Consider the following 142788-nt stretch of genomic DNA (forward strand, 5'->3'; position numbering starts at 1 on the left):
CTGTGGGATTTGGCAAACCAGAAAGGAGCAGGCTCTACACAGCCCAGAGCTCTGGGATGAGCTCCAGCCCTGCCTCAGACCTGGCTTAGCTGTCCTTCAGCACCAGCAATGTTCCTCCTGCCCCAGGGCCTCCATCTCATCCCGTCTCATCCATAAATTCAGACTGACATTGTCATTTCTGTGCATTTCAGTCTGGAGCAGTCCCTGAGACAGCGAAGCAGAAACACCAAGCAAGGAGACACTCTTAAGCTTTTATATAAATTGACAATTATTAACCCACTGGAAATCTCTTCATTATTGCTGAGCCCAATCTTGCTCTTCACCGAGAACAAGAAATCCACAGGATTTACAGCACAGTAAAAGGGAGTAAAAGCTTTTGAGCCAATTCCTCTGTGCCTTCCCAGGAATGCCTTTGCTCAGTGGGAGTCTCCTTGATGGCCTGAATTTCCCCTACACTTCACTTTAAACAAAGATGTTTGGGGTCACCCTGCACAGCAAAGATTTGCCAATTAGCATTCTAATGATGCAGCTCATTAGGGCTCCTGTGAGGGAAGTAATTTCCAACCCCTTCCAGAATGCAGGAGCTCACACACATGGGGTTGCTGATGAAGCCTTACAGGGAATTTCAGCTCCAGTAGCTCCTCATCTCCCCTGTGGATCCTCTCTGGAAAGATGTGCTGCTGACCTCGAAAAAACCCCAACCTCTGCTGACAGCTGGAGTACACCAGGAACACAGAACAATTTGATTATTGTTCGACAGATCAATATATAATGTGATTCAAAGAAAAGGAATTATCTACAAAACAGAAGCTCACATGGACAGAGCCTGAACCAGTGCTGAAGGAGGTGCCCCCCCTGGAGCTCTGTGGGCTCCCACTGGGGAAATGCCCCCCATCCCACTGCACCTGCTATCTGTTGTCAAAATCATGGAATACAGACTAGCTTGGGCTGGAAGGGTCCTGAAAGATCACCTCATTCCAACCCCCTGCCATGTTCTTCTTTCCATCCTTCTATCACTGAAAACATTGAAAATAATAATTTAATATTAATATTTTCAACGCTTTAATTCAGATTGAAGTAATTAAACTGTAATTATAGCAACATCTTCTGTTACTAGTAGGAAACCTTTACAGCCACGAGTCAAAATGGATCCCATTCAGGTGTGACCCTTCTCCAGGGAGGGAGTGTTTAAGAGGGGGCACAAGATCTAGTTTTGTCTTTCCAATTCTATCTGTGTCAGTCAGTCCAGGTTGGTAAGAGGCAGCACTTTGTGTGCATTTATCAGAAGGAATTTATTTACAGAAGATATTGTGTGGCAGTGATGGGCAAACACTCCTTCCCCTCAGATGCAGCATCTACAGACACTTTCGAGGCCAGGCTCTGTGCTCTCCACCCTCCCACTGTGGGCCCACTCACACGCACACACAGAATATCATATTTGATAACCACATTTAGCTGTAAAGGGCATGGCCTGGTCCGTGTCCACGTCTCACAGAGCGGTGGCTGGGCTGGGGCAGCCCAGGGGGTGCAAAAGGACAGGGGATCCTAGGCAACAAAAAACAGGGAACAGGGAAAACTATCATCTGAAACCCAACAGCATCATGTCCTGGGTAATTCCAGCCCAAGGGACAGGTCTCCTTCTGATGACCTGCAGGGGCTCAGGGGTTTGCACCCCGAGCCAGAAAGCCTTTGGGTCGGATATATCAGTGCTGGGATGTAACCCCCAGAGTTCATGTAGGATTGATGGAATGTGTGCTTGGGCATGTGCAGCTGAATTCCTAAAGTATTCCAGTACACAATACAAGCTGATGCATCAAGCACAGATTTTCCTGATGCAGATCTGGGCTCCAGCACATCCCAGATGTTATTTCCTTTGAATAAACAAATATAGAATGGAGTTATAAGTAATGTTGGGGTTTTAATTAAACTGAGATAATCAAGGAAAAAAATGTGGATGCTCAAGCCTCTCCTATAAATGTAAGAGTTAATACCTATACAAATTTCTCTTAGGTAACTGACAACTTATTTACTTGGATATAGGCGAGTGCTACCCATCCCTGGGAGTCTCCAAAATTACTTAAACACACACTAAAAATAAATAAAATAATATCCTAGAACTGCTTATAAGAATAAAATAGCCTGTAAAGCAGCAGTTTATGATCCTGCAGGACACACAATTCCCAGTTTCCTTAGGCTGCAGCACCCTCCAGTGGGGTCCCTGCTGATGGGTTCTCTGCCATGGGGACACCCTGCCCCCCCCCCCTTCCCCCCCCCCGGCTGCTGTTCCCTTCAACCCACAGGAGAGATTAAAATTGTAGTGGAATTAAAAGTTGGTGCTTAATGAATGCATAAATTTGGTGCGTAAATAACGCTTTTATAAAGCAGCTTTCTCAGTGCCTGCACGTATCTGTGTTTATACAAATGCTCATATTTCTATTTATGCATCATTCTAACCCAAATATTTTTGTACCTAGACAAGCACAAATACTTACATCAAAATATTATTAAAAGCACGCTGAGAAGTTAAGCAGTTGCAAACTAAACCAGTCAAAGGCACTTTGAGCCCTGCCTGGCCTTCTGTGCCTGTGTCACCTCGAACACCGCTGTCCCACACTGCCCCAGCACCCTGAGCACACCCACCCTTGATTCCTATTCCACACTTCAGAGAATCCCAGAATAGTTTGGGTTGGAAGGGACCTTACAGCTCATCCAGTTCCACCCCCTGCCCTGGGCAGGGACACCTTCCATAGACCATGTTGCTCCAAGCCCCGAGGTTGGTGCGTGCGGGGCTTGGCTGGGGCAGGACTCTGGGCACAGAGGGGTTGGGGTTGGGTCTGCTGAGAGAATAGGTTGGGCACCTGAGAAAAAAGGTCACAGGGTCATGCCCAGAAGGCCAAAAGACTTTCTACTTCTTCACTTCAGGGAGATTTCAGTGGTTCTTGTTAAAACATTCTTAATAAAGAAAACATTTACTTGAAATCTAACTTCCTGTTGAGAAGTTGTCCAACAGACACTTCAGAAAGCCCTAATTAATTACAAGCCAAAGCATTTTTATTTTCCTCCTTTGAGGGGTTAAAGGCTTTTTTCGGTTACTGAATTCACAGATCTCACTGACCTCACTGCTCTGGAAAGTCTAGCCCCTGGGGTTCTGGTGTGACACCAAAGGGCACAGAGCACTGGGACCATGCTCTGAAACCTGTCAGCTGCCTAGCCAGGTTCAGTTTCCCCTCAAATATCCCTGGATCCTTCAATAATCCTAAAAACAGGACCCTCAGACAGTGCAACTGCCCCTGTCCCCATTGTGGTTACCAGTAACTCCTTACCAGCACAAATCAGGAAAAAAGTGAGTGAAATTGTGAATTTAAACACTTTTCTGGTTGCTATTTGTCTTTTCAATGTAAAATGAAAAATATTTTCATCTCCTGCATTTAAAACATGTATTTTTAAAAGCAGTTCAACTGCTTGCTGTCCACACAAATCTGACAGTGTATTTAATTACCCCCCAGTAATTTTGTGTTGAGTCACCACCGATCTAAAAGCATAAAGTCAGCATTTGTGATTATATCACACTGAAATTCAACACCTAAATTACAGAAGTAAAATAGAGATAAATTAATGATGTTTAAATAAGGACTTTGGTAATTTCAATACCAAATTCAATGTTTTCTCTGTTATCATCTGAAGCATTTTAACCCAAATGAGAGAGACTAGCAGGTGAGGGAGTTCCAGAGCTCACAGAAACCCAGAATAAGGGAGTTCCAGCCTGTCTTACCTGCCCGGAGCTCTGTCTCCTTCCTGCCCTGTGCTCCCAGGGATGGGACCTTTGCCATGGCTGTGAACAGGACCTTGTTCCTGGCCTTGCCCCACAGCCCTGGGGTTTCTGTGCTCAGCTGCAGATCCCATGTGGTCTATGACAGTCTGGAATTTCTTCTGGATTTCCTCTCTTCAGCTGTTTTTCTAGAGGATTCCTTTTCCCTTCTGGTTCCTGCACCAGCCTCCTGGGCTTGGGATCTGTGGGATTTGTGCTCCCTTTCCCCAAGGTGAGGACGTTTTCCAGCTGACATCATCTTCCAGTTGACAACATCTTCTGCTCCCTCTTGCTGCCTCCCCCAGCCCAGCACATGTGGATCAGGGATAATTGTTTTAGTTCACTCTTTCCCAGGTTGAACTTTTTGCTGGGACAGTGTTTAGCCTTTTATCATCACTCAGGGACAGCAAATTATAAATTATTGTGTCATTTTGCTCATCATGGTTTTCTGAAAACTCAAAAAAAAAATTACAGCTTGATTTCCTGAATGTAGCTTCATGATTTTTCCTAAAACTGGGCTCTTGGGATATTCAACAAACCATGGGACAAACCCTCTGTTACAAAGAAATACCTTGGAACAAACCACTTCATTTTCACTCCTATTCATCTTGTCACGAGCTACTCCTCTGGAACTCTTCCTAAAGTCTTCTTTCAAAAGAGATTTTTAAAGAGCTATGGATAACAAATATAAACGTGTGACATACAAACAGGACATGAGCACTTCTACACAGAAGCAATTTGACACCTGCTTAGCAGGGAACCAAAATAATTCAGTGTATCTGAATTAGTTCTGTTGCTCCTGACAGAGCCAAGAGCTGTGTCCAGCAGCAGAGCCAGGATTCCACTGGAGGTTAGTTCAAGCAGCAGAGCCAGGACGTGGGGAAGGAGCCTGTGGCTGTAGGAGAGGGAGGAGGAGAGTTTTTGGCTTTCGTTGTCAGCTTAGTTCTGCCTTTTCCAAATGCTCCATCAGGGATTTCAGTGGTGTGGATGTGGTCTGTGCAGGGATCTCCACACCCCCTGGTCCAGCCCCAGTCTGAAAGGGTCACAAGGATTGCACCTTCCATTGCCAGTAGCAAAGTATGAGAGAGATCTGGGGGGGTGGAAAGGGCAATGTCTCTGTTTCGGTCTCAGGAAGCAGGGCTGTCTTCCTGGGAATAACAGCAGGAGCAGCTGTAGCTCTCTCAGTAGGCTGAAACAAGATATAAAAACATGGATCAAAGAAAAGCCCATCTGGGCAAAAACAACACACACAAAACTTCTGTTAAGTTCTATTTATAATTATTTCTTGAATTGTGCACTGATAAAAAAGGATTTGTGTTATATTCCATTTGCGTGGGGAGCATTTTCCTCAATGCCATCTATGCCATGGTCATTTCTGGCAGCACAAACAGAAGTTGGGCAACTTATCTCCTATTTACATTGGGAAAAGGGGGATTCAAGGAATACCCAGGGCCCTGTGGCACGATGCTTGGAGGAACACACCCTTATAAATGCCATGTTCTCCCCAAACCCCTCTGGTTGCTGTCTTGGAGGTAGGACAAGCTCCCTGGCTGTGAGCAGGTCAGACCCCATCCATGCAAGGAGAGGGGCTGAGGCTTCCATGGATTTCCAGCAAGGATCAGCTGAGCAACCTCTGATGAAGTCACGAATAAGCATAGAATGGCTGTTTTCCCTGTTTCCCTTTCAAGCCTGCTGAATTTTTCCTTTTCCTTGTCCTTCCCCCTAGAGAAGGAAATTCTATTTGACAAGATTTTTTCTGCTGGTGTCCAGATTTCGTGGTTTTTAAAGGCTTTGGAGGTTTCCATTTTTAGGTTCTCTGGGGTGCCCAGGAGACCCTCCAATCCTGCCAATACAGCAAGGGAAGGGCTCTGATGCTTTATGAGAAAAAGAGGAGAGACCAGAGGTGACCCGAGGGCTTACCTTGTGCATGTGGCCTGAAGGGCTATGACCAAAGAATGAAAGCTAAAGAGAAAAATAAAAACAAAAATAAAAACTGAAAAGGGGAGGGAAGAGAGGAAAAAATGGAAGAGAAGAAAGAGATTAAGAGTTTACAGTGTGTTTAGCTGAGATAAAGCTGTGGTTACAGACAGAGTGCAACAAAACTCCCAGGTGAGAGGAAATATGGAGTGTGAAGTTGGGTCCAAGGGCTCGGGGCTCGACTCAGCTCACCAGAGCCCCTTTGTCCCTTGGACTGGTGACAGTCATCCCCTGCCTCCTGAATCCAGCCCAGTCACAGCCACAGGCTCAGGGAAAACATCATCTGAATTCTTCTGACACCTCAAAACCCCCCAAACCCAACCCTGATGAGGTTTGGGTTCAGTCTCAGGTGCAAGTCCAGCTCAGCCCTGTTGGCCCTGACCAAGCTGTGCCATGGCCATGTCACTGGAAATGGGTGTGTTCAGCTGAGGGCAATTTTGGGGTCAAATACATCAGTTCTGACTGGAGAAAGGCCGATGACAGGAACTGAGGTGGCAGTGACGGCTGTGGCTGCAGGTGAGGGGACAAGAGCGAGGCCCCTCATTCCTGCTGGGAAAGGCTGGTCCATGCAGCTGCACGGGAAGATGCTGGAGATGGGAGAGAGGGAGCAAAGATCCTGGCTCCTTCCCCAGAGCACCTGCTGACCTCAACCCTCGCTCTCTCCCATCCCAGGGTGGATGGACCCCCATCTCTGCCAAGTCCTGTGTTATGGACTTCACTGAAGGACAGCAGAAGGAACGATTCAATTTAGCCAGTCAACCTGTCCTTCCCAGAGGGACTGATCCAAGTGCAAACTGGTTTCCTGGAGCTCTCCCACTTTCTCTCTGCACTGCACACACGAGCTCTCTAAGGACATTTCCTTAGCCCAGGTGAAATGAATAATGGTCATGTGCACACACAGCAGCTGTCCCAGCTGCATGACCTTACCTTTTCCTCTAACTCTTTTATTTGTCTTTTTTGGCCTTCAATTCTTTCTTCTAGCTCTTTAATTCTCTGTCAGATTTCAAATAAAAAAATATTTATTAACCAACCAAATAACAGATGTACCCAGAAGATGCATTAGTTTGGGGGATATAAATTGGATGTGCTGTGCTTCTACCAAAAATACATTGGGTATTAAGCTGCAGGTGAGTCCTCAGTGAATGTCACTGTGTGTGACGAGGTCAGGAAAACCAAGATGCCCCGTGTGCAGGGTTATCCAAGGCCAACCAACATCTGCCCCAGGACCAGCCAGTGGTGGGACAGCTCTAGGAGCAGAGGCTGGTGCTCACAGGGACCATCCCACCCTGGATCCCACCATGTCCTGCCCCTGTGCCCACCTGCTGTGCGTGTTGAATGAGCTCCATCCTTTCCCGCAGGATTTGGGCGTCCCTCTCCCGGAGCTCACTCATCACCTGCCGCTTCCATTGCTCCACGGCGCTCTTCAACTTCTCCTTCTCCTCTTCTGAAAGAAGTTCGGAAATTTTGGCTCCAGCTTCTTGCTGCAGGGCATCATAGAGCATGGCTTCTAATTCCAGAATTTGCTAATCAAAAACAATATAAGGCTGTCAGCTCGACCTTGTCCCTGGTGGGGTGAGGAGTTTGTGAGGAACTGAACATCCAGGTAAGGCAGTGGGAGCAGTGGAGGGGTTTCTGTGCTGAGCCTCCCACACAGGACAGCGTGTAAAACTCAATCCAAAGGGAAAATACTTCAGGCTGCCTTTATCCCATGGGGTTCTGAGTAGCACTGGAACTGGAACAGCTCTGGGCCCAGTGCAGTGTGCCCCTCATACATGTGTGGGAGTCAGCTTATCCTTCCTGGGGATGGGAGATGGCTGTGGGGAGAGAAGGGAAAAGGAAAAGAAAAAGGAAGGGGGAAAGGGAGAAGGGAATAGGGAGAAGGAAAAAGGGAGAAGGGACATTCAAAGAAGACTCATTTTGTGAGTTACAGATACTTTTTACACGTAGTTTTCAGTCCCTCAGTTCCTCTTTCCCATCTCTCCAGTTCACAGCAGCAGAGGACATGGCAGGACCAGTCCATGCTCCCGCCAGGAAGGAACAACTCCCTGCTGTGTGTGTGCAGATTTTGTACCAACCAGCTGAAATGCTTTGTGGGAAGGCATTCCCAGCCCTTCCTCTGGCAGAGCTCTCAGCTCTGAGAGGCTCCATGCTCAAGGAAATGAACCTGTCTGGTAGCTGGGCTCTGTTCCTGCAGTCTCAGGCTGCAGAGCCTTCACTGTGTCAGAAAGGGCGCCTCACACAGGCGGATGAGCCCTCCAGATTCACCGAGATGGAGAAGTGCGTGGGAAATGGGCTGGCAGTGTTTCCCCAGGGTCACTGAGCTTGGCACCCTCCTAGGGCAGGTGGCCTTGCCAGACAATGTCTTCTGCTTTGGAATCCAAGACAAATGCTATTCCCTCAGACAAGCCAAAAGCAAGCTGCAATCTTTTTCAGCAAGTTTGATACAGAGCAAGACAAAGGACAGCAACTGATGGCATCTCTGCACAGCCTCTCCAGAGGTGGTGGTGTCTTGCAAAGCTTTCCCTGGTCTCAGAAGAACCCCACTGCAATAGAATCACAGAATTTTTGTGGCTGGAAAAGTCCTCAAGGTCCATCAAGTCCAACCATTCCCTCAGCACTGTCAAGGCCACCACTAACTCATGCCCTGAAGTGCCAGACTGGGGACACAGCTTTTAAAGCCCCCCAGGGTCTGTTGTGATAATTCAGCTCAGTTCAAAATCATGTTTCTCCACCCAAGGCTGCTGGTGGTGTTTCCTCACTATGGCTTAGCAGAGCCAGGACAGCAGAACACACTCACAGGGACAGTGACACCCTGGCAGAAGTTACAGCACTGATGATAACCCACCTCCGTGGGGAAGATCACATCAGATCTCAGCAGAAGATTCTGCTTTCCCATTATAAAACAACCCCAACACCCTCACTAACCTTGTCCTAACAAAACACTGTTACTTGAGACATGGGTTTGTTCTTGGCCCCAAACTGCTGGGCCTGGGCACATTCCCTGTCTCCAGAGCAGCAGCAGTGTGAGCCAAGTGCTTCCTGGAGCAGAATCCCCTCCAGCAGCCACTGGAGTGAGAACCGTGCAGACAGATTAGCGGTTCCGGCTGGTAATCTTGTTGGCTCCCGTTCAGGAGGGATGGTGATTAGCAGCTCCCCATCTCCAGGGGCACAAAAGAAACATGGAAGTGAAGCAAATTTTATAAAGCAGAAGAGCTTTTGCCACTCGAATTGTGGGGCAGAACAAAGCTTTCTGTTGCTTTCAGGCTGCATTTGTGCCTGGGAGCAAAGCCCAGTGTGTGATGCCTTCAAAGAATACAGGAAAACCAAATAACCCTCTGCCCCCTCTGCATGGGCTGCACAGAGTCATTGCACTCACTCCTTCCCCATGAGCAGCAGAGCTGAGGAGCCGAACTGTTGTTGGGCCCTTTGGTAAATTTGGGATCCTGGACTGGGAGATCCATCTCATGGCTGTGAGCTGCAGGGGTGCTGAGGGACACCTGAATTCACAGCAATGGCTCCATGTCTGAGCTCTCCTGCATACTCCATGACATTCCCAGGAGTTTCAAGTTATGCCATATGCTTTTTCCACTCTGCTGCTGTTGTGAGTTTCCACACAGATTTCTGGCTCTATTCAGAACTCACCCAAGACCCAGCAGATCTCTGCTGTCAGGGTTTAAGTGTGAGGATGAGTCCTACAGATTCACCCTTTGGCTGCACCAAACTGCTTCTCAGGGCAGCTCAGTGCTGCAAGAGATCGTGGAATCACAAAATCCCAGACTGGTTTGGGTTGAGAGAGATGTTAAGAACATTTTGTTCCTCCCCCTGCCATGGGCAGGGAACTTCCCCTGTAAGATGTTAAGGCTGAGACCGCAGGTAAGGGCTGCTTGTGTGGTTCCCAGGGTTTCCACTGTGCATTGGTTCCAGATGCAGCTCAGCGTCTGGCAAAATCAGTCATAAAAGTCACCCTCACAGGACAGAGAGTGTATGGAGTAAAAGCTCCCCCAAATGGTTTGAGATACAAACAGATAACAGGAGCCAAACCCAGCCCTAAATACTCATTGCTCCTCAGAAAGTGTAACTGTGCTCAAGGTTTACACGGAACTGCAAAAATGAAATAGAGATGAAAATTTATGTATTCATGTCTTTTGTGAATATATATTAAACCTTTCCCTCACTGAAGGAAACAAAACAGCTGATGACTGAAGGGGTGGGTGAAAACGCCTGACCTAAGAGTAGTTTCATTTCAAACTTATAGAATCCCAGAATCCCTCCAGCTGCTTTGGTTACAGAGGCTGTAATCCAAGATCCAAGGAAATGTCTAGGCTAAAATATCTATTTGGGAAAGAAAAGTTACTGAAAACATAATTTCCTTACCAGTCCTTTACTAAAACCTCTGGTGAATTAAAACTTGTGTTTCCTAAACCTGCAAGTGCCGCCCAAATCCAGGGAATTCTGTTCACGAGGAACTCATTGTCAGCTCAGGGTGTAGAGGATCTGGCTAACACTCAGCCTGTCATACTCCACAGGGAGCCCACAGGGAACAGACCACACACATCACACCAGGTGAGTTAATTGAGGTGTAATAACTCAGTCAAGACTGATGTCCCTCACCTTGTGAGCCTGGTCCAGGGACTGCTTCCTGAAGTCCAGCTCATCGTCCAGGTAGCCCTTTTGCTTGCTGAACAGCTCCTGGGGACCAAGGAAGGGGCTGTCAGTGACCACCACACCCCACCAGGGGTCCTCCAGCCCCTCCCCTGCTGCTCCTTCCCCGGTACCTTCTCGTTTTCCAGGTCCAGCATTTTCTGCTGCAGCGCCGACTCCGTCACCTCGATCTGCTGGAGCCACTGCACAGACAGAGAGCAGAGCCAAGCCTGAGCAGGGCACAGCCTGTGAGCCCAGCTTCCCTGGGACTCACGGTGTGTCAGCACACGGCAAGTACTCAAATAAAAGCAAAATTAACTATACAATTATATTTTTCTTTTCTATATGTTGGTGATGAAAAAATGGCGTATTTCAAAGCCTGGCCATTACCTTCTGACATTGCTTTGTTAGTTCAGTACTATTTTAAATTAAGCAGTGTCTGTCTGCATTGCCATAATGTTACCTTTACTTTGACAAAAACTAGTGTAATTCCACATAAAGCATTGTGGTGTTTTGTGATGGAGCCATCATCTACATCACCAGTGTGTATTCTGAGAGGCACATGTGTACTGAGGAGTGATGCACTGGTTGTTACCTTTTCAGCCAATGTGAGGACAGTCCTTGCTTGTATGATGACTACTTGCTCTTCGTTGGTCAGGTTCTGCATCAAAACAAAATACAATTACAACAAATCCCAGTGTCTTGTTATTAACCCACTACTTAGGCCACTGCTGCATTAAATAAATCTGAAATTAAATATGTTCAAGGAACAATAAACCAAGGCAGAGAAAATCAGTATTGTAATGCAACATTGTTGTAAAAGCCATTGTCAGTATTCATACTGAATCCTTATCATACATAGAGTTAATTCTCCTAAAATTCTCATATTTACCAAATAAAAAAGGTGGCACTGGATCTATTTTTACCCAAAAGGGAGTAAACACACAGCTACACAGGACAAGATCAAGCTCAGCACAAAGTGCCACTGAGAGAAGAGACAGTGTCCATCCCATGCACAGTCCTCACTTTGCCAGCCAAGCCATGATTTTGGGAAGCATTTGTTGAGATGTTGGCTATTCCATCCATCTTCTTTTGCTTTTCAATAAAATCAAAGTAGTGAAACTGGGGTTTGCATTTCATCCCGAACTTCAGTCTGACACAGATACAGCAGGAGAAGGGAATCCCCTCGGCTGGGCCTCGCTTGTGTCTGGACCCGGAGCAGCATCAGCCCACGGGGCTGGGGGAAGGTGGTGATCAGGGTGACTGGGATGAGCTTCAATTCAAGGCACAGCCTGGGAACAGTGACAGTGCTGTCCAGCAGGGATAGACCTGTAGAATCCCAGACTGGTTTGGGTTGGAAAGGACCCTAAAACCCATCTCATTCCAACTCCCCTGCCATGGGCAGGGACATCTTCCACTAGCCCAGGTTGCCTTGGACACTTCCAGGGATGGGGCAGCCACAGCTTCTCTGGGCAACCTGTGCCAGGTTCTCACCACCCTCAGGTACTTATAATTTTGTTACTTCCAGGCTGCCCTGCAGCCCTGGGAATGGTGTTTCCCTGTTATCCAACCTGTCCAGAGGCACAGGGAGAGCTGGGGTGCAGCCTGGGTGCAGAGCTGTGAGAATGGTGGAGATCTTTCTGCAGCCCCAGTGAAGGTGGTGGGGTCCCCCAGGAGGACCCCAGAGTGGATGAGGGCTCTCTAAGACCCTGGGCTGGAGAGGGCTCTGCTTTCCTCAGCCCCTCACAGCCCCAGGTGCTCTGCTGAGAGAGGAGAGCACAGGAGAAGATACACAAGGACACATGGATCTCCCATGCACACAACCATTTGTGTGATTAGTCACTGCCACTTGCTGAAGGAAAACACTTGCAAATTTCTTATTATTTGCTTACCTTTTGTTTAATATCCTGGTTACTATCAGGGCTTTATAGGTCATTAAACAAAATTAAAACACGCAGCTGCTGAAATGCAAAAGCGAAGCAAACGCAGAGCAAGCAAATCAAGAAACCATGTGACCAGTGGCCAGAAAACACCAAACACCAACGTTATTTTCCAAATGACAGAAATATTAAGAACAAAATGGTGATGTTGAGCCCCTGTGTGGCACTTCAGCAGGCTGGTAACAAAACCTTAAAAAGCCAGAAAATGCTTCGCTTGCAGCCCAAACAGAGCAGGACAGGCTGTGCAGCACCAAGCCCAGGCGGCCTTGCTCGCTTGACACGAGGACAAGTATTCCCCAAAGCATGCACAATTTATTAAAGGAACATACACTTACGGCGTTATCCCCTAAAATGTCCAATTTTTTCATCAGCTCTGCTACTACTATGTCCTGACAAGAGAGAAATGGAGAACCAGGAGTCAGCACAGTGTGTCTGATTTTGTTTAGGGAGAGGAGGATAGGAAAGGAGAATCCCTTACTGTTACACCTTCTGCCTCGCAGTACACCTGGAGGGGGCTCTTCCCCTCTGTGAACGGGCCGTGCAGGAAGTTGATGGCAGGGGACCGTCTCTCCCTCTCCTGTAAGGACAGTAATTCCTTGGTTACCCCCTCTGGTGCGTCAGTCACATCACAGAGTCATGGAAGTGTTTCGGTTGGAAGGGACCTTAAACACCATCTCATCCCACCCTGTGCCATGGGCAGGGACACCTTCCACTATCCCAAGTTGCTCCAAGCCCCATCCAGCTTGGCCTTGAACACTTTCAGGGATGGGGCAGCCACAGCTTCTCTGGGCAACAATAGATTTCAACAAAACTATACCATAATAAATACACAATACAGATTGCATTGAAATTTTGTTTGTAAGTGGCTGCTTTGTTAATGTCTCCTTGGAGAATTTCAGAAGCAGTTTCCAAGAGCTCTCGGGTTCTGTCTGTACAGGTAGGGATACAGAAAACAGAAGGCTCAGGGGAGTAACTGCAGTGGCTACCTGATTCCTCCTGTGCAGATTTAGCAAGAGGTGAAACACTGTGATCATTTTTGGCAATGAAAAAAATTCCTTTCTATTTTTCTCTCCCAGGGATGATCCATTCTGGTTTTACCTCTTTGCCTTTTCAGGACAGAAGGAGAACAGTAAGATGCACATTTACAGCATGGGCCAATTTTCTGGATCTTAAAACTACTTAAGCAGTAACACTGCCAGAACAATCTATGGTGAATATCAGTGTTGATTCCTGGTGGCTTGGGGTTTTCCCCTTTTATTAGCACTTTGTACCAAGGCCTGTGGCTTCACTCAGTGCAGTGTGTCCCTCTCCAGACACCCCTGTTCCCAAACCACCAGTGCCTCCGGCCCCGGCTCGCAAAGCCCAGGGCAGGACCGTGGCTGCCACACGTGCTCACTTCCAGCTCCAAGATCCTGAACTCCAGAAGCTCATTTTGGTCCTTCACGTCCTGGACATCATGTTTCAGACGAGCTTCCTCGGCTTCCATCTGTTTGATCTGCAAAAGAGACAAAGCAACTCGTCCTTAGCACTGTTAGCAGAGTCACTCCTGATCCACTGTGCACTGACCCTGCTGGGACAGGGCTGGGGGCACTGGGGGCTCAGCCCACCCCCCCGGGGGCAGTGGGAGCACTGGGGGTCCCAGCCCACCCCAGGATCATCATGAGCAGGGACACATGACCCCAGTCATGGGGGGACACAGGGCTCTCCCCCAGAGCCACCATCCTCACATGGCCTCGCACCAGACACGTGTGGGCCAACAGGGAATGTTGGAAACCCACTTCTCCCCAGAGGTTTATAAGGATCTTGTATTACACATAAATTATTGCTACAGAGCTGTGCAACCCAGATTAAAATACTGCCCTTTCTGCATCCCTTCAGCTACAAATATTATCGGAATAATACAAATAGAAGCATTGAACACCTTTTCTACCAGTTCCTGATTTCTTCTGTAGAGTGCTTGCTTCTCCTCAATCCACTTCATGTCCTTGGGAAGGAAAGGACCAACACAGAAGGTGAAGCTGGCAATGTTTAGCACCAACACAGCAGCAAGTATTTCACTAAATCTCACATATAGAAGGACAGAGCAACACTGCATGCGAAACTGTATTTTCATTGTTTCCTAAAATAACTTCTTAAGCTAAACTTGGCCATCTTATTTTAATGGAGTCTGTAGTACACAAATAGAATGGAAACATTCCAGTGATTAAAAAACTTTTTCAGATCAAAAATTTGCATTAAAGGGGATATTTCCAGCTATGTGTCTACTATTAAATTTCTAGTTTGCTAAATACAAATGACATATTTCTGAAGATCAGGCAAAATAAATCTTATTTGGAAATTAATCTCTTAGTGTGAGGGACAGAACACTGTTTATCAGCAAGGGCAACAACAATAGGAGGTTAAACTGGAAAGGCAACTATGAAATGATTTAATATTATTTTAAAGTTCTCAAAACAATTTTCTGTTTATTTTTTCTTTTTGGTTTGTTTGTTTGTTTGTTTGTTTTTTGTCTGGAAAAGTACTACACAAGCTGGAAGCAACCTGGGAACATTTCTGGTTCCGCAGTAAGGAGGCAGGACAAGGGCTGGAGTCATTTGTGGTGTTACCTGTCCCTGCTCAGCCAGGGCCTTCTCCAGGTCTTCTATCTGAGCCTGGGACCGGTGGATTTCTGCTTGGAGCTGCTCACGTGTCTGTGGGATACGACGGAGAAAGAAAAAAAACAACGAATCAATAAATAATACAAATTTCTCCAAAAGAACAAAGCTAACACAGGTACAGAAAATACTCAAAACACCAAATATTTTCAACAAGTGATTTTTAAAGTTCTTTGGCAGAATGAACTTGAGCACACAGCATCAGCCAGGAATCAAATAAAGTCTGTGAGGTGGGATAATGATTTTGAGATTTAAGTCCAGATTAACAAATCAGTGAAGCAGAGGTTGGTCACGGCAGGCTGCAGCCAGCAACCTCCCTGCTCTGGAACAATGAGTGTAAAAAGCCATTTCTCTATGAAAACAAATGAAAATTAGTATGCCACAGTTCTGGGCACACCTGGTTCCCTTAAATTTGGGGCAAGTTAAAAAGCTCAGGGCAGACCCCACATATATAACATTGGAGAATGGCAAATTCCATTGACTGTTGTGCCGTTACCACCTTATCTATGATTTACTGCCTTATCTGTGATTTACTGCCTTATCTATGATTTACTACCTTACCTGTTTAGTACCTATTTAGGGTCTTCCTGTACTGTGTGTCATTGTTTACTATACCTATATCTTCCTGCTTTCTCATATAGACAACACCTTCCTACACGTTTGGAGAATAAATGCAGTTATTATCAGCTGCCTTATTCATTAAATAGTTTTATAGAACACTTTCTGTCCTCAAACCATTTCTCTGCTCTTTATTGTGTTATTTACACTGAAAATGATCTTGTTTGCATGACCTACACTAGTCTCTCTTTTTGCTCACTATGGAAAAATGAAAATCAAGTCACTTTTCCAGTTGGGCATATCTCGGTTCACTATGATTTTCATTCCAAGTGCAATCCCTAACACGTCAGAGCAGACATCAGTTCTGGGAATATGTCTGGGAATGTCAGTTTTCATGCATTTCACCTTGATCTACTGTAAGTGTTCCTGGATAACACCTTCACACAACAGATGTAGGATCAAATTAAGGCTCTGCAGGTGCCTTTCTCCTGTTAAACATCAGCTGTTTGGTTTGAACCCCTTGCCATGGGCAGGGACACCTTCCACTAGCCCAGGTTACTTCAAGCACCATCCAACCTGGCCTTGCACATTTTCAGGGATGGGGCAGCCACAGCTCCTCTGGGCAACCTGTGCCAGGGCCTCACCACCCTCACAGCCAAGAACTCCTTTCTAACTCTTTGGAACATACAACAAACTCATAACAAATGCAATACTTTAGCCCAGCTGTCAGGAGCCTCAGGGGCTGCATAAGCACATGGGCAGGCAGAGCAGCACAGGGCATTTTGCAATTTAATTAAGAGAAAAAAATCTCAGCTATAAGCCTTCTAAACATTTCATGAGGAATCATGTAATCTCTCAGATCCCAGAAGGAATTAAACACCACGCATTATACATTTAAGGCTATCTGTCCTAGTTCTTTATAGAAAAAGAGCTTAATTTCAAGGATTTCCCATAAAATTTTCTCTCTGGATTTCCCTTAAACTTATCAGAGGTGAAAAGACTCAGCTGCAGCAATGGTGGATCCTCAGCAAACCCTTCCTTGGGAGGCTGGTTGGAGTCAGAGACTCCAGAGACCCCCAGCCAAGCCCCCCTGGCTGACTCCCAGCCTGGCTGCTGCAGGTGTGATTGAGAACAACCTGAGCAGGTACAATTGGACCCCTCCCCTCCCTTACAATTCCAACCCTTTATGTTCACGTAATATAAGCCATGTAGACCTTAACTTCTCGTTCTGCATCCAGGGTCCCTCCGACCTGCTCCTGAAGCAGAGCGTAGGCTCGTTGCAGGGCCTGGTATTCCATGGTCAGCTGCCGGAACCGCAGCTCTGTCTCCTCCTTGGCCATGCCCTGCAACCAAAACACAGAGTGGATTAGGCATGTTTTCTCTAAAAAGTGCCAAAATGATCACTTTTGAAATGCAATTTGGGAAGCACAGCACTAAGGATGTTGTTTATGTGCCCTCAGACTACTTCTCTTCTCCCCCTAAACACTTCCAGAAAATGCAATACAGAAATAAAAAGATAATCCCCCGCCTTAAAAAGATAAAAACTTGCCATCCATGTAACACACTAATGATGCATCACCCTTTCTTACTGTAACAGGGAAAACCATCACATTAAAGGTGAAAACACAACTTTCTTGAAACAACAAAAGGTTTCCAATCTGGGGAGGAAGCCAAGCCTGACAGCCTCACTCAATTATTAAAACACGAATCCAGAGCTAATACTTGTAGAAGTGGTGACAGCAACATGAAAAGAGTCCTTCATCTTCTTCACCCTCCTTACAATATCCAGCATGAAATGCTTTCATGTCAGGCTGGCCGGAATATTTCACTCAACATGAAATGAAATTACGCTGCTGGGTACAGGCACCAACTCCCCACCAGCTGAACAGGGGAAAACATAAAGGAAGGAAAAACAAACAGGCTCATGCCTTCACAAATGCATTCAGATTCCTGCAGTGCAGCACACACCCAGTAACCATCACAGATCTCTTATGATGGAGACAGGGATTGTCCAGGTTGCCTCTGACAGATCTAATTACAGCCCATGGCACAGGTGAACAGGCAGCACAGAACCTGCAGCCAGTGCACCATGGAAAGGCTGCAACTCATCAGTGGCAATTTTCTGCCTGTTACAAGATTCTTGTTAAACCCAGAACCGTGTAATGGTCCAGTGATCTGACACACACTGAGGAATACATTTGTAGGGAAGCCTTGTAAAATAGCAGGAATAATAATCTCTTTGATTTGCATTACCTTTGTGTACTCTGCACTGAGAGCTCCAGAACAGCCCAACCTCCATAATCCAGTGAGGAACCAGCCTTTCCCTGGACCCTGGAGCTTTAGGGGAATGCTTCCTGCTCCTTCCCCAAACACAAACCTCATTGCTCTGGGCCGAGGTCGGAATGGCAAACAGAAGGATCTGACCCAAACTACACGTGCCCAAACCTGCAGCCAAGCTCAGAGTGAACAGACCTCCCAAGGATTGTCTGACTTCTCAGCCTTTTTAGACCTCTGACATATAAACCTGCTGTAAATTTAATATTCTTATGATATATCATTTCCAGCTTAGCTACAAGCTGTGAAATTACTGAAGACCTGAGTTCCAGAGATACCAACCAACAAGCACAGTATCAAATTTAATACAAATGGTTAATTTTTTGGTCTGAGGTGAGAGAGGAATGATAGAACAGACCAGGAATTCCATTAAAAACTAGCAGTGAGTTTGCAAACCAAAATAACATGGATTTTTGATAAGTACCTCTTCTAAGTCATCCTCAGGAGTGCAGGGGGTTTGGTCTGTCCGGTCAGTTTGGTAGGAGATAGAGGAACCATCTGACTCCAGGGAAGCTTCGTCGTCGTAGCCGTAAAATGTCTCCACAACCGGCTTCTGGCAGAGACAAAGGTCAGGGAATGTGGCCAAGCCATGGGCCCTGCAAGCCCCTGAGCTGGGGACAGTACTGGCCTTGGACACCTGGATAAACTGTGCCTCTGTGGGATCTGAACATGGGCACCTGGGAGAAACCTCAGTGCCAGGCTGTTGGGAATTCTCACTCTGCTGCTCTTTGGGAACTGGCGCAGCTCTTTACACATGAATACACAGAAGTGTTTTCACCCCATGCCAGTGACAACAGCTAAAATGATTTAAATCACTGAAATGCCATATTTGTCATTAGGTATCACAGTGTGTGACCTCACAGCCCTTGCCTTTTTAAATGTATTTTCCTCCCAGTTTCTCTAAGGCCAAGCACCCATTTCACCGAGTGTTCACCTCAGCATAAGGTGGGACCTGTGAACTGAAATGCCTTTTAATCCATCGCCATCACCACGATGTCCCCCCTGCCATCACAACTGTCACATGAAAACTTAAGATCTTTAACAAGTATTCTATTTGAAAATGTGAATTTAATCACTACAGCAGTGTGTTTATGGTTTGAAGAAATCCAGTTTTCCATTCAAAGCTGCTTTTTGTTTAAAAGAATGAAGGGAGTAGTGGTAAAAGAAGATTTACCATAAATGCTTGAAAGCCAAAGACAACATTTCACAGATCAAAAAATATTTTTAATTGATGATTTACAAAAACATATCTAGATTTTGGCTTTTTGTTTTAATTTGCAGTGGGTAACTTTTGAAGGAGAATCACAGAATCCCAGACTGGTTTGGGTTGGAAGGGACCTTAAAGATCATTTAGTTCCAACCACCTGCCATGGGCAGGGACACCTTCCACTAGCCCAGGTTGCTCCAAGCCCCGTCCAACCTGGCCTTGAACACTTCCAGGGATGGGGCAGCCACAGCTTCTCTGGGCAACCTGTGCCAGAGCCTCACCACTCCCACAGCCAAGAATTTCTTCCCAATCTCCCATCTAACCCTGCCCTCTGGCAGTGGGAAGCCATTCCCTGTGTCCTGGCACTCCAGGCCCCTGGTCAAAATCCCACCCAGCTTTCAGAGAGAGACAGAATGTGGCCCTCTCTGGAAGGCCTGCCTGCCATGTGCAGGATGGCAGGAGTTATCTCCCATCGACCTCAATTAGTTATTTATAGATTAATTAGCTCCAGCCCCACCCTAATTTTTCATCTGTAGATCACAGAGTGCTCATAGTCTCTGACATTAAACCTTTCTGTGCCATTACAGTGTTAATATTTACATTAACACCCTGCCAAGTTCTCATTAACTAACATTCCCTTTTCCCTGAGCTCCAACCACGGCTTCTCATAACGGGCAATTTTTGCATGTTACTAAACATCACCATGAATTATTTAAAACATACACATGTTTTCAGGCAGTGCCATTAGAAGATCATTTTGAGATGTGTTAATTCATAAAATCTGTCTCCTCTTAAGACAACCACATCCCACCAAAGTCCCACAGGGTAAGTCTAGAGCATGGAAAGGCTCAGAATGTGCAATGCAAAGGGGTCCCCTGCCCCTCTCAGATTTTTCCTAAATATCCCAAAACGGTCTGTGAATGTCCTTGAACTACATCACCCAAATTTAGGCTTAGGACCCATTTGCATACCCTTCAGGAGAACATTCCTCCGTGTGGCCCTGAGGTACCTGGAGTACCCCAGAACCAGCACTGCCCATCAGCATGTCACTGTACAAGCTTTTTCTTTTTACCTTAGGAATTCTTGTCATTTTTTTCCTTTGCTTCCTGAACCTTAACAGCTTATCACGTTCCTGCAAGAACCAGAGACATGTGTTAGCTGTTTGCAGAGAGCTGCTCTTCAAATTAACCACACCACTGCTGGGAGCCATTGGGCAAGCAAGAAACAGGAATGTCACATGCTGTCACCAGGCATGGGTTAGTTTACTCCAACATCTTTCAGGTTTGCATATACAAGTAGCTACTGCTCTTTATGTCCATGAAAATCTAACTAAAATAAAGCTGATTATAAGCAACACAATGCAGTGAGACCTTGGGCTGCTCCGTGGGTGACTGTAGCACTCCAGCCCACGCCCAGGCTCTGCTCTCTCTGCCAAGAAAGAGAAGCAGAGACTGGTCCTGCTCTTGGCTCTGGTGGCTATTGGTGCCTCTGGAAGGTACACACACACGGTAGCCCCACTGCACAAAATTCAGGGGCTGTTTGAACTCAGCACTTTCAGAGTCAGCTCTGTCTCTAAGGATCTGCAGGTTCCTAGTGACCCTGGGAAAAGGTTTGAGCACTTACTGCTGCCAGCATTTTTTTCCAATCAGAGGAAATCATGGAATCATCAAATCCCAGACTGGTTTGGGTTGGAAGGGACCCTAAATATCACCTTCTTCCACCCCCTGCCATGGGCAGGGACACCTTCCACTAGCCCAGGTTGCTCCAAGTCCTGTCCAACCTGGCCTTGGACACTTCCAGGGATGGGGCAGCCACAGCTCTTCTGGGCAACCTGTGTCACGGCCTCACCACCCTCACTGGGAAGAACTCCTTCCTCTTTGTGGAGTCAGGTCGACTTTTTACAACACTGAGAAAAAAGTCTCTGTTCTAGACTGCAAATCCAGGCAAAGCCCAGAATTGTAGAGGGGAAGTTCTAAAGGGAAAACCCTTAGATCTTTCATTTTAACCAGCTGGTAGAAGGATGTGATGACATTGTGGGACACTGACAATGTGCCACTGCCATGAGCCCGATGGCAAATCCCACTGTCAGCAGCAGTGGCAGAGGACAATCGAACACTCATTGCTTGGCAATGGGGAACAGGACATCCCATCAATACCTATTAGTGCTTAACTCCACAAAGTCCCTGCTGGTCATAACAGGGATGACTCGGGCAAGGGCAGGGGCTGAGCACAGGCCAGTGTGGGTGACACAAAGCCAGGGGTAACCTGAGTTAAAAAATGCAATTTTCATGTGGCAGAGCTGTCCTGGACATGGCTCTTGGCCACTGGGGCAGGTGGTGGGATTAAAGCTTTCCTCTTCACTACCAGTGTGTTTTTCTCTGGTGAACAACTGTTGATACAACATCTACATTGAGAAAACAGTGTGCCAGCTCACTGCTGAACAGAAATGGGAAGGAGAACAAATATTGTTATACTCTGCCTCCTTTCCACAGACAGCAATTTAAAGTGTACAAACATGGGGAGGAAGTTAATGCCATTCTTACCATAACACTCTTCACATAGCCAGCAGTCTCCAGGGTCTGATAAAAAAGAATGAAATAATGTCAGTAAGTGGACAGGCTTAAAAAGAAAGGAAAGAAAATTATTTTCTGGAGGAGTATTAGTATTTTGGTGCTTTCTGTTTCCAGAGACTGAGAATGTATTAACAAAGAAGCAAACCCTCTAATCCAGCATTGCAGACCACCCTCTGTACACAGGAATCTTTAGCCCCAGCGATGTCTCCAGCTGAAGGAGCTCAGACACTTTCTCTCACAGGTGCTGGATCTGGCCACCAGACATGGTTCTGTCCTGCCAGTGCAATGCAGATGGAAAGGGTTTTTCCAAACATCGCACCACAGATCAATTACTTTTATTACCACTAAGCACAGAAATGCCTGCCAGGTTCCACTGCTGTGCCTGTGGGCTCCCAGGACCCTGAGTACCCCTTGCTTAGGCTTCCTCTGCCCTACCCTTGGTCACTCTCCTGTGAGAGCAGCACTGTTCCATCTTACCTTGGAGAGTTCATCAATGATGTTTTGCTGCTCAACAACTTGTAGTCTCAGGAAATCAACTTCTCTTTCTTCCTGGCTGTGGTCAAGGTCATTTAAGGAGCTTGGTCTCCTTATTGCTCCAGTTCTTTGCCTCTAAAACCAAAAACCACAGGGCAGATGAGGAAATGATCAGGAGGCTTTGCCAAAGGACTTGTCTAACCCTTCCCTGTACAGTGAGTGGTGCATGTCTCTAATGGCTGTTCTGGCAGCTCTCCTGCTCTCCTTTTGTTGAGTCTCACATCCAGGTTGCAAATGTGCTGGCTGGTCCTGCTCCTCTGATTGGAAAAAAGGGCAGAGTCACAAGTGCAGATTTCCCAGGCATTACTAGGTGATTCTGGCAGGAAAGTCAAAGCTGAATCATAGAATCCCTGACTGATTTGCATTGGAAGGGACTTTAAAGACAGTCCAGTCCTACCCCCTGCCACAGACAGGACACCTTCCACTAGATCAGGTTGCTCTAAGCCCTGTCCAACCTGGCCTGAAACACTTCCAGGGATGGGGCATGAAATGGGGAGATCTGTGCCCATGTGGAGGCTGAGCAGCCCCCAAGGGAGCAGTCACCCAATCAACATGTGCAAAGCTCACACCATTCCTTTCCTTCAGAGCTATTTGTCTTCGAGGCTAAAGTATATCCTATGTCTTGTGGTTTTTTACATTTTACATGTTTATGTAAAACCAAACATGTCCAAGGCACAAACCACTCCACAGTACAGCACATCTCAGCAAGTGCTGGAGTGGGGACAGTTTCCTATGGAACCAGAAGGTTTGGGATGATGCCTGACCCCCTCAGCCTCATCAGTTCCAGCCCCCCTGTTCTCCCAGGAGCACACAGACTCTCACCATCGCGATATTTTCTTGTGTCACGAATTTCAATTTATTTTCCATTCGACGTAAGGCATGTGACAACTCCTCATTCTTCCTACTAAGGCGTTTGTTCTTGTCCAGAATGGGCTTATACTGACTTTCTGCTTCTCTGAGACGTTTTAACTGCAAGATAAAGAGAGAGTTAACACCTCTGGAGCTTTTTCAGTGAATATATTAATAATTTTCTTTAACAATCCCACTAGCAGTATTTCCTCCTCGTGAAAAGCATAATTGATTAAAAACTCTTGGTGCTTTCCTATGGGAAGAGATCATTCCTCCTTCATGAGATATTCGATCTGTGAAACAAAGGTTCCATATGGGGCATGCATTTATTTTTAAAAGGAAATAAAAATAATTCCAGCTAATGCCACCTCAAAAATTCGTTGTCATACAAGCCAAGAGGAGTGTGACATGGCACAGCACCGAACAGAGAGCTAAGGAGGCGCAGCCAGGATTTTCAAACAGCACAGGAGAAATATCCCGGTATTTCTGGGACAAGGCATGGCCCCGGCAGCACGTCCCCCAGTCCCCATCCCTGCTGCCCTCACCAGCTCGTTCCTCTCCTCTGACAGCAGGGCGTTCCTGTCCTCCAGCTTCCTGATGATGCCGCTCAGCTCCGCGATTTTCAGTTGGAAGCGCCGGGCATCCTTTTCATCCAACTGCTGTTCCTAAAACAAAGATCAACTGCAAATAACTGTTCATAAGTGTACACGCCAGAGCACGTTTTCAAAGCTCAAACTTTTTCTTATCCCATATCCAAACATCTCAAAACATTATCGGGCAGAGTGGAACCCAAGTGACAATGGAAAGCTGCAGGATGAGACCAACGGAAAGTCAGGAGTGGAAATGTAACAAAGAATGCAAATGCAGAAGTATGTATATGTATATGCGTATGCAAAGTCACAAATGGTAAACTTGGAAACAGAAAATATCCAACTGAAGGCCATGTTCCAATGATGCCACTGTTGAACTGAGAGCTTCAGACACATTGCTCACTGAGGTCTTGGCCATAAGAAAATGATATTAAAATTACTGAAGTACAAATGGGGAAAATTCATGAAATTGTGCCATTGCAAAAGCTCTTCTTCCACAAAGCTGTGACCTTTATGGGGTCCTAAAGGGTCACTTGTCACTTTACTTGAGTGAAAATGCTTAAATTAAATCAGAAAGGAATAGAGATATAGATAGATGTGTTCTCATTCAGAGAAGTTACAGCTGTTGACAAATGTGACAGACCTTTCCCCTTCTCTAGGACTTGTTCTGGTCTTTGGCAGAAGTTGAATACAACTCAAAGAGGCAAATTAGCGCCCACAGTGCCGGTGGCACTTTTTGGGAGGTCTAGGGTTCCTCATTCAACAGGTGCAGGAGAGGCTTGGGCCAAAGAATGAAATAGATAGGTTTGCTCATGTATAAATTTTACACTTGTACTGAGAAAATCAAGGCTCTTGCAAAAGAAATCTTGATGAGGATCAGCAATGAGGACAACCTGCACATGTCAGAGGTACGAGGTCAGTTACTTGAGGGGTTTGTCTGAGCAAAGGAAGGCCAAAGCGGAAGGGGGCCAGAGTTACATTGAAAAAGGCATTGTGGAAGGGTGACTAAAACTGAATGTTTTGGATATTGCAGAAAATAAATAGGAAGGAGAAGGTTAGGAAGTCTTTGATTCACTTTGTGGCCCACTGACAGCGAGAGCACTTGGCAGGTATCCCAGGGGGCTGTGGGGGTTCCATGCTCTCACCACCCCATTCCCTCTATAACTGGCCTCGTCCATCTGCCCCCCGAGCCCCGTGCTCGCAGTTCCAGAGCTGCACACATACATCACTTGGTGAGAAATGCATTTGCATCGTTTGTTGGCAGAATCGTGTCAAACTGTCAGACTAAGGCGGGTGGCTGAGCATGGTACAGTGAGGAGAAGGAGAGAAAGAACAGAGAAATTTCCCCCTGCTGACACAACCAAACCAAACCGACCGGGAAACAAAGCGACAGAAAGCAAAGGCTCTCCCATGACAGGGTTTGATTTGAAATCAATGGTTTGGATAAAGCAGGAGCACGGAGCGGGTGCCTCAGGCTCCCCGGCATGGCCATTGGGAAAGCTCTTGCTCCAGGGAGCACTCATCAAGATTCTGTCACTTGGTGCCCTTTGGTCTCTGTTTAGGTGAAACCACGTGAAAGTGCTTACGGGGCTTCCCGAATGATCTGAAGCGTCTCCTGCACCACTTGCATAAGGAAGTTCCCGCTTGGGGCTGCTCAGATGCCGGTCAGACTCTTTGAGCTGGGAGAGTTGTTCATCTAAAGCCTCCTTTTGGAGCTGCAGTCTCTGAGCATGCCCGGCTCGCACCCCTAACTCTCTCTCCAGCACGAAGACTGCTCTGTCCTTAAACTTAATCTCCTCCATCTACAAGGAGAACAGAACACAATCACACAGGAGCAGCGGCTCGACAACAGCATCCCGGAGAACCCCTGCCCACGGAAACACAGCACCGCTCCCGGGAGCCAGAACATGGACACTGGACAGTGAACATCAGGCTCGATCACTTCAGGAACACCTCCCTTCTGCTGGGACAACCCAGAGGGAAATCTCTTTTTCGGCAGGAATTTTGTCATTAAAGTGATTCAGAAATACCCCATGCTCTTATCACCATTTCAGGATACCTTAAAAAAAAAATTAAAACTTAACATTCACATCACAGTTTGATTGGCTCATTCGAACATTTTAATGATTTTGCAGCATTTTTCTTGGGCATCACCTTTGGAAATTTTGAATTCATAATTTTAAAAGAAAAATACTAAAATGTGAATATCCTTTTATTTGCAAAATATAGAAGAAATGTAATTTTTAAAATTTTTTCCCCAGAAGTCTCTCATGTGAGCCATTTAATCATTCCCTTCTTATGAGAGGTTTTGCTTATACATAATAAACATGCAAAATCATTAAGTGCTTAAATGACAAATGTCCAGTGACCTCTAATTCTCTTTTTCCCTGTTTGCCTGTGCTGAGGGGCTGTGCACATCCCATGGGATCAGCCAGGATACAACCCTTGTGAAGGGTGGTTGGGCCCTGTCTAATTATGGAAAATCCCTAATCCCAGCCCAAATTGCCTTGGGTGCCTGTGCTGCTGCACCCACTGCAGCAGGATCTGTGGCTCTTCCCAGCTGGATCACAGACATAACATTAAACATGGATGTAAAGCATTAATTATGCTCACACACTACATGTGGTACAGACACTGATTCTTTGGAAAGAAAGAAATCACATCCATCCCCTCAGGTGTCTGTGAGCTGGTTTCAGACACCATAAACACAAGATTTTTAGCATCAGTTTTTGAGACTTTAGACATTTAATTTAAATAATCCCCTTTTAAACCTGGCCTGTTTGAAATAAGCACATTTTGCCTTGTGAGAATTGTGTTAATACTTTTATCTCTGCTTTGTCTGTAAACTTGGAAAAAAATTACATTGGGGATCAATAGTCACTCCAAGGACTTTTTGGATACCAATATGGCCCAGCCAAGAGAAAAGCAGGTGCTGGCAGGTCACACAGGTATCAGGAGAGTCAAGTGGAGCTGAGGAAATGTATTTCGGGTATCACAGACTTTCAACAATGTCCATGAAGGTAGTGCCTGCTAACTTTGAATGAAACAAAGAGATGTCTCCTGAGCACCTGAGGTCCTTCTGCTAAATGCCTAATCAGGGAGAAATCTAAACAGATGTACAGATGACAAGGGAACACATCATCAAATGATTATTTGCCGAAATAAGCAGAATACTGGCTAGTTGATCCCTATTTATATGAAAACAAAGACACGTTACAACAAAGGCAACACATGAAATCGGGAGGAACAAAGAAACTGGAGAAAACACAAAACATTTCACAGCATTTCACTAATGGTTTGTTGTCCAGGAAAAAAAAAAAGCAAACCCTAAACAAAATCACAAACCACAAGGAAACATCAGCATTCCCATTTTCCTTCATATCATTAAATTCCCATATGTGAAACATTCACAACAGTTTGGTGTTTGCAGCCCGTTACTAAACACAAATGTTGCAGAAACAGCACAAATGGAAGGAAGCATTTCCCTGGAAAACGGCATCCAGTCATTAATAAAATTAAGGACATGTACAGACAAGAGACCCCTCGGAACTCACTGGAATTGGTGTCGGTTGCCCGGGGTGGGCGCCCAGCCCGGCCTCATTCTGCGCTGGTGCTGGACCGGGGACACTCTGGGGCTCCTCTCCCTGCTCCCACCCCTGCCTGATGGCTTGGGTGCTTGGGAAGGGCTTGGGAAGGGCTTGGGAAGGGGCGTCAGCATGCAGGAGCATCCAACCACCTGCGAGACACCCTGCGCTGCAGATATTCCCACTTTATTCCAGAGGCTGGGATGAATATTTATGCTCTATGCTAATTCATACCCAGCCGTGAGCACAGCTGATGCCAATTACACAAATACAGCCCCTGCAAGGTGAAATCTGCTGTTCCCTCCTCGTGCTCCCCAGCGCACACCAGGCACAGCCCGACCCTCGGATGGCTTTAGGCCGTGGCTCTTTCAAACGTATCATTTCTATCCTGATTCAAACCCAATGTGTAGTTCCTGCTTGGGGAATTTCTCCCTGCAATGTTCCTGGGGCCTTTGCAAACTGACAGATGCTGTCAGAAATGGCCTTTGAAGCTCCCAGTGCCTGGGATCAAAGCCAGTCCCACCGGGCAGGGGGCACTCGCAGAGGGGAATCCCTGTCCAGCTGGAGCTGCTCCATGACAGACACAATTCCCAGTGTCAGAGCTGGCAGCTAGGACACATGAGGAGACCTGTCCCCAGCCTGGTCCCCAGATGGGACTGGTGGCTGGGTGATGAGGTGCCCAGGTGAGAGGAGATGGGTGGCTCTTGGGGGTGACACCCCTGAGAGAGGGCATTCAGGCACAGGGGACACACGCCCTGCTCGTCCACCTTCCCTCCCTAGAGATAACCCCCACCGCCTCGTGGTGGGACCTGTCACCCAGCAGCAGCCAGACTCACTCAGAATCTTGGCTTGGGTTTAGAGGGACCCAAAAGCTCATCTTCGTCCAACCCCCAGTGGAACCATCCAGTGCCACTGGTCACTGCCATGAATGAAGTGTGGGGTGTCCCAGACCCTCTGGAGGCAGAAACCCCATGTCCAGTGCCAGCAGCTTCCAAGCTCTTCCAGAGGCCCCAGTCCAAGCCCTGTGCCAGGTGTGTTGTGGCACAGCACCACAGCTACAGCTCAGAAGAGAGGAGGATCACAGAGAAAAATGTTTTTTAAACTCTGGCCTGTGAGACACCAAAGGAATGACTCAGAACTAGGAGGTTCATTGACCTTGTTAAGTGTAGGAGAAATGTTGTCTGGCTTTTAATATACAACAAAATCCTCCAGTCCGGGTTTTAGTCGGAAAAAATACTGTTGGAAACGAGGGTCAAATCACAAATGACTAAAAAATGCCCAGTTGGCAGAATGAATGACTCCCCTTGAATGCTGTGTGCACCTGCAGTGTAGGTGAGTGCTGAGCCACCTTTATAATACCAAATATGGGGATTTCTCACCACATGAGGGAATCAAAAGGAGAAGATAAAGACTAAATCAATCACTGATAAAATTAATATTTAAAAAGTCAGCTTCCTACCCTTTCCTCTGATCCCACCCTTTAAATCAGACATCTTCACTAATTTATCACTGTCTGACAGGGAGCTCAGGGTCTCTGTCTGAGAACACAGAGTTTCAGAATGGTGCAGAAAACCTCCATCTTCTCTTTGGCTATGAGATGGTACTGCCATGAGGAACCCGTGAAGATCTCAATGAACAGTGGTCTTACAGAGGTAATGGAGAAAGTTATTAAAGCTTTTTGTAGTCATCATCAGCTAAAGTTTATCTAAATTGAAAATAATCACTACTCAGCCTCTAATAAATCTAATTCACTCAGTTTTTCTGATTTCTCAGTACCCTGGTAAAGGAGCCAGGAGGAAGGAGGCTGCAGTGGCCATGGCTGTGCAGAACTTCTCCTTCCTGACCAATCTACAGCTAATTTAAATTTAAATGCTTTCCACCACATTGAATTTTGGTTCCCATCAAGCAAACTTCGAGGCCAACTGATCACAGGGAACCCTCTTGACTGAAAGCTGCCTCCCCTGGCGGTGCACACACTAACTCAGGGAGTGCTCCTGAGCATACAAATGTAATTAAATACATCCACGTAGTATTTTAGGCTGGTTTAAAATGCACAAATTGAAATTTAAAACTGGTTTACTAAAATTAGAAATTCTCTCGAAAGGAGGCTGTTCCACACGTCCTCGTTACCATCTGCAAGGGAATTTCATCTCTTGCAGCACCATTGCTGAACGTTCTGAGCCAGGGACAGCTCAACTGGGTTAGTTGAACGTCTCCGGGGAGCCTCACGCTCAGACTGTACAGACACAAACAGCACGAGCCATATGTGCAAACACACAACACGAGCCCAGAACAGCCTGAACACACATTTTGGAGAAATATATTATTCCCTTTCCTGTGCTGTCCACAGTGCTGAAAGATGCTCAGCCCTCCCACATGGGACTGGTCCAAAGCCATTGGATCCATGAGTAACAGTCACCCTGAACCTGAAAATAACTACAGTAAAGAGCTGGGATTTTTATTTGGTAAATACTCAGAATCACAGAATCATTTGGGCTGGAAAAGCCCTCCCAGACCATCGAGTCCACCCTGTGCCCAATCCCCACCTTGTCATCCAGCCCAGAGCACTGAGTGCCACCTCCAGTCCTTCCTTGGACACCTCCAGGGACGGGGACTCCACCACTTCCCTGGGCAGCCCCTTCCAATGCCTGAACACCTTTTCCAGGAGGAAATTCCTCCTGATGTCCAACCTGAACCATCTCTGGCACAGCTTGAGGCCGTTTCTTCTTGTCCTGTCCCTTGTTCCCTGGGAGCAGAACCCAACCCTCACCTGGCTCCCCTCTCCTGTCAGGGAGTTGCAGAGAGCAAGAAGGTCTTTTTGATTGGTCACAGGTTGGACTCAGTGATCTTGGAGGTCTTTTCCAGCTTAAATATTCTGTGATTCTATGACTTGGAAATGAAGAACTGAACATATCAGACATCAATCACTTCAAAAACAACCTTGTGCTAAAGGGCTTCACACCATTGCAAAGCCAAACCCAGACGAGCACAACTCGTTTTTCTCTACTCTGACTAAACTAAAAAATAACTCTTTTCCTAGGCATGAAATTAAAATTCGCCCAAAGGCTACTCCCTCCTTGATTAAAACAACTAAATAATGCATTGTACACAAACCATGATGCTTTTAAACCCTGAGCTGAATCCTTGGGCAGCTCAGGGCTGGCCCCTCAGCTGCAAGTGGCATGGGATGCAGGTGTGATTCCAGAGCTCTGTGGGATGGATGGACCTGCTCAGCTTCAGCTCCCCTGTGTGTCTCTGCCTCACCGCAATCCCACTAAGGCTCAAGGACTGCACTTTATGGCTGGGTCCTCTCTGAAAAGAAAGGAAACACTGGTTTCCAGTGATAGTTGAAGTATTTTGGGAATTGCTTCATTTTCACAGAGAGCTTTTATCGCATGAGGCAGCACCAGCCTTTCCCCCAAACATCAGGGCCCTCCCTGCAAGGTGCCAGGAGCCACCAGTCCACACTGAAATTATTTCTGGTTGAGTCAATGGAGCTGAGAGTACTTGAAGCCATCCAGGAAGCACTCAGGGTTTGGTGAAACCATGGTATCAGGTAATTTCATTAGTGCAGTTTAACTAATCTCATTCTTTCTAGCAGGAATTAAAAAAAAAGTTTGATTTTCAAAGGCAATTTAGAAAACATACCACCAAACCACTCTATTCCTTATAACTAAGACCATATTTATTTAACAGCTTCTCCATTAAGGGCCATTAGTGGGGACTTTCCATGTGATGCAGCAAGTTTATTTAGGATGTCCATTAGCCACCCCTTCACTGGGATGTATGAAATAAATGCACCAGCGATGAATGGTTAGAGGAAGGGACTTACTCTGCAGGATATTTGAACAGCATCAACAGATCAGTTGGTTACAAATTATTTTAACATCCTCTCTTCATAAAAATAAAATAATCTATGAAAAAAACTTAACAACCTAAAGTCTGAGAGACGTGGTGGCTAAATAAAGGTAGGAAACACTCTACTAGTGGTGTGTCAGTCCCTGCCAGGCTCTTTGGGTCATCAGGACACGGGTGACGCTGTTCCAGCCCTGGGATGGGTAGGAGGTTCTTCCAGGTGGTCCCTGCAGCAAGGCCACACTGACAGGCTTTGATTTGGGGCCAGGCTGCAAGCTGTTTGAGCATTATTAATTGTTTTTTAGGATTTGGATAATAGCCTAGGATCAATGGCTTAGGAGAAACATGGATGAGTTTGCACCAGGACACTGTGTGGCAAACACAGAACGATGGTGACATCACAGAAATACTGAGACAAGACCCAAAATACACACGATGGGAGCATGGCTGTCTTCCCAGGTCCTTGGGAAAGGCAGAGGCAGTTCAGGGATACACTCCCTGTGCACTCACAAGATGGGAATCCCAAGGCAAGAGTCTGAGACAGCAGTGGAGAATAAACCACCCTGAACCCCAGGAGGTGCTGGTGGCCTGCCTGGCTCTCATGCACAGGCTCCCTGTGAGGGAGCTCCCTCCTGCAGGAAGCTCCTCCCTTTTCCAAGGACCATGATCCATTTCAATCTCCCCAGCCAGTTTCCAAACATGCTGGAGGAGCACAAAACACAAGAGTGAAGCTCTTGCCTTTGAGACAGGAGTTGTTGCACCCGAGGCTCCAAAGCTGGATTAGGTGAGTGCAGGCTGAGCAGCCCCACACAAAGGACCTGTGAGGATCAGGGGAGCAGGGAAGATGAGGATCCCAGGGACCTGCTGGGATCAGGAGCCTGTGGAGTCAGGCAGGAGAACCAGCCCCTGTCCAGGGGAAAGCCACCAAGGTGGGTATGGAGAGGAATTCCCCCTGAATGCCTTGCTGGGTATGTAGGACTCAGGGACGCAGAAGAAGAGCATTTTGGGTTTCTGTAGGGCTCATTATGGGATGTTCACGGGAACTAGCAAAGGCAGGGAAAGGGAGGGACCAAGCAACACTTGGTTAGGAAATAAAGGCCTAGACCCAGAAACATAACTCTTCTGTAGCATTCCCCTAAGCAGTCAGAAATCTGAGAGCTCTTCCTGATGGCTGAAATGTGAACAACATTAACAAGCACTGACATAGATAGAGAGGTTCCTTACGAAACATCCTGATAGTTTTAAAAAACAGTTCAACATTTCTACTAGTAAATGTAAAACAGGTTTGAAGCAAGTTCCAAATTTTCAACACCCATCCTTATCCCCTCAGCTGAGTCCAGCACTGATCATTTCCTGACTATCAATAACATAAGTTGAACCACAGATGAAAAGAGCAACACGTACCAGTCTACGAATCTCTCTCTCGCACTCCCTCTTGATCCTGGTGATTTCCTCCTGGTGCAGGTGATACACACTCCTGATCTCCGCTGCTTTGATTTTGTCAGCTTGGATGACCATGGTTAGAGCCTCCTCCACTTGTTTCTTAGCCCCCTTCAGCTCAGAAATCTCCTGCTGCATTTTGATTTTCTCCACCTCAAAGCCCCTCTTGGCCTCCTCCTTGGCCTCCGAGAGCAGCACCGTTTTCACCTTGTCGGGACCCCCATCGCGCACGGCGTTGAGCAGGGTCTGCAGTCTCTGGATTTCATTGTCCTTAATTTTTATTACTCTGAGCAGTTCAGCTTCGTGCTGTCTCAGAAGTGCTTCTCGAACAGCTTGGAGCTCCTTCATTTTGTCCTCATGCAGTTTGACTTTGAGCTCTGTGACCACCACGGTGCTTTTGTGCTGTTCGTGCTCCTTGATCTGCTTCACTTCCTGGTTTTTCTCTCTTTCCAACTTGCTGACCTACAAGGAAAAGCAGAAAGTACTCTACTGTCAATCAAAAAAATGATTAGTACAAACCATTATATTATTTAAAAATTATACAGGTCACTTTACAATGTCAGAGTTCAATGCTGTATGTCTGTGTCTACAGATTCATAGCAAAGCCCTTTCACTGGATACCAGCATAAACAGAAATATCTGCATATTTAGAAAAAGAAACAAAAATATATAATTATCATTTTGCAAATTATTGATACTGAGGCTGAGACCCCAGGTATCAATGCAGATTTTAGCATCTTATTCTATCTTCAGTATTAAAAAATTATCCCTTGCAATCTTATGGACTCTTTAGTTCACCCAATTTAGTGCTCTAGAAAGCATGTGGTACACAATATAAATAATTAGCACAAATTTATGCAAGAAGGAGAGAACCCACGTGACCAAACCACCCACATCCAAACACTGGAGGAAGTGTATGCTCAGAAACTGGGCTGACATGGGTATACCAGGTGCTACAAACAGATTAACGTGTGAGATAATACACATCTAGGAACCAGGCAGTATCTTGTGAGTAAGGCTGAGTCCTTACTTTAGTCTGCAGAAGCTCTCACACCACATCACCAATGGAATACATGAGAAATCAGATGCCAAATCACCATTTTGGCTTGTCAGGCACAGAGACCCAACCTGCACAGAGCACATGTGCACAGGGAAGACACACAAAGCTCCCGTGAAACCCCAAGCAGCTGCATTTTACTAGATGCTTTCTAAGCAATGAGTTATTCAGTGCAAATAACTGACTGTACCTGAGCACACAGGGCTCAGATGATGTTTCAATTTAAAACCATGACATAAATTCTAAAGCAGCCATGACCAGAAGTGGTGGGGGAGAACAGAGAGAAGGAAAAGAGAGTCCTCAGCCTTAAAACTGCAAATGCTGCTTCGCATCAAAAGGATTAACAGATCTTTTATTTTTATATCATATATATATATATATATATATGTTGGATTCATAGTCTACAATGCCTCATGATGATGCAAATGTATAAAGCAGCCATGAGTGGGGCAGAGAGTGGTCAGAAATAACAGACTACACTGAGATTGCTGGGGGAAGGAAAGGGAAGCTGCACACCTTACTCTTTTCCTGCTGGAGCTCTATCTGGATGTCAGTGAGCTTGGCCCTGAGCTCCTCATTGGCAGCCTGCAGGGCGGCCAAGGCGTCCGGCTTGTCCCCTCTGGCCCGGCTGCTGGAGCCCTTCTTGGACATGGTGAGGCCGTGGCAGGGAGGGCAATCCCGCCTGGAGCCCCTGGCCCAGCACTCGCTCCGGCTCCTGCGCCTCCCGCCGGAACACTACATCTTCCTGTGCCTGGAAAAGGGAGAGCACAGTCACACAGCACCGCCAGAGAGAGGGGTGGGCGGGGATGGGACACCACCACACACACGAGGCACTTCCACATGCATGAGGGACAGGGCAGCCAGCTGAAGGGGCTCCTCCCTGCATTCAGTATGGAATCACAGATTTGTTCAGGCTGGAAAAGCCTTCTGAGCCCTTAGAGTCCAACCACTGCCCCAGCTCTGCCAAGGCCATGGATAATAGCCTTGGATAATAACCCTATGGTTAACCATGGATAATAACCCTAACCCTAACCTGTGTCCCCAAGTGCCACATCCACACAGCTTTTAAATCCCTTCAGGGATGGGGACTCCACCACAGCCCTGGGCAGCTGTGCCAGGGCTGGACAAACCTTCTGGTGATGGAATTTTCCCTAATAGCCAACCTAAACCTGCCCTGGTGCAACTTGATGCCATTTCCTCTTGTCCTGTCACTTGTGAGAGAAGAGCCCAACCCCTACATCCTCTTGTCAGGGTGTGTTTCATCCTTTCATCTGCACTGGAAGTCACACAGTGCAAAGGATATGGAATGTTCATGAGGGATGTCCACACACCATCCCCTGGCACCGTCAAGGCCTGGAGACAGCAACCCCCGGGAAAACTATTTTCATAGAATCATAAAATCATGGAATCACAGGATTGTTATATTACAAAATTCCATAGAAAAAGCTCAAATTTGGGAGAATGTTTCCAACCTTTTTTATTCTAATCTTGTTAATGTGGATAACAATTTCCTTGGACGATGACCTTCAGTGCTTTGGTTTATTCCTCATGACTCATGGTCAAAACCACAATGGAGCAGCACCGTTCCCTGTCGGAGCACGAGTGAAGGGGCTTCACAGGTCAGGGCAGCTGTAAGGAGAAAATAACAATCAATGATAATAGTAAAATAGCAACTACGGAATAATAGAATAATAATAATAATAATAATAATAATAACAATAACAATAACAACAACGCTACTCTGATTTGAATTCTAAGAGCAAAATCCTGAATCTATTAAGGAGAAAAGAGCCAAGGAAGGCAGCTGCTCCAGGGATATATAAATGGGATACAGAGCTGGGAGAAGCCTGAGAGCATCTGGGAGAGGGGGTGGAGTTTGGGAGGCACAGGGCAAAGCCGCTGAGAACTGGAAAAATCATGTAGGACAGGCAGTTACTACATATCTGTACTGGGTCAGAGGGACAGTGGGAAGGCTGAGACTTAAGAGAAACAAGTAAAGGAATAAAATAACATTTCTGATACTAATTGTCCAAATCAAAGTGGTACAGTCTCAGTTCTGCTGCTTCTCAGGCTGATAGTTGACTTCGTAGCCTAGAAGTGTCTATAAAAAGAAACATGTTTGGTTGGGCAAAGAAATAGAAATAAATTAAATTTTAAAGATGTTGCCTGAAAAACCTGTAACAGGAGCAGACGTTCTTTGCATTTAATATTCTTGCTGCTTTGTGCAAGCAGACACAACGCACCAGTGATCTACAATGGAGCTTTAAACCCTCTTTCTTTATTGATATAAAAATGGGGCAGCCTATAGCCACAGGCACAGGGCTCTACCTGCTGCGATGAGTGAGGCCTTTGTGCACTTTACAATTCTTTTCTTCAGTGATCTCCTGTAATGGCAGAAGCAGTGGTGAGCCAGGTTATCTCACAACCTGAGGAAACGAGCAGTGCACTACGAGCTTTAACTGCTTCCACTTGAATGGCAGACAAATCACAATTTGAATGGTATAGGGATTTGTGAGAATAATTGCAATCAGGATTCCTTTTGACAGACAAAGGCTGTGAGAATTTTTGCTTGCTTGCTTACAGAGAATAAAACTGAGGAACTGATACTGTGGAGCACAGTTCACTTGGTGAGAATGCTGTCTGAGGTTGATTTGTAGAACCACATGTCCTCACGCTTCCAGTTTTTAAGCTTTTTAATTTTGTTTAAATGTTACCAAGGCCTAATTGTATGATTTGGTACAGTTCATGTCAAGCAGCTGCCTAAACCTGATTCTTCTCTACTGAAAGACAAAATGTAGAAGGGTTGGCTTATTTCAAAGAAGAAAGGTTTGTACAGCCCCGTTTGCTCCAAGCAGGTCCCCAAAACCTTTAAAGAAGAACTGAAATATTATCAAGAAAGTCAGAGGATCCCAGACTGGTTTGGGTGGGAAGGGACCATAAAGCTCATCCAGTCCCACCCCCTGCCATGGGCAGGGACACTTTCCACTATCCCAGGCTGCTCCAAGCCCCGTCCAACCTGGCCTTGGATACTTCCAGGGATGGGGCAGCCACAGATTCTCTCGGGAACCAACACTGGAAACATCTTCCAGACTGGAATGCTGAAGCCTTAATGAGATTTCCCCAGAGAACTCAGGATTCTGTAGTTTACATGGTCTGGAGTCATTGGTCCATTTAATGCACACAGGGTTGTTACTGCCAGGGATAATAATGCAAAATTGGACTGGACAGAGTCAGACAGCTTCTAGTGACACCCAGGACCTTCTGTGTGTGCAGTGGGACAAGTGTCATTGTTGGGCACCACGACAGTCACTGTTTGTACTCCAGCACTGCTGGTCCTGTGGCCCAGAGCAGCCGTGTCTGCCGGGGAGGCCCCGGGTGGAAGAGCCATCTGAGACTGCTGCACAAATGCCGGGCTTGAAACAACATTTCTGCCAAATACTGGGAGGAAAACATGCCACAAAAACATTTCTGGGCCACCATCACTGTGCTGATACGTGTGTGCAGCAAGGAGACGTTTATCAGGGAACACAAACCTGGTTGCTCAGGCTCTGTGCTGGCTCCAGGTGACACACAGGGAGCCCAGGAGGCCAAGGGGCCAAAACTGAGCCCAGACACTCAACAAGCCCAGTCCCTACAGGGAACAGAGCAGCTGGCTGGGACTCCTCACCACAGCACTGGGTAGAGGAGTCATCCCCTAGAAAAAGTCACCTGCCTTTGGATTTTTCCCCAATTTTTCCAATGAGTTACATAGAAGGGGCATCTATCAGACACATCACCTTAATAAAACAGAAAGGTCCTCATATTTTTGATTCTGGTAGAATAGATTATGCATCTTCTTCCTGGTGTGTTTGATATTGAAAACAGCATCAATAATGCATCAGAGCTGCCTTGAGCTGGGCTCAGAGTTCCCTTTGCCTCCTGACTTGTAATTCAAACATCAAGGCTAATTGGAAAATGTGTTTTCTAGGTAGTAGTTTCTGAAATCAATGTTTCACTGCACTTAACAATAAATGAATAAATCCCTACCCAGGGTACCAATATTTTAAACAAAACGTAGCTTAAGCAACATGCTGTTCTTACAAATACTGCACATTTCCAAGGTCTGCCACAGCCCCTGAGCACTGATGTTTTCTATTTCTGACAAATTGTTCTAATTAATTAGTTTAGACAAACCTTGTTGAGCCTCTGGTGAACCTCAAACTATTATAATAGAAAGAAAATGTAATATTGTTTATGGGCGAGTTCCCGCTTCCTCCTACGAGTAATCTCCATGTTCCATTTAGGATTGCAGCAGCCTATAGATCTGAATGCAAGAAAATGAGTTTTCCTCTGAAACAGAATTTCATGCTAAGCCAATGCAATCACATTCAGTGCTGGATTTGTACCTTGGGGTTTTTTTGTACAAACATTTGTCACAAATAGTGTATCATTCGCTCAGCTGCAACACGAGAAGAAAACCTGTTGGAAATTACATGGAAAACAGAGTAAACTGGTAGCTGAGATCAAGAAACAACTGCCAAGGCCTGTATTGTCCTGTACCCAGGGTTATGCTGTGTATTTCCTGCATACAGAGAATCACAGAATCCCAGAATCACCGAGGATGGAAAAGGACTCCCAGCCCATCAAGTCCAACCTGTGCCCAATCCCCACCTTGTCACCCAGCCCAGAGCACTGAGTGCCACCTCCAGTCCTTCCTGGGACACCTCCAGGGATGGAGACTCCACCAGCTCCCTGTGCAGCCCCTTCCAATGCCTGACCACTCTTTCCAGGAAGAAATTCCTCCTGATGTCCAACTTGAACCTCCCCTGGCACAGCTTGAGGCCATTTCCTCTCATCCTGTCCCTTGTTCCCTGGGAGCAGAGTCTGACCCCCCTGGCTCCCCCCTCCTGTCAGGGAGTTGCAGAGAGTGAGAAGGTCTCCCCTGAGCCTCCTTTTCTCCAGGCTGAGCCCCTCCCGCTCTCTCAGCTGCTCCTGGTGCTCCAGACCCTTCCCCAGCTCCTTTCCCTTCCCTGGACATCCCAGGAGGATTTTTTGCTTCTGCTGTTTAATGATTGAATTGAGACTAGTTTGATAAAATCCTGGTTATTTTTAAAAATACAATCAATGTTGGTAACTTAACCCAGATTCCAAAGAGCCATATCTGACTTGTCCATGCTTTTGCTGAGAAAGGTTTAGGCTCCCCACACTGCAAAGGTAACGTAATCCATTACCATCAGTCAGCTGCTTTAAAGCAAATCTCCATTTCCATAAGGAAAAAAAACCAACCAACCAACATTTCCCAGTGTGAAATAAGCTCTGAAACCTATCCTTGATGAAATAATATCTGCTTTAAATCAAAACCAATGCCCCTCTCCCCCCCAAACCCTGATATCTAGTACTGAGTCCCTGCAGATGGAAGTCTAGCCAAAGTTCTGCCGAGGATTAGATCAATTCCAGCAGCAGCTGTAACAGACACATGTCAAATCCTGACTGACCTGAATTTTTCCTCAAAGATTAATCCTTCAACCATTGTTGGCTTTAACTCATTGATGGGTGGATCATGTTTACAAACCCTTAGCAAAACCCTGACCTTTGCAACCTCTACATTTGTAGTTCACGCAGACTCCTCTCTGCAGACACCTTGTGTCTGTAGTTTCCTGTTTGGTCACACACATGGGTCTAAATCCCATCCTCTGGGTTTTTTTGGAGTTTGTTTGTTTGTTTGGTGGGGTTTGTTTGTTTGGTTTGGTTTGGGGGTTTTTGTTTTTATGCAAATAACAATTGGGTGTCAAGCATGTGACTAGTTAATAGTTTATAGGGAAGAGCTGGAGCTGTGCTAGGGGAGGGTTACACTGGATTTCAGGAAAACGTTCTTTCCCCAGAGGGTGGTTGGGCACTGAACAGGCCCCCCAGGGCAGTGGTCACAGCCTCAAGGCTGCCAGAGGTCAAGGAATGTTTGGACAATGCTCTCAGGGACAGGGTGGGATTGTTGGGGTGTCATAGGCAGGGCAAGGAGTTGGACTGGATGGTCCTTGTGGGTCCCTTTCAACTCAGGAGATTCTGTGAATTCCAGTACTGTCAGACACAATTGCTGCTAAATCCCAGCAGGTACATTTTAAAGCACGACACCTGTTTAATTTTACATCTCCTATGGCTAATTTCCAGAAAGAGCTATAATTAATTAAAACCAGAGTCGAGTATGTAGGAAGCTTATTTTTCTTTTTTCTCAGATAATCCCCAATATTTAAGGTACAAAAATCCACTGGAGTTATTGCAATAACACTGCAATAGCACACCTATCCAAATTCTCTGTTAAAATGGAGCAGCTCAGCATAATTCCAGTGCTTTGGGGAGGATTATTAGCAAGGAATATATTTCAGACTAATTCCATCAGTTTAATATTGTGTCACTCTGTTATCTTGCTCTCAAACAAACTGTTAGAGCAATGCCATCTCTTTTCCCAAGGAATTCATGCCTGTATAATTAACTAAATCAACTGTAACACAGATGGCATCGCACCATCCAAAAGCACTTGATGGAAACATTTTAAGCATGTTATTAACATCCCTAAATAACTATTTAATGCTACCTCTCCAACCCTCTTCGGCACCAACACGCAACACAGCTGGATTTGAGGGTGGAAAAGGCAGTATTTAACTGCTACACTCTTATAAAAGATTTTCAGTTCTCAGATTTATTCAATTTATAAATGAGCTTGAAAATAACAGACTCGACAGTGGCAACAAAAACATTGTGGTTTAGATTTGAGAATTAAGATTAATTTCCAGACTGACTCATCATCATCAGATTCAGCTGTGAGGAACTGGGCAGGACTGTGTTGGGAGGAGGAACCTCTCTTTAGGCTGGCCATGGTTATACAAAATTGTCTATTTGACAATGTGTTTTATGTCTCAGGAGGTGTGTGACCAGCTCTAAACCAAGATAAAAACTTACAGTTCACAGCAACAGACAAGATTTTGAATGGAAAGTCAATTAATCTCCCAAATGCAAACAGCTGCTAATGGTCAGATGCCCATCAAGCTCCGGTGGAAAGCTGCTCCTTTGGCCCCCAAAACTGAGGATCATATTATTTCAAACCTGATTTTTCATTAGTAAATATCCTAATTGAAATAACCTTTTCTTGAGAGTTGCTGTGACTCCCCTCCCTAATGTCAGCCGGTCTCTGCCCAGTTATTGAATAGCAAACATGCCCCTTGTCTCATAAATGTAAATAAGCATAATAATGAACATAAATAAACATAAATACTGATTTAGGAAGAAAGCAAGAGTATGCTCAGAGTACCAGACTCGCTGGAGGTCAGTTGTGAGGGGGGTGGGCCGGGGATTAACACCATTCCTCTCCCTCCAACATCTGCTGGACCAGGGCAGTCCTGGGGGGGGGTGGGGGGACTGGAGGGCCAAAATCTCATGGAATCAGGCTTAAGCCCTGCAGCATGGTCTCAGCTGGGAAAATGGTCCCTGGGGAAGACCAAGAGAGCTTTAGTTACATCCTGGTGACAGGGAGATCTTTTGCATTAGAACAACTGAGACACAATGTGCTGCTTTCACCTGGTCCAGCTTCTGGCAGGAACATTGTCAGAGAAAGTAAAGGGACAGATCCAAAGTAGAGATGGCAAAGGAGTTCAGAACAGAAAGGCTGTTAAAATGGGATGGGGCAGCCACGGTTTCTCTGGGCAACCTGGGCCAGGGCCTCCTCACCCTTACAGAGAAGATTTCCTTCAATATCCCACCTAACCCTGCCCTATGGGAGTGGGAAGCCATTCCCCCTTGTCCCATTTTTGTGCCTTTGTGGAAAGTCCCTCCCCTGCCTTCTTGCAAGCCCCCTTCAGGTACTGGTTAAGTACATATTTCCAACTACAAGGAAAAGATCCATTATAAAAATGCTTTAAAAAAAAAACAACAGTCCCTGGAAGATGACTGAATAAAATCCCAAAGCAAACTGCCTTCCCAGACGATGAACCAGAAACCCTGACCAAAGCTCGTGTTTCCCAAAGGAGAGGCAGAGCAACAGCTGGGAAAGAAAAGGCTGAAGGCACATGGGAAAGATGTCCCTGAGGAGCAAGAAAGACTGGTGTGACACGAGCCACGCCCTGTGTCCAGGGGGTGACTGAGGCAGGGCTGTGCCAGGGACACACGAAGGTGGCTCAGAGCTGCTGCCCTTGGCGAGGTGAGCACTGACCAGATGTGCACAGACCAGGAGTTCAGAGCTATAATCTGATTTTATAAGCTGATTTCATTTGAGATGCTGCATCAACCTTTAGAGTCAATCTGCCTGGCATGTGGATACCATTTCCCTGCACTTTCACAGAATGGATCAGTAAGAGGGCTTAAGGCAAACCCACAGCCAAGGGGAACATTTTAGGCCTTTAGGGGAAATAAAAGAGAAAGGGCTGTTTCAACCTCACTTTAACATTTGAAATCAAACAATCCCAGGTTCAACAGGTTGCCCAGAGAAGCTGTGGCTGCTCCATCCCTGGAAGTCTTCAAGGCCAGGTTGGACAGGGCTTGGAGCAACCTGGTCTAGTGGAAGGTGTCTCTGCCCATGGCAGGGGATGGGACTGGATGGGCTTTAAGGTCCCTTCCAACCCAAACCATTTCATGATTCTATGATTCCATGATCCATTCCTCTGGGAAAATTTTATTTTTCAACACAAGAATTCCATAACTTTTTTCTAAGCAAGACTAATAACCAGAAGATTTCCATGGAGCACTACATTCAGTTTGTGCACATCATCACATTCAAGATATACCTTGAACATTCCAGTCACTTACAAACCTTACATGAACTGACCCTCCCAATGCTACACTAAATGCAATAAGCACCATATTTGAACACGAACATAATGGAAATAATTTTTTTAACTATACAAATAATTGCAATGAGCAACCCAAAGATGGACCATGCAAACTGTGTGTGTATGTGAGGAGTAAATTAATAGAAGCTACACCATGTTCTAGAGCCACCTGCTGCCAGGGCCAAGAATGACAATACCAGGGTCAGCTGGTGCTCACAGAGCTGAATTTTGGGTCAGTTTGCTGGTTCTGCTAAGGGACAAAACTGGGGCAATCTCAGGATATGTAAGTGTACGGAAAAGTCTCTCATTTATCTACTGAAGGGGAAAAAAAGGGAAAAACATAAAAAGAAAGGGGGAAAGGGGAACCTCAGCAGCTGCCTCTGCTTGTGCTCTCTATTGGGTCAACAAAATTGGCTTGCTGGAGTTCACCTCTGAGGGCAAGTCCCTCATTCCTGAATGACATGTCCTGGCTGATGTCTCCTCTCTGGAGAACCCGTCCTATGCAGGTATCCCCCTCTCAAGGACCTGTGCAGATGATCAGGAAAAGTGCTGGTCTTGTTTTTGTCATGAAATATGCTGTATAAAGTAACTGGGGAAACATTTCCTCCAACATCCCCATTTACAGGCAGGAGAAGCTCCAGAGGAGCTACTGGGTTAGTGTGGCAGCTGGGTAATCTGGGATTTGAGTTCCAGACTTTCCAATCTTTTAGCCTTCTGCACTCACTCCTTCAGGGAAAGTAGCTTCTCACACGGGTTGCAGGACGCTGATCCTCAGCTAAGAGGATGTGTCCATCTGGCTCCTGACTTTCTGGCTGATCATTGCTCTTGGAGCAGGAACACCGGGTTCTGCCTGCAGTCAGGATGCCCGAGGGCACTAGAAATGCTTCCTGCTGGGATCTGCGTCCCACCAGCTACTGCCATCACAGCCAGGCATGTCCTCCAGGACAGCAAGGGGGGAACTGTGAGACTGCAAAGCTCTGGGAGTCTGGAGAGGGGCAGGATGAGGAACAGCAATAGCTGTGGCTGCTCTGCTCTGGGGCAACCAGAGTTTGTGAGTTTTAACAATAAAAATATGCAAATTCACACAGCTCATTAAAGCCACCAGAGAAGCACATGCCCAGGAAACCCTGCTGGTGCTCCTGTGCCCCCCTGCCCAGACAGTGACCCATCAGGCAGAGAGGCTTGGAAATGTGAGCTGTGTGTGGGGCAGTAGAGTGACCTCGCTGTATCCTGGCACTTTAATGTGTGAAGGACGTGAGACCAGAAATCGGGATCTCAGCTTCACAGGTACAGTTAGAGTTGGACACGTCCACAGTGTCCAAGAATCATGGAATCACAGAATATCCTGAGCTGGAAGGGACCCACAGGGACCACCGAGTCCAACCCCTGGCCCTGCTCAGGACATCCCAACAATCCCACCCTGTGCCTGCGTGAAGATTGAATAATATGATGTGTAAAAACACTAGTCACAGATGGGAAATCAAAACAAAGGAGGAGTTACTACTACAGGGAGGAGATACTACTACAGGGAGGAGATTCCCAGCTGTGAGCTCCAAGGCCCAGGGTTGGCACAGTTTGATATTCTGGTAACCTGGTAAAGAGTAAAGGGCAGGACACAAAAACCTGCTGATAGTAGAGGATTATGTAGGTCAATCAAGAGGAGAGAGGACTACAAAGCAAGCAAAAGGAAGAAAAAAACCCCAATAACCTCGAACTAGAAAAAATACGTAACTAAGCAACACGAAATTCAATCCAGGAAAGTACAAGATAATCTATATTTAAAAATACAATTTGACATATCCTGCACATAGAGATTTAGGAGGAAAGATCAAGTCATCACTGAGGACATCTGTTGTGCCCACAGTGAGATAAATAAGGTATTATAATGGCACGAGACTGGAAACAGGGTGAAAAGCATTATGATGCTGCAGAAAGATAAGTGGTAGGTACTCATTAATCCACTCAAATTCATCTAAAAGAAACATAATAGGTGTGACCAGGTAATAAAAGATTCAGGATCTGTGATTTTTTTGGAAGAGACACTGCACAGGCAGTTGTAAAATGATTGATATTGTGTAGGCAAAAAGGATGCTTCAGTTACTTTTCACACTAATGCAAGAACAAGAAACCACCCTGCGGGCACTGGCAGGAAATGAATTTTTCAGTGGAAAGATGAATCTTCCACTTTGGATCACACACGACAAACCCTGGGGGCACTTCCCCATTTTTCTGCTGCTCCTAGGGTCAAATCACCACAGAGGGTGGGAAAAGGCTGGTGCTGTGAGTCCCCAGGTACTGGTGACGGAGGCAGGGCCAATCCAGCCCCAGTACCACCATCACAGCACTTCCCTCCCAACCCAAACCATTCCCTGGTTTCATGAATAGGTAGGGTGAGGGCAGGTGTTAGGACTGAAACACTGAGGCATCTTGGCCCTTCCATTTCTGGAGAATATTTGCCCTTCTTGTTTACTTCTTTTATTTCTATATTGAAATCACAGTTTCTTCTCTCACCTTGCTTTGTGCAAAGCCAGTGGAATGGGACATCCCAGTGAGACGGCCTGGGATGAGGGCAAGGGATCAGGAGGAGAGGTGCCAGCTGAATTCCTCAGGATGAGAGGAGACAGCCCAAAGTTGCATCAGGGGAGGTTCAGGTTGGACATTAGGGAAAACTTCTTCATGGAAAGGGTTGTCCAGCCCTGGTACAGGCTGGAGTCTCAATCGCTGGAAGTGTTCAAAAAATGTGGATGTGGCACCTGGGGACATGACTATGATGAACATGGTGGTGATGTGGGTTGATGATTGGCCTTGGTGACCTTGAAAGGCCTTTTCCAACGTTAACAACTCTGTTTTTTTGATTCCATGATTCTGCTCCATCCTTCAGGCATGGCAACTCAGCCCACATTGCCCTGTGCAGTGGTCAGACAGGCTGAGCTGGGCTGATCACCCACAGATCAGCAACATCACAGCCCCTAAAGATACTGCTGGGCTTTTCTAACACTTTAAAAACCTATTAAAAAGTACGTGGAAAACATTTATGCAGTCATAGCAACTTCAGATTTGCTTTAAAAAACAAATCTGCAATTTAAGCGGCCACGGATACATTTGAAATAGCAGCCCAAGAGCATTTTTCTGCCTAGATAATACACATCTTGGCAGCATTTCAACAGAACCAGAATTGCATTCAAGTGTCAGATGCTACATTTTAATGGTGCTCAGCAAATGCTCCCCTGTCTCTGTTCTACCTGCAGCCTCCCTGCTGTAAGGGAACCCACCTGGCTTTCCTTCAGCAATCCCAAATCCCTACTCCCTCTATATAAACTCCTCTGGATTTGACACCCGGTTCTGTGGACTTGAGGAGATGAAAAGGCTTTGGAAAGCAAACAACCTGAACCACTGAAACACGGTGCAAAGGTACAAAGAAAGCTGCTGAACTCCACAGTGGAGAGCCTGGAACAGCCCCAGGCCATGGCTGCAGAGGGATTTACAAGGGCAAGGACAGCGGAACAAGCTGGGAACAGGGAGAAAGGCTCCGACGGAGCATCGGCCGCGGCACTGCAGGTCTGGAAGCAGGGAGGGAGCACCACATCTGGAAACGCGACCCAGAGCGGGAACAGAACTGCCCTTCCCTTCCCACCAGGCACCAGCTCTGCAGACACGCCGGCCCCCCTTCCCAGCAGACCCACTCCATGTGCTGCCCCCGCTCCCCATCCTGTGGCAGCGGCTTCCCTGCCCCGTGGGGCTCCTGGCCATGCCAGAGACACGGGGAGATGCAGCGCTGCATCCAGAGCAGGTCCCACAGCCCGTATCCCGCCGCAGGACCGCTCCCTGCCCTCCGAGACGGACGGGGCTACTCCCGGGATGTGCCCGGGATGTGCCTCAGCAGAGCCACGCACCCCCCGCCCCGCACGCCGGGGATGCAGCTGCACCCTCCCCCAGGCTGAATTCAACTTACAGTGCACTTTAAGGAGATTTAAAAAAAACATTTCAGGCAAGAAAAGCGCCGAGAAGGATCCTGGCCAGCCTTTCCTCACCTCTGCTTCAACTCCGGCGGCGGCGTCTCCCGGCTTGTCACGGCTCCAGCTCCGGGGGCTGTGACTCAGCAAAGGGAGCAGCTTTTTATTTTTCCGATGGAACTTACCAAACCGTGCCAATATTACGGGGAGGATCTGCTTTCCGGAGCCGCTGCTCTGCCAGCCTCTCCCGAGGTAATTCCACTGAACCCTCCCCATCTGCTTACGGTACGACAACAGGAAACGATTTCTTTGGGGGAAAAATATCAAATGCAAACCTGCCTGGGAATCGGGCTGGGCGAGGAAGAAAAGATTCCCAAGCTCTACCTATGCTGGACTTAAAAGAAAAGGTGACGTCTCCTTATTAGCCTTAGAGTTCTGCTGCTCCTAGTTAGATATCCTGGGATCTGAGTCTCTGTGATGAGCTGGAGCTTAGCATGGAGAGCCTCCTGCCCCAAGACCCCCAGGCTGGCAAGAGTGGGAAGTGCCCCAGGAGGGAGGCAGCTGCCCTGCTGTCTCTGGAAGAATCCCTCTGGCCTTTCCACAGGTCGGAGGATCTCCCTGTACCCCGTGGCACATGGCAGGACAACTGCACCCAGAGGGAAAGAGCTCCTCACCCCAACCACAGCCCCTGGGGTCACAGGCCTGACCCCACTGCCTCCCTCCGCTCTGCACTGCCCAAATCACGGAGAAACAGGAATCTCTGTGGGATTTCAGGAGAGTTGTGGGAGGCTGAGATCCCTCTCTGTCAGGCTGAGCCCACCTGGAGTGACAGAACCACAGGTACAGGGACACAAACCCGACTGAGTAACCTGCGGCTCCTGCTGTTGGGAAACCAAACTCCAGGAGCTGAGGAACAAAAAGCTGATCCACACTATAAAATCCCAAGCCTGTTCCAACATAAACCGCAACCTCTTACACCACCCCATGGCCACACGTGTTCAGGTGAACCCACAGCTCCAGGCCCAGTGCCAGCATTCAGTGGGTCGAGAACATAGCCAGCAACCACCCAGCTCCTATTTATCCTCCTCTGTGTCCTTGCCAAGAGAGATGCACAGGGCTCTCCTGAGCCTATGGACCCCCAGCAGCTCCTGGGCAGGATCTGGGGTGCTCCTAGCACCACTGTATCATCCCTACGTGGTTATTTTCCTTATCCAAGATGTCCCAGTTCCCCATTCCACTGGCACGGGTTGCCCAGAGAAGCTGTGGCTGCCCCATCCCTGGAAGTGCCCAAGGCCAGGTTGGATGGGGCTTGGAGCAACCTGGGCTAGTGGAAGGTGTCCCTGCCCATGGCAGGGGGTGGAACTGGATGATATTTAAGGTCTCTTCAAATGCAAAATATTCTGGGATTCTGTGATTCCATGATAACAGGGAACTGATTGGTTTTGCCCCAGGGTTATTTTCTAATGAATTTGTTACTATCCCACTTTAAAAAGATAAGGAAGATGCTGTCACTGCCACCACAAGCTCCATTGGCCAATCACTCACAAAAGCCAGCAGGAATGCAGAGGCTCCAGGCCCAGCCTGATGAGCACAGTGGGCAGGGGGCACTGCCAGCTTTTGGGAATGATGCTCAGCACAGGGAGACTGGGAAGGGCCCCAGGAGCCAGGGGTGCTACAGCCTCAGCTCTGCTTCCCCTACTCATCCCCTACTCTGGCCCTTGGGATTTAAACCCATTCAGAGGAATGATCAGCCCGTTCCTACAGAGAAGGAAAGCTGGAAGTTACTTCCAGATGCATCCAACCGGAAGTGCTCCAGAGTTCAGCCTGTGACAAATCAGTAAACACATCCTTTAATTAAGAAAGCCTTTTCCTTTGATTTTTTAATTAGAAGCAAGAATGCAGATGCCATTTACATACAAGGATTGTCTTGCTTTCCTTCCAGTGCTGGCAGAACAGAATTCCAATCACATCCTGCAAATTTCCACGAGTTTAAAAAAGTCCTCAGGGTTACAAAGCTCCTGACCATCAGGTTTTGAGATATAGGGTGCTCCAGCAGCAGCCATAAATTGTGGTAGAAAAGATCCATATAGAATTTTGACATCTCTCTGCAGCCATAGATCTGTTTAAACTACTAAAATACTACAGACCATCAGATGCAGTTTCCAGGTGGGTACCAGTGAACAGCCACCTGTGTAAAATGAGAAATACAAGGTGCAGTTGAGACTTTTAGAATGGATTCAATGAGTGAATGAGTAAGAAAGCAGAAGAATGAAATTTTCATGGCACACAGGAGACATGAGGTGAATACTTGAATAAAAAGTAATAAAAATGAAAAAAAATCAATATTAGCCTGAAGCATTATAGAATCCCAATTTAAACCAGCCTCCCAACCCCCTGGGAGAGCAGGGCTGGCTGTCCTCCTGCTGCCAGAGCTCCTGCCCACAGCAGCTCAATACCCTGACCTGTCTTCAAAGGGAAGGGATGCACCAGCCTAGATCCCCCTCCAAGGACAGAATCCCACCAGATTCCCCCTAATTACAGACAGCCATGGCAACGTCTCTTGGAGGGGGAGATGGACCAGAGGAAAGGCTGTAACATCTCTATCTCTTCCTCACTGATCTTTTAAGCAGCCTGGGTCTTGTTTTAATTATAACGTCCTTACAATCCCAGGCTGGTTTGGGTTGGGAGGGACCTTAAAGCTCATCCCATTCCACCCCCTGCCACGGGCAGGGACACCTTCCACTATCCCAGGTTGCTCCAAGCCCCACCCAACCTGGCCTCAGACACTTCCACCCCATGCCAAGGGCAGGGACACCTTCCACCAGAGCAGGAAATAAACTTCAGAAAACGGGAATAAAATACCCTGTTTTGAGCTAAACAGACACTTTCTGTGATCAAAGTTGGCCTTATCTCACCCTGCTCCCCTTCCTGCTTCTCTTCACACCCAGGCTGAGGCTCCTCCCGGGTGGGTTCTCTGGGAGCCGCAGCCCCGACAGGATCCGAGCAGGACTCGCTCAGTACCACCCCTCTCCTAACTAGATTAAGGAAGATGACTTTCTCCACTGGCAAATGGGCTTGTAGCCAGACAGATTTTGAAAACAAATATATCCTCAGGAGCACCTTCTCCACGCAGCAGCTCCACAGCCCAGGCAGCACTGGCAGCCGCTGCCGTTGCCATGGAGGCCGTGCCCACTGTTCTTCCTCTCTTTTTCCTATTAAAAAAAGGGCAGTAACTGCTGCAGATCAGTAGCACAGATTTACAGGGAGCTCTCACAGGCCACAGGCACAAGGCAATATCTGACACGCGCAGCTACTGAGGGAACTTGGCTGCCTGAAGGATCTTTGTGATGCATTTCTCTCTCCCCCATTTTAGTCAAAATATTAAGATAAAAAATACGAGATTATGTCAAAAATGAAACGGAAATGTTTTAGAATGACATCTGAATTTTTAGAAGTGCTCATACTTAGTTAAAAACAAGAGTTTTAAAGCCTTATTTTGAAACTGGAGCCTCTCTGCTCTGGAGCCAGGCTGGGAGAGCTGGAGGTGTTCAACTGGAGAAGAGAAGGCTCTGGGAGACCTTAGAGCCCCTTCCAGTGCCTAAAGGGGCTCCAAGAGAGCTGGAGAGGGACTTGGGACAAGGGCCGGAGTGACATGACAAAGGAGAATGGCTTCCCACTGGCAGAGGGCAGGGATAGATGGGATATTGGGAAGAAATTCTTGGCTGTGAGGGTGGTGAGGCCCTGTCCCAGGTTGCCCAGAGAAGCTGTGGCTGCCCCATCCCTGGAAGTGTTTGAGGCCAGGTTGGACAGGGCTTGGAGGAACCTGGGCTAGTGAAAGGTGTCCCTGCCTATGGCAGGAGTTGGGACTGGATGAGCTTTAAGGTCAACTTTGAGGGAAGTTCCTTATTCAGCCAGGAAGCATGGTGGTGTTTTTCTGCTATTGCCAAAAAGAAGGGAGCTATAAATGTTGTTCTTCTTTGTCCTTTATCATCTCTGATGACTTAGCAGCAAGTGCTAAAAATAATTTTTCATGCTTCATCTTCAAAGTCGATGTGGTGCAATGTTTAAAAAAACCCCAAATCCTATATCCCAGTGAGAATAGTACAAATATTTCAGGATCCAAATGAAACTTTCTGAAGAGGTGCTGTAGGGCTGCCAAATGTGACATTTCACACCAGCTTTTCTCTCTGAGCTCTCTCCCAGCCCTCTGCTCACAGAGACAGCAACTGAGACAGTGACACATTTCTGAGAGCAGGCTCCCCTCAAGTGCTCAGGATTCACTGCACGTTTTGGAAACAGTGAACTAAAACTCTTAGGAGTTGGAGAGGAAATGAAACAGTATTCTAATCCCCCGGGGAAAGTTTGTGCCATTCAGGCTTTCCCTTCACATTTCTAATGTTCAATACATCTCTAAGTCAGCAGTGAGCAGGACACAACCCAAAGCCAGAAATGGGTTTGGAGACTCCCAGGAAAACCCAACAGCAATGAAATAACAACACTGGTGTAACAAATGACTCCTACCAATCCCACTGCATGGTTATGGCCTAAGTTTAGATGTAATAAAACCTATTTGTCCTGCAAATAACATGAAATAACATATGAAAATTTTTGATTCCAAGTGAATCAAGCAGGCTTGGAATTCAGAACTCCAGGGAAACTGGAGGGACCTGAGCTTGCATGCAGCTTTAAATAGCTTTAAATAGCCGAGTCTCATTAATATGAAATGATGTTCCCAATGCCACAGTACAGCATTCCTTAGTAAATCTGACACACACAAGTCACAGGCAGTACTACCCACCTCAGTGCACTATCCAAACACTAAAGGTTATCTCCACAAGACACACTAAGGGCAAAATCCTCCCAGGTACCCCAGGGAATGATGCTTTGAGGCTACTTCTGCATTTGTTTACACACCCAGGAGTGGATTCTGTCCCCAGTATCCAACCTGAACTTCCCCTGGCACAGCTTGAGGCTGTTTCCTCTCATCCTGTCCCTTGTTCCCTGGGAGCAGAGCTCGACCCCCACCTGGCTCCACCCTCCTTGTCAGGGAGTTGGAGAGAGCAAGAAGGTCCCTCCTGAGCCTCCTTTTCTCCAGGCTGAGCCCCCCCAGCTCCCTCAGCTGCTCCTGGTGCTCCAGACCCTTTCCCAGGTGAGCAGAACCAAGAAGCTGATGCTGAACAGCTGCTCAGCAGCTTCACCACAGTCACTGAGGGAGTCCGTGGCACCAGTGAAACAGGCAAAGGCCAGCACTGGGGGCACTGGAGTTACTGGTCTGGGAGGACGAAGAGCTGGCCCTTTGGTATTTGTTTACATACCCTGAGTTAATCAAGACAGTGCCACTGACAACACTTGCCCAAGCTCTGGAACTGCTCTGTCCTGGTGAGACTCCCTGTGCTTGGAGCTGGGGCACAGACAGAGGCTGCAACACGAGGGTTAAAATGATGCTGAACAGACAGAAGGTGCTCACAGTGCTCTTAAATCCCACCCAGAGTAACTGCAAGGATTCCTAGAAACAGGGAATTCCAAGAAGTGCTGAAGAGCTAATGGATGCTGGGGAAGCTGAGGCGTTGCCCGAGGGCTGGCTGGAGGCTGGAGCAATTCCACTGTTCCCAGGGCAGGGTTCATTAGTAATGCAGTTACCTGGTGTCATTTAATGTTGGTGAACAATAACATCTTCAAACTCCATCCTAAAGATGCAGCTGTTGTTCTAACAACCCCCTGGATCTTTGCTCCCTGCCTTTCACTCCCGATTTGGGGATGTACATGTACATCCATGTCTGTGCAGACAGCCCTTCCCAGGAGCTACATCTGCTCCAGAGCTCACTGACACTCCTTGATACCAGTGTGCTGATTGACACGGAAATACAAACAGAAGAACAAACATTCCTGCCTCTACAATACCTTCAGTGCCAAATGCAGTTGTTGAGTGGCTTATTTTGAAGTGACAGCAATGATATTTTTAGCAGAGCACCTATTTCTCTGTACTTTCACATGTTTGTGCATAACATTGAGTTAACCAACAACTTGTTCCCCCTCACACAACTGTTACTGCTCTTACAGTAGAACACATCCAAACCTAGCTCAGCTTTGGAAGGGAAAAAACCCACACAGCAGCAGAGCTCTCTGCAGCTCCCTGTGGTTGTTCCAAGGGGTTTATTCACCTTCCCACCCTCCTGTGGGTTGGGATGTGCCCTCTCTGTCGATACCAGATTCAGCCTGACCATCTCCTGCCATCTAAGGCCAGGTTGGACAGAGCTTGGAGTGACCTGGTCTAGCGGAAGATGTCCCTGCCCATGGCAGGGGTTGGGACTGGATGAACTTTAAGGTTCCTTCCAACCCACACCAGTGTGGGATCCTGCTGGTTACTGGGCACTGCTGAAGAAACTCATTTCACACATTCCCATTTCAGCTTTTCCCTTTGAACAAACAAAATAATAACAAAAAACCTCTAAAAAGCAACTTTGAAGGGAAAAGAGCATAGTTATATTTGTCTGCTCTTGATGGTAACTCTGACACCAACCTCAGTGACCCTCCCCATCCCTGTGCTCTCTGCTTTCCCAGTCTTAGCCATCTGTACCCACCTCTCACCTCCTGCAGGACAACTCCAGGAGGGATCAAGCATGCTTTTTCTTTCCATTCCTTTTCACATCTGAGATACATCCCACTTTCTGGGTTGCTTGCTTCTCCACTATGCTTATTGCTTAATTTGTGGTTATAAAACCTTATCAGGCCAAAACCATAAGCCAATCTCAGGTGACACACTGATATTTGGTAAGAGGGGAATTAAAAAACAATTCCCAGACCAAATAAAGCACAAAATTGCCTTTGTTTAGAAAATGCTGCCTGGCAGAGCTCCCTCAGGCTGGAAGCAGGTCAGGCTGCTGGGCCTGCTGGGTGACTGACAGGTAACAAGGAGCACCTGCCAGCACTCAGCCCCTTTAACTCCTGCTAAGCCTGAGCGTGTCCTAAGGGAGTAAAACATAATGACATTCCCTTCCACTGCACCTCTGCAAACCAGCAAAGTCCAGACTTCTGGCAATGATGGTTTTGTCCCTGTAAACTGGGACTGGCAAGATATAGAATTGGAGTTTCTGCATGTGAAAATCCAGGAACCAGCCAGGTGTTCAGGAAAGCTCAGAAAAAGGAGAGAAAACTAAACCCAAACATATCCCCTTGTTCCAACAGCTTGTTTTGATTTGTCTCTGGCTGTGCTGCTAAATCACAGAATGGTGGAATTTTTATAGTTGGAAAAGACCTCTGAGATCACTGAGTCCAAATGTCCAAACCCAGATACCACCAACCACATCCTCAAGTGCCACATCTACAATTTTTTTGAACACTTCCAGGGATGGAGAATCCACCACTGCCCCTGGCAGCTGTGCCAGGGCAGGACAGCCCTTTCCACGAAATTTTTTTCCCTAATGTCCAACCTGAACCTCCCGTGGCACAACTTGAGGCTGTTTCCTCTCCTCCTGTCCCTTGTTCCCTGGGAGCAGAGCCCGACCTCCCCCCCAGCTCCCCCCTCCTGTCAGGGAGTTGCAGAGAGTGAGAAGGTCCCCCCTGAGCCTCCTTTTCTCCAGGCTGAGACCCCCCAGCTCCCTCATTCCCTGGGAGGTGGCAAGGACAGGGGCAGAAGACTCCAGGGTGTGATGGGGCTGTAGGTGCCATGAGCCACCCCTGGCCCCTCCACCATCTCTGGGCCCCCTGACCAGCACCTGGAGGGGCCTTGCATGAAACACTGAGAAAAAGGAGACACAAGCAAACCGTGGAAGTGTCAAACTGTATAACGAATCTCCCACAAGCAGCATAAATAATAAATCATTGCCCTGATGTCACAGGGCTACCTGAGCCCCCCAGGGCCAGCCCTGCAGGCACTGCTGGGCGAAGGGAAGGCTCCCAAGGGTCCCAACAGTGCTCCAAGCTTTGGCCATGGCATCCAGCAGCTCTGGGAAAACAGCAAGGCTTGGGTTACAAAACCAAAAGCCATAACGCTTCCCTCAAGGACAGCTGGTAACATAGAGCTCAAGCAGGGAAAAGCTGGGATCCACCAGTACAGGAAGTTTTTAAGTAGCCATTAGTAGCCACACCAGAAATCACAAAAGTGCTTTGATTGGAGAGAAAGGGCTTTTAACTACTGCAGGCATTATTGGGATAGAATGGATAGATCTTGACAGTTAAGTCAGTGTGTTTTCCATTTGTTATTATTACTACAGGTCAAGAAAATAAATTTCCCTTCAAGACCATTCCATCATATCATAAACCAGTGTTACAAACTGCAACACAAGGACACCCTAAGCCCAGTGCTCAGAGGTGACAACCAGCACAACAGGGAACATGGACAGCAACAGTGGGAACAGGCACAACAACGCTGAGAGCAAACAAATCAACTCTGTGACCAGCGACTACTGAACTGATGTAATGAATGGCTGTAACAAACTTGTTGTAACACACTCTGCTCAGATCTGTAGGAATCTCAACCCTTTGCACCCCACCTTGGGCACCAAGTTGTGGTTTAACTACAGCTGGGAACTCAGTGCCATGCAGCCCTTGCTCACTCGCTCTGTGGGATGGGGAGGGGAGTCAGGAAGAGGTAAAACCTGTGGGTTATGAACAATTACAGTAAAAAGTAATAAGAGTAATAATAATGACGATGAGAAGGAAACTGAGAAAGAGGAGTAAATCTCAAGAATGGCAAGTACCACCCACTGACCCACGCCCAGCCTGTCCCCAGCAGCAATCCCCCAGCTCCTGGCCCACTCTGCCCAGTTTATAACCTGGACATGCCGTTCTATGCTGTGGAATATCCCTCTGGCCAGTTTGGATCAGCTGTCCTGGCCTTGCCTCCATCCTGTTCCTTGAGCCCCTCCTCGCTGGCAGAGCAAGGGATACAGAGAAGTCCTTGACCAGTGTAAGCTCTGCTAACCAACAACCAAAACATCTGTTAGTTATCCGTATTATTCCCACACTAAATCCAAACACAGCCCTGTACCAGCTATCAGGCACAAAATGAACTCTGTCCCAGCCCAAACCAGGGCACTTCATTGACTTCATGTGAACATTTCCTGTGCCTGCAGCTTCCCCTGACTCTGAATGCAAACCAGAGATCTTGACCCTACCAGCGATCACCACCCAAGTCACAGCAGCCGGACCTGACTCACTCTCCCACAATGTTCCTGTCAGCAAGCTCCAAAGTGCTCGGTGTATCCTACCATTTTCCAGGCAGGGACAGGCTTTGGACAGTGGGTGGAAGAGCTGAGCAGTGAGAGTTGTCACCTGTGTATTCACAGCCATGCACTGTGTGTCCTGTTCCTTCTCCCTGAGACATCACTGGGTACTCCAATGGTTTCTGTTGAACTGAACCATAACTGGCCTTCCCATCCAATGTTTCCCAAGGAACACTGTCAGGATAATCTGGCCTGAGTAGCAGGCAAGAAGGAGTTATGATATTAGGCAATAATGAAATAATGCATGGTGATTCATAATTTTCTTTTCCTAACAACACAAGCAACATGTAAAGATAAAAGTGTCCCATAAATCACTGGATATTTACTGTGATGGACCAAGCCCTCAGGACTTGCTGCTCTGTCCTTGAACCAGGATAAAATCCAGATATCACATCGTGGCACACAGATCTCTGCAGTTCCCCACATTGACAAGGCTGGGGCTTTAAATGACTGTCTGCTTCAACACACAAACACGACCATATCAACTATATGTAGGGAATGTTTTGTTCTGATTTGTGTGAAAATCTGAAACAGCCTTGGAGGTAAAGAAAATCTGTGCTCTGGATATTAGATTTTACTCTGCCTTCAAGCTTCTCATTACCTTTCTTTGCTATTATTGCTCTACAGATAAAGTAAGAAAATCTCATATCCGAGAACGAACCCTGTTGCTACAGAAAGACAACATTATGGAACATTTTGATGGAACTTCAAAGTCTAGTGTTATCCTGCACTGTGAGCACCAGTTTCTGGTTGGAAAACACCTTCTGGCTCAGTTTTATCCAAAAGGAATCCAGACTGTGGATGCTGAGGCCACACCATCACTCAAACCAGAATGCAAATGGGCATCCTCAAGAGATTTGCTTTAACAGCACTATCCTCATCCAAACCAGACACGTTCTTGTTACAAACCATGGCTGCAATTAATTTGTTATGGAAGCAGCTGGAAAAGTAATCCAATATCAAGTGAATAGAATCATTGTTTTAGTATAAAATTAGTTAACATGCAGCAAACCCTTGTCAGGAGGGCCATGGGAATATTACTGTAAGAGTCCTGCTAGAAGTTGGTGTGAATCAGTAAATCTTCAGCCACTTCAGGTATTTGGCAAAGTTGTCCCTTTGGGCACATCCCGAGGCCCTGAGGGCAGTAGGATTTCTGACACTGTCTCAGTGGCATCAGAATCAGGGCTTTGTGTGCAATTTCTGTTTAATTAAACCCCATTAATAAGGAGTTTGGTGCAGATTTACATCCAGTAAATATCGTCTGTGCCATCTGGAGTCCATTAATTCTGTCCCTACCATCGGGATGTGCCAGGGAACACAGGGATTACACAACCAGGGGTCATGGGAGACATAACAGCAGTCAGCCAAAAGAGGAGATGGTTTTTAGTGCTAAAAGCCTGAGTTGAACCAATTACCCCTGTTCTGATTCTCAAAGGGCCCAACCAGAGAAACAAGGGTGGCCACAGAGTGACGGCCAGTCGGAGCAGCTTCTCACCCCACAGCCTCGCACTGCTCACATCCACACCGAGCTGCTCCCAGGGGATAAATTCCGGCTGTGACTATGACTAAACCAGTGCACAATATCCAACACTTGGGCAGCAGCTTTCCAGACCAGCTGCAGCTCTCAGTTAGTCCTGGGACATCAGGTTGCCCAGAGAAGCTGTGGCTGCCCCATCCCTGGAAGTGTCCCAGGCCAGGTTGGACAGGGCTTGAAGCAACCTGGGATAGTGGAAGGTGTCCCTGCCCATGGCAGGGGGTGGGATTGGATGGGCTTTAAGGTCCCTTCCTACCCAAACCATTCCATGATTCTATGGTTTTCTGTTCTCATCCCAATGAGCTGGAAAAGCTGAGGGGCCCAGCCTGCAGCCCCTCACCGACCAGCTGGGCTCCAGGCTGGGAAAGCTGAACTGGAGCCAGCAACAGGGGAAAACTAGAACCAGAAACATTAGTTCAAAGGATAGAAAAGACACTCTCTGAGCTTAAACTGACTCTTCTTAAGCGTCCCCATTTGCACATGACCTTGTCAAGGTTGAATGACCACAGCAGCAGTGCAATAGCTCAAACCCAGGATATCCATGGGATTTAAGGGAAGCCAACACTTCACACCCTGCTGCTGGCCTGTGTGTTTGAGGAAACTAGTTCTGTCCTCCAGACATTCTCCCAAGCCTTTCCTAACTCTCTTTCCTCAGGCACTGCCTCTGCTTTTACGGAGGGTCCCTCTGGGGGATTATAGGAAGCTCCACAAATAAAATGTATTGAACCCTCCTCTCGATTCTTCACCACCAGTGAATAACAAATCCCTGATCACATGTGCCTGGAAATAACCATCTGTGGATCTGCACTGAACTGATTTTAAAAATTCTAGCAGGATGTCATTCTCCATTAGAATCATTTCTACAGCACTATATTAAATTCCTGAGATCTTTTGGGGTTTATCTGACTACAGCACACTTGCCTGTAATTGCCAAAGGAAAATCAGGAATTACCTTTCCAGGTTTAATGAGTATTCTGCCACTAATAATATCCAACACTTGATGCTCTAGGGGCAAGCTCCCTTTCCCTTTGCATGCAGATACACGTGGGCAAATAAAGACAGGATCACAGGAGTGATTTAATTTGGAATTCTGATGTATTGGCTAATATTTGGCTGCTTTTACCATGAATACATTAGTACAAATGCTGTTATGTGTCTTAAAATTGCTCACTCCCAGAGTAGCTGGATGGGTTCAAATCCTACATCACAGTCAACTGGCACATATAAAATTTTTAGAACTTGCGTTTTTAATTATTTTTTCCATTTAAGCTGAACCTCTGCTGCTGATCATACATGAAGAGCTGCACTGCAGAAGGTGACAAGATGAGAACATATGTTTTAAGGGCAAGTGTTAACACAAATTATTATTTAAAGGCCTTCACTTGGTAACATTCATTTGCTGATGCTACTTTGAATTCAAGTCATCTGCAATAAAAAGTAATATTTTAGAGATGTATTTTGGAAGCAAAAAGAAAAAAAAAAGTGAAGCAAAGTTTTACTCTTCATGTAAACTGACAGTGCTCTGGGAAACTTGGTGAAACTTCACCATGTGGGAGGTGTTGACAACTGAGCGTGTAATAAGTGAAGGATTTACAAGCACACAGTGCCACAAATATATCCCAGACTGGTATTTGTCAAGACAACCAATGGGCCTTCAGCACATTCTTTAAAGCCTTATTAAAATGGGGTCTTATTCTCTCCATCAGGGCCCTGGTGACAAATGCACCTTCCTCTGGTCAGGGCATTCTTGTGGCGTTGTACTGGTGTCATTGGCCTTTAATCACCACTACAAACATTAAGATTCCTAAAGTCTGATATTTGCAGGTTACAAGTCAGAAAGCTGCCAAGAGTCAGCACAAACCAGGCAGAAATTCCACTGCAAAGGTAAAGTATTTAGACAGTCCCTATGAAACTCTCAATTTCTGAGCATATTTTAAGCATCCACCAAGCACTTCCACGCACAGAGAGGAGCCAAAGTGCAGAGCAGGGGGCAGGACAAGGATGCTGCATGTCAGCTGAGAGCCCAGGCTTAAGCTGTGAGCATCTCCTGCCAGGAAATTATTATTTTGTACCACACGCATCTCTCTAGAAGTATCACAATGTGAGAAATAACAGGCAAAAGCCAACCCCACTCCAATGTGCTTTCTAATTTCTGTCTGCATTTTAAGCAGCGTCAGTAGAGGCATCACATGAACTGCAAGGAAAAGGAATGTGGATGAGATAAATGACATTTAAATCCACTGAGGGAGCGAGCAGCTGGGAAAGAAAAATAAAGAAGTTTCTTTTTTTAACCTAACAGGTTAAACAGCACAGAGTAGAATCATAATCCCAGACTTCTTTGTGGGAACTGGTTGTGAGGGAACTTAAAGCTCAACCTGTACCACCCCCTGCCATGGGCAGGGACACCTCCCACTGGACCAGGTTGCTCCAAGCCCCATCCAACCTGGCCTGGAACACTTCCAGGGATGGAGACTGATTTCCTGACAGGTATAGGATTGTAATGGGAAGCAGTTCTGAGACACGCAGTCGATGGAGTTCAGCAAACAGGAAATACTCGAATCAGTTCCTTGGTGAGCACAGAGACAGATTATTTGTTACAGCAATTCATCATCACATGTATTACTCCAAACACCAACATCTACAGCTGCAGAGGAGATTTATCAGCAATCACAGGCCCTGGCATTTCAACTCCATCACACACGACAGAGCTGCTGTAAGATTCTGAGGAATAAACAGAGCAGGAAGGTACAGCGGGGACCCAGTGCCAGGCAGAGCCATCCCCTTCCTGGCATCCAAGGGCAAAGCTTTGCAAATCAGAGCCGTGGTTATAACCACACCGAAGGGAAGGGGGTGGAATAACCCCAAATATAGAATGCAAAACAGCACATTTGAAAATGGGTCCTACAAAGCCTTTAGGCAGCAGATGGGTCATATGTAACACATCTATACATTTATATGTCTATATACCTATATATCTCTCTCTATATAACACACATTATGTCCATATCTATAGATGCATAAACACATACAGGCACTGATAAACACATGTAGGCACATATAAACACATACAGGCATTAATTAATGAGCACGGGTAGGCACTGACTAATGAGCACAGGTAGGTGCTAATTAATGAGCACAGGTAGGATCTAACGTCGCTCCATCCTGCTGCACAGAGGGAGCATCAGCCCCTGCCTGCAGTGCACTTCAGATAAAACCTGTAGGTTGCTCTCAGCAGACACATTTAAAGGGATTTTTACAATTCACTCTGCAAAAGGCTAAAAAAAATAATCCATCCCTGCTGAATATGACTCTATTTTCCCCCTCCGTCCTCTGAACAGTGGGATCGGATTAGGAGTGATGCATCCATCGGTCCGGGGAAGCACTGAGAGGACAGAGAAGGAAAAGAAAATAAAAAATAATAAAAACCAATCAACCCCAGAGTAAGGTGTGCTCACCCGCCGCGGATCCGAGCAGTGCGGAGCTAAGGGCAGGTTTCCCGGGCAGGCTGCGCGGTGCGGGCGCTCCGGGCCGGCGGGATGCGCTCCGTGCCAGCAGCCTCAGCCATTGCGGAGTCACTGCAGCTCCGGCAGCACGTCAGCACCGCTCCCGGCTCCAGAGCCCTCCCTTCCCGGAGCCAGCCGAGGATGCTGCGGGAAACCCGCTCCTCCGCCGCTCAGGGCCCCGCGCACCGGGATGAGCCCGCAAGGATTGGCATTTCCAGCTTAATTATGCAACCAAAGCTTTGCATCCAGCACGGCTGGAATCTGCACGGAGCTGCTCCTGGAGCAGGGCTGAATTACTAAAAAGGGGCAGGGAGAGACTGAAGGATATTTGGATTTAAAAACAGACACCAGCCTTTGCACTTGATCCTAGAAAAGGGGATGGGATCAAGTTATAAAATCATGGAATCACAAACTGGTTTGGATATGGAGGGACCTTAAACCTTATCTCATCCCACCCCCTGCCATGGGCAGGGACACCTTCCACTAGCCCAGGTTGCTCCAAACCCTGTCCAACCTGGCCTGGGACACTTCCAGGGATGGGGAAGCCACAGCTTCTCTGGACAACCTGTGCCAGGGCCTCCCCACCCTCACAGCCAAGAATTTCTTCCCAATATCCCATCTATCCCTGCCCTCTGCCAGTGAGAAGCCACTCACCCTTGTCCTGTCTCTCCATCCCTTGTCCCAAGTCCCTCTCCAGCTCTCTTGGTGCCCCTTTAGGCATGGGAAAGGGCTCTAAGGTCTCCCTGGAGCCTTCTCTTCTCCAGGTGAACACCCCCAGCTCTCCCAGTCTATCTCCAGAGCAGAGGGATTCCAGCCCTCGGAGCACCTCTGTGGCCTCCTCTGGGCTCACTCCAGCAGGTCCATGTTCCATGGAAATCTGTACCCATGGAAGTGCAGGGCCAAACATTGGAGAGTATCTCTTACAGGAATGGCTTTTCTGAGTAATGCCATGCTCTGAAGTTATGTGGGAATGGTGATATGGCGGGAAAAGGCAAGTGTCATTCCAAGGCCCTGTAAGGTGGGATTTGAGGGCTAAAGCACGTGGATATAAAGCAGGTCTGTAATCCCCATTGTGCTGTGTCCCACTGTCCTCATAATTGAGAAAATATCCATTGTCAGTACTCACAGCACACTTTCCATCAAAAATGAACAATAAATGCACATAAAATAAATGCACTTGGGTACAAGATACTTAGCCTCACTCCACAAATTCTCTAGATATGGGGCCTATTTGTGTCTTCCTGACACAAGAAACATGAAAGGCTGGGAAGAAGATTGGGAACCATTCCCAGTGCTGTCCATGAACTGCTGACAGGAATGACAGGGTGATCCAACTGTAGGGCTGGGGAGCAGAAACCCACCCTGGAGCACAGTCTTAGTATCAGAAAGGAGGGTCTGGGGGTTTTTTTCCCCCTTTAAACAGTACCTAAATATTTGGAACTTTCCATTTAAAAACCTGGTTTTCCCTGAGTCCAAAGCCCCCAACTCTCTGCAGCAACAAAATGCGAAGCTAAGAAACATCTGTGACTTCCAACCAGGTTCCTAGAAATGTGTTCCTATTTCTGTGGATAACCACTGCTGTGTTTCTCCTGCTCTGTGGTTCAATTATCCTTTGCCAAAGGGACAAGTAGCAGCACTTGGAGACAACAGGACTGGCTGTGACTCTGAGAGCTGGGACAACAACAGCTTTGGGATAAATAGTGGGATAAATAAAACTCTTTTCTATTTTTAGAGCTGAATTGCAACACTCTGTGGCAGCTTGTAAGCAAAACAAGTCACGTTGCAGGCAGTGTTGTAAGCGATGTACAGCAAGAGCCCGGCAGTGGTTTGCATCACTCAAAGAATTGGGGTTTGTTTCTCAGCTGGCAAGTAGTCAGGGAAAGCATTCCTCTGGCAACTTCCACGGGCTGAGCTGTACAGAAATGGGAATGGGCTTTAAAAACCTGAACTTAGTAAGTAAAGCAGAGCTGAAATAATTTTCATGTTCTGCTTTTCTGATTCCCATTGGGAGTGCTCAGAGTGTCTTCACTGCAGAGGTTCAAAAGCAAACCGGCAGTACTCTGGGTTTGGTTCAAACACGGATTTGTGTCCTTTTTAGCTGTGCCAGCACACTTACACCTTACTGTGACACCAAGCTGCAGGTTGGCCAGGGGATTTCACAGGTGATTTTACAGGGAGCACCCTGTGCACTCCCTACAGAAACAGGGCATGAAGTGTCTCCTCAGCCTCTTGCTCGGGAACTGCCGAGATAAATGTGACAGACACTGCACAGGACACTCAGCAGAGCCCTGCGATCGCTGCAGTTGTGCCAGAAGCAGGTCTGGGTTTGGTTTTTTTCTTTAACTCTCCAAATGGAACAAAATCATAGAACCGTGGAATCCCAGACTGCTTTGAGCTGGAACGGACCTTAAAGCTCATTTCATCCCATCCCCTGCCATGGGCAGGGACACCTTCCATTAGACCAGCTTGCTCCTCACATCAACAGCCTGGATAAGCAGGAGCAGCTCAGAAAGGACTAGAGAGCAGCTGGGTGGTTAATGATGAACTCCATTCCAAGAAATGCACAGCATAAAATATCCGTATGGTTCAATTTCCAGAGGCAGCAGGAAGGTTAATGACTAACCCCTTGGTGGCAGGGAAAAAAACAGATGGAGACAAGTAGTTCTCAGATTCCAGCAGGGATCAACCTGTGACCAATCCTCACCTTGTCACCCAGCCCAGAGCACTGAGTGCCACCTCCAGTCCTTCTTTGGACATCTCCAGAGATGGGGACTCCACCACCGCCCTGGGCAGCCCCTTCCAATGCCTGACCACCTTTTCCATGGAGAAATTCCTTCTGATGTCCAACCTGAACCTCCCCTGGCATGGCTTGAGGCTGTTTCCTCTCGTCTTGTCCCTTGTTCCCTGGGAGCAGAGCCCGATCCCCACCTGGCTCCCCACTCCTGTCAGAGAGTTGTAGGCACATTCTCCCAAATGAGTCCTGAAATCCCCTGTCTTATACCGTATCCATTCAAATGTGGGATGGATTACTTTAATTTTTATCTACAAGAAACCAAAGAAACTTCAATCAGTATTATCCACTTCTAAACTAATGTAAGTTTATCATCAGTTTGGGATTATAAACAGCTTTTGTGCAATGCCTGACACACCTGTCCCTCACAACTGGACCAAGCTGCCCTGTCAGGCCAAACCCTTAGGCTGAAAACCGAACCAAAAGTTGAAGCTGTGTGAGTAGCAAGTGTGACTTGGTACCCAAATTATTGTCTTCGTTAGTCCATGGAGGAGGCGGGTCACTGTCCCTGTTTTAAAAGGAATTAATCAACACATGATTGGTCTGGTGACATACAGTAAACAAAATTAGAGTCCCAGATGGGCAGAGGATCACAGTGTAACGCATCAATAACTTTTCAAAGGCTTCCTCCAACACAATCTTCAATTTTCCCTGATCACAGCACGAGGCGTTTCTGTTAGTAACCAAAAACCTTTTACCATAAAGTTTTATATGAAAATAAAAGAATTTCTCCAATGACTAATGAAAGAGAAGCTGCGGCTGCCCCATCCCTGGAAGTGCCCAAGGCCAGGTTGGATGGGGCTTGGAGCAACCTGGTCTAGTGGAAGATGTCTCTGCCATAGGCAGGGAGGTGGAACTAGATGGGCTTTAAGGTCCCTTCCAACCCAAACCAGTCTGGGATTCTGTGATTCCATGATCCTATGACCCCCTTATTGCTCCTGAGCCTTGCAGCCCTTCATCACGTGAACACAGAATTTCTGTTCCTCTCACATCCCAGTTAGGGCCAACGAGGAGGAGAGGAACACCTTCCTGGAAGGGTGAACTGGCTGTTCTTCCCCGAGGGAAGGCTTCCTGGATTCCCTGCCCTGGTGGGCAGCAGAGAGCAGCAGAGTGCTGTGGGATGAGCTCCAGTGCTCCTCTGTCACCCCGTGGAGCAGGAGCATAAATAAACACACAGACACAGGGAACCTGCTTCTCGTGCAGTTGTTTAATTACAGTTGGCATTTTGTTCTGCCACGAACAATTTTTTATTAAGTTTCTGAGTAGAACAGAATTGATTTTTAATCATGCAAATGAAACACAAATTTCTTGGCAGATTTCCTGGGCCTGGACACAAGGAAGATAATTTAGGCACTGGCGCGCTCAGAGAGGCTGGTGGCTGAAGTGCAGCCTGTTCCAGGCTCTGCCACCCTCCATGGAACCAAGTTCTTCCTCATGTTGAGGTGGAACTTGCTGTGGTTTAATTTATGGCCTTAAAGTGCCAGGAGGCCAGACTGAGGTGCGGGAAATAGTATGTTAAGGATGGACTAAAAGCTGTAGAACTGGCCCTGAAAACTTCTTCATGGGCCAAAGCATTCCTCCTCTTTGTGCAACGATGCATTGGCTGTGCAGATACAATGCACGAATCAATAACAGCCTGACCTTGTCCTTCTGGGGATGTTATAAACCAATATTCCTCACCGTCACAGTAATTCACCGACCATTCACGTGTATTTCACTTGGGCTTTGGAAAGGCACGAATGACAACAATTCCAGCCTGAAGAAACTGCCTGCATGCTCTCATCAAGTTAATAACCTTTTGGCTAAATAAAACCAGATTTTACGTGTTTGTCTTTATAAAATCTCAGCAGTAGATCAGTATCTGCTTTCAAATGAGGAGTCTTTCCTAAGTGGTTCCCTCTGTGGAGAACCCGGTGGCACCGCAGAACCAATTAAAGAGAAAAAGGAGAAGGAATTCTTATTAATTATTAGTTTTCTTGGGGCGTCCTGTGCAGGGCTGAGTTGGACTTCATAATTCTTGTGGGTCCCTTCCAACTCAGGGTACTCTGTGATTCTGTGACTATCTACTACTGTGATTATCATCTATTTAGGCCACGTGCCATCTGCTGTCGGGGGCTGGTTTAGCGGTCAGAAGTTGTGATTTTGCAACCAGACGTGTTTCCTAAGAAATCCCATCAGCGTCCGTGTGCCCTGTGTGAGGCGCCGTGCAGGGGCCCGACAGCGGGCGGGCGGTGTGTGGCGCTGGGCAGGCAGTGAGCGGGATAACACGGCATTCCCTGCCGGAATCATCCCTGCTGGTCCCTGTTCTCCCCCAGAGCAGCCCCGGCTCTCCCCGGGCCCCCCCCCGCCATCATGGCGGCCCGAGGGGCTCTGGGGGGCCGGGAGGGAGCGCGCGCCCCGCCCCGCCGCGCCGACCAATGGGAGGGCGGTGCGGCATGACGTCATGCCGAGACGCGCGGCAGGCGCGCGGCGGGCGGTGCCGCGGTCAGACTGTGTCCGTCCGCCGCGGCCGCAGCACCACCCGCACAGCGCGTGTCGCTCCGCCCCGCAGCAATGTCGCGACAGAGCCCGCAGGAGGAGAACCTGCAGGGTAAGGGCCGGGACGGGGCTGGCTCGGCGGGAACGCGCAGGGCCGCGGGCGGGGGAACGCTGCATGGCCGCGGGCGGGGGAACGCTGCATGGCCGGTCACGGCCCGGGCACTGCGAGTTGGGTCCGCGCGGGGCCTTTCAAGGTCGCGATATTCACGATATGCGGTGGTTGAGGTATGAGGTGTGTGCGCTGCGGTACATCCCCCCACAGGGAGCCGTCCGGGCTTTGGGGAGGTCGGGCTCGTCACAGGGATCGGGGTTTCATCGGGCTGGAAACATCTGGGGCGGGCTGAAATTCCCGGGAAAGGGGCAGGTCCGGGCGGCCACTGACACGGGATCGTAGCGGGGATTTTAACGGGGCATTGCCAGCCCTCTGCTGAATTTGGCTTCAGGCTCTGAAAGCCAAATCTTAACAAAATTAGGGTTTCCAGGGCTGATCAGATACTTGTTAATGCTGGCCTGTGCTCCCAGAGTGTCCTGGGCTGGAATATGGGATAAACCCACTCCAGAGCCCTTCCCCGTGACTCACCTGCCCAGTTCCCATCACCTGGCGTGTGCTTTGGTCTGCTTGTGTTTCCAGCTTCGTAAAAATACAGGCTCTTTTATCTCTAAGTGATGATATCACGGCACAGCCTCACTCTGGGGAGTGTCCAGAGGAAGAGGGAAAAGAGGGAAATGTGTGAAGCACATCCACTGTGCTCCAGCTGTTACAATTCCAGTGCTCTCCCTGTTTTATCCTCCATTCCCAGCACTGTACCCAGTAAGATTTCAGCAGATAATCCTGATTTGAGCTCCAGTGGTTGTGGTTGTTCTTTGGTAACAACTTGAGCTCCCTTGAATTTCGGGGGAAAGGGTAGGGAAGGGTTTGTCTGGCTCCGGACACACCCCCAGGCATGTCACGTGGAGGGGAAAATTCCCAAACAAACCCAAACAACAACAAACCAGCTGTCAGGGAGGAGGGTGTTTGAAGAAAAACTTGGTGACCCACAGTGTGTTTATTCAGCAGGGTTTTGGTGTTTTGGCTGTTCAGGTGGTGATCTTTGGATCCTCGTGTTGTTTGTGCAGATGAGGCACTTTGGCTTTGTGCTATTTCCGTGTAGTTCCTGGGCCCTTAGTCTTTTCACAACCAGGATATCTGTGGTTCCTTTGCTCATCTGATATTCCTGTTCCATGCTAGATCCCTGCACTGGCTGCTCCCCTCCTGCATTCCTGTAACTCTGCTCTCTTTGCCATGGAATCCCAGGATGGGTTGAGTATGAAGGGACCTTGAAGACCATCCACTTCCAGCTGTTGTGGTTTTACACCCTGAGTTATGTCCCAGGGAGCAGGAACAGCCCAAACCCCACTATCTCTGTCTCTCCCTTTCCATAGCTATTCCTTAGACATCCTTCCTGCTGTGCCCCCCAGAATTCAGGGAGTTCCCCCTGTCCTCCTCCTGTCCTTGCTGCTGCTCCCTGGGCACTGCTGGGCCTGGCCCACACGTGTTCCACAGCACAATTCCATGGGCACTTCTGTAATTTAGGTATTTTCTGTCCTCTGAGCTCGTTCATGGGGAGATGGAGGGACAGGACAAGGGAGAATGGCTTCCCACTGTCAGAGGGCAGGGCCAGATGAGATACTGGGGAGGAATTCTTGGCTTTGAGGGTGCTGAAGCCCTGGCTCAGGTTGCCCAGAGAAGCTGTGGCTGCCCCATCCCTGGAAGTGTCCCAGGCCAGGTTGGACAGGACTTGGAGCAAGCTGGGCTAGTGGAAGGTGTCCCTGCCCATGGCAGGGAGTGGAACTGGATGGGCTTTAAGGGCCCTTCCAACCCAAACCAGTCTGGGATTCTGTAAGAGAGGGAACAGCCCCAGGCCCTGCAGGGAGCTGGTCCCTGCCTAGGAGGGAGTTGTTATTGCCTCCCTGAGGAAAACAAAGCCCACGTGACAGTGTTAAATATACTGTGAGGAGCAGACACATGCCAGGCCTTGCCACGCACCCGCTGTTGCTTCACAGCAACACCTACAAACAGCACTGGGAAAGGCTGAACAAAACAGTCCCTGGGCTCTGCAGCCCAAAATAATTTCAATAAGTGAATAAATGAGCTTTGGCAGCAAAAGACCTTGAGATTATTTTGTTTGGCTGCCACCTATGGTAAGCAATAAAAATGAAATATAACCCAAAATAAAAGATCTTCAGCTGCAGAGGGAGACAGAATGCACTGAACAGCTGCTCCTCAGCCCTGTGAGCCTCCCCAGCTCGATCCCAGCTCCCCTGCTCTCCGGCATTCCATGGTGTTTATGAGCAGGGAGGCAGGGCTGGCACTGTGTGTCCCTGTGCTGTCACCCTGGGCAGGAGCACCAGGGTTGGTGCTCCCAGGTCCCCACCAAAACCCCTCTGGTCACTCAAGCTCAGTTTTCCTTCTGCTGAGCAGGGTCCTGGGTGGAACTGCACTTCAGCAGCAACGGGAATGGCAGTGGGAGCTCTGCCTCCTCGGGGAGCCAGGAGCAAGTGCCAGCCTCCCTCTCCATCCACAATGGGGACATGGAGAAGATCCTGCTGGATGCCCAGCACGAGTCAGGCAGGAGCAGCTCCAGGGAGAGCTCCCACTGTGACAGGTGAGCAGGGCTTTGCTGGGCACAGGGAAGGTCATGGACAAGGGCACCTGGTGTCCCAGGCACAGACAAACACAGAAATGTCCACGTGTGTGTATTTACATGTGTCCATGTGTGTGTATTTATATGTGTCCATGTATTTACGTGTGTCCACGTGTGTGCAGAGAGGGAGGTTTCCTGTATAAAGGTTGGTATTTAAATGTTAGGACACAGGGTGGTGCCTGGGGCAGGGAAAGGGGACAAAGTGTACAAAACAGATTTCCAGGAGTGTCACAGAACAACTCAGCCCTGGGGCAAGTGGTCAGACAGTGTCAGTAATTCATTGACTGCATTTTGGTGGAAACTCCAGGACTCAACCAGACAGTGGGATGCAGAACTGCTTGGTCTCACCTGGCTTGTTTGGATTGAATTCAAACCCCTCTGATACCCCTCGTTTGCTGCCCATTGTTATGGTGTAAGTGCTCTGGGCAGCAGGAATCTGGGCAGAGTGTTGGAAATCAAAGAAAATTGACTGTGATGGGTTGTGGCACCCACTGACAGATCCCTTAGGTCGTGGTCAGGGCACTTGGGGACAACGTGCACATCACTACCCTGGGTGGCTGTTGGTGCAGGAACTGTGTCATGGAGAACTTAATGATCCTTCCTTCCCTTTGCTTCTGTTTTCCTCCAGCCCCCCTCGTTCCCAGACCCCTCAGGACAGTCACAGAGCTCTGGAGATAGAGAGTCACAGCAGTGGGGAAAAGAACAGCTTCCAGGTAAAAACCTCACCTTGCTTTGGGAGAGGGAAGTTCTCACTCTCAGAGGATGTTGGGAAGGAACAGGGAGAGCTGATGAAGCAGGGACTTCCATAACTCAGAATAACTTGGGAGATCCAGGGTGGGAGTGTTTGTTCCTGACTTTTGTGGATATTTTGGTTTGGTTTTTTCAATCTGTAACTGATTTTTCAGAAGGATTTCCCCTCCCCCTTTGGCTGCCAACTGGGTACATTTCCTGCATCCCCCACAAAAAAATTGTGTTTAAATGCACCTCCACCAGTTTATTAGGAATGAAAAAGCAGCATCAAGAATTTCTAGAGTCATTTAAATGTGGCAGCCAATAACAGACAACTTCCAAGCCCTGCCATGGGATTCCAGGTTTTTTAACACCTGGTACTTAACCTGAATGCTGCTTTGGAAAACTCAGTTATTTCTCATTTCATTTGGTATGTTTGTTTATACACTTGCAAGGAGAGTGAGTAAATATGTTTGAGACAAGAGCGGAGGAAAGCGTGCGTACATGAACCATGTTTTATCACTGCAGAGCTTGCAGGATAACAGGCTGAAATCTGAAGTCTGCAGTGTAATAAATTAGCTTTTAATATGAAAAACATAAATTACAAAACATTCTGAGGAGGGAAGTATTTAAAGGAAGTGAATTTCCCCATCATCTCTACAGCTCCTGCAGGACTCCAAGGACCCACCTTTAGGTAGCTAAAAATGGTACTGGAAATGATTATTTTTATTTTATATTTTCAGAAACACCCCTCAGCTGTTTCAAGATCATTATTTAGATTGAAAACAAAAAATCCCAAGTTAGAAAGCCATCAGAATTCCAGCTTCCTGGGCAGTTTTATTTCGATCCTGTGTGTGTGTGTGTGTGCATCAAGAGCTGTTTGAATTCTGGGAGCAGGATCTATTTTTATCTCCAGGCCTTGGCTGCATGGAATGGAGCTGTGCTGAGCCAGGAGCTCTGCTCTTACTCAGCGTTTTTGCTGGGATTCACCTGACAGCAAAGCCATGTTTTTTGAGGATTTATTCCCTGCACAGGTGTGAGCACAGCCCTGGGTGCCACCTGGCCACCTGGGTGCCCAGGATGGCCCCAAAGCCAGGAAGATTCACACGACTGGAATTATTCCCTTGTAGGAGCTTGACAAGGAGCTTCAGTGGCACCTGCCCAGCTCTGAGCATGGGCAGGAAAACCCTCTGCCCAGGGTCCATCAGACTTGGGAGCTGGGAAAAGGCAGGAAACCCATCTGCCCAGTGTCCATCAGACCTGGGGATATTTTCGATCCCGTGTGTAAGGATTAAATGCAGGGCTCTGGCATTTCACTGCCAGGGCAGCCTTTACTGGATCAGATATGGGATATGGATACGGGATATGGAACATGGTCCTTGCCATTCACATCCCACTCTGAGGATGGATCTCCCTGCTCCCCATCTTGCTCTGGGAGCTGAATACTTCGATAGAAGTGGAATGGGAATGGATAGGAGGGCTGAGTGTCAGAGCTGACCTAGGGAATGGTCCTGGAAGCAGAGCAGGAGCTTTGGCAGCTCGCAGCTGCCCTGTGTCCAAGCACTGTTTGATGGTGTATCTGTTCCAGTCCGAGGAGGATTTCCTGGAGAGGAGGAGGGAGGTGGAGCGGCTGCTGCGGCGGAACGCGGACTGGATCTGGGACTGGTCCAGCCGGCCTGAGAACATCCCCCCCAAGTGAGTGCTGGCACAGCCCCTGCGTGGGCCTCCTGCAGCTTTTCCTGCCCCAGGCCTGAGCACAGATCTCTCACTGCTGGGCCTGTGCTTTCCTCCCCAATCCCAGGGAATTCCTCTTCAAGCACCCCCGGCGCACAGCCACCCTCAGCATGAGGAACACCAGTGTCATGAAGAAGGGGGGGATATTCTCTGCAGAATTCCTGAAGGTTTTCCTCCCGTCCCTGCTGCTTTCTCACCTGCTGGCCATTGGACTGGGGTAAGGTTCAATTTAAAAAAAAAGTAGATTTTTTTTAACCTGTTTTCTGTCAGGCCTGATTCTGATTCCCAATTCTCTCTTTGTCCAAGAGAGGAGTAACTTTTTCTCTGAAGGGGGGACAGATGGTTATTCAGGAAGTGCTTCCTGCCTCTGGTATTGCTGGATGGTTCCAAGTTTTCCTTTGCTTTCCTCACTAGTTGGGAATTTCTCAAAACAATTAAGGGACTTTTGTACACTGGAGCTGTAGTTACACAACACTTGGCTCCACTGGAGATGAGACCTTTAATCTCACAACTAATGGCAAAGGGCAAAAATAGTATTTGATAGATTTTAAGGTTCCACTGACACCTGAAAGGGATGGGAGACACAAAAAAAAATGAGGACTTGGGTTTTTTTTATGATTTGGGGTTTAGAAAGAGCTCCAGGACACAGAAACTGACCCTTACCAAGGAAGTTGAGGGTGAGGGGATGAAGGAGGTGGAGGGACAGAGGGGACTCTGCCCAAATCTCCCATGGTCCCCACAGTGTCCCTGCCATCGTTCAGGATGGGGAGGGCACAGGTTCTCTTCCTGCACAAAGTCAGGATCTCAGCCACATAATCCTGGAAAAGGAACATCAAACTCACTCAGTCCTTCCAAAATGAACCTGTAACTGCCAGAGACAATTAAAGCATGGTGGAAGTTTGGGGCTAAGTGCTGGGTCCTAGAGCTGGGGAGTGGTACCAGACCAGGGTCAGTCACTGGGGTGAGGACTGAGCTCCAGAGCAGTTGATTTCCCTGCTTAACCTGCTGGGAATTCCAGAGGCATTGACCTGGGTGAGGGGGGTGTTTCTTGTGTGCTGTACTTTGTGTCAGCGACTGCAGCCCTCGCTGACCTGACCGTGTGTTCCCACCCCCAGGATTTACATCGGGAGGCGCCTGACGACCACAGCTTCCAGCAGCTCGTTTTAGGGCACCCGGAATCCTGGGATGGGAGCGGAGCAGACTCACCTGGAGCGCAGGAGGTGCAGAGCCGGGAGGGGGGAGCTGGTCGTGGCACCGTCGTCGTGTGTGTCCTGTCCGTGTCCTGTTTTAGTTTAGTCTAACGAGTGAGAAGGGCTCCCGTGTCATATAGAGCCGCCTGGATCAATCCCTTCTGGATCAATCCCCTCAGCACGTGGCAGATGCTGTAACGTCCCTTAGTGCTTTGTAGTGAAGTACCTGAGAATTAGAGCTACTCAGTGTTTAAATCAATCCCAGCTTTAACCAGCCCTTGGGAGGGGTGAGTGTCCATCCTGCCCCTCGTGCCTGTGGGTGGGAATGTTGCCACTGCTCCTGCAGTCCTGACAGGGAGGGATCAGCCCAAACAACGTGTGGCCTTATGGACTGATACGGGAATTCCGAGGAGCTGTTCCCTGCCCTGGGGCAGCTTCTCCTCAGGTAGATGTTGCTTAGTTCACTTTGGTGTGAGGTGTGAAGTGTTGAGACACAGAGGGAAGAGATGAGCACGTGGGTAAAACTCCATCAGTTTGTCCTAGTTCAGAGGTAGAGTTTGGATTTAGTGCCTAATAAAGAGCTGCTTTTGCCAGGACATTTATTTAACCCCATCACTAGTTCCCAGCTGTACCTACCGCAGGCTGGCGCTTCACAGGCTTTATCTGTCAAGTAGTAAATCTGCACCCGACACCCGAGCCCTGGGCACATGTTCCCAGGGTGGCTTCTCCTTGGTTTTTACTGATGCAATGCCTTTTCCTTCAGTGATTTTACCTTATTTAATGAGAAAAATGAATGTTTGCCAAAATACCATGTTTTATATATTTAAATAAAAAGGTTCCTGGTGAACTCAGAGTTTCCTCGTTCCTTTTTCTCTACCAGTGAAAGGAGCCGACAAGGCTCTTTGCCTCCAGACACGAGTTTCACACTGGTCACTTCACAACTGACACAAAAATCAGAAGTTTCTATAGAAACAGCTTCAGACCAGTCTCGCACGTGGCTCTGCTGTCAGCAGGCACTCGGTAACCCCCCCGCCCCTGGCTCTGTTGGCTCCTCCCTGCTCAGGCACAGAGGGCTCAGAGGTACTTACACATTTCATGCTTCCTCGTTCTTCATTCATCTAGATTTTAATTAGAATTTCATGGTATAATTATCACTGAGGGGCTGAGCCCACTCAGTCCTGGATCTGCAGTGAGTGAATGCAGTTCCAAAGCTCTGGCATGGGGGGCTCTTCTTGAAGCCATTGGGCTGAAACAGAACCCGGGACTGGCCAAGGTTGGGAGGGACCTTAAAGCCCACCTGGTTCCAATCCCCATGCCCTTCTACCATCCACCAGACCAGGCTGCTCCACTGGGCAGCAATTCTATCAATCTGACACTAAGATCTGGTTTAAGGTAAAATGAAAAGGATAAAATTTCATGAATAGTCAAAAACTATTTAATTGAAAGTGGTACAAGCAAACAGAATTGGAATAGGAGATTCCATCATATCCTTCTTCCCTTTACTCACATTCCACTCGTATTTGCTGAAAAAACAGATCCAGCCCAGCCAGCACTGCTGTGTCCTGGAGCAGGGGAAGCAGCTCTGGCCCCTCCACACCAACCATCCCAACTTGAAACGCACCCTCAGTTGGCCCATCCAGCCAATTCCCCCACACACAAAGGAAACAACATCAAAACACAGGGAGCACAGCCAGGTAAACATTTAAAATTTATTAAACTTTTTGGTCAAAAGAACTGAACAATTATGTACAACCCCACGGATCGGCTCGAGCAGGCATTGGGAACGCGGTCGGATTAACGGCTCAGACCCCCCCCGTTCCACATCTCAGGAGTTCCAAAGTGTCACAACCAAGTACAGTATAGGACTGAGTGAATTGAACCTTTCTCTGTAGAACCTCAGGGTTTGTCCTTCCCACTTTCCGGGGACCCTCTGGCTCGGGGGTGGTACCGGGAGGGGTGGGATGGCCACGGTTTGCTCTTGGGAGCGTAACACACCTTCCTTCCAGGGAAAACGGAGTGTAAACCACACTTGGGGCTGCCTGGGGGAAGCTGGGGTCTCTGGGAAAACATTCCCAGGCTGCAGGCACATGGCAGAGGGCAGGCTCTGGCCGTTCGGGGCTGCTGGACGTGCCTGCGGCTCGTCCGGGGGAGGGGGATGTGATTTAGGCCTCTTTGGAAGAAAGAAAAAACAAAAAAAAGAAAAAGTACCTAAGGCTTAAAACAAGTTGGGCAGGAGAGTCCCAGCAGCTGCTGTCACACCAGCTGTGCTCGGGGTGTCCAACATCTGCCCTGGGCACAACCTGGGCCCGGTCTGGAACTGCAGGGGACACACAAGGTACTGTGCCAAACACTTAAAATAAACTGTTCCCTTCATGACAAGAACTTAAAAGTTAAAAACCATAATGCACGTCAGTTCTGCCTCTGGCTGAGGGGGGGATGCACCACAGAAGCTGCATTTTTATCCTCAGGGCAGAGAAGTGTCGATGTTTCGGTTCCCTCCGTGCAAGGCCGACACTTGGTTAAGGCTGTGGATGTTTCTAGGACCCTTTCCATCTCCTACTCGGCACACACAGAGCCTTGGACAACAAATCCAGTGCAACTCCAACTCTATGACAATGCCATGGAAACTCTAAATTTAGAATCTGAAATACTACACAAAAAAGTTCGTATTAGTCTGCCAAAAACTCGGTGTTTTGGGGCAAACCCTGTCAGAGGTGCCACCAGGACTGTTCTGCACCAGCTCAGGACATGCAATACAAAAAGAAGACTGAATACATCCCTTCAGCTTTAAAAACACGTTTGATAGGCTGTTATTTATTAAGTGGTTTACACCAGAAGGTGTGGTTATAGATACAGTTGGTGAGTAAATAGTCATGGACACCTGCCTAGAACCCAACTCAAGCCCTACCTAAGTGATCAAGGTCAGACCCTGCGCTGGCTCCAGGCCTGAGGAATGTGTACAGGCATCAAGCACAAGAAATGTTCTGAAAGGCCCAAATATTACAGCATAGAGAGCGCGCGAGAGAAATTACACTTTTATGACAACCTTTTCTTCTCGGGTGTTAAATTTTTTGGTCTATAAACTGGAAAGAAGGCTCAGACGTCAATAAATACATTTGTTTTGTGTTGGCCTCACTGAGCACTGTCCATCAATTCTGCCTGGGGAGGCTCCTCCCCGAAAGCCGCCGGGCGCTCCCCCCCCACCGAAGGCAGAACCACTCCAGGGACTCAAAGCCAGGCCAGATCCTCTCCGTTAGCTCAAGGGAAGTAAGTGCATCAATGTTCTTCACTGGTAGGACAACAAGGCCTTCTGTTACAGATAAACAACTGAGCTGAACTATGCGAGACGAGACTCTGTCCACGGGCAGCCATCCCTAGTTAATCTTGTCCTGGAATAAATACAAGTTATTGGTGGCAGCTACGGCGATGAAGTTCTCCGTGGGGTGCCATGCTGTGTGGAGAATCTTCTTGTTGAAGTCCAGACTGTCAACGCTTATTTCGTCCTTCTTCCTCTTCCCCCCTGTGCACACTTTGCGTGGCTTTAGGATGGCACGGGATTTGCTGCTCTCCCTGGAGGCCTCGAGAGTCGTGTCCCGGCGCGTGTTCCGGTCAAACATCCTGAAGAAGTTGTTGTAAGATCCAGTCATGATTGTACTGGTGAAGGGCAGAAGAAAGGTAGATCTTGTCAGGTCTCCAGAAATAATATTCCCCCCTCCTCTCTCACACATGAGGTCACTGTCAGGCCAAGCTCATGGCCAGTCCATTACACTCTGCCAGATGGACACCTCTGCTCAATTGCTCTGGGACTGCAGCACTGCTCCCACTGCACCACTTCCTCTTCTTCCAGGTGTTGCCCTGCTCTCCCCATCCTGCCACTGGCAGTTGGCTGCAGTTTGATTCTTTGTTCATCTTTACAGGAGCAAAGCAGGTTTTCCTAGTGCTACTTCATCCCCTTATCCCACAGCAACAAAAACGACAGACTGCTTTGGACTGGAAGGGACCTTAACGACCAACCATGGGCAGGGACACCTTCCACTAGCCCAGGTTGCTCCAAGCCCCGTCCAACCTGGCCTGGGACACTTCCAGGGATGGGGCAGCCACAGCTTCTCTGGGCAACCTGTGCCAGGGCCTCACCACCCTCCCAGGGAAGGATTCCTTCCCAATATCCCATCTGACCCTGCCCTCTGGCCGTGGGAAGCCATTCCCCCTTGTCCAGTCACTCCAAGCCCTTGTAAATAGTCTTTCTCCATCTTTCCTGCCAGCTCCTTCAGGCCCTGGAAGGCCACAATTAGGTCACCCCAAAGCTTCTCTCTTCCAGCCTGATCAATCCCAACTCTCTCAGCCTTTCCTCGCAGCAGAGCTGTTCCATCCCTCTGATCATCTTGGTGCCTCCTCTGGACTCGCTCCAGCGGCTCCATGTCCTTCCTGTGCTGGGCCCCAGAGCTGGAGGCAGCTCTGCAGGTGGAGTCTCACAGAGCAGAGGGGCAGAAATCCCACTGCCAAATTTGTTTGTGTAAACCTAGTGCTCCAGTGGGATTTCTCCCCTCAGTAACTCGGAGCCACCTGCAGCCTCATTCTGAGTAACCAACTTTGGAACCCCAACTCCTGATGCTGAGGGAACCCCAGCCCCTTTTCCTCACCTGTCCAAACCGTTCCAGCAGCACTCGAACTTGTCGAAGATGCAGTCGTTCTCGTACAGGGAGCACAGTTTGCTGCGGAGGTACTCGTGCACCTTGGGGACACGAAATGGGGGTTGGACACAGAAACAGAGGAAAATGGGGAAAAGGGATGGTTCAGAAGAGGTGAACATGTACCTGATAGGTCTCTACAGGCCTGTTCTCCATGTTGAGGTCCCACACCTTGACAGACAGGTAGTCCCTTGTCATCATGTATCGCCCGTTGTGGCTGAATTTCACATCAGATATCGATGATATTATTTCTGAAAAAAATGACCTGCTGCTAGGATCTTCAGGTTCCTCAAAAACTGCAGAGAGAAGACACAGTTCCAGGTGAAACCAACACCAGGGCTTACAGCTTCTAACATTTTTTCAGTACTGGAAAATTTTAAATCAATTACTAGTTTCTTTTTGAAGAAAATAGATACTTTTGAAGAAAATAGATACTTTTTAGCAATAATGTTTTTAAAGCACTGTTGTGCTCTAGGCCATCAGATTGCCAATGTGCATCTCCGACACTCAACTACAGCACAGCTCCAGCAAAGCACAACTCACAGGTCTTGGGGATCAGCCAGAGGAAAAAGGTTAAAACCAGCACATTGGTACAGTAAACACCACACCTGATCTGCACATCCCATGGAAGAGGAGCAGATGGGAACAGCAGCATCCCAAACACAAGGAGAGAGCATGGGCAGTGTAGTACTTCTCTTTAGACCTGAACCAACACTGTTCTAAACACCCCACTGAAATGTGAGCAGCTACACTTGGAACGTTTTGTGTGGGTTTAGAGAGCAGATCAAGACACGTTGTTTAAATCCAAGAGTCAACCTCTGGAATCAGCATTTCCTGACCCAGGCTACCCAGAACTTGCTCTTTTTTGACAGACCCCTTGCAACAGGAGGTGACTGAGTCACAAGCAGCTAAAAATAAAGTGCATTTAAGTGATTTAACGCAACACTGAACTGAATCAATGAAGTGGCCTCGCATTCTCCGCTTCCTATTGCACAAATACTTCCTTCCAGCACCCAGAAACCTCTCTCTGCACTGCAGGAAGCTGACCTGAAACTGTCAGTGTGTCAACCCACAGGGCTGATAAACCACAGCTCTTGCAGGAGGGAACAGGGAACACACAGCTGTGTACAGGGCAGGGAACAGGGATCCTTAGGACTTCCACAGCAATGCCGTCCTTCCTCACTTACACGAGTTTTCATGGCTCAGCAGCCTAAGGAACATTCACCTTGAACCCCTGGCCACCTGCAGTGTATATCCCAAGGACTAATCCCATCCTAGGAGCTGCACTGCTCCCAAGGGGAAGGGGTTCTGGTGGCATCAGCCCAGTTTCTAACACACAAAGGTGGATGAACTGCTCTGAATTGGCCTGTGATGAGCAGACAATTTAAGAGGCACCAAAGCTGAGCGTGGCCAGAAGAAAGGTGTCGCTGGTGCCCAAAGCACTTTCTCCCATCAGTTTATGAGGCAAAAATGGGCAAAGAGGAGCAGAGCCAGGTGGTCAATTGCCTCCTGCCCCCCTTGTACCCGGTGGTGGCCTAGAACGAGACGAGGCACCCGTTCTGTCCCCGACCCCGCCGTGGCCGGTACCCCAGCAGGACGCGGGTGGCCCCGTGCCCCCCGTGCAGGGGGTGTGTGTGTCACTCACACTTGGAGTGGCGGTCGCAGAGGGCCGAGGAGCGCATGTCGCACAGGCGGATGGTGCCCTTGCTGCTGCTGTACACGAACACGTTGCACTGCTGCGGGTGGAACTCGGCCGCCGTGATCACCTCCGTCAGCTCCTCCATGTTGGCCGGCTTGATGTCCACGATGTCTGGGACGGCTGGTAAAGGCAGGGAACGGCTCGCATTTGACCCCTTCCGGCAGGGAACTGGTGACAAGTGTTGGAAATGCCATGGCAGGAGCTTTAACTTCTGCCGTGTGCAAGGCACACGAAGTAAAGTGGAGCCTAGAGAAGTCTGGATTTCACAGATCACAGAATCCCAGAATGGTCTGGGTTGGAAGGGGGACCAGGTTGTTCCAAGCCCTGTCCAACCTGGCCTTCAACAATTCCAGGGATGGGGCAGCCACAGCTTCTCTGGGCAACCTGTGCCAGGGCCTCACCACCCTCCCAGGGAAGGATTTCTTCCCAATATCCCACCTATGCCACTGCCAGAGGGCAGTGGGAAGCCATTCCCCTTTTGTCTATCATCACACACTCCTGTAAAAAGTCCCTCTCCATCTTTCTCCATCTGAAATCTAAGACCTGGACAATTTTAGACTCTCAGATTCACAGAATATCCCACAAGGATCATCAAAGTCCAAAAAGTCCTCTCAAGCCTCCTTCTTAATGCTTCCTATTGAACACCAAACATACCTCATCTCTTTACCCAGAACTTTAGAAAACTTGACCTAAAACTTTACAAGATTACCTCTTTAGAAGACAGTACTTTTGTAACTTTTGTTTTACTGCAGATTTGTTGATGTAAAACACAGTTAGTTTTGGACACACAGGTTTGCAAAAAGATCTGAAAATTCTTTCTGCAGTTAATGAAATCATGTGACATGGAAAAATATTGAAATCCGTTTTTTTTAAGAGAAGTGTCACTTGGTTAAGAGACCTTAAACTTTGGAAAGAAGTAACACAGTAAGAAAAGATCTGGTTTTCAAATCTGGCAACTCTCATTTAAGTCGACTGATCTTCACAAATTAAGGATGCTCCTGCAATTCCTCAGTTTCTCCTTAGAACACACTCTATGGTATTTTACTGATGGTTTTCTATTGGAAGCACACTTGCCCTCAGGAATGACTGATCTTTCTAACGCCTGCTTTCACTGCATTACACCTCCACACTTACAAATCCTGTTTGAATCCCTGGATTCAAACACCCACTCTAATTAGTACCATTAAAGTGATTCTCTCAAACACAGCCAGCTGAGCTGTACCAGGTGTGCCCCGAAGACACCAAAGGATACTAAAACTCCTGTTTGTGATTTCCAGGTGCCAGAGGTTGATCCGGAGGTCATCTGCAGACAGGTACGTGGCGTAGTCGCTGTTGACGGAGATGGAGTTGATGTGGTACGTGTGCGCATTCGCAAATATCCTGCGGGGACTCGCCTCCACCATCAGGTCCATGGGCTTCAGGGTTGGCACCTGCACAGAGAAACGCCACTCACTGTGGGCAGAGAACTCATTCCTGATCCACAAGAGATTAATGAGAGTCACCAAATCGTTTAGGTTAGAGAAGACCTTCAAGACTGAGTCCATTTCCCCAGCACTGCCAAGGCCACCAATAACCCGTGTCCCCAAGTGCCACATCCACACACCTTTTAAATCTCTCCAGGGATGGGGACTCCACCACTGCCCTGGGCAGCTGTGCCAGGCCTGGACAACCTTTTGGGGAAGAAATTTTTTGTAACATCCAACCTGACTCTCTCCTGGCACAGCTTGAGGCTGTTTCCTCTCATCCTGTCCCTTGTTCCCTGTAGCAGAGCCTGCACCCCTCCAGCTCCCCCCTCCTGTCAGGGAGTTGCAGAGTGAGAAGGTCCCCCCTGAGCCTCCTTTTCTCCAGGCTGAGCCCCCCCAGCTCCCTCAGCCAATCCTGGTGCTCCAGACCCTTCCTCAGCTCTGTTCCTTTCCCTGGCCATGCTCCAGCCCCTCAATGTCTCTCTGGTCTGAGGGGCCCAGAACTGCCCCCAGCACTGGAGGTGCCCCAGCAGTGCCAGCACAGGGACAGTCCCTGCCCTGGGCCTGTGACACACCATGGCTGGCACTGGGGCCATTGGCTTCTTGCCCACCTGGGCACATCTGGGCTCATGTCCAGCTGCTGTCACCAGCACCCCCAGGGCCTTTTCCAGCTTTCCAGCCCCTCTGCCCCAGCCTTGAGTGTTCCATGGGGTTAGTGTGACCCAAGGGCAGGACCCGGCACTTGCCCTTGTTTTCCCTCATCCCACAGATCCAACCTGTCCAGACCCCTCTGCAGTGCTTCCTGCCCTCCAGCAGATCAATATCCCACCCACCATGGTGTCCTCTGCGAACTGGTTGAGCACTCCTTGTCCAGATCATCAATAAAGATCTTAAATACCACTGGCCCCAATACTGAGCCCTGGGAACCCACAGGTGTGTTTAATTAATTGATGGCAATTAGTTAATTGCACACCACAGATTTCTGTATTGATTTAGTGACTAAACAACTTAGAAAACTACTGAGCAAGAAAAATAATGAAAGAGCATATGGATGCTGACTTTGGATACTGCTGACAGGAAACCTCAGGCACCGACTTCTGCATCTGTCAAACCCAGCCCTTTGTGCCTCACCCAACAGGACATGGGGTGTGTTTGTAACAACATCTAAGGGTTAGAGAAACAAGTCCTTAGAAATGTCCCCAGATCTCAGAGGGGTGCTCAGGACATTGGCAACAACATTTCTCAAAGAAATCCCCAATTTGTTCCTGAACAGTCAGCACAAATGCAGAGACACCTGGGTGTCCTGCTGCCACAACCAGCTGAGCTCAGGGTGCCAGGGTTTGGCAGAGCCAGGCCTAACCTGCCCTCAAGCTGCTCCTCAGTGCCCAGCACTGAGCAGGGCTGTCCCAGCACAACCCCAAGTGGCATCATCTAGCTAAGGACCAGGTCTGACAGTGTCCTGGATAACCCATCTGCCTGGAGCCAGAGCCAGATCATCCCAGAGCTCCCTCACTGCTTCCCTGGGTTTGTATCTCCAGGCTGTTTACATCCAACTAATGATTACAATGAATCCATTACTTTTTATCAGACCATGTCCTATCTCACTACGCCAGTGCTCCCAGCCTGGCTGTGACATCACAGGTGCACTAATGGGAAAAATCAGGAATGGTATTTGGAAATGCCACGGTCTCAGTATTGCTTCTCCTCCATGTCCCACTTAACAAAACATGGGGACCATATTTCTGTAACAAAACTTGCCATCAAAGCCCCCAAAGCCCAGAGTACACTGGCTCTCTAAACCCACATGGAAGTAGCTCTAGGTGAGGTTTTTCCTCCTCCCAACTGTTGCTCGGACTTGGCTCACTCCATCATCCCTTCTCCCAAGCTGCAGTGACTGGCAGGGCTGCAGCTCAGCCCACACTTCCAGTCCCAGAGAAGCAGCAAGTTCAGACGAGTGACTACAAGTGTAAGGGTGGCCCTGGCTCTGAGAGCAGGGAGAGCCTCAGTTCTGTTCCTGTTTATGGTGACAGCAACACAGAACCCCAATAAAAACCCCAACTCTGCATGTTTCATTTCCTGAGCTCCCGATCTAAGCGATCCCAAGTTTGGAGCACTGCCCACTACAGCATGATATCCAAGACTACTCCAGTGCACTTTAGGTTATCCAAATACTTCAACTTTGCCTCTAACAAACACACCTTCTACCCAACCACAGAATATCCAGCACCCTGTTCCAATTTTTGAGTCTTGTTCCTAGAAATACAATATTATAATCATGAAAGTTTCCATAAAGCTTTCCAGAGGGATCTTATTTAATAGTTTATATATATATATAAAAAATGAAGTGTCTTCATTTTTTCTAAAGTTTTCAATGACCCTGACCCAAACATCATTTTTAACCTGCACATTTCAGTTTGGGAGCACAAAGGTAGAGAAGTACATGCAAAAAGATATGTAAAGTCAGAGACGTACCCGTAGTTCTTTGATTCTGACAGGATCCCTAAGTCTTCCATCTTCATCTTTTAAATTATAACCTTCGGCTCTTTTATCCCTTTCACTTATTTTCCATAATTTAATAGTTTTATCTAAAACCAAAAATTCACACGCTTGAGAATGAGTTCAATTCAAAATGAAAACCTTAAGTAGGGAGTGAGCAGAGTGGACACTATTGACCTGTCTGGGTTTTCCCGCTTGCAGCAGAAAGGACCCTGGCAGAGCTCTTTACCCTGATGGAGCTCTTTGTCCCCAACGGGATGCGCAGTTTGAATAAAATCCAAAGTTGTGCCTGAGCAATAAGGCCTGTGCTCCCACTCGCCCAAAGGACCCTTCACAGGAGGCTTTCACACACCAATTACCCAAGTTCCTCACTAAGCCCTGTATGATTATCTGAAGTATATTGACAGACCAGTGCTAAGGACAAAACCCAACAAACCCATGGGTACACACTTGTTTCACCCATGAGTGAGATCTCTGGCTAACTGGAACCAAATCTCTCCTCCCTAAACTCCTGCAGAGCTTTAAAGCATTTAAGATGACAAAGTTTAAAGAATGCTTTAAGTTTATTAAGACATATCAAAGTAAATGATTTTAATTTCAAGGTCCAGCAGACGGAAGTCACTCCTGCTTTTAAAAGTTTATCATGACCTCACATAAAGTCTTTTAAATACAGGGCAAAAAGTGATCCAAACTGTGAGGAGCAAGCACCTTTCTCTGACAATAAGAGCAAACTTTTCCACAGAATAGTTTAGGTTGAGAAAGACCTTTAGGATCATGGAGTTCAACTGTTCCCCCAGCACCAACCCAAGTCCCCAGTTCTACATTTCCAGTTACAGATGCTCCATGATGCACCAAAACAGAATACACTCAATACTCACACAGACCTCACACCCAACATTACAATCAAAACATATTTTGCAAATAAAGACATTAAAACAACCCCAAAACACTTCAGAAAACCCCCAAGTGGGTCACAGCTGAGACAATATTCCAATGACAAAGTCTTTTGTGTAAAAAGAAAGGGTCCTTACCATTTGTAGACAGCAGGAAGTGAGCAGCATTCTGTTGTGGTAACCACCTAATTTTATTAATTTTTTCTTCGATTTCTAGACTTTTCAAGTAGTCAAACTCAGGCTCGTGACTCTGGAAGGTACTGTAAACATTATATTCTCCCCGAGAGAGAGGACGGGTTTTACTCTGCAAGAGAACAGAGCATTTCTTCAGGCTGATGTCACTGGGGGCACAAATTAGTGTCTAGAAATTGTCCAACAGAAAGTCCACTTCTACAACAGATTGTGAATTTTACATTTTCACTCTGATACTGTACCAGTTTAGCATCAATACAGTGCACACAGCCTTCCTCTTCCAAAATGCAGCTTTATCTATAAACGTCTGTGTACCCCTCAGGCTTTGTTATCCTTCTCTGTGGATGTGGGAGCAAGGAACAGAGAGCAAAGTTCCAAGTGTCCACAGATTTGCATTATCAGATTTGAGGCAACTTGTTATCAGGCTTTTCAAGTAGGTTAATGTTCATTATTGGCTCATGTTGGAGAACAGCTCCACTGGTGTTGAGTTTTCCCCTGCAGCGTCTCACAAGTTTCCACGTTTCCTCAATGCACCGTTTCAGTCGATTCTGAGACTTTAAATGATTTTACTCCCTACAGGTCATTCGACTTTTAAGAATTTTGAAGAGGACCCTCTCAACTGACCCCATCCAGCAGCTCCCTGCCCTTGGAGAGAGCTGCCTTTGCTGGCACTGGTGCTTTCCCTCTCTACTCACACATCAGGTTGGAATAATTGGCTGCTTGCAAGTGAAATCAAGTCATCTGAGCCCAGGGCATGATGCACAGCATTCCAGTGTGCCTTCCCAAATCCAAGTGTCTGGGGAATTGTATAACCACCCTAAGCTGTCATTAACCTGGTTAACCTAGTCTTAAATTCACATTGGGTAAAAATATTGTCGTTATATTTGAAGATTATACACTTTAGATTTTTCCTGCAGTTTTGCACATGACAAGAGAAACGTCCCTCATGCCCAACCCTTCCCTCAGTTTCCACGTGCTCCCAAGGAGACAGCTGAATCTTCCTGTGTACTTGGGGTTTGGTTTTCCCCACTCTCTGAGGAAGTGAGGTGACAAGTGGGTTCTGCCTTATGGAACAACTGAGCCCTGGCAGCTGAGAGCCACCCCATAATAGTCCCACTACACACAACATCAGTCCTGATCAGGGGGCACTTCTGACCTTCTCCCTGGGCCTTAGTTAAGTCTGTACCCAGAGTAAATGATGGATGAGCCCTGAGCTGCCTGGGTGCAGACGGGTAACATTTCAGCACAGTTTTCATTTCACTGCTCCAGAGCCCTCCCAGTACAACCAGTACAGCACCTCTGGGAAAAGGGGTTATGAACAGCACCACAGTGAGCATGAAAGGCAAAATACTGGCGAGGTGTTCATTAACTGAGCATTATTTGAGCCACACAAGGAAGGCAGAGGGATTCTGCCGGGAAAACAACACACAGACTTGTAATATTCATGCACAGACCAGCTGAATTAAAATTCCACAATCCATTCTGGTATTTCTGGTCCAGGAAAAGGCTCAAAACCAAAGGCTCAATCTCTCATCAACTCTGATGCAAATGACAGGATAACCATGCTCTTTGGTGGGGGGACAGAACTGCCAAGTGGAATACTGACTTTTTAAAGAACACAATCCCAGACATAACCATTATTTTCCAGCACTTCATGCACGTTTCCAACCCCTGTTGTTGCTCTGGGTATCCAAGCTCAGGGATGTGACTGCAGGATGAAGGCAGAGGAATGTTACAGCACTGCCACACAGCTGAGCTGTGAACTGCAGGAGGGACAATCCTCCCACCCTCCCAACTCGAAACACTCAGGGGTTTCTGGAGAAGTGGCTGCTCCCACTGGTTTTGAGTCATAGGACCCTAAATCAATTTTTAACCACCTTATCCCATTATCCTTGCAGCTTATTTTATAAACTTTTCTTACATCCTCTCCAAAGCACTGTGATTTATCTCAGCTCAGCCTGACCCAGTGGAAGGTTCAGGAAAAGTCCACAGGCGATTCTGCAAAGTGACACTGAGCACGCCAGGTATACACAAAGAAATCACCTGGATTTTTGGAACTTTTTTTTTTTTGGAGAAGAGAGGAACCCCCATCAAATGAACCCACCGAGTGCAGCCCAGGGCACACAATTAGAAACTTGGCTAACTTGGAGTTTTCTGAGAAAACTCTCCATTTAAAGCATTTAAACCTCAGGGCATGAACAGGTGAAGTGAGACTGTGCAACACAAGAACGGTGTAGTAACAGCACTTTTGTTTTTTGAGTCACTGACCTCTTGTTCCCTTTGAAATATAACCACTCTGCCACCTTTGTCTCCTGTTGCAAGAAGATCACCAGAGTAATTAAATTCAACTGTTGAAATTATATCAGCTGTAAAGAGAACAGAAATAAAACAGCACTGTAATGTGGAAAGCAAATCAAGGAGTTTCAAGACTTGAACACAAAACAAAATTACAACTTATACTAATGCAGTGACACAATTCTTCATTTACATCCCTAAATTAAGCCACATTCCAAATCCTAACATGATTTTATTGACAAGCTAAAACACTTACTCATCTCAGTGTAAGCTTTGGGGCCTTCAGCCAAAGTGTTTGTTCTACTGTGGACATAATGCTGCCATATCCATGGACATATGTGTGCTCCAAGCTCCCCAAAGTGGGAATCCTCTCCAAAGTGATCCATGTGTGGTGTTCCCTTGCATTGATCCAGGTGAGGCTGAGGCTCACCTGCCTCTCCTGGAGCCGAGCACTCATGGAGTTAGTTCAGAAGCCTGGAATGGGCAGCTCCCCTCTGTCAAAGGGGGGGTAATAGAAGGAGAATTGTTCCAGTGGAGCTTCCTGAACCAGCCCCATGCAGAAGCATCAGCAAAGATACAAGAAACCAGGAGAGCAAAGGAAAAGCCCTCTGGACCTCCAGCTCCAACTGCCTGCAGCGCCCTCAGACTCGGCCTTAAGAGCACCCAGGTTTATCCCACTGCAGCCACAACTCCAATCAGGAGGTGGCAATAAAGAACTAATCAAACAACCAGAAGCCAAGGAGCAGGAGATAAGGAGCTGGAAATGTCTGTCCCAGGGCTGGGGCAGATGGTAACAAAGCCAACAAAGCACTCAGCAAACACTGCTCCTGCTGGGCCTGCTCACATCAAATATTGCTTTTATGATGCAGATATCAAAACTCTAAGGTTTGAAGAGTATGACAGCAATTAGTTCCAGAGTGTGCAATTGGAGACTTGCTGAAAACCCCTTTTCTGTATTGATTTTGATGTTCTATCTTCGAAATTCCTTTCAATAACGCCCCACTCTCACGAGGAAGGTGATTAGAAACCCTAACCAGTATTCTCAATATATAATTCATTTTTCATCTTTTATTAACAGATGACCTTAAAAGTTTTTTCCTAGGGCGTAGGGATAATGATTTACCTTCTTGGATTAAAAAATTTATTTAGAATGAATACATGAATGAGTAAATATCATCTTTTTACAGATTTATCCCAGCCTTCAATATTGCATTACTAACCTGCTTCTGGACACGTCTAGTTTTGTAGTCACCTTTCTTTAAAGGAAATTATCACTCAATTACCAGTTGTTACCAATTATACACAGGGATTTCAGGAGACACCATGGAAAAGTAGAGAATCAAGGAAAAAGAAATGAACTGATGAGGTAAACAACACACTGAAATAGCCTGTCACCAACACGCTCAAGGAAACAGGGAAATGGGGAGGGCACAGCAAGACAAAAATAGAAACTTCCTTCAAATAGTTTCTAAGTTAAAAAATTGGAATACGAGGAATCACCTTTTTCAACATCACTGTACTTGTTTTATATCTAAAAGTATTAATTCAAACCAGTTTTCCCTCTAGCTGAGTTTAACTGAAGCAGATCAATCCCTAAATCATTCCACCCACTGCCCTCAGCACTCTACCACCTCAAAGCAGGTAAAATAAAAAAATTAAAAGTACAAGACTAGAAGTAAAGCCCAGAATGAATTCCAAACCCATCAGTGTTCTTCTTGACACTTCACCCACCTACATTAGCTCTTTATTTCCAAGTCAGCTTAGAACTTTTAGGAAAGAACAAAGCAAACCTCTGCAGGTTCTTCAGCATCACATTAACTTTTGGATTTTTAAAGGTTTTTATTAGATGTTGTAACAACTTCTTACATGTGCAAGCACCAATGTTATTTCTCTGTCTTATTTTCAGCCTTTTTTACACACCAGCAAAATAATTCCCAATGAAACGCAGGAAAGGATGAGCAAAGCCAAGACAGCATGCTATTTGCTCAAGGACAGCATCCAAAGTTCTCTTCTCAGGTACAGACACCTTGGTGACAGTGATATTCTAGAAACAGAGGTTTGTCCAACTTTCCCTCCAGTTGTTCCCGTGGGGCTGCGACTGTGCTCCAGAAGTATCCATGTAAATCCTCCTCCTGTACCTGTGGAGAGCAGCAAGCCCTGTGGCTTTACAGTAAGATATTAGGCTGGTAATATTTCTTTCCAGACATGAAAAATTCATGTTTAGCCTCACTTCTCGAAATGAGTTCCACCTTGGTTACATTCTGCATCCAGAGCAGAAACTCCAAGCTGGTTTCAGAGGTGGTGTATTAAAAGGATTGCTACATTGTGACCCTGCAGCATCCCCAAATTTAAGAGCACTGAGCACTTCTATGGGTAGGAAACACCCTCCTGACACACTAGAGGCCTACAAGTACTCATCTCCACAGTAATATGGTGGAGCCATTCCCTGACCCAGAGAAATGCTGTGAGCCCTGAGGGATGTGTCCAAGTTCAGAGCAAGTGCTCAAGCCTTTCACGATCCCTGTGAGTGTGAACCTCCCTACAACAATCCCTGTCAGAATTTTGGGAAGTTTAGAACCTCCAAAGCCTCCTGAGCTGGCTCTGCTGGAGGTGAAGGGGGCTGGGATGGCAGAGCTTTTATTAGGATTTGGAGATGACAGCAAGCTTATACCTGCAAACTAACTGAATCCCCCCAGGATTCCTCACGGGATTTCTGACACTGGTATCAGCACCCAGGCTCTGTTTGAGGTAATGGAGAATGCAAAGGGATCCACACCAGCCACATTAGGGGCCTAAAATTAGCTCCCATGAACTTTTCCTCTCTCAGCTGGCCGTGCACTGCTGCTCTGGTGAAAACCCAAACCTGAAAACACAGGATTACTTCATGGCTCACTCAGGAGAGAAGGAATTTGCAGCTGCAGCTCGTGCTCAGGACTAACACGAGACACGAGCAGCATCAGCTCCTCTCATCCTTCAGAGCTGTTCAAAGCCTTTTGCCAGGAGCCCTCTCCTCAGATATTTACTAAACAGGGAACCACTCCCTGCTCTCTATCATCATCTAAAAAGGAGGCTGCTCCAACTTCCAGGGGATTTTAACCTAAAATCATCCAAGTATGTAATGGACAATGCCACTTTATGTTCAGCACACAAACAAACAATGCACATCTGCTAACCTGGCTCCTGTCCCACCTCTTGAAAAGGAGTTTTAATACACAGCCCCTTCTTCATGATCCATCCTAGAGATCCAAAGCATGGACTGCTCTAAGGCTGAAGGAACTCTCAGCAGCAGCTCATGCTTTGAGAGGAAATGGCTGGATTGGAAGGCAGATGGCTGGCATGGACTGCCAGGGACACTGCCAGTGGGAATGAGCACAGAGGAAATATTTCTGTGCCTGCCATCAAGCTCAAAGGTGGCACACCTTTCATCCAGCACCCTGTTGTCGTATAGCACTGGAGTTATCCTGTGGACAAAGCAGTGGGAGACACTGTGTGGTCTCCTACAGCGGATGGGAACGAAGCAGAGACTGCAGAAGGGGTCAGTGCAGTTCTGTGCTCCTAAATCAACCTGGAAAGCAGACATTGGGATGTCTCTGGAATACTGTGTTGAGCTGTGGAGGAATAGGAGTCTTTTGCAGCAGGCAGTGACAACAGACCATTCTGAGGGACCACAGGTGACAAATGAGGGTAGTCAAGAACAGCAAGGAACTGCCACTTCAGAGCAACTCAGCAAAGAATCACCAAAAAAAACCGCAGCAAATAAGATTAGTGAAAAAAAATAGAGATACCCTTTAAAGGGAACAGATTATCACAGAGAATGAAGAAGTTTAGAAACCAGCACCTACTAAAGAGCAAATCATAGAAAAAATGTTTTAAAACTCAAAATCCTATTGGAGCTCAAGTTCCAGACACATGGGGCCTCAGAACTGCTGGTACTGAGTTACAGTAACTACACTCCCCAAACATTCCCTGGGTATCCCGCTGCACTGGAAGGCTCCAGGGTGGGCAGAGGGAAGTGTGACAGTTCTCCAGCTGGGATGGCTGCAGTCACCACACTAGGGGAGCACTCCAAGCCACTGGCAGGCACCCTGCTCCCAACAGACCCTTCCTGTTCCTCCTTGTGCTGGGGCAGGCAGGCAATCCTGGAATTTCAGTCCCAGCAGGATTCCGACTCCAGCACTGAATTCCATGATTCAACCTCTCCCTCCTTCCTGTACCTGTCACTGACTTACTTCCAGGTGAACAAGGGTTCTCCACTTGAACTATGGGTGCCAGGACAGTCAGTGGAACAGAGTGGTGTTACCCTGCAGTGGGGATGGACTCAGACTGGTATTGCTGCTATTGCTCCGAAAATATGTCCTAAAATACTCTTTTTTAACAGTTGGTAGAAATTAGAACTGTATTAAAACGTGAGCTGAACTTTTCAGCTACCAATAACCACTGATAATCTATGTATACATAGAAGTTACTCAAAATCACCCGTTTTTCAGAATACGCCACTCTATATACACAATTTTTACATTCCACTTTTAGGATTTCTTTGAAGAGTTAAGACAGGAGTGAGATGTACCAGAAGTCAGGACAATAAACCAAAGGGGTATAGTTTTGCTCAGATCAAACTTCTCTGAACTTACACTGCTAAACACTCTGCCAACCTAAAGTATCCATAAGGTCTAACAACGTTTTATGCCCTAATACTCAATCTGCTTGCAAAATGGCTTGAATTATCTTTAACTAAACCTGGTAGGGTTTAGCTGAGTCCAAAATAACTCTGCTTTTGGAACTAATTTAAATCACTGAAGAGATTTAAGGTTAAGCAAGGGCAGGAGCAGGGCACTCTGGCTGCTCCTCAGCGGCTCGGCCGGCACCGGCCAGCCTGGAAGCAGAAGCTGTCTGAGGTCAGAGCTGCTGCTGACAGGCTGTGGCAAACTCCAAACATCTTGTTTGGAGTTCTCTGGGAAAGCCTGCCAGCTCCTGTGTGTCCTGGATGGCTGGAGCAGAGCCACTTGGCTCCTCTGAGGAGTGCTCAGGCCATTCTGCTCCGAGCACTGGAACACGGGGGAAAAGCAGCAGCACAAGGTGCCACAGTGTTCCCAAGGCCTGCTCCAGAGCCAGCAAACCCAACACTGAACCCTCCTTCTAGGATGTAGCAGCACCTCAGAGTTCCATCTTGTAAAAGACAAGATTCCTTCCCTCATTTAGTTAAATTTGCATTTTCTTGCCAATGGAAGCAGACTGTGACTTGATACTGGAAGTCCTTTAAATTACATCCTCAAAGACTGTCTCCACTGAGTTCAGAGTGCACAGAGTTGCCTGGATGTGTCAGTACAAAGCAAGCAAGGAAAGCATAAAGGAAGCACAGCAAGAAAAGGGAACAGTAAAGGCAGAGTTCAGTGAGACAGATGTAAGTGTTCCCTTCCTGCCTGCAGAGGAGTGTGTTCCCTTGCTGTGCCTTCCTTACAAGTCATGAGAAATTAGGGAAATTGTTTCTAATATTCATGACATAATTCAGGATTCTCTGTCCAAACCTATTGCCTCAGTACTGTTTTTTAACCTCCAGAATAGTAATTTCAGTAAGCTTTCTCCTACTGGAAGTATATTTAATTAATTCATGCTATTGTTAGTTTTTCCTAAGGAGCTCATTGTCATGCTGTTCACTGTACTTCTAGTAGGAGTTCAGAAAGGTCTTAAAATGATGGGAGAATCAAATTTTCCTTCCACTTGCAGCTTTCACACCTTCTTGTCCCTTAAAAAAGAGTTTTTTGTCATTTTTGATTAAGCTTTTTCCCCAGATGTTAAAACACTCCCCAAACAGCCCAAGCATGAGGATGCATATGGGGACTATACCCAACATTTCCCAGGTGCACAGGTTCCCCAGGCTGCTGCCAAGCATTTATCATTCATCAGCTGGGTGTTCTGAAGCTCCACATTTTCATGAAAACATAATCACGGAATCCCAGTCTGGTCTGGGTTGGAAGGGACCTTAAAGCCCATCCAGTCCCACCCCCTGCCATGGGCAGGGACACCTTCCACTAGCCCAGGTTGCTCCAAGCCCCGTCCAACCCAGCCTGGGACATTTCCAAGGATGGGGCAGCCACAGCTTCTCTGGGTAACCTGTGCCAGGGCCTCACCACCCTCACAGCCAAGAATTTCTTCCCAATATCCCATCTAACCCTGTCCTCTGTCAGTTTAAAGCCAAGTAATTTATCTTCTCTTGTAGCCTAGTGGTTGCTTAGTCTTTTAAAAGACCTTTTAATCTGTTCTTTAATGTCCCACTTCCCATCTTTCACTGGTGCTGAGGATGTTTTCCTCCTTAATTCCCATAAACCTCCTCCTGTGTAGTTTTCTGACAAGGCTGTCCTAACTTTTTTCTGTGTCAGAGTCAGGAAAGAGATGCTAAACCCAAAAGCTCTGGGAAAGCTTCAACAGCCAAAAAAAGGCATTTCTGAACCACTTCCAACTGCCTCCAAGGTCTCCACCTGGACCATAAACTCCTCCTTTCCTTTACAAAAAAGACAGGTATCACTGTCCCAATGCTCACAATGCTGAACATTTCTGCACTTACATCCACAGTCCCCCCCTCCTATCCCTGCAGTTCCATTAACCCATCATGTGCACATGCCAGAAAAACCACAAAAATCAAAGTGTGATCCCATGGTAAAGATCACAGATGGAAGTTCATTGCACATGAGCAGGCAGGACACATCCTGTGCTCCACAGAAAACTGAATGACAACACTCACATGACCACTTCAACAAATCCTGAAGATCACCTGGAGCTTTTTTTTTTAAGCACGGCTATTCACTTGTAAATCTAGAAACTTCCCAAAGTTCCCTCCTGTTGCATTTCTCACAAAACACACCTGTTCTTACTAGTTCCCAGAGTTATGGACATGTTACTGTACAGTAAGACAGTGGAATTTACTTTCCAGTGCCACAACACCCTGGGGCTTCTGTTGTCTGACACCACTGGAATTCAAAAGAACACTTATTAAATACCGATTATCTACTGGCTGAGCACATTTTTAGGTAATAGGGTGCTGTGGAACTTGGGGTGAAGACAAATTCTTGGTCCATGGGTTGTATGAAACCTCTGGAATAACATGGCCTGTCTGAAGTGCTGACTCTGCTTTCTCCAGCTGGAACCCAACACGTGTTCAGGGCAAAACTGTTTGTGAAATATTATCATGGAATAGTTCGGATTGGGAGGCACCTCAAAACTCATCTCCTTCCACTCCCTGCCACGAGCAGGAACACCTTCCACTATCCCAGGTTGCTCCAAACCCCGTCCAACCAGGCCTTGGACACTTCCAGGGATGGGGCAGCCACAGCTTCTCTGGCAAACTCAAAACGAGGGGAGGGCAAAGATCATCTGAAGTCCTGCTTATGGCAGACCACTGGTTTTTAAGGAAAAATCCAAACCCAAACCACAGCTTAGAGCCCATCTTCTGCCCCCCTCCAGCATGAATAACCTCCAGAAATAACCAGAAAGGAGACAGTATACATGGCTCAATAATGGAGTCATTAGTCCCAAATTTTCCAGTTCATACAGAAAAAAGATGATCTTAAAGCTGACCAGAACCAGGTCTCACGGAGCTGTACCTCTACTGGAATAGTTCTTCTAAAGGCAAGAAATCATGCCAGAATTCCCTTTCAAAACAGTGGGAACAGGCCAGTTAAATTCCTGAACACATGAGAACATTTTAAACCACTGATTTATAAAGACAATATAACAATAAGAGCATTTCTAAATCACTGGTATCTGCACTTGAGAACAGGTTCAGGATTACAGGCCAATATATTTTTATTAGATTGTGGTTGTCTTTGCTCCTGGTGTTCTGCTTTCTGGCAAAGTGCTGAGGTGACCCAGCACCCCATGGGCTGCAAAAGGAGAGTTTGCTGAACTGAGGATAACAAGAGATCTCTCACTTTATCAGGGCTGACAATACCAGTCACTATCTGGAGAATTAAAAAAAAAAAAGTGTATTTCTTCAGTCTTTAACCGAAAATACGGAATTACATCCAGAAATGGCTATGGACTAGATGCAGAACATCTGGCACAAAGGAATTTGGGCATATCTGCACATTATTTAATAAACTGGTTTATATTTTGCTTTCCAAAAAAACCCCCTCCCATAACAGAACATTTTTGAACATGCAAAACAAATTCAACACTGAAAACATGAAAGAGATAAGGTCTCAGGCAGCATTTGTATTCCACATTTAGAAAGGTCCTTCCTACAGAAAGAGGCAATCCAAGAATCACAAACTGCACAGGCAATCAGTGTGGGGTTTGGAGCCACGTGGTTTATACTAACAACACTATTACAACACATCTCAAATTACCTTAGTTTTTAAATTATGCTTATTGCCATCCTCAATATTAAATGTTTCACTCAACATCTGTTTTATTCTCCAGTCCTCCTCCATGAATCCAACCAAAGTTTTCTGCTTTAGAAAACTCATAGTCAATACTTTAGAAAGTCCACATTCAGTAAGTGATGGATTTTCCTGCTCTCTGAACACTGCCCTTCCCTTCACTGACACAGAGCCTGTCCAGAGTTCAGGGATCTCCTCCTGAACAAAAGGAACACACACACACACAAGACAAAGATGAGAATGTGATTTTCTGTATTAATGACCCAGTTAGGAAAATCCTGAAAACGGAGCTGGCAGCTGCCAATCTAATACAGCCACTTGTCACAGTATTTTTATTAAGCAACACACCCGAGAAATGACTGCTCAATATAAAATGTATGTTAGACCTGCCCTGTAAAGGAAGTGATGTTTGGGTAAAGCTGCCTGAGCACCAGGCTTTGGAGTTTCAGCTACTGAATGACCCTTCTGTGAGGAGATTTAGCAAGACAGTCTGCATGGAATAGGTTGGACATGCTGGCATTTTCCTCTAGAGAGCTTAAAAACTGAACAAAAATTGACAGAAACAGAAAGTTTTCACTATCACCAAAACTTAGGTGAAATCCCAAGGCCATTTCAAGGCAACAGCTGCCCATCAAGCAGGTTTGGATGTGCAGTTTGGTAAGAGAAGATTGAAAAAACGGTAATGAGGAAATATGTCCATAACTGGGGCCAAAATTCTAGCAGTGTTATTTGCTCACTTGCTGCATCCTGCTGAATTAAATTCGGGCAATTATAAGAAAATAAACGGTTTATTTTCATTATTGAGTTCAAATTTCAAGGCAAAAAGTATCGGGAAGGGAAAGGCCACAATCCAAAATAAAAACAAGGAGTCACAAAAACTGCAAATAGTTTTGGTATTCCCACAGGAAAACCAAACTCTAGCACCAATTCTGCAAAAACACAGGTTCTGCATGATTCCTGAAGCCTTCCTGCTCTGCACAAATCCACACTGCTCAGGAATTGCCCCTGGGAAGGGACCCCAGGAGCCAGATGCCCCCAGGAGTGTTTCCTTCGCAACTTCTAGTCACACAGATGACAGATCCCAAGAAAAAAGGACCATTTGACAAACATAAAAGCTACTTAAATATATTTCCATAAGAATTCTGGGAGCTTCAGAGCAATAGTAAAAGCTACAAAACACATTCAGGGGGGAAAAAAAGAGAAGAGAACAACTGAGTCTAGTTTCTCAAGCAGTTTTCCAGTCAATTCCTCCCATGGCTATTATTTTAAATGGAATGCCAAACAAGTGGCATGAAAATGAAAACACTGTCAGCATAATTCCCCAGTAGCAGACAGAAAGGAAAAATATTTACTGCACCCAGTAAAAAAAAAATCCCAAACCCAAGCTGAACACACACAGCCCTGAAAGTCTGTTCACACTTCAGAAAGGAGCAGTGCCAGCCTGGACAGTTTGAACACAGGAAATTTAGGGAAAAAAAGGAACTTTCTCATCAAAGTCAAGCAAAATGCCCCCTTGGTTCTGCACTACAGAGAAACACTTTTCCCAATTAAAACATTTCTTGTTTTCTACTCTGTCCAAAACATGCCACACTCAGAAAGTTTCAGAGAAATGCGAAGGTGTGCCCTTTTTCCCTGCTTAATATCCCTATTTATAGCTCTCAAATGTTAACAAGTGGGAATAAAATCTCTCCACAGCTGCAGGAAGCCTTTAAACTGCACTTTTTAATGCAGCACAAATGACAGACCTGCACTCTCTGTGCGTCAGAGCAAAACTTGACAAGCCTGACAGACTCCACTGGGAATTTTTTCCCCCTCTCCCTGTGTTTTATCACTGTCAGTACCTTTTCTCTCGAGCCCAGAACTGTGTCCAGTTCTGGGCTCCTCACTACAAGAAAGACAGGGAGCTACTGGAGAGGGTCCAGCAGAGGCCACAGAGATGATCTGGGGTTTGGAGCATCTCTCTGATGAGCAGAGATTGCAGGAACTGGGCCTGGTTAGCCCAGAGAAGAGAAGGCTGAGGGGATCTCATCAATCCACACAAATATCTCCAAGGGGTGTCAGGATGGTCCCACACTCTGTTCAGTGCTGCCCAGGGACAGGACGAGGAGCAATGGCCATAAACTAAACCACAACAAGTTCCACCTCAACACGAGGAAGAACTTCTTTCCATGGAGGTGGCAGAGCCTGAAACAACTGCCCAGGGAGGGTGTGGAGTCTCCCTCTCCGAGGAAATTCCAACCCCACCTGGACTCGTTCCTGTATCACCTGCTCCAGGTGACCCTGCCTGGGCAGGGAGATGGACTGGGTTATCCCCAGAGGTCCCTTCCAACCCTAATAATTCTGCGATTAGCAGAAAAGCCCCGGAGGAAGGCGCCGTGAGTTGTGTGTGATGCTCTAAAGGTGGGATGAGAGGCTCGCTTAGTCACGGCCCACCCCTGGCCCGGCCGGGAGCACTCGGGGCGTTCGCGCCCCCCTCACCTTCCGCCACGTCCTCGTCGATCGCCCCCTTCACCTGCGAGAAGCACCACTGCAACTCGTTGCTGCTGCCGCCGCCGTCGCCTCCAGCTCTCGCCACCCCTGCGGAGGGAAGGGGGAGAGGGCGGTGAGGGAGGGAAGAAGGGAGGGTGGGGAGCCCGCGCCCTCAGGGCCGCCGCGCTCCCGCATCCCCCCCGGTACCGCCCGGCGCGGCCCGGCCTGCGCCCGGCTCCCGCGGCCGCGCGGAGCGCACCCGCAGCCCATGGCGGAGCCCAGCCCAGAGCCGAAGGCGCGGCCGAGCGCGGACACCGACCTGCCATGGCGGGGGGAGCCGCGGGAGCGGGGCCGGGCGCGGGGCCGGGAGCGGGACGGAGCCGCCCGGAGCCGCGGGAGGGTTCGCGGTTTCAAAATGGCGCCCATTGCCGGGCGGCCCGGCCGTGACGTCACCGCCGGCTCCCCTCGGGGAGGGCGGGCCGGGCCGGGAGCCGGGGGCGCTTCCCGGCGCTGTCCCGGAGGGATCGGGGCACGGTGGAGGGCAGCAGGAGCAGGAGGAGGAGGAGGGGGACCAGGAGCAGGTGGCGCTGCGGCCGCGGAGTCGCTCCCCGGGCGGCAGCGGGGACTCCACGCGCGCCGCTCCGAACGCGCCTTTACGTGAAGGGACGGGGCGGGATCGCCCCGGCTGGGGGGTAACGCTGTGCTTCCCGATTTACTTCTGCTCCCTCCGGGAAGGGTTAATGGGGATGGTTCCTAAAAAAAAAAAAAAAAAAAGAGAAGGTGCTTCTGTCTCGTTTGCGCTCTCGGCGAGCGCCGGACCCGTGGCGAAGGAAGGGCGGGCAGCGGGGGCTCACGGGGCGGCGCTGCCCTGGGACACATTTGACACAGAACCACAAAACCAGTGGGCTTGGAAAAGACCTCCAAGATCATCGAATCCAACCTGCGACCCATCACCCAGGTGTTTAAACCAGCGGCAGGTACTGCCCCTTCCCGGATTCTGGAGAGCTCCAGAGACACACTCCTGTCTCATAAACTGAATATTCCCGGTGCTCCCTTCATTTCAGCCTCTTCCACCGACTGCTGTTTTCAAAGCACACATACTGGAAGCTGTGCAGAGGCGATTTTTGTCCCTAAATCCCAAAGAGCAGAAAGAAATCAAAATGAATTTTTTTTTCCCAAACCCCTATGTTGATGTGTTTTTGACCTCAAAGTCCCCTCAGAAAGTGTTACAACTTAATGAACTCTAAAGCCCCAAATCCTAGGGAAGGGCCAAGCGCTTGGAAAGGTAACAGGGCTGCGTTGTTGTGGCTTAAATCCAAGGTAGTTTCCAAAATAGTGTTGGTCATAGGAAATACAAGGAAAGGGGTTGATGAACAAACACCATTAATTGTGATCTTGAACACAGATGAGTAAAGAGTATCTGCTTTCTTACAGAGCGAGAGTCATGTTTGTGATAAATCGAACTGTCTGCAGGGATCTTTGTCTCTCACTGAACAGAATTCCACCTGTAGGTTCCTTGGGATCTCTCTGCAGAAGGACTGCAGTCTAACACTGCCCAAGTTCAGGATAGTTCTCTCAGAGATGTCTTTGGGCTGGTAGTCTCTCCCCAACACCTTAGATCCAGAAATGCATTTGACTCAAGTTTTCTGTATTTAATTTCTTGGTGTGACGTCTGTGCCCATTTAGGAATTCATTACTTAATTTGTGTTTATTCTTTATGCAGTGTGTTGTGTATTTAAGAATTTAAATGAAATTATTTTCGGCTTTGTCTCTTGGATGTCTCCTCTGTAGCTATAGGAGAGTCATCTTTTAAGGCAAGGGGTATTAATTGTGGTTCATTTGTTATCTGGTCTCTGCTCTTCATAGAGAACTTAGGGAGCAAGTTTTGTGCTTGGAAAACTACTTTCCTGTTGAAAGTTGTGCTGTTTATTATCTGATTGACTTGCAGATTCAGCCATACTGATTATCCATCCATATCCATATAGAAAAGTCATGTTATACGTGCAACATAATTGTGTGGGTACCCAAAAATGGAGAGTATTTCATTACTGGAAATCCAAACTGTATTTATTTTATTTTTAAGGGAACTCGGACTTGAAGTTTTTATTTTTGAAGATTTTATTACTTTGTGTTAATGACAGAATCATTAAAAATAATGAGGTTTATGCATGCTATGAGGTGTAGCTGAGCTGCAGCCTTGGCCTTGGGCCTTGAAATCTTATTTCATCTTGAGCTCAACGCTGGCTGTGTTCTCTTACAAGAGGGGAGGTTTGATGTCACACTGTTGGCCTGTGTCTGCTTCAGTTTTGATGACAGCTCCTAGTCATGAATCAGGTTTATGACTGGAACTTCTAGGAATTTTTTAATGAGAAACATCATTTTAAAAGTAAATAAAAACCCAGTGGAAGCTCAATATTCTTACCAGCATTTTTGTGTGTGTCGTGTTGCCGTGATGGTGAGCTATGTGTGTAATGGTGGAGTTTTAAAAATAAATATAACTGTTGTTCTCTCTTGTGTCTGTTTTGGGTGTTTTCAGCCTTCCAGGGAGTGACTGGGAAGGCAGAGGAGAGCTTGTGTCTCACGGGTACAGCTGAAGTCGATCCATGGGAGCTGCAACCACAGAATCCAGGTTAAACTAAGGAAAGGGCCAGGTGAGCCCTGCAGGTCCCTCCCAGGGAAATGGTTGGAGTCTGTGATATACACTCAGTCTTAATTCTTACCTTAGTGTTTGTGTGGGTGGGGAGGATTTTTTTCCCCCTTTTTTTGAGCACTAACATGTGCTTTTGGAGTGAACCAGATATCTTTATATGCCATACGCTCATGTAAATTAATGAGTATGTACAATCTCAGTGAGAATCCAAATGCCAACAAAGGTAAATTGTTTTCAGGATATTCTGCTTATTTGAAACCTGAAGTTAAAATAGCTGATAATTTAGTCTCTTGAAATGGGTATGTGCATTTGTGCATTTTCTAATTTATGCAATTATGAGCAGCATCTTTTTTAAAGTGTTGTTATGTTCTTGTGGAGCACTTTAAAAAAAAGATTCATATGCAGAATGCACCTGCTGTCATGGATTATATTCAAATAAGAGGTTAATTAAAGTGAAGAAACTAGTTTGTTTAGATGGGATATTGGGAAGAAATCCTTCCCTGTGAGGGTGGGGAGGCCCTGGCACAGGTTGCCCAGAGAAGCTGTGGCTGCCCCATCCCTGGAAGTGTCCAAGGCCAGGTTGGCCGGGGCTTGGATCAACCTGGGATAGTGGTCTGTGATTTTGTCTAAGGTTCTTCCCATTATCCCATCTAACCCTGCCCTCTGGCAGTGGGAAGCCATTCCCCCTTGTCCTGTCACTCCAGACCCTTGTAAATAGTCTTTCTCTGTGTTTCCTGTCGGCTCCTTCAGGCCCTGGAAGGCCACAATTAGGTCACCCCAAAGCTTCTCTTCTCCAGGCTGATCAATCCCAATTCTCTCAGCCTTTCCTCACAGCAGAGCTGCTCCATCCCTCTGATCATCTTGGTGCCTCCTCTGGACTCGCTCCAGCGGCTCCATGTCCTTCCTGTGCTGGGCCCCAGAGCTGGAGGCAGCTCTGCAGGTGGGGTCTCACCTGAGTGGGGCAGAAGGGCAGAATCCCCCCTTCCCTGCTGCCCACGCTATGGGATCAGCACGGGGGTGGGTTCTGGGATAAGAGTGCTGGGAAAGCTTCCATCGGAGTGCTGGGAAAGCTTTCCCTGCTCAGCTCTGGGTGCGCGGGGGGCCCAGGGAGAGGGTGTTGTGCAAGGGGTGGGACGGGGGTGGGTCTGATGCTTTCGTAGGATTCCCAGAACTGAGGCACGGAGTGACTGTTCCCAGTTCAATGGGTCAGTGCCGTGTACTCAGGAGTTGCACTAAAATAAAGTGACGTTCTGATTGCACTAAAAGAAAGTGACGTTCTGCTCTTGCCACACTTTGCGAGAAAAGCTCCTGAGAGCGAAGTTTCCAAATGTGCTCTGGAAATAGGATCCCCCCGCGGGCAGCTGCTCCGTGCCCCCCTCTTATGCTGGGGGAGGTGCTGCCAACCCCGCAGCAGTTGTTCCTCAGCGTATTTTCCGTTCTCTGTTCAGGATTCACAGAGCCCCGAGCTCAGCCAGTGGTCTCTCACTGCTGTTGCTCTGCAAACAGAGCGTGCTGGAAGGGTAACTGCAAAAAACACGGGGCAAGCTGTGGAAATAGCACTTATGCTAAAGGAGAGTACGGCTGGTGGGCTCACAGAGTCAGGTTTCATTAACAGATAACAATCACACGCATATCACATGCTAATTGACATCAAAACACCTGATTATTCTTAGGTGAGAAGCGCAACAAACTTTTTTTCCCATGGAATTTTTGTCAGTCTTCCAAACTTCTGAGAAAACCTGTGGTTTGGCAGTCAGTGGGCTACCTTATTAGCCCTGTATTCGGCCATTTTACCTGTATTTTTTACAGTGTGTATCCCTATGGTGTACAAGCATATTCCTTCCCTTATGGTGTATAAACATCCCCTGGACTTTGTGTTGCCCCCACCCCAGTGTGTGGTACCTGCTCATACACCCGTCCCAGCACCGAGAGCGCAGACCCCGCTCTCTCTCTGCAATATTGTCCTTTAAACTCTCTTTTTACATACCAAGGACTCCTTGCATCCAAGCCCCTCAGTAAAGTCCCTTTTTCATGTCCAAAAATGTCTTAAACCTGGTGGTGGAGCTTTTCCCTTGGCTCCCTGGTCTTCCGAGGTGCCAGTCCTCTGGCAGCGCCATCACCTTCCTGCCTGCCACCAGCCTGTCCTGTGCAGAGCTCCCTGTGATGTGCAGCCCCCTCTGCCAGCCTGGCCCTAGCTGATCCATGACTCTGGAAAAGGGAGCTCTTCCAGGAAGGACCTTTTTCCTGGAGCATTGCCTGTGTGTGTTCTGGATAGCTCCTGTATGAGGAGACGGGAGGGATGAGGGCACGTGCTCTGCTCTCTATTTCTGGCTGCAGAGGCACAGTGTGCCCTGTTGGTCACATTTGTTGTCCTGCTTTCCTGGTGGCATTTCCAGGTGTTCCACACGGTTGTCAGAGAGGCCAGAGTGTGAGAAGGGAGGAATCACAGAGCGCTTTGACAGCCCTGGTGAACATACCCTGGGAATGTCAGTTTTAGACATCTGAAAGCAGTGACGCTTTTTTTCCTCCCAAAATAGAAACAAAAGAAACTCTTTGATAGCTGAATCACCTCCTGACTGAAGAAAGTGTCTGTTCTATTGTGTTCTCCATGCTGTGATCCAGTAATTGCTCTCTGGCTTTATAAGGAAAGATCTTGAGCACTCTCAACACTCCAGGCAACTTCTCCGCACTCGGGAAGCACTTCTGTAGAAATCACTTTTTGAGTTGTGTCAGAAATGTTGCTGCTTGCAGAGGATATTGGGAATGGTCCTTTCATAAGCCTGGCTAAGGAGCCACGACAACTGTGGATTTGGGAATGGTTTTGCCTGTCACTCAGCCCAAGCCAGGGATCACATCTCATTTGGTGCAGTAAGTCGCTGTTCCGCAGAGCAGTAGTTGGTAGTGGCTGAGGTGAGGTTTGCACATTACTCCTGGTTTGGCCCAATTTGTGGAGACTGGGAAAATAACGAGTGACTTTCCCTTTCCTCCTCTCAGGCACCTTTAGCATATTGCAGGCAGCTTTGCCAGCTTGGCTGGCAGGAGTTTTGACTAATGCTCTACCCTTCTTGTTTTGTTTTGTAATTTCAGTCCACATGGACTCAAGGCTGGTCGTTGGCTTCTTTATTTCATTTCATTCTGTGTTTGCTGTAGCCCTACACCACCCCCAGCACATCCCAGTCTCCCTTTCCAGCAGGTTCCTCCTCCTGCATGGAATCCTTCTGCTGTTTGCCTTCATCCCACAGCCTCTGGTTGTGCCTCGGCAGCCAAACCCTCGTCCGAAAGTGAACAACCCGGTTTCTCCACGTGCCACTGTCAGCAGTGTCAAAACTCTGCCTGTTTCCCCCATCACTCCAATACAGGTTGTTGGGGCCCTTCACAGAGGCCTGATTTTCAGCTTCTTCCTTCAAAAATGATGTCCTTTCTCTGAATCCTCTTTCCTGGCTCCTGCCCACAGTATGACTCTACAGAAATACTGTGGTTGGTGGTGATGGGTAACAGTTGCTTTGGATTCTCCTTGGAGGTGGGTTACGACTCAGGAACATTCAGCAAAGTCTTCTTATGCCAATTCTTTGTAGGTTTTGCAGCTGTTTTTGCTCTTTCTTCTGATCGATTTGGCTCATACAAATAATTTTAAGGCATAAAGAACATGAACTCTGGTTCTGGATGTGCTCTGCTGGAATGTAATGAGGTGGTAATCACTTCAGTCAGAGCCACCCGAAATTTTTAGCACTGAGATAGAATCACAGAATCATTTGGGTTGGAAAAGCCTGATGGCTTAAAACACCATCCTTAAAACACCTCCCCTCCATGCCCTTCCCATGCACAGTTTTCCATGTTGCTGAACACTGTGGGGGCTTGTGGTTTATTTGCCTGAAAGCTGGGAATTCTGTCTTGTTTCCAATCAGATTCATCTCAGTTAAAGGTTATTATTGCCTTTTTCACAAGTGGTTTGCTGCTCTGTCCTGCTGAGCCCAGTCCGTGCCAGTTTGCTGCAGGGCTGGTTCATGGCATCACAGAGGTTCCACCTACTTCTTTCCCAATGGGAATTGCTGTTGGAAGGAACCAAGTGTGCCATTGTAATCCTTCTCATTAAAAGGGGAACCAAATGTTTTCTATCTTGTTACTGTAATAACATAAATCTCTGCCTTCTCACATGCTGTGCTATCTGATTTTGGTTTCTCCCAGTTTCTCCCAGCTTCCCCCAACACAGAGTGTGTCTTCCCTAAGCAGACTTTGTTTTGGGGACAGTGGATGTGACTTCTCCGTGCCATGCTGTCCATCCAGAGAGGGCCCTTCGTGCTGTTCTAACACCCCTGCAGCAACGAACTATGAATATCTTGCCAAAGGATTCATTTTCCAGTTACCTTTGAAGGGAACTTGTATTATAAATGAATGGAATTGCTCATCCTTCTGCTTCTCTCGGATTAAAATGAAATTATCTTGATCTCATGTTGGAGAGAACAACTGTCAGGCACAGCAGAGGGTGACTCATATCTGTGACAGCAAGATTTCTGCTCACTGACACTTCCCTAAATGTCAAAGTCTCATTCCCACTCCACTGCAGCTGCTCCGCTCTCCAACTTCAATTAAAAGTTCGGAATAATTCCAAACATTTCTGGGTTTGTCCAGCCTCACCCAGATTTTAATTGCAACCTGTGCATTTTTCCTTTGGAGAAGAAAAGTTATAAACCTGTCCCAGCAGAGCTGTGAGTCACTGCCTGGGCAAGGTGTGCCTGCAGGGACTGCACTCCCTGGACTCTGCCTCAGTCCTCACCCATGGGGAACAGGGTGGACATCCAGGACTTGTTCCCAAACTGTGTCCTCCTGCATGAAACCAATGTCGATGCTTAAGGTGGGATGAAAAGAGAAAGAAACACTGCTCTTTGTAAAGGAAATGTTTGAATTCTAATGTGAACACTCCAGTTAGGAAAACATCTATTTATTTCATAGAATCATGGAATATCCTGAGCTGGAAGGGACCCACGAGAACCATCAGTCCAATCCTGGCCCTGCACAGGACAGTCCAACAATCCCACCCTGTCCCTGAGAGCATTGTCCAAACACTCCTTGAGCTCTGGCAGCCTTGGGGCCGTGACCCTGCCCTGGGGAGCCTGTTCAGTGCCCCAGAACCCTCTGGGGGAAGAACCTTTTCCTGAGATCCCCTCTAACCCTCTCTTGGCACTGCTCCAGCCATTCCCTGGGTCCTCTAACTGGTCACAGGAGCAGAGATTGGAGCTGCCCCTCTGCTGCCCCTCAGAGGAAGCTGCAGACACCGAGGAGTCTCCCCTCAGTTTGGATCAACTGCAAGGAGAAGCCCTCAGACCTGTGTGTGGGATCCACAGAAACGCAAGGAATGGCGCTTTTTCTTGATGCAGCTTTTCTAATTTGAGATAGCAGAGGCTTGAGTGAAGACTATTTTATTACCATGCTGATTGCAGAATGTAATTTCAGGAGGGTCAAAGGACCAAAGGGCCATATGGGCCAAAATCTGGGCTTAAAAATAAACGGGATTAACAAGCCCTTTCACACTCCTTGTTGGCTGCTGCAGGAAATGCACATCCCAGCAGCAGTGCCATAATACACCCTTGGGGTGCTCTGCTCACCAGGCTTTGGCTTCATAAAAGTGTTCAGCAAAACTGGATAGGACAAGAGGGAATGGCCTTAAGCTGAAGGAGGGCAGGGTTAGATGGAATATTGGGAAAAAATCCTTCCCTGTGAGGGTGGTGAGGCCCTGGCACAAGTTGCCTAGAGAAGCTGTAGCTACCCCATCTCTGGAAATGTCCAAGACCAGGTTGGACGGGGCTTGGAGAAACCTGGGATAGTGAAAAGTGTCCCTACCCGTGAAAGGGTGTGGACTGAGCTGAACTTTAAGGTCCCTTCCAACCCAAACCATTCTGGGATTGATGATTCCATAAATGGAATGTTGAAACTTTTTCACAGCAAGGTGAGTGTGCTGCCTACCCTTTGTCCAACAGGGTGCTGGTAAATTTGGTTGGCTTCCAGACCCATCATCCGCTTAAAATGTTGTTTGTTTTGTTTTTGTTTTTTTTTTTTTTCAGTAAGCATTAGAAGTATATTTGAAATAAAAAAAGAGTGTTTTAGCTGTAGTGAAATAATGGAGAAAATTCAGTGTTGAAGCAATTAGCACTAACATATGGTGAAGCTAAATTGGGTTGGAAGGCTGAAAAAGAATCCTTGAGCTGTTGGTGGATGTTGGTAGCAGAATATGTTACTACAGGCTCCACAGAGTGAAATCTTAAGGATTGTAGAACTCTTCTATCCCCAACCTGTGTGCTCTGTGCCCCTTGTAGCAATAACGGTGTGTGAAGTGAGTGAATTCCAAACCAGGGGCAGCTGCCATGTGTATTTCAGATATTTTTATTGCCCCACTGGGGCACTCCAGGATGGTCAGTGGAGACAGGGCTGTTCCCTCCGGACAGGGAAGTATGTTGGGACAGACAGGCTGTGTGGGACAGGGAGGCTGTGTGGGACAGGCTGTGTGGGACAGCTCTGTGACACCGAGAGCTGTGGCACTGAGGGTGCTTTGTGCTCCAGCCTTGTGTCCCACAGAGAGCTGCTGTCCCTGGGCATGAGCTGGTGCCACAGCAGCTGAAGCCATCAATGCTCCCCAGTGATGCCAGGGAGGTTGGGGCACAGCTGTGTATCCTCCTGGAGCCCTCTTATGTCCCTATTATCCAAAATACATGTGCAGTCATCCAGAACTTTGCTACGAGTTTCACACACATGTTACAGGTCTTCCAGAATGTGAAACAAGTTTCTATCAAAAAGAGAACAGGAATGTTGTTGATTATAGTTACAATTTGAGCTGTAAAACGTGGGAGGAAATAGACTCACAAGCCTTAGACGTGTCCTGGGCTCCAACTGCTGTGGAACAACCCTGGGAGTGTTCCTGGGAGTCATGCTGTGTGTTGTGCTCAGGCATAGCCAAAGGCAGGAGCGTGAGCAGGAACAGGGGCTATCCTGGCTCGAGAGACCCACAGCTCATCACAGGTCCTGAGCTGCACAGCAGGAGCCCTAAAATGTTCATCTGCCAGAACATGGAATATCCCAGGTAATCTCAGCGAGGTTGGAGAACTGTCACTGTAGTGTTGTTATGTGGTGGCCACTTCTATTAGTGGTGTAATGTTCCTGCCTGAGCTGCTCAGCTGAAGGAGGATCCATTAGCTCTGTCCTGCAGTGCTGACAGGAGCTATGTCCTCAGGGAACAGCACGAGCTGTTAAACACAGGCTGGCACTGGGACGGGAGCCAGGGCAAACAGCACTGCAGAAAACAGCACACACATGTGCTGAGAATTTGGTTCAGTTATTTCCACTGCCCTGTATTCCTTGCACAAGCTTATGAAGTGTTTGCAGCCACTTCCCGCCTGAGGGTTGCTGGTGGAAATGGAATATACTCTTAAAGAACACAAGTTTTATTAGTGCAAGTTGTCTCTACTGTTAAACTCTTTTAAGTCATAATTGCAATGTGAAGCCTTTTCTGTTGATTCACTTACATTTGAATGCCATAAAAGCTACCAGCTAAGGCATACCCATAAAAAAATCCTATTGATGTTGTTGTTTAGTTCTATTACAAGCCCTGGCTGGTTACCTGGGCAGATACAGTCAGAGAGCTTGGCTGTGATTGGAGTCACTGAGTTCCAGTTCATCTCTCTTAGCTGGTTTGCTTTGCTGGCATCCACATGGGGTTACACTCCAGAGGGGATGTACATCTTAGCTGTACCTTCAACTTATTGCAGTGTTGCAGCACACACATTTTAAACTTTACTGATTTTTGCACAGTGTTTCCAAGTTTTAACCTTTCCTCTTTATCCCCAGGCCAATAATTTTGTCAGAACTCTCCTGGAGTCTGAGCTACTGGAGCCTTCCCCTTGGTGGTGAGCAGGGCAAGCAAACATCCAGGGTTCTGGTGTGGAGGGACTGCGAGGGTGAAGGGGGTGGGGAGTGTTGGTTTGGTGTTGTGATGCACCATCAGTGGGATGGTACAAGCTGTGCATGTGTCAAGTCCTGCTGCTGGGGCTGGCTCAGGCTGTACAACACTGTTAAAGGTTGTGCAAACACTTCACAGCTTCTCTGCACTCAGCACACCCAAACCAGGCATCACGCTCCTCATTTTACTAATCTCCTTTTGTTATCTGAGGCATGTTATAAATATAAATTCTTGTAGCATCCCAAGAAAACCCCAAATCCCTCTGGAGGGCTCCAGCCCCAACCACGGGCACAGGGGAGCAGAGAATCCCTAATTGACAGTTTGTAGAGATGGAGAGAAAGCAAAGAGCAATTCCAAATTAAACTTGATTGACAAACATCACTCAGCAACATGGCTCAGGGCACGGCTTTCCAGCACTCAATGGGAAGGTGTTTTCCAGGGCCTTGAACTGAGCTGATTTCACTGGCTGTTTTTCACTGGCTGTTTTTCACTGCCTCTCCCAGGCTTGGGAGCCCAGGACTCTCTGCTCCCCTGTGCCTGTGCTTGGGACTGGAGTGCACAAGTACTGGGTCTCCATCCCAAATTCAGCACTGGGTTTCAGGCACTCCGATATAAACTGGAAGAGAAGGTGTTTTCCCTCTAATCAAAGGAAAGTTGTTCTCTCCAGGGATTCTGAAGATGTGGGAGGCAGTGGGGAGAGTTGAGATTACTAATAAGCCACTGCACCAAAGTCTCTTTATGGCAGAAATTTTTTTATAGGAAATTGAGCTTCTTGAAAGTCAGCGAAGGGAAACTTTGAAGTTAGAAGCCATGTAAGGCATTTGAGAACAGGTGCTGACCCGGGGAAGAAGGTGCTTTTAGGGACACCTTGCAGAAACAGTCACAGCAATGAGAGGGGTTTCTCTAGAAACCTGGGAGTGCTGCTTCTGCCTGAGAAATCAGAAGGGAATTACTGTTTCTGCTGGAGAGATGGACTGGTGGGCTTGAAAAAGCTGCAATCTCCCACCTGGGCTGCTGAAAGCTTCTTGTTTCAGAGGAACTGGGTGAGTTTGATGCCTCTTTGTGAAGGCGCCTACCTGCAAATGGCTTAGCAGCTCCTGGGGAGGTGGTGTAGCTCCTGCCTATGTTCCTCTCCAGGAGAGCCTGTGGCTCTTTGGTAAGTGCCAGGAGGAGTGTGCTGAGATGTGGAGATGGTAGAACAAAATACCTGCCAGTTCATCAGCTTGAGAGTGCCCAGGGATGACAAGTATGGGTGGGACAGTGGAGGAGGTCTGGGCACATCAGGATGTGCAGAACTGGGCAAATACCTGAAATGCTGGGGGTGAGTTCTGGAGGGCCAGGCTGTCAATGGGGAGGGGTTGTTGTGTGACTGTAGATGTGCTGATGGTGGCTGGTGAGGGCTGGGATGACCTGAGCTCCTGCTGCCAGCTCAGGGGCTGACCTTGTCCCTGCACCTTTCCCATGCTGCTGCAGTGCTTTGCCCTTGCCCTGGCTCTCAGGGACTGGTTATGGAGATTTATGCCTGTCCTTGTGTGGAGCATTTAGGCCATGGTAACAATATCCAAACTGCCGTGTACCCTGACAGGAACATGGATAGATGTGCATCCCAGCGTGCGTGTGCAATCACACAGAAAATGGAGCTGGCTGCTGGCAATTAGGATGTAATGCCAACAGATCCCTCCTCATTTGGGGTATTGTTTGGGTACTTCCAATCAATTCAGTACTGCTTAGGATGAATAAATTATGGACAGCACATTCTTAAACCTTATCTTTCACTGCACAGTGGCAAGAACGTTGTCAGTAAGGATGAAGTGTCATTGCTCTTCTGGGTCCATGGGCCAAGGCCAACGGGGTGAGGGACAGCAAAGCCAAGAGCTGGGTCCTGCCCTTGGGTCACAACAACCCAGTGAACACTCCAGGCTGGGGCAGAGGGGCTGGAAAATTCCCAGTGGGAAAGGCCCTGGGGGTGCTGGTGACAGCAGCTGGACATGATCCCAGGTGTGCCCAGGTGGGCAAGAGGCCAATGGCCCCAGTGCCAACCATGGTGTGTCACAGGCCCAGGGCAGGGACTGTCCCTGTGCTGGCACTGCTGGGGCACCTCCAGTGCTGGGGGCAGTTCTGAGCCCCTCAGATGGGAGAGACATTGAGGGGCTGGAGCATGGCCAGGGAAGGGAACAGAGCTGGGGAAGGGTCTGGAGCACCAGGATTGGCTGAGGGAGCTGGGGGGGCTCAGCCTGGAGAAAAGGAGGCTCAGGGGGGACCTTCTGGCTCTGCAACTCCCTGACAGGAGGAGTGGAGCTGGGAGGGGGGGTGTGCGGGCTCTGCTGCCAGGGAACAAAGGACAGGATGAGAGGAAACAGCCTCGAGTTGTGCCAGGCGAGGTCCAGCCCTGGCACAGCTGCCCAGGGCAGTGGTGGAGTCCCCATCCCTGGAGGGATTGAAAAGCTGTGTGGATGAGGCACTTGGGGATATTGGTTAGTGGTGGCCTTGGCAGTGCTGGGGAACTCTTGGACTTGATGATCTCAGAGGGCTTTTCCTAAATGACTTGGTGATTTTATGACTCTCAGGTTGTGCGTTTACACTGATGTCAGATCTGGCTCACCCTAGGGTTTGGGAAGCTCACACAGGGTGTCACCTACAGCTCTGATCAGGTAGTTTTAAATATTGATTAAAGTTATAAAGTTTGTATTTTGATTTATTTTGAGCTACTCAGCAATTACAAACTCACATAAATATCCACCCAGCAAATTTGATACTCAGTCAGTGCTTACAAAACCTTTTTTTTTTTTTTTTTTTTTCCTTTGCAATGCTGTAGTTTATCTTTAATTTGTATGTCACTGACTTTGACCTTTTGCCTGTGAGCTCTGGAGTTCCCTTAGCACTGCTGGGACACTGCTCAGAGCAATGTTTCCTGCATGCAACCTGCTTCCTGTCTTCTCTGGAATTAAACATTGAGGTAACTGTAAACACCGAAGTTTTTGTGCGAAGTTTAGCCCTTAGGCTTTCAAGTATTCAAATATACAGGATTTTCCTAAAGTGCCACTATTAATGTGTTTCAAATATTCATTTTATTACATGGCACAATTGTTTGGTGCTCAATTATCGCATGTTTCAGCTTTTTTTTTATTTTTCTTTTTTTTTAAAGATGGGAATGACTTTTTGTCTTTACTGTCCTGCTTATCTCCTCCTGACTGTGAGTGCTCCTGCTGGGAATATCTCGGTGGTTTCCCATGTGCAGCAGTGCTCCCTGCTGTCCTGGGCTACTGCTGCAACGAGACATTAAAGCCCATCCAGTCCCACTCCCACCATGGGCAGGGACACCTTCCACTAGACCATGTTGCTCCAAGCCCCGTCCAGCCAGACCTGGAACACTTCCAGGGATGGGGCAATCACAGCTGCTCTCTGTGTGGAAAGAGAAAACGTTTGGAATAGGAAGGACTTTTCAAACACTTTTAAATTTTTACGATTTTTTCAACCCTATGGTGCTTAAAATGATGAATAACAGATATAGAACCTCCAGATCTGGGGATAAAGGCAATGTAATGGCCATCACTGAAGTGACTATTTCTGTGACTTTCCATCTCAACTGAAAATTAAAGAAATCTCTATTTTTTCGCCTGCAACACGTCCCCACTTGGTGGCACCATTGTTCCTTATTACACCAGACTTACAACTGCGTTTCTATTCAGAAACTACTTAAACTTTTGGGGTCTCTCAGAAACAGCTTCAACACATGAATGAAAATAGGAACAAGTAGGATTTTTTTTTTTCAAATGACTACAAAATTATGGAGATTATCCTAATGGACTGGATTCTCTGGGTCATGGTTTTTCATCTTTCTTTAAAGTGAAAAATGTGTAAAACACAGGGAACTGTCTCTGAACCCATTTCCAAGCATTCCCACACTCTGAGTCCGTGGGTGGAATACTGATAGAAGAGGAGTGTTTTGTATGGAAATACTCCATCACAAGGTAAAGGTTAAGGATTCATTTTGATACCCTGTAAGAGTGGAGGATTAATTGCTACCTGCTGATTCAGAAAATCCAGGGATGGTTTAATGACCACAGGATGGCAGAGAAGACAGACAGCGTGGCTGGTTTAAAACAGAAATTCCCTAGGATATCCATTCATATTCCTTTTTTCCTCCCTGACTCTTCTCCTGTGTCCCTGTTTCTGTGTGTGCTGAGCGAGGGCTCATCCCCACAGTGCCGTGTGTTCTGTGGGCACAGTCCCAGCTGCAGCTCCAGGCTCCAGCTTCCAGCTGATGGAGCCTGGATCACCCCAGTGTCTGCTGGAGGTTGTCTTTGAACTCTGATTTGCAGCATTTTTGAGCTGTAAAGACATTTTCTCTTAAGGAGACATTGAAGTGAAGAAAACCCATGATACAACCGTGAATGCCATTATGAGAAGCTGCAGTTCACAGTGGAGCCCTTCTCAAAGTAGGTGTGGAATTAAAGCCATAATAAAAGTACTGGGAGTTGTGACATTGATGACATTGTCTCTCTGTGACATCTCTGCCTCAAATCCTCTTTGTTTTTATCTCATGGCTCAGAAAATGGATAAAATGCTTCTGGCTGATGCTGTGGAGGGGAGCCAAGTCCCCACCAAGGTCCAGGTGGATGTGGACCCTTTGTGGAGCAGGGAATGGCATCAGGTTGGTCTGACTCCTGGTGTTGCTGCCTGGGCTTGGCCTCCCTGCAGCCCCCTCCCCTCCCAGACTGGTTTGTGTTGGAAGGGACCTTAAAGCTCATCTCATTCCCTATGGCCAGGGACATAGGGTGGGGTGGTTTGGGATTTTTTTCTTGGCAAGAGAACAAACAAATCTAATTTAAAAATAAGGTACTGTGAGGGTGGTGAGGCCCTGGCACAGGTTGCCCAGAGAAGCTGTGGCTGCCCCATCCCTGGAAGTGCCCCAGGCCAGGCTGGATGGGGCTTGGAGCAACCTGGGCTAGTGGAAGGTGTTGGAGTAGGGGTTGGAGCTGAATGATTTTTAAGGTCCCTGCTAAGCCATACTATCCTGGGATTTGATGATTCATTCCCCAATCCCCCTTCCTGCAGGTGAGATGGGTTGGAGAGCACAGCCCTGAACAGGCAGGGGGGATGGTCGAGTGAGTTGCCCAAGGAAAGGATCAGTAGCAGAGGGCAATCACTGATTTGTCTTGGATCCTGTTACTGGGGAACCCCTTGGCTCTGTAACCCTGTGTAGGGAGCTGCAGGCACCCCTGTATTAATCTCGCTTAAACTGCATCAGTTTAGCATTTTTCTTCCAAGCTGGCTGGAGTAAATTGTGTACTCGCTCCCCTAATTAACTATTGAATGGGAAGTGTCTGATCTGCACAGATACAGAGGACTTGTTGCTCCTGGAGACACTGAGCTGAGTGATGAGTTTAGCATTGGGCTGATTCTTCCCAGGGACAGCCCTGTGCTGTGATTGACCCTTCAACACTGAGCATCGACCGCATGAATCAATGTGCTCTGAACGGCTTGTCCCAGTGTATTTGTCTTGCCAGCCCCGAGGTCTTGTAGGGCTTCCTGACACAGCACGTGGAGAGCTGTTCCTGGGAAAATCCATTCAGGAGACAAATGCAAGTCATAGATCCAGCTGTAGAAAGACCTGTAAGCAGCTGCGTGCCCGTATTCAGGGCTCAGAGCATCTGTGCGATGCTCTTAGTTGTGTGGTTTAAGTTTAGATAAGCCCTGCAAGGAGAGGGAGTTGGATTTAATGATTCTTATGGGTCCCATCCAACTTGGGATGTTCTATGATTGTATTCCCTCTCCCAGTTTACCATCTCCCTCTTTCAATCACAGGATCACAGAATCATTAAGGTTGGAAAAGACCTCCCAGCCCATCGAGTCCAACCTGTGCCTGATCCCCACCTTGTCACCCAGCCCAGAACACTGAGTGCCATGTCCAGTCATTCCTTGGACACCTCCAGGGGTGGGGACTCCACCACCTGCCTGGGCAGCCCCTTCCAATGCCTGACCACTCTTTCAGTTAAAAAAATTTTCCCAATATCCAACCTGAACCTCCCCTGGTGCAGCTTGAGGCCATTTCCTCTTGTCCTATCTCTGCTTGCCTGGAAGAAGAGGCTGACCCCCAAACGACTCCTTCTTGTCTCCTGGGACCTCAGGATTCCTCCTGGGAATGATTTCCCTGCGTGGGCTGGGGGACTTGATGAGCTGAGCTGGGGGGTATTTGCTTGAGAGGGATTTTGCTTCTTGCTGAGACAAACCTGAATTGAGTCATCAGGAATACTGGGCTCATTTGCAGAGCTGCCCCCTGGCCAAACCCGAGGGGATGGGGGGTGATTCCCTCTCTGTGCCAGCTGTGGGGTGGTTCAACAGCCCCTTGTATGGCTGGGGGGTTCCCTGCCCCATTCCCACCTAGCCTTCCTTGGGAAACAGCGGCAGTGGGAAGTTTCCCTGTGCTAGCTGCAGTCCTGATAATGAAAAGTCCAGCTCAGCGTCTCCAGGCATCGGAAAACGTGCTGTAAACGGGAAATGCAGATTAATACATTTGGGGAGAAAGAGTTCTGATAAATCGAATGTAGGGAGGCAGTAAAGTGGCTGTTTCCATGATGCTCCCGACGGGCACCGCTGGCTCCGAGGCTGGTACCAACCCCGCGGGCAACAGAGGGCAGTGCTCCCGCACCGATGGAGATCCACATCCTCCATCCCACATTCCCCGACCTCTCGAGTTCGTTAGCAAACATGGGTTTGTCAGGTTTTTAATAAAAGAACAAAGACTCTTCTCAATCTGTTAACTGCCTGATACTCTGGGGCACATTAAATGCACGGCCCCGGTCAGAGCTGCTGCCAAGGAGCCGGGGTGGGTTTAATGTTTGTTCCCTGCTCTGCAAAAAGCAATAATAATAAGAAACCAATCAAGAAAAAAACATTTCCTTAAATTATTTTTTTAATTAGTAACTTACAAAACATTTCTTATTAAAAAGTAAAGATTTGACCTCCGTGAACGGGTTTTAGCTGTTCAGAATGAAACGACCGAGGAGTGACGAGTCTTCCCAGGCAGCTGTAATGAAATATTAATTGGATAAAAGCTTTAATATAGATTTTTAAAGCAGCTTTTTTCCTTTCAATATAACGTATTATAGCTGGAAACTGTTCTCATCCGCCACTGTAAGAGCAGATAAGAACCTGACTTTCTGCCGCTGTGGACATTTCCTACTGGTTCTTCAGTCATTATTTATAGGAGGAATTAAGAAAGAATTAGGAATGGAACAGGAGAGGAAATGCAAAAGACAAATCAGAGGAGAGAAATCAAATCAGAGGAGAGAAATCAAATCAGAGAGAGGTTGGGTGTGATAAAGCAGAAGTGTTGGATGAGGAAATGAACTTGGGAGGATTTTGTATCCTCTGCTCTAAACAGAAAAATGCATTAACTCACTCCTGATTTGTTTCAGCATAGAAACACGTGAAAATCAGCCTTTTGCCTCCTGCACATGCAGTTTTAACCCTGGCTTTACCACTTGAGCCCTTCTGGACCACTTCAGGTGACAAAGCATTCTGCAGTACTGGTGGTGAGTTCACAAGTCCCAGAGAGGTGTAGGAGCTAACTGGGGAGAAACATCAGTTCTAATTTAGGAGTTTCCTGGAAGGATCTGTACTTGAAAAATAACAGCAGCAGAGCTTGCAGAGAGGGTAGAGCTGCCTCTGAGCTGAGCCAGGAGTGCTCAGAGTGTTTGGGACACGACAACCCAACACAGCCTGCAGCTGTTCATTGTCATAGCTAAGGGTTCATGAGTTACCTCTAGGTCATAAAATCCTAGAGTCTGAGAATGGTTTGGCTTGGAAGAGACCTTAAAGATCATCCAGTTCCACCCCCTGCCATGGGCAGGGACACCCTCCACTAGACCATGTTGCTCCGAGTTCCATCCAACCTGGCCTTGATTGATTTTGAGCCTGATTAACCATAACATCTATTGTTACAGTAGATTAATTAATGCAGAAAAATTTATAACTGAATTTTTATGCTTCATTTCCAAATAAACTGTTTGCAAGTGATCAAAGTAATCAGAGCAGTGGAGGCAATGGGGATGGACTCAGCCTAATTGGCTGTCAGGCTCAGCATCCTGTACTGAAATGGAGAAGTCAGATTGGGCTAAAAGGGGGATGTTTTAATGAAGAAATACATATATGTGTTTTACCTAGGTAGGTAAATGTCCCATTTTTTGTAGGTAGGTACTTAATGTCCCATTTTTCTTATCTCCCCCTTCATCCAGACACTTTGGAGGAATAGGTACTGGAAAATAGAGACGAAGTGTTTGCTCTCCCAGCCCTTCCAGGCCCCCATGGCTGTGGGTGTGTCCTCAGCACAGACCCCTCCATATTCCCCTGCTCTCCACAGCCATTCCTGACTGGCTGTGGGTGTTTGCAGACAAGTGTCTGCTCCTGGCCCTACCGGGAAGAGGATGTGCTCAGAAATGTGATATTCCTGTCTCCCTGTTTGGCTCCCTCCCACTGCCCTTCCCTCCCGGAGGTGCTGGGTTGCATCATGGTTGGATCATGGTGGTGTCTTTCAATGGTCTGGTTGCTGAGGAGGAACTTTTTGTCTCATGAGCAACTTTTGATGAATTTCTTCTTTAATCTTCTACTAATGTTCATTTGCTTCACGTTGAGAATCTCATTCTAACATTTAAATTTAGTTGATATTAACTGAGTGTATTAAGTTTTAGTGTTCTCCTGCTGTGCTGTCACTGCCTCTTTAATGTCTGTGCAATTGGGATTTGATTTTGTGGTCAGATTGTGACTGGGGTTTGATTTTTTGGTCAGATCCCGATCTGGGTTTGATATCATGGTCAGGCCATGAATCTCCTGTGGTCTCTGGAGGAAGGGGTCAGGGCGGCCTTGGTGAGGGCTATTCCCTGCTATTGGCATCACTGGTGGCTGGGAACCCTCAAGCTGGGAATTGATTCTTATCCATCATTCCTTGCTTTTTCACTTTCTCCTCATTGCCAGTGTGGTGATATTTTCCATACACAACACTTCAAACCTTGTTAGCAATCAAGATGCAGCGAGATACGAAACCCAATATTTTGCTGTAACTCCAGTGTATAATTTTTCTTTTCATCTTCCAGCTCTGTAATGCTGTCAGAGAGTCGATCAAGTTTCTCCAGAAAGATTTTTTTTCTTTAGGAATTGGTGTTTATTTCATGCCATCATGCTGCTGGCTTGATTTGAGAGATCTGGGTTTTTTTCCCTCTTAAAGTTGTCTCCAAATGGAGCATCCCCTGCTGAATAAATATCTGAGTGTGTTGCCCAAAGGGTTGTTGCTGGAAGTATCTGCTCCTGGAGAATTTAAGCAGAAGAACTGTTGAAAAATCCTTAAAGAAATAAACCATTGGCTCATTAGGACAATCTTTTCCTCTGTGGCAGTTTCAGGAGAGAGAGGAACAGGCGTGTAGGCATAACCTGAGCTTTCTCCCAGGAGTGGAGGGGTGGTGTAAAGCTGGGACAAACACGAGCTGCTGCTTTGGATTCAGCTCCTGAGACTGTAAGAGGTGGTAATTTCCATCTTATATTAGTCCCTAATGAAGATATATCAAGGTGGCCTCAGTATTTCTGGGAATCATCTTTTTAAAAAATTACATTGACCTTTAGCGAGGTCAGGAATATCAGTTCTTGTCCTTGATGGGATGAACGGTGGCTGTGGTGCTGGTAGGACAGCCCTGGGAAGGAATGAGCATGATGCCTCTCTGCCCAGTTCTGACAGAGCATGCCACCTGAATATTCCTGAGGAGCTGGGAAGGGCAGATCCCCTGAGCAGGGTTGTTAAAACTAATGGAAAAGCACTGAGGTATGTGCTGGCCATGAGCTGGGGGACAGCTCTGAGGAGCACTCCGGAGCTGCTCTTCCCTGCTGGGGCAGCAGCTCTTTTTATGGAAAATCCTACTTTTGTGTCCTGACCCCGAGGTCCTTACCAGAAGTTTTGGGCTCCCTTTCCCACATGGAAGGCATCTGCCTAGTGCCCCAGCTGGATGTAAGTGGTGTGATAAGGGCTGAGGTGCTCGTTCCTGCAGCTGCTCCTCCGGTGCTGCCCCGGGGACGGGACCATCCCACACCAGTCCAGTGCACCAGAAACTCCCACTCACAGCCTGATGGGGTGTTTGCTTTAGCATTGCCCTCTCCTCCAGCTGCTCAGGCTCTCATACACAAACAGATGCCCTTTGGCTGATTTGTGCCTTCCCGGAGTTTTTCCAACAGAAAGATTAAAGTGAAGGATCAGTAGAGCCAAACATCCTAATAGAATTCCATGAAGGGACACCTTCCACCAGACCAGGTTGCTCAGAACCCTGTCCAAACTGTGCTTTCCTGGATCTCCCCTGGGTATCCGGATCCCTGGCGCTGCGGTGGCTGCCCAGGCTGGGCATCACTGTGGCTTCACAGCAGACGCAGCCAACAATGCATTTAATCAGCCTTAAGAGTGTTCTGAGGGCAAAACTCAGTTATTTCCTCCTGTTCGGGGAGGATTGGGAAAATGTTTGGAGCCACTTACGTTTGAGACTGAATGGATTAGAGGTTCCACTTGTATCGATGGCATTTCCTTGGCACAGAGCTCGGCTGCCCAATTCAACACTGTTTTGCTGCATTTTTAAGCCAGTGTAAATTTGTGCTGCTTTTTTACAGCCATATGCTCCATCCAGCTTCATCCTCCTCGCCCTGTTTAAATGTGCTTTCCATGAGTGTTTTTGCCTTCTGCAAAAGCACTTTAATATTTCTGTTTACTCTTTTGGAGACAAAATCAATATTTGTTAGATGCAATTATGAGGAATGATGGATGCGCTGTCAGTGGCATGAGAGTACGAAAAATAATATTATGGCACAGGCCTGCTCTTAATAAAAGCAGAGAGGAGATACAAACAGGCTGGCCTGAAAACCCCATCCCAAATAATGAGTGCTGGAATAAACAGGAAGCTTGTCAAGCGTTGGTTTAAATTGGAGTTGATTGTCTGCTGCAGGCTCTATCTGAACATTTGCTTAAATAAGAGTTGAGTTTGCTTGGGCTGTTTGTGCCCCTTTGGGTCTGTTTTGGTGACGTCCTGTGTATGTCACACGTGGCTCTGCAGATCTCCACCACCTCCACCCTCCCCAGTGCCAGATGTCAGTGCTGGCTGGAGACCTGCTCCTGCTGCCAGACCCTTCAAATTCTTTCATTTTCCTTCCATTTTAGTCTTGGCTTAATTCTAGATGAGGTGGAGGCTTGTGGCATTGTCCTACTGTGACAAGCCATGCTTCCCACACTTCTGGGTGACAAGGGACAGGATAAGAGGAAATGGCCTCAAGCTGTACGAGGGGAGGCTGGAGATTAGGGAAAATTCCTTCATGGAAAGGCCTGTTCAGCCCTGGCGCAGCTGCCCAGGCCAGGGGTGGAGTCCTCATCCCTGGAGGGATTTAAAAGCTGTGTGGATGTGGCTTTTGGGGACAGGGGTCAATGTGGCCTTGGCAGTGCTGGGGGAGCAGTTGAACTGGATGGTCTCAAGAGGCTTTTCCACCTGAGCCATTCTGTGATTCCGTGATTTACAGGTTATATTTTTACACTTGTAAGGGAAATCTGGCTCAACAGAATCAAAATTACAGAATGGTTCAGGTTGGAGAAGCCCTCTGGGACCACCAAGTCCAACCATTCCCCAGCACTGCCAACCCACCATTAACCATGTCCCCAAATCCCACAGGCTGCCTTCAGGCAGGGCTCGGTGCTGTCACTGCCCTCTGAGCCTGCAAACAGGGGACAAGAATTGGGGCTAAGCCCTGACTGAGGAATGTTCTGCTCTCTGGCTACTGCAAAAGCCTCTGGGAGTTTATGTAAGAATTGATGGGCTAATATTGCTGGCAGTGGAGATAAAGGACAGGGACACAGCTCCGGGGGGGACATAGCCTAACAGGAACCCAGAGATTCAGATTTATGAAGCTGCTGCTTTTACCTAATAGGTCATTTTTTTCTCCTTATTCCTTTACTGCCTCAGAGATCTTGCCAAGAAGTGAAAGTCAGAACGTGGTTTTCCCAAGGAATTTTCCCAAGATGGGTGAGGGGATGGAGAAACTTAGCTCAGCTGTATCTTTGCAGGACCTGAACTTCATAGTGCTAGTTTGATTTGGTTTTTGGTTTTGGTTTGGTTTTTTTTTTCCCCTTCTCTGTGTTCAAGGTTAAACTTTCACTAGAGAGAATTAGTTGGTAGGAGACAAAAAGCACTGCTCAGGAGGGGTAGGGAAGATAAATTTCACAAAAGATTTTCAGCTGCAGTACCTGAAGATAGATCAATATTTTCTATTTGCCTTAGCACTAAGCTTATTTTCCTTCATCACTGAAGAGATACTCACTTGTGCCTTCTACCAGAACATTAAACTGTTCTCTGCTGATAAATGGTTAAGAAAGACAAACAATAGCACTTTCCAGGAGCTGCTTTATCTTGCAGAACTACATCGGTCCTTTTGATAAACAGAAAACCCCACATTTCTGTCTTAACTTCAGGAGTCCCTGCTGGAGCTCAGCCTCTCTGACTTCCTGCTGGGGGAAAACCTTAAATTTGCACCATTTCCTGGAGCATCTCAGTGTCATATCCCTGCCCCCTGCTCATCCTGCCTCTCTGGGAACACACTTTTATTTCCCAACTCGCTCTGCCGCTGTGCACATGGACACAGGGATCTGGGGACAGCCTTGCTTGCAGGTATTTGTTTGTCCCTGCTATAGATCAGTGAGAGCTGTGGCTGTGAAGGTACAGAAAAGCTTAGTAAACCAATTTACCAGAGCTGGAATTAAGCCTTGTATGTGTTGACAAATGTAGAAGCTTAAGGCAAACTGAAAGGGAAAGAGAGCTCAGAATTTCTGATCCCCTCTGCTCTCTGATCCACTTTGTTGTTTGAAATTATGAATTATTAGTGCATAAGATATAATATGCATTGGGAAGGGGGAATGGCTTCTCACTGCCAGAGGGTAGGGTTAGATGGGATACTGGGAAGAAATTCTTCCCTGTGAGGGTGGTGAGGCCCTGGCACAGGTTGCCCAGAGAAGCTGTGGCTGCCCCATCCCTGGAAGTGTCCAAGGCCAGGCTGGACAGCACTTGGAGCAACCTGGGCTAGTGGAAGGTGTCCCTGTCCATGACAGGGGTTGGAACGAGATGATTTTTAAGGTCCCTTCCAACCCAAACCAGTCTGGGATTCTGAGATTCTTTGATAAGACAGCAGGGCATAATTCCAGCTCTTCCCAAACCGATGCTCATCCTCCAACTGGGCGTCTCAAACTGGGAGAAGAGAGTGGATCAGATTTTGAACATGGGAGGATTGAGTATCATGAAGGGAAAACATCATAAAATGTTGGTTTCCAAGTTGTTCCTTGCAAGGTGGTGGAAGTTCAAGTGATAACAGAATGGTGGAGTAGTAAAGAGATTACCATAAGTTGTGAAGTATATATATATATTGTGGTTTTTACTAAATTTCTGGATTTTTCTAAAGAAATCCACCTAAAGAGCCCCAGAGTTTAACTCCTCTGGGTCAGCAGCACATGACCCAGAGAGAAACTGAGCTGTAGAGCAAAGCAAATTAGTCATCTGGTTGAAAAATAGGTTCAAAACACTTGACCCAAAGCCACTTCACTTTGCAAAGAGTGTCAGGGAGCATTTGTTTGTCCTTGGTTTTAGGGTGTGTTTTTCATCTGCTAAAGCCAGGGGTAACAGGCTTTACCTGCCTCCTGCAGGACGTGCTGGGGGGCTATGGACAGGCCTGGCATCTTCAGAAGTTCACTGGTCTTTGGAGAAATATTGGATCACCACCAGTCTATCGGTGCTCATGTCCCAGTTGCAGGGCTGTTAAAACACCTGCATTGGTATTGTCTGATCACCTCCAGAATTTATCTGTATGTAAACTGTGCTTCCAGCTCCCTTCTCAGCAAACATTGCACTTTCTTACTCAATTGTGTGCATGTTTCAAAAGCAAATCACATTTGTGTTTTTGTGCAGCTTTACAGCCCTGACAGATGGAGGGCTGCACAGCCATAGGTAATAGTTTGCAAAGTAAAAGTGTTTTTTTTTCCTGGAGAATGGCTTGTACCAAACAAGAGAGAGGATTTAGGCACTTTTCAATGGCATTTGGCTCTTTAAACCTAATTTTGGTATGGAATTCTAGCTGATCTTCAGGTGCAGGAGCAGAACGTCATGGAAAGGTGGAGCTGTGTTAATGACTTGAAGCTGCAGAGTGAAGGAACACAGTGGTGCTTGTTCAACTGTGTCTAAGTAGTGACACATTTGTTGTCCCCTCATAGAACTTCACAGATCCATAATTACAGGATCAATTCATCATAGTTATCGTTGTCATCAATCTTTGCCAGCAACAACCAATGCAAACAGTCACTTGCGAGGGTTTTTTGGGGTTTTGTCTGGAGCTCTCACACACCAGCTGCAGTTCCACCAATATTCTCTCTTTTTGGCTGTTCTCCAGCCTTTGGAGCCTTGCCTTGCCTGTCTGCTTGGGGCTGTGCTCACTGCCCTCCTCCAGAGGTATGGGAGGAAGCCCAGCCTTGCTTTCTGTGGGCATGGATGTGAGATCTGGGGGTGAGTGAGAAGGTGCTGCGGTGACCCTGGGCAGTAATTCTGGTGAGCATCGAGAGCAGGGAGCCCAGCCCCCCCCTCCAGTGTGGGTTAACACAGGCACAGGTATGGAAATGGGCACCAGTTGGACACCAAAGGTTCCACATGGAACAGCTTCCATGGGGATGTGCCCCAGAACATCTTCCTGAGCTCAGCCTATAGCCAGGGAGGGAAGAGATGAGCAGGTTGGACATATTTCATATTATCCCAGAATGGTTTGGGTTGGAAGGGACCTTAAACCTATCCAGTGCCACCCCTTTCCATGGGCAGGGACACCTTCCACTACACCAGGTTGCTCCAAGTTCTGTCCAGCCTGGTCTTGGACACTTCCAGGGATGGGCAATCCACATCCCTGCCTCTCCTGAATAAAGTGGGGAGGTAGCGCAGACATGAAATAAAAATTCCAAGAGCTCTGTGTTGTGCTGTGTCCCGTGACCAGGCTCTGGTTCTTCAGAGTCAGGAGAGAAGAGGTGGCTGTGATGTAATAACGTTTTATTTTAATTAAAAAGTGTTTGGTGCCAGCCATGGCTCAGGTCCCGCGGCCTCCGAGAGGCAGCCGAGCACTGCACCACGAAATCCTGTTCTGTGCCACTGGAGCTGGTACAGACTGAGCAGTGCTGCAAACAGAGCTGCATTTCCCCAGGGGACTGGGAACAGATGGAGTTTACACGACTCAGGAAAACAGAAAGATGCAGACTTTGAGCTTGATCCAGCTTCGCTGAAGGCAGGGAGAGTTTTCTTTTGACTTCAGAGTGTGGCAGAGCAGGTCCTTTTCAGGCTGCTTGGGTTTGGTTTGATTTAGAAGAACAGATAATCTCTACTGCCCATGCTCTGTACTGTCCTCAGAGGTACCAAGCACTCACTAGTGTGTCTGTATGTGATGTATAAACTGTGTCCAGGAACGTTTGAGTCTTAAATGGGGGTTGTTTTTGTTTGTTTGGTTTTTAAAGGGGAGTGATAATGATTGAAAGACTTAAAATCCCTTTGGATTCTGAGACAATCTTCATTTTTGTGATGCCAAGCGTCGTGTAGAGGCCTCTACTCCTCCAAAAGGAGAAGGAAGTGTAACTTGTCCAGTAGTGTAAAACTACTGGACTGCGCTGCCATGGAATATACAAATGCAGTATTTTGAATAAAAATGTGCATTCTTATAATCTGTTATGATTGGAGAGCTGTGCCCACATCCTGCCAGGGGAGAAAGAGTAGCGTTGGGCAGGAAATCAATGACCCAAATGTGTTTATTTTGGATAATGGCCAAATCAGTGGACAAAGCATTGCGAGGATGGGCCAGTCCATCCCAATCAATCTGTTATGGCAGTGTGGTTTGGAGACATCTCCCTCTTCCTCTCCCTCTCCCTTTCCTCCATTTACTAACATTTACCATTTCTCTTTCCAAGGCAATTCCTTAAACACTCGGGTACCCTGAGCCTCCTGACCCTGTTTAGTGTAATCAGATAAACATTGATTGCACTGAACCTTACAGAGCCTCATGACTGAGAGTTCCAATGGTTAATTAACAATTGTTAATTGTTTTAACTGTGGAAGGATGGTTTGTTCCTCCCCAACCCTCATCCCTGCAGTGTGTGCCTAGTGCCAGGTCGGACCATGACAGGGGTCACACATGGTCCCCACTGGCACCATCCTCCCACCAAAAAACAGGGATTCAGCGCTTTTTGCATAGCAAAAAATAGGAATTTCCACTTCTCCAGGGGACTTTCATATCTGCTGACTTTTATTCCTGTCATGGTCCTGCATGGAACAGCTTCCCTGGGGATGTGCCCTGGGGCATCTGCCTGAGCTCAGCCTGTGGCCAGGATGGAAGAAACCAGCAGCTTGGGCACCTTTCATGGAATCCTGGAATGGTTTGGGTTGGGAGGGACCTTAAATGTCATTTAGTCTCACCCCTTGCCATGGGCAGGGACACCTTCCACTAGCCCAGGTTGCTCCAACCTGGCCTTGAACACTTCCAGGGATGGGATACAAATAAAGAAATAAATATATAAATGCAAAATTCATGTCATTACATTCAGACAATATGCTTCAAAGGAACTGCTCCGTTTAGGGAAGTTATTTTTAAACACTATTAATTTCAGTTGTTGCTGCAAATGTTCTCTTGCACATCCAATTAAAAACCATGTTTTGTGTAATTTGTAATTTAAAAAAATCAATTTCAGCGACAAGTCTTTTATGTTTAGTATTTTAGTATCAGGTGTGAGGCTCTGAAAGTGAATCACAGGTAAAGCATAACATTAGGAATTGTAGTTTCTCAGGGCTTGGGGAGTTTTTCTGTGATCCACTTGAAGAGTTTTCCGGTGCAGCTGATACGAGGCAGAATTTATTAGAAATAAAGAGTGATGATAGTGCCATATCTGCAAGAAATATCACTGAGTCCTTAATTAATTTAAATTGTGGTGCAGTTGGAACTCAGAGAAAACAGATAAATAGAGTTTGAAAGAGTCATGATCTGAGGCAGATGAGAGAGGGTGCAGGGCAGGGTGGGTGGCACGCGTGGGTGCAGCTCAGCCCTGGGAGAGCTTGTCTCCAAGTGCCACCTTGTTGGTCAGAGGATTTGTGGGACATCACGGGTGATGGGCACATGCTGGGGGTGGATCACCCCCAGGAATAGTGAGGGGAGTCAGAAGTAGATTCCTTGGCTGAAATAAGGGGATTTATGTTGCTGCAAAGGTGGTGGAAGTTCATGATCAGAATTATGTTTGTCGTCATTAATACTGTTCAGGTGCCTTCCCGCTGTGGCAGGGAAAACTCACCCATCTACTGCTCACTGTTAGAATCATGGAATGTTATAGGATGGAAAAGTCCTCAGTTCAACCATTCCCCAGCACTGCAAAGGCCACCACTAACCCCTATTCCCAAGTGCTACATCCACACTGCTTTTAAATCCCTCCAGCTATGGAGCCTCCACCCCTGCCCTGGGCACCTGTGCCAGTGCTGGCAGCCCTTACCAGGAAGGAATTTTCCCCTAATCTCCAACCTAAACCTCCCCTGAACACTGGAAATCTCTCAGCCAGCAGCTGAAGGCTACTTCCCTGAGATCCCTCTGCTCTGCTGTGTCCTGTATCCCACTGGGAGGTGGGTGACAGGCAGGACCATGTCAGTGCAGCAGCCAAGGTGCCACTTTGATGGTCACCATCCCTCCCCTTTCCTTGGTCACCATCCCTCCCCTTTCTTTGGACACTGCTGAAATATGGGCAGGAAGTGTCTCAGGGTGAGGTACCTCTGCCAGGCCTGACCGATGGGTAAAAATGAATGTTTGATCCTGAACTCTGAGTGTGACTGTGGGCTCTGGGATCCACCAGGGACATGGACTAAACCTCCTGCAGATCCCCAGGATGTGGAGCCTTCCCTCCCTAACCCTAACTCTGGTTACACAAGGATGTGAGACCATCACCAAGTGATACAGGTGGGATGTTACAGCAACCAGGCCATCTTATAGTGCTGCTGAGGTGTCTGAGGAGCTGAAACATTTGCTTGTGTTGCCAGCACAATTCAACTTGCCATTAGCCCAGGGCTTCTCAGGTCCCAAACTGCAGAGGAGATGGACAAACAGCTCTCCAGCACATGCCCGAAACACCACAGGTGGGAAGGAGAATGTGCTGTAGCACCGTTGTGCAGCAGTAATGTTCCCATATTTCACCCTTCCCAGACATCTCAAAATCTGCTGTCACTCAGGGCCAGCTTCCCAGCCTTCCTGGTTTTAACATCACACAAATATTTTTGTCACCTCTTCCATCAACTTAACAAAAAAAACGTCACAAGACTTTCAGTTTCTCCTTCCTTGCCTGATCTTTTTTGCAGGCTACACAAAGCAAATGTCTCCTCTCGCTGCCAGGCTGTTCTTCATCCTGACTTTATCTCTCCCTGTGCAGAGCCTCTCCCCCTGTGCTCCCAGCTCTGTGGTGCTGCTGCAGTGACAGCTCCATCCTTCTCTTTTCCCCTCTCCTATTTATTCCAGAAGATGCAGAGACTTCTGTCACAGGGGGGGGAGAAAGGAAAAAGGTAATTGTGAGAGGAACAGAGCAGATTTTTCTCCTTGGTGTGAGCACTCACTCTTTTTTCCCAGTTATTTGTATAAATTATCCATCCTTGCCCATCCACTTTGCACCTCCAGTGTTGCCTTTACATCCTGAGGATAAAAATAGCTGAGTAAGGCTGGTCGATAAAGGTTCTGAAAAAGGAATGTCAGTGGGAGTGTGGTTGCCCTATTTTTTTTTGTTAATTAAAATGTGGGTGTTTCCTTCGTCTTCAGCACTCGGTGAGTTTGTTTCTTCTCTTCCAGAACACTGAACGGGTGGTGCTGCATGAATTTGTCTTGGAATGGGACTCTGAGCCAGGTAAAACCCACTGTCACTTCCTTCAGAGCCCCAGAGCCCCGAGAGTTGGGGTTGGCAGGGGCTGGGGGTCTCTGTCCCACCTGCTCCCAGCAGGTCACTCAGGGACCTGTCCACGTGGTTGAGCATCTCCAAGGACAGAGCCCCACAACCTGTCCCTGTGTCCAACCATCCCACCAGTAAAAAGGTGGGTTTTGGGTTCAACCAGACTTTCCTGTCTTTAATTCATGCCCTGCAGAGTGGGGCCTTACTCACCATGAGGCCCCTTTACTGTATGGGGTGGAGGATGTTTCTAGTCTAACTGCCAAAACCGCTCCTTAGTTAAAATACTGACATTAAAAATGAAATCTGGGGTCTGATCCCAAACCAGGTCACCCCTCCAGCCAGGGGGCACGTGGGGACCTTCAGTCAGATGGATCCTCAGATGACCCAGCACTCGATGGTGCATTGTAAAAGCTCTGTATTACAGATTTATTGCAGATTTGCTGTCACTTCAGCTCACTCGAGTTTCCATTTCAAGCAGTTGGTGCTGCAGATGGTTTTGCAGCTCCGGTTGCATCTCAAAGGGATCCCAGGTGGCTGAGAATCAGCTCAGTTCAGAGAGGCTTTGAACCCCTGATGTGCCCGGGATGCACTCGGTGCTGGGACTGATACACATGTGCTCTGCTACTGATCTGGCAGTTTTTAATAGGTCTGGACCAGACTGGCACTTTTGGGGCATTTTTTCCTGAAAATATACCAAAAACCCCCACCCTAAAATAAAAACAAAACCAGTCCTTTTTGTAAAATGAGAAGTGAATGGTAAAAGGTTGCCCTGGGAGCTCAGGCAAACCTGTGTGAAGCTGTAAGTACTTTTCTAAGTCCCATTCCCAATCATGGGTGAGACCTCAGCAGGTTTCAGTGATGTGATGGATGTTCACATGGACAATAAAAGTGTTCAGTCCCAGAGAAATTACTAATAAAGAAATAAAAGAAATAAAGACAAGACTTCCAAATGAAATTGGAAAAGCTGTGTTTCAAGTGAGAAACACATTTCTGGATAACAGGGTTGTAAAGAAGATTTTTTTCAGGTTTTCTTCTTGAATTATTCTCCACCTGTACCTGCAGATCCCTCCAAATCCCCAGGATCTCGTCTTGCTGGAGGCAGGTTTGGTTGGAACAGACTCCAGCCTCATCAGAGGTGCAGTTTCTGGTCTCTTCAGGGGCATAAGTGTTTTACAGGTCCTTTGGACAGACACAAGACTTTTCCCTTGGTTTCCTCTTGGTTTTCACCTCCCAGCCTTGGCACCTGACAATTATGGCTGGTTCCCCCCCATTTAGCAGAAGGAAATGTTCCATTTCTGCTCATTGGGGAGGAGGTTTCACTCCTGGGCTTTGGTGTGTTGAGGCAGCAGCTTCTGATGAGTCATTTCCTCACAGTGCTTTTACCAACACTTCAGGAAGTGTGACGGGAATTGTGTGTCTGCACAGGTCCTGGGGAGGGGGAGGAAACGTTTCACTGATGGGACAACATGTTGGAGCATCTTCTGAGAGTCAAAATCCTCAGCCTGCAAAGCACTGGTGCCAGGGCAGCGTGACAGTGCAGAGTTTCACAGGTATCAATTATATATCAAAGGTATCAATAACACAGTTATAAAACAATATAATCAGGTCTCTTAGACAACTCTCTTTGAAGAAAATGGCAATTTTAAACCTGGGGACTGGCAAAAATAATTAAACAGCTTATCTGGAAATCTAGAAAATGTACTGCACTACCAGGCTCGAAGAAATTCTGTCAAATCTCTGAAATTGTGCAGTTTTATCAGGTCAGGCCTCTTCTGTCACTTGGGGCAAAGGTTGGACTTGAGGATCTTGGGGGTCTTTTCCAACCTTAATGTTTCTGTGATTCAGTCATTTACATCTCAGAACAGAAGTGGAATTTTTGTGTGGAATTTTTTGGAGTTCTCTGACTGCTGGCTCTGCAGTCTGGGGTAAATCCCTTTGTGGTGTAATACTGGGAACTTCAGGATATTTTCTCTCAGTCCGTTGGACTCCCAAGGTAATTCTTGAATTGGAGTCAAGTGGCTGCAGCCCAGGCGGAGAAACCCTCCCGGGGCACAGGAGATGTCTCAGTAAAAACTCTTTTCTTTCACTGTTAATTCCTTCCTGCTTTTCTAGTTCAGGTGCATCTGAAAAAGAGTTAGGAATTTCAATCTTGAGAAGGGTTTGAAAGGTGGAGGGTTCTGCGGTCGTTTGTGTCAGGGACATGGAGGCCTTGCTGAGATGATCAAAAGGAAGGTCCTGCAGAGGTGGTCACTGTGTGCTTGGAAAACTTGAAGAAAGGCTAAATTTCAACTGATTGTAAAAACCAACCTCTAGTGAACTCAGGTCAGGGCCTTCTTCCTTTATAGTGGTTTTGCTTCTTTATTTAGAGAAGTTCTGTTGATTAGACATTTTATTACACAATATAATTATGTAAATGAATGCATAGTACCTGTGTTTAGATTAATATAATTTTCTTTTGCATACATTCGATTTTTCATTTCTTCCTTATTCTAAAACTAAACTTAGAAAGGAAACAAAGACTCCATAGAACGAAGATAACACTGAGCATCCTTCTAGCATGATGTGCTAAATCAGAGTTTAAAAAATTGTCTTTATTCTCCCATTTGTTAGATGACAAAACCTTCTCTTTGCTGCTGTCCCAGGGGAACAGACATTCGTTCCAGTAAGGTTTTATTCCTTGTGGCTCCAGATCAATGTATTATAAGATTTCTTAGAATAATGAGGAATGACTCTTAAATCCTCAGAAAAAGACAATATAGCAGTGAAAAAATAGCCACAGAAAATTGGCCAGAAGGGCAATTTCCAGCTAAGGGGAACATACATTAATCTCTGCTCTGAAAGTCAAGTGTTCTTGTTGCTGCTGGCGAGTTGTTCACTATTGCGTGTCCTTATGGTGTGTCAGTTTAATTCCCAGGCTTTTAAAAAGCTAAAGAGAAACCAAGTCAGTTCATAAATGTCATGAATTTAAGGTCATGGAGCAGGTAAGTTCAATTATTGCTGTTTCTACATCTCCCCCATATGCACATGGGCTTGAATAAGGACACAGCTTTAAAAGAGACCAAACTAATTTGAGCAGAGAAAGAAATCAAGTTTCCAGAAAGCTCTGCAGGACCTCTACTTCCTCCTCCTCAGCCTCCTATAAAGCCAGTTATTATCAGGATTTGTTTATACCTCGGTAACACTTGTTCAGATTTTGGAACTGTCCACTTTAGGCACTTCACGAACACAGAAGAGAAACAGCATTTTGACAAAACCAGTTTAAAAGTTCCTGTGTTCTCTTTTGGAACCTTGATGATTTGATCCAGCTCTGGGGTCCCAGCACAGGAAGGACATGGAGTCGCTGGAGCGAGTCCAGAGGAGGCACCAGGACGATCAGAGGGATGGAGCAGCTCTGCTGTGAGGAAAGGCTGAGAGAGTTGGGATTGTTCAGCCTGGAGAAGGGAAGCTTTGGGGTGACTTGATTGTGGCCTTCCAGGACCCGAAGGAGCCGACAAGAAACACAGAGAGAGACTGTTTACATGGACCTGGAGGGACAGGACAAGGGGGAATGTCTTCCCACTTCCAGAGGGCAGGGTTAGATGGGATATTGGGAAGGAATCCTTCTCTGTGAGGGTGGTGAGGCCCTGGCACAGGTTGCCCAGAGAAGCTGTGGCTGCCCCATTCCTGAAAGTTTTCAAAGCCAGGTTGGACAGGGCTTGGAGCAACCTGGGATACTGGAAGATGTCCCTGCCCATGGCAGGGGGTGTTACTAGATGGGCCTTAAAATACCTTCCAACCCAAACCATTCTGGGATTCTGTGATTCTCTAAATTGATAATCATTGGATTTACCCATAGGGGGGTTTTATCCAGTGAAAAAATTCAAACAATGACTTCACAGAAACAAAACTCCTCCTCCACCCTCCTCCTTTCCTGAAATCATTTATCCAGCCCCTGACCCAGATCCCCGTTTGATAAGCTCCAATCCCTCAGGTCTGTCACTGTGCCACAAAATAATCTTATACTTTAGAAGGACCAAGTCTGTTTATTCAAATTTTAAGATCATTCCTCTCATAAGGAACATTTGGACAAAACCTCATTCCTAGAAATCATTTCCTGTGGGAAAATACCTGATTAAACCCAGAGACTTCCCCAAGCCAAGCACAGTTAGGGTTGATTTGGACTCCTGTTACTTTTCAAAGTTGAGAGGCATTTTGAGTCTAATCCTCACAGTATTTACTCTCCATCTTATAAAAACGTTTACCCTGGGGAAGGCTTAACCCTGCAAGGCTTTGTGGAGTACTATGAGAGTAATTCTCCTTTTCACACTTCCTTAATAACCCAGGCAGCCATGCAGAAGAGCAGGATTATTCCAGACAGTTCCCAGGAAATGCCTGTACATGTTAATGAGGGGAAGGAGAGCACCAGCCGGAGTGCAGGAGACAGGAACCCTGAAGGGAGGCAGGAGAGGCCTTTGATTATGTAAAAGCACCTTGCACAGGACAGAACATGGAGCCTTTTCCACTCCAGGCAGAGGGTGGGCAGTGCAGTCCCAGTGAAGGGGGACTCTCCAGGTGTCAATAAATGTTCTGTGCCTGTGTAAGAGCTCCTGGGCACTGGGCAGGTGGCCCGTGGGGGTTGTGAGAGGAGGCTGGACAACATCTGGGGGGAATGGTCCACCTCTGTGTGATCCCACTGAGAGCATGGGGCACTTTGGGGGATTTAAAGTTCCTTTCAGTCACTTGTCCTGTTAATACCTCACTGAATTTTTCCCGTATTGTAGTTATGTGGAATCACAGAATCATTGAGGTTGGAAAAGACCTCCCAGACCATCAAGTCCAACCTGTGACCGATTCCCACCTTGTCAACCAGCCCAACCAGAAATCAACCCTCACACTTTATGTATTAGTAGCAAAATTCTAGTGGTGACACACATCAGTCCTAACCTGTCACAACACCTCTAGGATCTCAAATGTGCCTGACGGGATGATCCACTGTTATTGAAAGATTCACTTTATTTTATTAAAAGAGGAATGAATTATATCAGATCACTTTGTCAAAGTGGTTACACTGTACTGAAGTATTTGAGTCTTAATTTGATATTTCATTCCCTACTTCAGACAGGATTATTACTAGTGGGACATTTTATGAGTAAAGATAAATTTGTAATAAACCACAGTCCCTACTTAAAACCTCATTATCCCCATCCTGTGCTTTCCCTGAAAAGCTGCAGATGAGCTTTTTGGCTTGTAGGTGGAGAGGAAAATGGGATTTCTCTTGTCTCTTACACCTCGTACATCCCAGTTGGAACCCTCTGGATTTGGGGTGAGGAAGGACCAGTGAAAGGAGGGTGGAACCAGGTGGGGGTCAGGCTTTGTTCCCAGGGAACAATGACAGGATGAGAGGAAACGGCCTCAACCTGTGCCAGGGGAGGTTCAGGTTGGATATTGGGGAAAATTCCTTTCTAGAAAGGGCTGTCCAGCCCTGGCACAGCTGCCCAGGGCAGAGGCAGAGTCCCCATGCCTGGAGGGATTTAAAAGCAGTGTGGATGTGGCACTTGGGGACACGGGTTAGTGGTGGGCTGGCAGTGCTGGGGATGGTTGGACTGGATGGGCTCCGAGGCTTTCCAACCTCAACAATCCTGTGATTCTGTGAAATTCAATTTAGGAACAAAATTAAGCCTGAGCCCCAGTGGAGCTTGGTGATTCTCTTTGCAAAACCAGGAGCAGTCCAGGATGGGAATGCTCTGGACAGTGTTGGGAATGGGGCAGGATCGGCCCCACCCACCGTGCTTTGAGCAGGGCTTTGCAGTTCAGCCTGGGCTCAGCTCAGTCCCTGCACAGCCTGGGGTGGCTGTGGCCGACAGCTCACGCTTCCTAGACCTTCTGGTAACCTGGACAGTTCTGGTTTTTGGCTGTTTTCCCCAGGTTCTAAATAAAGCTTTTCCATCCCCTGCTGACGGTGCTGGGAATGATGGTTCATGGCTGCACTGCTGGCACAGGTGCAGGACAGTGGTGCTGCCACCCCTCCTCAGCTCCCTTTGCTCTTCCTCTCCCTCTCACACCAACACTTGCCCCCACCCCGGGCCCTCCCCCCAAAAAGCTTTGGGGAGGGTTACGCAGCTTTGGGGCCACTGCCACGGTGAGTTTGGGGTTGTCCCTTTGTGCCAGCCCAGGAGCTGCTTTTCTGCTCCACCTCAGTTTCACAAGATCCTTTGACAATCTGTGAAAGGGAACTAAGGAAAACAGACTTGTGAAGCTTCCAGGCGCCGTCACACGGTGAGAGATGGGGAACTTTGTAGCACCTTTTATAATGAGGCCATTCCTGAAATGTGAAATCCTGGCACACAGAGACGGGGAGTGAGAACAAGTGGGAAACAAATTGTTGGCACAAACAATATTAGCAATTTGCTTCCATATGGCAGAGAAGAGGCATCTAGATATTGCTAGGTCCAGGTGAGGCAGTTTTCTCCCCTGGATTTGAGAGGGCTTGGTTAGAGCCAGCAGGAATTACTGACGTGCTCTTTGGATTTAACACACTTTTCTGTACAGGGCTCTGAACAGGTAAGAAGTTAAAGGTTTTTCAATACCCCCTTCACCTGTGCTGTGCTCCACTGCCAATCACACTGCACTAATCTGGGTATGCTCCCTCTATGAGATCTGTTGGAGGTCTGGGAAATCCTCAGGCTAAATACCTGGCTCCAGCTGGATTGTGTTTGGAGCACTGTTCAAGGCAGGGTGGGGTTGGAAGGAGACTCAGTTGCAGGTGGATGGGTTTTAATAAGGTTTGGCTTTGGGGGCAGACTAGAAATAAGTGAGGATTGTACTTGGGTTGGGTTTGATGGGGTACAGTGGGATGAGTGTGACAGGAAGCAGAGGTGGTTATTCTGGATCAAGTCTGGAATCAGATGGAGCTGAAGCCCTTTGGGGGTGCTCAGTGATGCTGTGAGCAGCTGGGTAAGAGGAGCAGGGAGATGCCCTATGGATGTGGATATGGACACGGGCACCAAACCAGGCACTGGGGGAGTCTGGCAGGAGCCATTTCCTTGGGCACATCCCTGGGAGTCCTGCTGAGGGCTGGGAGTACCTGAGTTATTTTTGCTCTGAAAAGGAGGTGTCTGCGCTACTGTTCTCTTCTGCTTCCTGACTGCTGAGTTCCAAACTGTCTGAGCCTGATGTGATGATGGATGTGGGGATGTGGAAACCTCTCTTGGGGCTGGATTTTTAACAAAGCAAACTTTCTTTCTCTAAAACTCTCTACTTGTTTTGTGTTCAGCAACATTCACGTATCACAAGGGTCTGAAAACACAACAGAGTTTTAATTTAGTGAAAGAGAACCTCTCTCCTGAGCCCAGCACAGAAATGGCAGTTTTTTCCCTCTCTGTGGGGCTGGTGGCTCCCAGGGCACATGGTGATGCACAAGCCTGACCTGTGCCCTGTAAATGATAAATTAATGCTGAAAGGCTTTGCCTGGTGTTCCCTCACAGAGCTGGGTCAGTGACTGAAGCAGCCCTTGCTGAGCTGAGCAAATGCATCTGAGCTGTGCCAGAGGCTGCTTTCCCTTAATTAGATTGGGATCTTCCCATTAAATGGAGCTGGAGAGGCTTTGGAAGGCAGCAGTGTGTGGGTTATCACCTCCGTGACCCTCTTCACCCAGGCTGCTCTCACTAAGTGTTATTTACAGGCTGGGAACAAGAATTCCAGTATGTTGGCAAAACCCTGTTTCCTCCTTAAGCACACTCGGAGTTAGTGGGGGTTTTGTTCTCTTTCAGGTGTCAGTCTGAAGGTGGGGATTTTACTTCTTTCCCAAACACAGATTTTTTGAAAACCTGGCTTTTGGAGATAGAAAAATATGCCAGAATAAATATTTTTTTTTCATAACTTGTCTGTACTTAGAACACAAATAAAGACTCTGTGGTTAAATCTGATTTTATGTGCTGATTGATCTGATTCATGTTGAATCTGTGTTTTTATGTAACTCTTTCAATTCCCAACAAGATGATTCCTCTGGCTGCCTCTGAGCATCCACTGTGGTTAGTACTGGACAGGGTGAGCTCACCCCTCCTTGCCTCTTGCCCACTCCTGAGTCCCAGTAGCTGCTTCCCAGTTTATCCTTTCAGTGTCTTTGCTTTCTTTCCTCTTTCACAGCTTTGATGCTGTTTCCTGTACTGAGTTACACTTGCTGCCTCTTGTAAAATGTGCTTCAGATTTGCTGTACCAGAATTAAACTGCTAAAACTTGGAGTTCAGAATGTCACCGTGATGAGGCAAAACACTTGAGATCCCTGTCAGCTGCCTGAGCAGCAACTTCTCCTGGGAGTTACAGAATCATCATAGAATGGCCTGGGTTGGAAGGTACCTTAAAACCCATCCAGTCCCACCCCCTGGCATGGGCAGGAACACCTTCCACTAGCCCAGGTTGCTCCAAGCCCCATCCAACCTGACCTTGGACACTTCCAGGGATGGGGCAGCCACAGCTTCTCTGGGCAACCTGTGCCAGGGCCTCACCACCCTCACAGGGAAGGATTTCTTCTGTATAACTAATCTAAATTCCCCTCCTTCAGTTTGTACCCATGACTCCTTGTCCTGTCACTCCAGTTCCTGATGAACAGTCCCTCTCTGGCTTGCCTGTAGCCCCTCCGGCTCCTGGAAGGTGCTCTAAGGTCTCCGCATAACCTTCTCTTCTCCAGGCTGATCAATCCCAACTCTCTCAGCCTTTCCTCACAGCAGAGCTGTTCCATCTCTCTGATCATCCTGGTGCCTCCTCTGGACTCACTCCAACAGCTCCCTGCTCTTTTTTGGGGATCCCAGAGCTGGATGCAGAACTCCAGGTGGGGTCTCAACAGAGCAGAGGGACAGAATCCCCTCCTTGACCTCCCTGCTGTGGTCTCTCTAACCCTTCCTTTCCTGCTGTCTCTAGGGCAGGAGCCACTCCAGCCTGGTGTTGTCCATACGTGAATTCCCTGAGCTCTCTGACTCTCTCTGAGAGCACTCAGGGCCAGTTTGTCCTGTGTAGTCACTGCAGAGCTACATTATTTCAAGAATTAAAACCAAAACAATTTGGTAAAATAGCTTTTTTTTTTTTCCTTTTGCTTAGAGACAAAAATTTTATTGCAGCAAATGGAACTGAAATCAATATACATGGAAATGACTTGCATTTGGGGACCCTGGGTATTGTTGATTTAATACTACTTATTTAACAGCTTAGCAAATGTGTGGTTTGTCTGTCTCGATAGATTTTGAAGAAAATGATAATGTTTTATAGTAAACAGTATAAAAATTCAAGCAAAGGCATCTTAATCAACTCCTATAAAAATTAAATGAGCAATTGAACATGTCATAAGCTCAAGTCTATTTTATCATGCTACTCATATTAATGCTGCAGCTTCTTTTGTGATGGTCTCATTAATATTCATAAGGGCTTTAGTGCAGAAATGTGCCATCCTTCCTGGATGGGGGTTTCCTCCTTCTTTGGCTCCATCCAAAATTCAAACCTTCTCCAACCACTTAGAGAAAGTTGATTATCTTCAGAAAGTCTGTTTAATGTAAGCGGAAGTGACCTCTCTTGGTACCCTGAATTTCAGTGTTATCCTGGATGCTCAACACAGGACAATTTTGGAAATAATAAAAATAGGAGATAATAAAACTACTGATTTTTCCCTAAATTTGGGGAAAAATTTGGATTAATCAATCCAGTGGGTAATGGCAGCCAGGACTGGCCACCTGCCCTAATTTGAGTATATTTTTGCAAATGTACCCAGTATAATGTACAAGAAGCATTTGGGCAGGTGAAAAAGTGGTTGCCCATGGGTAGCTCACCTGGCTGGAATGGTAGGAGGTGGGAGCCCCCTCTGAGGGCAGGGTATGGAATGGGAGGGTTTGAAAGGGCAGAGAGCTGAGATTTAGTAGAATAAATGAGACTAGACCTGGTGGCCTTTAAGTTGGGAGCCGTAAGTGTTTGTGATGAAGTCCTTGAATTCTGGAAAGGGTCCTGATGGCATCAGCTCTGAAAATCAACTTTTAAAGCGTTGCCAGGAATGAGGGTTTATTTCCTCTTTTAGAGTGAGGAGGCAGGTTGGTGGCTCGTGCCTTCCCCTAGTGTGGATGACTTCTTGCTGAACGTGAAATAAGCCTGAATAATATTTTCTTTCATGTATTTATTTTATTAAAGCCAAAAAGGTGTAGTGGAAAATCAAGTATCTGTCTTTGGAGAGATGCCTATCAAGGAGTTTGTAGCTGAAGGTCCCTCTTGCTCCATGGCACTGGTAATGCAGTGAATGACAAATCACAAATGAATAAATTTGCATTCATATTTATTGAAGGCAATCTTGAAATATCCGCAAGCAAGAGAGACTCATGAAAGAAATTAAGGTGACATTGGTAATCAAAGCAGTGACTGTGGGGTGGGAGGTGTCACTGCTGGGGGCAAACCTGACAACTTCAGTGCCATGTTTCTGTGCAAGCCAGTGCCAGGACAAGGGGAATGGCTTTCAGCTGGAGGAGGAGAGATTTAGGTGGGATTTTGGAAAGAAATTCTTCCCTATGAGAGTGGTGAGGCCCCAGCACAGGTTGCCCAGAAAAGCTGTGACTGCCCCATCCCTGGAAGTGTCCAGGGTTAGGTTGGATGGGGCTTGGAGCAACCTGGGCTAGTGGAAGGTGTCCCTGCCCACGGCAGGGAGTGGGATGGGATGAGCCTTAAAGTCCCTTCCAACCCAAACCAATTTGTAATTCCATGAGAACACACACTAAGGGTGCTTGGAGCAGGCTTCTGATATTCCACTCCATCCACGGGGACAAGTGTGGCCTTTGTTGTTACTGTGAGTGTTGATGTGAGTTGTCTCTGCTGGGGAGGATCTCCCTCATTACTCACTCACAGTGCTGTTCACCGAAATGAGTTTTTTCCAACATATAAACCAAAGCTGCTGTTCACTTGAAGCTTGGGGGTATTTCTCATGCTCTGGGAGGAGCTGGGTGTCTGTCTACCTCTTGGTGCTGGCTGGGAGCATCTTCCCTCCTGAGGGTGCACAGGGGGCTGAGGGAGGCCAGGGCATTCCCGGACTCCTGGCAGTGCTTATGGACTCAGAGCTAGAAGTTCCCAGCTGCTGTGGGCGGATAGCTTTAGTTATCTTTAGTCCTAGCCTGGAGTTTTGAGCAGAGTCTAATTTCTAGATTCAATCCTGGCTTGGTTTTGTACTCTGTAATGTTCCATGTTACTTGCATTAGCAGAAGCTGCTGTGGCAGAAGGCAGATTCCTTAATGCTGCACTCAAACTGTGAAAGAAACTGTTCCATTGGATATTGAATATTTTCCAGGGTTGAAAGGAGACAGAGGGAAAGCCCAAGTCAGCTCAGGCTGAGGAGAGAACAGGCTGCATCATTCTCCCTTTTTTGCAGCTACTGAACTGTCTTTGTCAGAGACAATTTTTGTGGAGTGGTTCAGATTTTTACACCCTACCTCAGGCTGTGCTGTAATTCCTGTTCTCAGGAAAACCTGTGCTAAATCCTGTCTAACCACTATTGCACTGACATGGAGAGGGAATTGCACTGGGAATGAGAGTTTGGGGGTGAGTTCCTGGGTGTTTAATTGGCATATATAGGGAATTACCTTTGCAGCCACAGAGTCACAAATGTAGGTGTGAACCTCTGTCCCTCTCTAATAACTGGTGTGGGGAATGGCATCGAGGAGATGGGAATTGCACTTGGCAGCTTGGTTTCAACATGTCTCTTCTACTTCCCCTTGGCTTTTATTTCCTCCTGCATTTGCCTTTATTGCTCATCCCAAATTCCCTCGGTACCGTGGGGAGTGAGGGGCATTGCCTGGGGGAGTTTGTTAATGGAGAAGTTCTCAGGTGGTGGCAGTATAAGACATTGAATGGAATGGACTCCTATGCCAGGGATCCCTGACTCTTCCCTGGGCTCTCTGAAACCTGCATGCAGCTCCCCATTCCTCAGGGAACACAGGGCTGGTGTGTGCCTGGGGCAAGCACTGGTGCCACCTCACTGCACTGTCCATGTCAGGTGAAAGTGGCTGTGACTCTGAACTCAGTTCTCTTTTACTCTGGAAACCCATCATTTCTACCTGTTCACCCCTGGCAGTAGATCAGGATCTAGGCTGGGCTCAGCTGCAGGTCCCTGAGTCACCAGGGACCAGGTCTGAGCAGTTACTGAAACCCTGAGGTGTGATTATCATGTCCCAGACAAATTTCATCCCTCCTGCAAAGTTACCTGAGCGTGGGGTGGAGCAGATGTTGAATGCCAAACTCTAGGTAAGGGCAAGGTCATGAACAGGATTTAATATATTTAAATTGCAGGATTAGTGCTGTTTATTCCTGAATGCAAATCAGGATCCTTACCACAACCTGGTTTCTGTGCTGCTTTTATGAGGCATACTTATCTTCCTTACCTCCCCCTTACATTTCAATTTTTAATTTACAAATTATGAAGCATTTTCCTCTTTGTTTCTATTCATCAGACTCAACTGACTGTTGTTCATCTGCCTGTTTTCATTAACAGTTACCCAACATCACCCCTCACCTCTCTGAAACGTTGTCCAGGTGCACAAAATGGATTTTGGAGCCATGGCCCTGGACAAAGGGTACAGCACTGTGACAGTGCCAAAGCCTTGGGGGTACAGAGGAGGAGCTGGGGGTCTCTGAACCACAAAACTAGATGTCCTAAGGGTAGGGAGAAAGTTCCAAATGCTATTTTCCCCCCAGGTGGCTGGAGTTGTGTCTGGACTTGAGGGATGTGGGTATTTCCAAAGGAAATTCCTTCTGGTCTTATGGAAGTGAGTATATCAGACACTGCTTATGGGAAGAGCCTGAGGAAGATGCTGAGTCTGGAAGGTCTTCCCCGTGGAGTGAGGGGATCTTGGACCCAGAATAGATGTTGCTTGTGGAAAGACTTATGGAAGTGCAATAGCCATGGGGCTGTTTGGGAATGGGAGGATTTAAATGCCTCCTGTGACAGCACTTTTCCCTCCTGAGCCTCATTCTGTCTTCCCTGGAGCAAAGAGAGGCACTGTCTAGTGTTGCTTCCTCAAGCCTGGGTGACTCAGCTGGTGGGAAATCAGGATCCTGAGCCAAAAAAACATCATGAATTTAGAACTGAGCTGGTCTGTGGAGACTGAGAAGGTGGACCTGGAAATCCACAATCATCCTCATCCCCAGGGTATGGAGTCCAGCGCTCTTGCTCTGAGCACAGGGAATGAATGGTCTGGAATGGAAAGACTTCGGTAGAATTTATACCACTGGTTTGAGAGTTTTCTGTAGAGTTAACACATTAAGCAGACCAAGGTTTTCTCCTCTGCTGGGCACTGATGCCAACAGGGCATTTCCCAAAATTATGGCAGTCCTGGTGTATTGTGGAGCAGATAAAGAAGCAGATATATGTGGTCATAACAAAAACTGGGTGAGGAGTTAAGTATAAAGGCAGAACCAGCAAATCCACACAATCCCTGTCATTCCTGGTGACCTTCATGGCTGTGCTCCCACCAGGAGCTGGAGCCTCTGGAGTGCTCACCCTGGTGCCTGCTGGAGTATTTCTGGCTCTTAGTTTTGTCCCAATCCCTGAAAGGTCAATAAACTGCTCATTTATTTTAGGAGCTGACGGTTCACTGAGCCGACAAATCTCACATCGTTCGGTGCAGCAACACAACGGGGCTTCATCTGCTCTGACACCCCAGGTGCTCCTGCAGGGCTGGTCTGGGGCTCTGCAAGTAAAACTGATACCAGTTAATACCCTCTTAAGGGTAGCTGGACCTTTTTCCCCTTAATTTCCTTATTTTTCCAAATTGGCCTGATTCCAGTGCTGCAGTAGCTCCTGTTTCAGTCAAACTCTGGAACTTTTAGTTGTCACTGGAATTGATTCACAGCCATTTCTCCAAAAATTCATCTTTTATGGTTGTCATGTGAGCAAAATCCAAATCAGCTATATTGATATGATATATTTAATATATATTTACATATTAAAGTGAATATATGATTGATATGGTATTTATATGACATATATTGATATATATGGTATTTGGACAGTGCAGTCTGAAAAATGGAGAAAGGGATGGTGTTAATCTACCCAAAAAATGCAGATATCTGACCTATTTTAGAGTCCTACCTCAAGATAATACCCCTGATTTTCTTCAGGTCATTAGGGATTCACCTGAAAAAAAAACAAAAACACCAAAAAAACAACCATGAAAAACACATGTGCTGTATGAAAATAATGGGAAGGACACTGGAGAGACCCATCCTGCCCCTGCATGTTGGTGCAGCTCCTTTGCTCAGGGGAATGACCAAAAATGGGGCCATGTTTTGGGTGACAGTGCCCCAGCCAGGGCTGCATCATTTGTTTAAAGCTGAATTTATTTAAATTGCCTGATTCTCTCACTGCAAGGGGGATCTCAGGTGATCTGCTTCCAGAAGCAAACACAGCCAAGGCATCTCTTGGCTCCAGGCAGTTGTTGAACCACCCAAAGCCAACAGAGCTGCTGTTTAAAAACAAACTCTCAAACACAGATGGCCAGACCTGCCTCACTTTAAGCACATCTCATTTTCCCACCGGCTTTTTGGAGTTTAAATGCCACTGAACATATTGAGAATTGCAGAGGCATTAAAAATAAAAGATGTCTTTAAACTTGCAGCAAAAATAACTTGCAGAGAAATATTGTTAAAAGATCATCAGCTCATTAAAAGAGATCTAGAAGGGAAATTTGAGCTTTGCACAGTGGAAAATAGGAGGAGAATGTGGTCAGAAGTTCTGTGATGGCTGTGGAAGGAGCTGTTATCTGTGGGGAGGGATGGGGCATTAAAGGTAGGACAGACAGCCTGGGATGTTTGCTATGGCTTTTAAAAATGGATTTCTGCCCAACTGGATGCTCGATTTCCAGGCTGATGTAGAAACTCAGTGCTCTTACCTTCATCTTGGCAAGCAGGATTGATTGAGGAAAAAGTGAGAATATTTGAGTTAAGGTGTTTCATTTGTGGATTAAAAGTGCCCAAATACCAAAGCAACAAGAGGTAACAGAATCGAGTTACACAAAGATTGTCTCTTTAAAGGTTTAACTTGTTACACTTCAGAGCAAACTCTGAAGGATCAGAGGGTATATGGAAAACAAATCTAATTTTAAAATAGCAAAGACAAGCCAATAAAGCTGATCCTACCAAACAGTTTCAACAGTGGAATAAAATGCAGAACTGCTTTAACCAGTCTGAACACATGAAAAAAGCATCTGGATTAAATGTATGACCAGCAGTGGATCAGAGAGAAGTGGAATCAGTGGGATTTCTCATAAATTTCAGGAGGGTTTTCTGAAGGGAGGACAGAATTCCACATCTGACCCTCAGGAACTGCTGTGGGGTGACCGAGCGCTGGCTCAGGTTGCCCAGGGAGCTTGGGCAGCCTTTGTCCTTGGATCCCAAGGGTTCTTCCCAACCTCAGCCTGGAATCCTGTGGGGGCTGAGGGCCAGGACCTGCTGCATGGTGGGAATGATGCACTGCACCCGGTGTGGTGCTGTGGCTGCCTTGGTGACAGGCACAGGATCCCAGACTGGTTTGGGTTTTGAAGGGACCTGAAAGTCCACCCAATTCTACCCCCTGCCATGGTCAGGGACATCTTCCACTATCCCAGGTTGCTCCAAGCCCAGTCCAACCTGGCTTTGGACACTTCCAGGGATGGGGCAGCCACAGCTTCTCTGGGCAACCTGTGCCAGGGCCTCATCACCCTCACAGGGTAGAATTCCTTCCTAATTGTCTCTGTTCCATGGATGTTATGAAATCTGCATCCTGAAACAGCACCGAACACATTTGTGGTTCCAATTGCTCTTTTTTCAGTAACAACTTGTAAAAGACCTGACTCTCACACTTTCATAGTTGGCATTAAACTGCTGAATGGAGGCAAAGATTCCCTTGGTTAAAAAAATGAAGTGAAACATACCTGTTTGACTTTGGAAGGTGACACTTGGAGCAAACACAACCATTTCCTCCCTCCACCACGTTCCTGCCATTTCAAAATTTGCCCTTTTCAAAAATCCATCTAAAATCTCATATTTTTCTAGGTTTACCTAAAGTGCTGATTCTAACCTTCATCTGGCCATGCTGTATTTGTTTGACTTGTGTGAACTAACACTTTTGCAAGTTTTTTTCACTGCTGTTGTGTACTTTGTATCTCAGCACAAGCCAACCTTAAGCATTTATACAAGTCCTTAAAAATACAAAAAGTCGGACTAAAGACTAAGCCAAAAACTGATCAATCTGTTACACCACTTAAAATCCTCTGTGGAGGGGAGATGAACAAAGCAGCACGGGGAATAACGGGATCCAGAGACGTGCTTTTCTAAAGAAAATAACTTATCCACAGCAGTAACCTCTTTTACAGAGTCTGG

General features: G+C 47.3%; 3 protein-coding genes across 25 annotated transcripts; 1 reads left to right on the forward strand and 2 right to left on the reverse strand.

The window, feature by feature from the left end:
- Positions 1-4758: 4758 nt before the first annotated feature.
- On the reverse strand, positions 4759-60713 carry JAKMIP3 (Janus kinase and microtubule interacting protein 3). 23 transcript variants are annotated; one of them, XM_027746310.2, is made up of 24 exons: positions 60563-60713; positions 35074-35230; positions 34118-34352; positions 32509-33006; positions 25252-25467; positions 23621-23740; positions 23049-23195; positions 22170-22301; positions 21663-21698; positions 20192-20251; positions 18337-18465; positions 16793-16921; positions 14973-15056; positions 14288-14350; positions 13763-13861; positions 12845-12943; positions 12696-12755; positions 11022-11087; positions 10561-10629; positions 10397-10474; positions 7105-7266; positions 6713-6778; positions 5729-5770; positions 4759-4997 (listed from the first exon to the last, which is right to left on the reverse strand). In XM_027746310.2, exons 3-24 carry the CDS (start codon positions 34250-34252, stop codon positions 4851-4853), a joined length of 2637 nt encoding a protein of 878 aa, XP_027602111.1. In that variant the 5' UTR covers positions 34253-34352; positions 35074-35230; positions 60563-60713; the 3' UTR covers positions 4759-4850. The 23 variants fall into 23 exon arrangements, with proteins under 23 accessions (XP_027602111.1, XP_027602112.1, XP_039234870.1 ...); XM_027746311.2 differs by having other exon boundaries at positions 12702-12755; positions 60563-60699; XM_039378936.1 differs by having other exon boundaries at positions 7105-7308; positions 12702-12755; positions 23621-23734; positions 60563-60698.
- Positions 60714-65885: 5172 nt separating this feature from the next.
- On the forward strand, positions 65886-73123 carry BNIP3 (BCL2 interacting protein 3). The gene is made up of 6 exons (XM_027746329.2): positions 65886-65991; positions 68401-68584; positions 69252-69336; positions 70941-71047; positions 71154-71303; positions 72202-73123. The coding sequence occupies exons 1-6, from the start codon at positions 65955-65957 to the stop codon at positions 72251-72253; spliced, it is 615 nt and encodes a 204-aa protein (XP_027602130.1). The 5' UTR covers positions 65886-65954; the 3' UTR covers positions 72254-73123.
- An 844-nt stretch (positions 73124-73967) lies between these two features.
- On the reverse strand, positions 73968-97225 carry PPP2R2D (protein phosphatase 2 regulatory subunit Bdelta). Its single transcript, XM_027746323.2, has 10 exons — positions 97166-97225; positions 96856-96954; positions 85976-86073; positions 83654-83819; positions 82599-82711; positions 79916-80093; positions 78610-78774; positions 77091-77260; positions 76917-77008; positions 73968-75930 (listed from the first exon to the last, which is right to left on the reverse strand). The coding sequence occupies exons 1-10, from the start codon at positions 97170-97172 to the stop codon at positions 75651-75653; spliced, it is 1368 nt and encodes a 455-aa protein (XP_027602124.1). The 5' UTR covers positions 97173-97225; the 3' UTR covers positions 73968-75650.
- Positions 97226-142788: the final 45563 nt, after the last annotated feature.

The sequence above is a fragment of the Pipra filicauda genome, unplaced genomic scaffold (genome assembly GCF_003945595.2).
Source record: "Pipra filicauda isolate LSUMZ 115617 unplaced genomic scaffold, ASM394559v2 scaffold150_size2825430_pilon, whole genome shotgun sequence".
Classification (NCBI taxonomy): domain Eukaryota; kingdom Metazoa; phylum Chordata; class Aves; order Passeriformes; family Pipridae; genus Pipra; species Pipra filicauda.

Coding starts and splice junctions, on each gene's coding strand:
- JAKMIP3 (XM_027746299.2), bottom strand. CDS start 34,252: ATGTCCAAGAAGGGCTCCAGCAGCCGGGCCAGAGGGGACAAGCCGGAC. Junction 33,007..34,117: donor TCCAGCAGGAAAAGAGTAAG/GTGTGCAGCTTC, acceptor TTTTCCTTGTAG/GTCAGCAAGTTGGAAAGAGA. Junction 22,302..23,048: donor CACAAGAAAATATCGCGATG/GTGAGAGTCTGT, acceptor TTTTGGTTTTAG/AGGCAAAGAACTGGAGCAAT.
- BNIP3 (XM_027746329.2), top strand. CDS start 65,955: ATGTCGCGACAGAGCCCGCAGGAGGAGAACCTGCAGG. Junction 65,992..68,400: donor GCAGGAGGAGAACCTGCAGG/GTAAGGGCCGGG, acceptor TCTGCTGAGCAG/GGTCCTGGGTGGAACTGCAC. Junction 71,304..72,201: donor CTGCTGGCCATTGGACTGGG/GTAAGGTTCAAT, acceptor TCCCACCCCCAG/GATTTACATCGGGAGGCGCC.
- PPP2R2D (XM_027746323.2), bottom strand. Junction 83,820..85,975: donor TATTTCAAAGGGAACAAGAG/GTCAGTGACTCA, acceptor GTTCTCTTGCAG/AGTAAAACCCGTCCTCTCTC. Junction 77,261..78,609: donor CTGCGACCGCCACTCCAAGT/GTGAGTGACACA, acceptor TTCTCTCTGCAG/TTTTTGAGGAACCTGAAGAT.